General features: G+C 37.7%; 2 long non-coding RNA genes across 2 annotated transcripts; one reads left to right on the top strand and one right to left on the bottom strand.

Annotated features, from left to right (window-relative positions):
- Positions 1 to 46,245: 46,245 nt before the first annotated feature.
- Positions 46,246 to 55,832, bottom strand: LOC137860418 (uncharacterized). Its single transcript, XR_011098899.1, has 3 exons — positions 55,644 to 55,832; positions 47,834 to 47,916; positions 46,246 to 46,652 (listed from the first exon to the last, which is right to left on the bottom strand). It is a non-coding gene; the product is annotated as an uncharacterized lncRNA (long non-coding RNA).
- A 19,187-nt stretch (positions 55,833 to 75,019) lies between these two features.
- Positions 75,020 to 118,711, top strand: LOC137860322 (uncharacterized). Its single transcript, XR_011098833.1, has 5 exons — positions 75,020 to 75,355; positions 86,843 to 86,916; positions 87,184 to 87,326; positions 117,446 to 117,521; positions 118,105 to 118,711. It is a non-coding gene; the product is annotated as an uncharacterized lncRNA (long non-coding RNA).
- Positions 118,712 to 144,179: the final 25,468 nt, after the last annotated feature.

Here is a 144,179-nt window from a genome sequence, read left to right as displayed (position 1 = left end):
CAAAAGAGAAAGAGAAAGCTGAGAAAGCTGAGAAAGCCGTAATGGAGATATACCTTATAATCAAATGTCCTACATTTCCTTTATATCTGTGATTTTTTTGTTGTTTTGATAAATGAGTTATCCTGTGTTTTGAGTAGCTACTACTAGGACATTGATAAATATTTATCAGAGTACTAAATCAATGAATTTTAGGCACGAAGCTTTTCCTAAGCATGTATACTCAAGAATCTATTGTGAACTGTTACTGATAAGGTGCCTCAAGGGTGTTGCTGCCTTCAGTATTTAGAAGTGCAATGTGTCTTTTCTAACTGGGAGATAAAGTCATAAAAATAATAAAGTCATAAAAAAAATAATTGTTTAATGTTCTGTTCTTTCAGAGATGGACCTCAAATTTCCTAAATCTTGCATGTCAGAAAGCCTCTGCAATTTGTTATGTTTTGGGGATTTCTTCTATACCCCCCAAATTCACTCTATTTGATCTTGAGTTATCTGGGTAGATGATTAAGTCGATTTCCAATGAACAGCCTTTCCCTGTTCAACTAAATACTTATTTCTCTTCTGTCCTTTCTCAGAGGAAAGGCTGGAGAATATGTGAGATGTTATTATTATATCTTTCACTTTAGCCACCTACAGAAGACTATCACAGTTCCAAAAAGTCAACAGTCTGAAGACAATCAGCAGGGTGGTATTCTCTGATATCTCTGATATTTAGAACAGAAGCAGAATGAAAAGGTTAGAGCTTATTTCTCAGAGTGCATTTAAGTAACATTTTGGCTCCAGCACTGATTTTCTAGAAGTTATACAAACATTATTTCTTCACTAGTCTAAGCCAGCATTCGAGTTCTGCTTCACTTTTGGTTATTTATATACATATCTCACCTTGTTTAACAGCTTCTTCTTTTCTTAAATTATAGCTATTCATTTTCTAAAATTTCTTACTTGGTCTTACAGCAGTCAGATGCTGCAATAACTAAGATTCCCCTCTTCCTTTTGTTATATATGGGGTGGTAATTCATGTCGAGAAAACGGTTGATATTAATAAAGAAGGGGGAGATTTGGGAGTGTGGCCATGGGGGTTGGAAAGCCCCGTGGCTGATGATAACATCAGACTCTTAACGATGAGGCCATCAGCAATGTAAAAGAGTTTAGGGGGAACAAAGAAGGGTGATTCAGGAGACTCCATGCAGCCTCGGGTTTCTTGTTCTCCAGCCGTTAAGGCATAGAAGTTTCTGGGTGTTTGCTGTTGTTGTTATGTGCAAAGTTGTTTGACCAATAAAAAGTTGTTTTGAAAAGAACTGCTGTAGAGAGAAGGGTGTAAGAGGGGAGCCTTTCCTCAAGATAAAAAAAGGCAACACGATGAAGTTATGTCATCAATAAAGAAGCAGGAAAAAGGAGTGAAGTGGAACAGGCTGGCAGAATGGAGACCAGGACAGGAACAGGCACATTGATCGCCTCATGAAGATAGGTTCGGCCAGACTCAGCAAACCTCTCAAAGAAGCTCGTACTGAAAGTTACTGGAAATAGGTGCACCGGAGCTGGAGAGAAGCTCTAGCTGAGAGAAGCGGAGCCGCGCACACAACTGCCCCTCGCTGGTAAGCAGTTGCGCATTATGGGGAATCATACATCCTTAGGAACAAAGACTGTCCTGGTAGCCTCACAGCTTATTCTCCTTGTTAACAATCAGACAGTTTATGATCCTGAAATATGGAACCAAACTGAGGTCAAGGTGTGGGACTCTGCAACTAAAAACGACCAGGTTGCAGTGGGATTGCTTGGTACCTGACTAGCAGTCTCTGAGGCCTTATCAAGCCATGTGGGGCCACAATCACAAACGTGTGGTTTCTATGCCATCTGCCCCTCTGCTGCTACAGCCATCGCAGGCCTTTGCTGTTATGCCCTGTAGTGACCTGGATGTGCCTTTTGACCCAGGCCCTATTGACCTTGAAAACGAGATGGATATGCTTCTCGATTCGGGAAGAACATAAGACCCAAAGACCGAGTTGCTTGACAACTTAAAGCAAGACATATTGTTCAAAGTGAATGCAAAATGGAGACTTGTTTGTAATTAAGAAAAAGAATGGAAAATGGAGACTGTTAAGTCATGGAACTTACTTAAAGGATTGTTACCTTTTCTGATTGTATAGGCATTCTTGGGTTTAGTATGTAAAAGCAATGTTCTGTATATTTAGAATGTTTGATGTTCGTGTGTGCGTGTTGGTGGAGCTTAGATTCCCTGCACACCCAGCGCTGTTTACTTGCTTTTTATATCTTTTATAAATATTCCTTTTATAAATATTACAAAATTCAGATTGAGTTGTGACTTCAGTTATAACACTTTGCAGGCCATAGTAAGATACCAGCTCTCTAGCTCTTCACAAGAGAAACTCCACTCACAACAGATTAAACAAACAAACAAACAAACAAAGTCTACTCCTACTGCAGTGATAGACCTTAAGATTAGGAATGTTTTTTTTTTGTATGTCCTAACCAACTGGAAAAGCATTCACTATTCACTTTAATATAATTCCTTCTGGAAGAAACTGAATCACAGTATCACAGAATTTCTAGGTTGGAAGAGACCTCAAGATCATGAAGTCTCAGGCAGAGAGGTTTGCACTGGAGTCATGTTTTGAAAAAGCAATGATTTCCTCTTTTTTTTTTTTCTCCTTTGGGGGGTGGATTTTGACTTGAAAAGGTAAACACCACCTCAAAAGTGCCAATTAATAAGACAACGCAAACCAGACAAATCTAAGATAAGACATGCTGAGCAAACAAGAAGAAATTATCCAGAAAATGGGGTTTCATGTAACTACTTTGCAGTAACATTCCAACAACATTACTCTAACAGTAACATTCAAACAACAGCCACAAGTTTCACCTGCCTCTTGCCTCAGGCTTAACATCTTTTTCATGAGTGTGGCTGCAAAACCAGCTAGCTCTTCAGTCCCACATCAAGCAAACATCACACCACATCTACCAGGATCACAAAGAAGACAGAATTTACATTCTATGTAGGTTTTAGACTGCCATTTAGAATCTCTTTTAACTGGATGGTTTTACAGTAAAAGAAATATTACACATTTTCTGGTGTTCTTGCTGTGAATTAAAGCAGCCTTATTTTCCATAAGCCCTTCAGAATGTGTTAGGAAACATGTTTACTTAATCTATAGTGAACCTTAATCAATGTTCTGCATAGCTGTGCTGTACCATAATGCAGCATCAGACAATTACACCATGAAGTACTTTTAAATTAACAGCCTGTCGGTTGCAGATAAGCATGTACATAATCATGCTGAGAACAAAAAGCAAACAAAAAACACCTCTGAAAATCATAAAAAGAAGTGCAATTAAGAGCTACAATTAGGAGTTGAAACTTCATTTTTTAATGTTATACTTTTCAATAGGACATTTTTTTAATCAGGAAGCATAAGAACAACAAGCATTCTGCTTGTTTCCCTGCAGTAAATGCCACAATAGAAAAAGAAGTGTAGGGAGCACAACTATGTCACTTCATTGTATTTAGTTTACAAAAGTTCTCAGACCACCAAAATGTTTGGCACATGAGATTTAAAAAAAAAAAAAAAAAAAAAAAAAAAAAAAAAAAAAAAACACGATAACAATAGTAAAAAGTCTAGTCAAGTGACGTTGTTTCTTCTGGCACAGTGGCACAGTTCTGCAAGGTAATGTCAGGGACACAACTCACACTCCAGCCCAGGTATAGCACCATGTCAAGAAAAGAACAAAAGACTCAAAGGTCCCTGAGCTCAACATCCTTTGCAAACTGGTCATGAGAGTGGTTATAAATGAGTCATGGCACAGTGACAAGAATATCTGGGGAGAAAAAGTGAACATTTCCACTTAGTGGACACTTTGTTATGCAGCCATTTCAAAGTCCTTAACCTAATATTAAAGTGGTTGTGCACGTTTTTAACAGAACTTGTCACTGCAGGGTGGAATTTCCAGAACCATCTTGCTCTTCACTGAGGAAGTACAGTAAAGACTTACAATAAGGAATAAAGATCAAGACAGGAAATTAAAAATATTTCTCACCTTTCCTTCCCCTCCTCCTTTCTTACCTACAGATCTTCTCTGCAGTACACTAAATAATAGCAACATCTAGTACATATCAACAACAATTGCTGCCTTCTTAGCACAAGTATTTGTGAGAGAAGTAATCAGAATCGTCTGCTATTCCCTGCTGCCAGTTCAGATGATCTGCCAAGCTCAGTTGCTTTTTCAGGAGTTATTGCTTTTTCATCCCTAGAAGTATGGGGACCTCTGTCTCATGCAACATCTGCTCAGGTAATATAATAATAATAATAGGAAGAAGAAAGGTTCTGTAGAAGCAGTCTTTTAAACACTTGTGCTTCTAAAGGAAACCAAAGTGTCAAAGGAAGGCGATTTTATATTATTTGACACTGACTAGCCCTGACTAACCCATACAAATACATGCTTGTGTTTTGATCTCAGAATGCATTCTGAAAGACCTCAGAAGACATCTTTTTACCGATGTAATTTTCCACTTGACAGCCTTTCTTTTTTCTTTTTTTTTTTTAGAAGAGAAATTGGTAACACTCCTGTTCTCTTCACCTTCATCTACGTTTACATGACAAGTATCTTCTGTAACAGGTATGGCACCACTTCAGTGGAGGGAAACTGCTGTTAGCAAGAGAATCAGATCCATAGCCACTGAACAATGCAATATGGTAAGCCTCTCATGCATATCTATACTTCCAAAATTGTTTTCATCACGTGCCTACAAATTCTAGTAAAATTTCTACATAGCACTGTTGATACTAATGAGACGTGTATAAAAGTAATTTCCATCCAGTTTAAACATGTTTTTGCTGTTTTTATTTGTGTTTGTTTGTTTCTTTTGTTTGTTTAAAAAAATAAATCAGAAAATTCTTATATATTGCTGGGTACAAACTGTTAAGGGAAGTATTAATTGTACCTCCAATGCAAATAATCCTTAAAAATTTGCAGTAGATAGACCTTGGCCAGCTGCAAGATTATCCACCCAGTAACCTTCAATCCTGCTCCTCAACAGGACTGAAGGAAAAAAATAAGATGTGAAAATTCATGGGTTAAGATAAAAGACAGGAAGATCATTTACCAGTTATTGTGACAGGCAAAACAGACTTGATTTGGGGAAAATACATTTAACTGAATGCCAATTAAACTAGTTTCTGGTTGTGAGAAACAGAAACAAGAACTAAAATACCCCCCACACACCTCCATATTACCGTAACTAAGATTTTGTTTTGTAGACTTATGAAATGAAATGGATTTTCAAGTCTGAACTCTATAATCCCTTTCCTCCTACAACCATGATAATCAGTGTAAGATTTCAAAATAATCATGACATTTACACTTCTCAAATATGAAATATTGCTGGTATGTGGTCTTCAGTTAAACATTTCTATGGGAAACTGCTTGGTTTCATGCATGGAGGCATTCAGACACATGCAGAGAAATAAACCCAGAGAAAGTACTACTGCAAGGTTTTCTCAAGCTGTTAGGAATAAGCTAACATTAGATAATTTTAGCTTTTGGGGTCAGACTCATTTGTGCTGTCTGCTTTCTTTGTTTTGTTGCATTATGTCAGATGGGCAGAAAGTTGGATTCACAACTGTTCTGCATCATCAGGGTAGCCTCAAGCAGTAGGAGCTTGTGATTCACTGCTAGCTAAAATAATCCCTCGCTCACATTTTCCCCTCACACACACACATACACACAACCTCCCACCCCCTACCCCACCCCACCCCCAGTAACAAACTCAGCTGAAGAATATTTCACTCCAGCCAGGATATGAGAATAAGAAAAAAATATATAATAATAAAAATACAAGATGCACTTGAAGAGTGAGCTGTTTCAGGAAAGGCCCAAAGACAAAATACACTACAGTTTGTCAGTATTTCCCACAAGGAGAAATATATATCCTGCACATGTATTCCATCATTATGCGAAGATTTCCAATGCTTATCTTGCCACTATGATCAGACTAAATTTTGATGCGTTTCTAGGAAAACTGTAATGGAGAACATCCTCTCCAGCCAGCTGTTAAGGTCAGACAGTTGTCCTCAGCCTTACATTAGTCACGTAGTACATATGCTTGTGTTCAGCCATCAACTTGTTGGTCCTGACCCTCAGATTTTATGCCTAAACTCAGCCTCTGTCCTGCCTCATCACTGTTGACTTCCTTAATGATCACTGGGCTGTGGCTGCTACTGGTCACTGACACCAGACCTGCCTGCTTGCTTCACTTGGCTGCTGCAGGACGGTGTCCCTCCTTGACAAAAATGGTGACAGTCCAGCTAGCACCTTCATCTCCCTTTGCCAGTAAGGACTTGCTGCTGCCTGGCATCACATCTCCCAAAATCAAGTGGCCATGCCCTCACGGTGGGCATATCACAATGTTATCTCAACTTAAAAAGTGGGGAACAGGTATTGAGAAAAAAAAAAAAAAAAGAGAGAAGGAGAGAAACAGGGAGACAGACACGGAGAGACAGAGCTTATCTCCTACTGAAGTTTCCCAGTATTAGCTATGCTGGTAAAATTTCCCATCAGATGCATCTCTAAGACTTTTTCTGTGATTCTACTTAAGCCATTTCTCAGCAAATTGAAAGAAAGCTGAAAAAGAAAGCTCTTTGATACTGGGAAAAATAGTGTCTATATAAGAATATTTATTTACATTCTAGTGTCACTGTAACAGTATAACCCCATTAAAATAATTTTCTCCAGGTAAGTGAGCCCTATGGTAATGTTATAACATCTGTGACCGTGTTAAATATACGACATGCTGATGCTGGTTTTGCAGATTCTTTTACATCCATAGAAGAAAAAAATTCTCTGTAGCTGATATACTTATGGGAAGCAATGGATAAAATCATGGATACAAAACAAAATCAGTAGATACCTTAAGAATACATTTGACAAGACTCCTACTGTTTAAAGGGAGAACATGGAATTATACAGGAAAGTGCTTTCAGGCAAGTAGAGATAACATAAATCTAGTACACATAGGAAAGACTAGAAAAGGAGCCTTATAAACTCGAAGTTAACAGATATTTTTATTTCACAGTTACTGGCTTTCACTCTCATGTCTTCCAGCGTAAGGGTCACAAACAGCTGAGAAACAAAGTGGTGAGGAAACAGACACCCAAGGAATACAACTTTGTTGTATTGATTCAAAAGGTGATCATGAGCTCACTGCAACTGCAAGCATCAGTTATGGTTCAAATATTGTCTCCCACCTCCTACACATCTGTCTCCTTCAAATGCCTCTTTTTCAACTACATTTTTTTTCCTCTATTTTTATTTTGTCACAGGTTCTGTGAGCTTGGCAAATAACCACCACCCTGGATACAGCACAGAAGTTGTAAAGGATATATATTGTCATTCATATTGTCTTCATGACAAACTTAAAAGTCTGTTTGCTGCTCTGTTCGACTGCACATGCCTAAGAACATGATGACACGCCAGGAATTGTTTTTAGCTTAAGTGTCTTTGCCTGACCTGTGCCACAATAAATTTTCCTTAGCAAGTCAGTGTGGCAGGCATAAGTGTTTACAGGTGAAGATCACTAAATGTATTTATAAAGGAAAACATTTTTGCATTGTGTCCATTTTTCTTTTTGTTTGTTTCCTTTTTTCCCTTGATGGTTGTTCACCAACTCAACATATTCCAAAGGCATTTTTCCACTGTGCCTTGCATTGACAAGGTAGCTGCAGCAGCACGTACGGAGATGTTCCAGCTTGCTTTCAACTACATAAAGCAGTGACAGATAGCAATGCCACTACAGCTGCCAGCAGCTTAATACAGGCTAGTGGCTTTTTCATTAAATCGTCTCCTTAAATATGCTTTCCAAACAGCCCTGAGCTGCATGGCTCTATGGATCCATGCAGCCACAGTGCAAGCCATAGCTCAGGCAGGGGTTCACAAGCCTCTGTCAGCAAGAGGAAAGATTAACAATTTGCCCCAAAGACAAGAGAAGAAATAATTAAATATACTGCCAACCCTCTTTCACATAGACCTATTCCAAAGTGACTTGGAACCATAGCGGTTTTACAACAGGTAATATCAACTAAGTTGCCCATGCAACTACAGGTAACACGGCATCTACTTAAATTTGTTGTCATTTTTATATGGATTTCAAAACATATGAATCTGTACATAAGCCTTGAATCAGTAGTATTCACTGCAACCAGAGCTCTTATCCCAGTCTAAACATTTTCAGATATGCTCTTAGAAGAACAGTTGCCAGATGCTCAATAATATGTCACAACAGTACTAGGGCCATGTTCTGAAGGACTGGCTCCTAGCATACAAAGTACAAACATATACATGGAGAGGAAGGTTGTTTTGCTAGAGCCCAAGCTGCACATAAGGATTTCACAAACAGCGAATATTTCACTAGAATATAAAGTCAATATGTTGTCCTTAGGTTCACACCCAAAGTGGAGAGATTCACAATAGTTTCTAACAACTGATGCATTTCTGCTGAGTTCTCCCTATGAAGTCCAACATTGTGTTTCCAGTTTAACAGATCTACTATTGTAAATGTAACGTGAACAAAAACAGGTTCTCCTTCTGGACCCACTGCCTGTCTTAACAGAGCCTGGATAACTGGTCCTGCCTTTTGTCAGTTGCAAAATGCTACTGGGATAACATTAGAATCATCCTGGCCCCTAGGAGATGTATTTGATGTCCATGCAGAAGCATTTGCTGCTTGAACCCCGGGGATTATTTCTGATGTCCCCGCAGAAACACCTGCAGAAATGCCCGCAGACACCCACAGCCCAAGGTTCGGGAGAAATCTCTGTCCCTGCAGAAGTTTTTGGGAAGACTTCCGATGTTCTAGTAGAGAACTTGGAAATCCAACTCTCAGGGGAAGTCTCTGATGTCCCCACAGGAGTCCCAGAGATAAGGGAAATCTCTAGTCTATACAGCAGTAGTGCCAACGGTACCAAAAACTGAACTTCTTGTTCTTGATCTGGGTAGATTTTGGGGCGTTTATCATTCCCTTTCTTCCCTTTATTTTCAGCACATAACATAACATAATCTTCCCACACTCCATCTGACTTCCCAGGTTCTGATACAATGACATGAAAGCACTAACATACATCACTTCATCCCATTTTCCTTCCCACCTGCAAAATAACATTAACTGCAATATGGTACCATACTTAAAGGATCTGTTTTTTGTTCATCATTCTCTATCATCTAAGTTGTACTGAGTCCACTCCTGATCACAAAATTGCTTCATTTTGTCCTTAGTCAAATAATCACCACAAAATTTAAACCTATTTTTGAGGATGCATCCAAGGGTAGAGAACCCAACACAAGGAATGGGACACCAAATCCATATTAGCACACAATAGCATTTTGATGGGCATGATTTTTAGCATGTCAATGACCCTTAATGAGCAAAAGGTTACCATAGGCTAGTCTGGATTCCTCCTGCAGATGTTTTTCTCCTTGTGTTTTCTTTGTTTGTTTGGTTTTAAACCTTTCATGACTTATCTTCCTTGCTTTTGCTATCTGAAGGCTATCAGTCTCTGTTCTCTTTAAGGTTTCCTTTTTTTTCCTCAGCTAAAGACTATACAAGCCTCCCTATTTTCTTCAAGATTTCCTTGTTTCTTTCCCAGCTTCGGACAACAAATCCAAATCCCTTTTCTAAGTTTTTCTAAACCAAGCTCTTAAATGAAAGTCTACCCCACCTTCAAGTTCAGCACCCTTCTTGTTATCTTCCTTTTATCTTCCAGCTTTTACCTTCATAGAAAGCAGATGGTAAAAGTGCACAGACCTATGCAGAGTCTTCTTTCTGCTTTCCTTTCCCCTTTCCTTTTCCTTTTCTTCCATTTGGATTAGAAGTAAAGGCTCTTGAACCTCAGCTAGAGAAGACAATTCAGCTGGAGCTCTCTTCCTCACATCCTGCCAACACCTGACAGGTGATTGATTAAGCTTTTACAAGCAGCTGAGTCTTCCTTCCTGAAGGAAATGTACCATATATGTCAAGTTCTTCTTGACATATACTGGGCTGTTGTCTATGGCATAGAAAGCCTCAGGAAGTGTTATGTTTTGGGGTTGGGTCAATCACCCAAAGGAACTGCAGGTAATTGGGGGGTTATAGAAGAAAAGGGAGGCAAAAGTTGCCAAAGAGTTAAAATGGGTTGATGTGAACACATGGAGACATTGTTATATAAAAGGGAAGCTGCAAGTCCAAACCACCAGAGTTGTTATCCTTGCTGTTCAGTGAGAGCAGCAAATTATCTAAAGTGGGTTATCATCTACAGGGTAACCTTTCCATAGTATCACTGAAAGAAGTTGTGTCATGGGCTGGATTAAGCCCACAGATCTTAAGGGGTATATTTTTCTGTGAAAGAGATTAAGTCAATTATACTGATTGCCAGCTATTGTAATTATCAGAAATCAGTGATAGTACAAAACAGATGTGAATTATGTCCTTTTCCTTGACATGTTAAGGATGCCAGCTCTTCTCAGAGCTTGTATTACATACCAACAATTAATTGTTGCACAAAAATGACAGCAAGACAAGGCCCATAAGCTTTAGCATGTACCACTGAATAAAACTTAGAGAATGAATAAAAACCTGGAAGAACTCATTATTTCTCCACTTGCAAGCAAAATAATAAAAGAAAATAAACAGGAAGATAGGAAGAATATGTTTTATTCCATCAAGTTTTAACAGCACTGTTATTTTGCTTGGCCCTTTATGGGCCAACATAAAATATTTTTAGGTGCTTATGTCAGGTAAGATCAATCATTAATTTATAATATGTGCTTTGTAAACATGCTCTCTTTTCCTAGCTATCAGTTACCTAAATTACTCCACAGTGATAAATCTATAAATATTATATGCCATCTCTTCAGGGTTCCAATGATGTTTTTAACTATTAATCAAGCTGCCCCATTTCTTGAGTTTTCTTGTCTGGCAATTAATTTTTTGTTTGGCATTAGGATATAAATACTAGGAATCACCAAATGACATCGATGCTAGCACTAATGCCTGGTTAGTACTAAACATGCATATCTAAGCATGATAAACTTCGATTTTGACATGATAGAAGCTACAGAAATAATTTTGAAAACTAAATAAATACAATTAACTGTGAAGATGGCAATTAAAAAGATAAAAGCAAAGGGATCACAGCTCAGTAACATGTCAGAGGTCTGTCGGATTATTCCACACAAACCATGAAGGGACCTTTCTTCAGGGCTTTAAACTACAGAGGCAGCAAAAAGTCTGCAATTACTGTGTGTAAAAAAACATGAGTTCTCATATTGCAGGTGGAAACCCATGAGATCTCAGGTGGCTTCTGTTTTTTTTCCTGCATAAAGCACATCTTTGCTGCTCAGCACTGATGAGTCCACCTGGGAAGACTGTGATGGCTTCTCTGGCCAGCTCTTCATGGCTTTATTTGGCAAGTATTTGTCTGCAGTTGTATTATCCACTCTTAAATGATCTGCTTTTCCAGATTTCTGATGGCAGTGTCCCAAATTTGTAGGAAGCAGCGTCACACTTCTCTTAATATTTATTATGTCTTAAGCCATAAGAATGGCTATACTAATTGAAACAAAAGTTCAGTCCAGACTTCTATACTGTTTCTGACAGTAAATGTTTAGGTTGGGATAAAATAACAGGTCAAGCAAGAAATCTTTCCCAGCCTCCAGTGATTTCTGTCTCATAAACTTTCTGAGCAAGGGTATTGTTTTCAGATACCTTCACTGTTTTATTATTCAGGTATATTGCCCAATACCACTTTAACCTACACAAATTCCCACAATATTTCTGTTGATATTTATAGTTCTTGTATCAGGAGAGAGAATTGATAATAATATTTCCATATTCATTTTCTCTATTCCACTCATGATTTAAAGATCTCTAGCTCATCCCATTTCCTAAGCTTGAAATGCCATTCTGTGACTTCAGTGATCTTTCCTGCTCCTGCCATTCTGTGTTCCTTTTCTAGCTTCCTTTTTTTTTTTTTTTTTTGATGTGGGGTATCAGAAAAACAAATAATATTCAAGATACAAGAACATTCTACATGTATTCAGTGCTATAACTACTCTTCCTGTGTGCTTTTTTTTTTCTCACTGTCTGTTCATTTCATAAAAATTCTTAACATGATTTGATTTTTACTTTAATGAAGAAATTACATGAAGTTTTGATAAAGGTATATATTATAGCGTCTAAGTAGAAATATTTTAGAGTCCAATGTTGAAGCTAGCACTCTTTTCTTAGTATGCTTCACATAATATTCATCAACGTTGAATTTCATAATTTCATCTACTATTTTATTATCTGTTAAGTTATTGTTCCTTCTGCAGCTTTTTTTTTTTTTTTCTGAATAATTTAATATTACCAGCAAACTCCATCACATTACTGGTCAGTCTGTCCTCCAAATCACTAGCAACCATCTAAACAACACTCAGGTGTCTGAGGGACTCTGTTGATGACCTTCCTCCATTCAGAAATCTGGCCTTGTAAATCAGTCCTTCTTTCTTACTTTTTAAGCTACTGATAATAACCCATGTCAGGGCTTTTATCTACTATCGCTGGCAGCTGTTTCCTGAAGAGATTTGTGGAAGGGACTGAATTAGATGGGAAGATAGGACAGCAATGCCATATTTGATAAGTTCATCTGGAGAGGTGGCCTGTCTTCAGCAGCAGCCAACAGCGGAGGCCAAGGGCACACAGGGCAGACATGCAGCACTGCTTTCCTAGAGAATTTGTCTCCAGCCTCCAGCAGTCTATACGTGTAGATAAGTTACTTGTTTTGTTGATGAAACCAGCCAGGAGACCTTGTCCACGCATTCAGTTGCACCTTCACAGAAATGTAGCACATCTCTCAAGTACAACATAGCTCTATTAAGCCATTTTGAGTATTCTATAACATTTTAGATTTACCCATGAAGTCACTCATTTTTTTTTTCTTTGTTAGAGAGAGATAAGAAGTTGAATTCTAGGAAACAGTCATGGAGTTAACTATTAATTGTCGTCCTCACTAGCGTTCCCACTATTATTTCAGCATAACAATAAATTAAAAAAAAAAAAAAAAAAAAAAAAAAAAAGAAAGAATCAGGAAAAATCTCTTAAGTACAAATTGCAAATATTTTTATTTTCCAAAATGGAGCTGCTAGAATTAATAGTTTATCTATTAGTCTATCTCTGACATGCAGTGTTCACATTTAGTTAAGATTGCTGTTCAGAAATCACTATTTAGAGAACTTTAAAAACATTATAGTGAATGATCCAAAGCACTCTACTTGCTTCTTAAACATCTGAGTAATACTGTATAACAGCTGTACATTTCCCCAGACGCTTCACTTCCTATTAAGACATTAAAAATATATTTTAAATGGGCATGAAATAGTGAATTGCTGAATTCTCATTTCACTTAATTTCAACAGAGCTTTGAAAGTAATGTACAGATCGTGTTTGCATGAATAACTGAAAGGCTGTGAAAATAACAGAGGTATCTGGAGAACCAATTAAACCTGCCATAAGATTATTATGCTGAAAGGAAACATTGTTATGCACATTTTTTTTGCAAATTTACAAAAACTGAGGAGAGATACTGAAAGGGCTTAATGCCACCTGCTGAGTAACATCAATTGTAAAGCAGAAGATTGAAATGAGCGTCCTGCCATTTTCTGAAACTGTTTGATATTTAAAAGAAGAGAGATATATTTACTTTTTTTTTTTTTTTTTTTTTCCCCTATCAGGATAAATGTAACAAAGTCAATTGCTTCAAATGAAAAATCTGTCACTATCTTTACAGGTATGAAAAAGCCACAGACAAAAAGTTTTACAAGGAAAACACAAGTCTGGTAACTGAAACTATCCACCTTTTGTGCTCTTCTCTTTAAAAATGCTTTGCTTTCTCTCTAGTACCTCTGGGGGTACATTTATGTTGCTCTGTAGATTGCACCCTTGTCTTTGGGGTGAGAGGAGATACCTGCAGCTAGCCCATGGAGTGCATCATTTCATCTAAGATGTAATCAAGTGCCTGAATCTGGAGTATTTGTTGAGGTTTCCTGTGCTGAGGATGCTCTGCCCCTACCAGTTCCACCACATCAGGAGAAGGGGAAGGCAGGAGATCCTGCAAGATCCTTCAGAAGGTCCTTCAAAAGAAATCACAACTTCCTTTCAGATACAGCTGATCACCAATGCTAACATGATTCATCAGCTGTATCTTCCAAATACTTTTGTTCTTGGCCTGCCTCAGGGACCAGAATGGCTACTGTAGATTGCAGGGCACCATTACAAGCCCCAGCAGTATCCCATTTTCCTTTTTTCACCCTGAATATAATTCCAGGATCAGCTGCTAAAGTTACTGCTGCAGCATTTCACCAACTCTATCCTGCAGTCCTCTCAGCTGCCTGCCTTTGCACTGGGATCATGTTATTATTGCATGTCCATACCAGCCTGGGGAAAAAATAAATAAAAACTGATTCATGATCTTAAGGGTTGGCTTGGGGAAACATATTTGTTTCATTTATTACAGTAGCTTAGTAAAGAACAGGAGAGAGAGATCTGCACCAGAAATGGAAAGAAGCCCAACACACTAGCATAGACTTTAATGGGAGTATTCCTTTCTTTACTGCAGGGACAAGTGTTAAAGCTGAAATGGGAATGCCTTGTGACTTTCAAGTCACAAATCCAGCTAGCATGAAGATATATACTGTGAGTTACAACAAAGCACTAGTGCTCTAAAGGAAACTTTGACACTTTGCAGATCCAATTAAAAATTTAAAAATAGATACATGCCCACTTGCTTGTGGTATGATAATAACCTCCAAGGCAAGACCTCTGCTACCTTGCTCCCTAGCAAGGTAAGTCATGTCATAGTAGGTTATATGTTGTAACATCAAGAAAAACATCAGGATGCGTACCAGGTTGTTAACGAAAAGCTACCTTAGGTATTTGTATGTTATACTGAAGTAATGCTGGCTAATCTCTGGTAGTTACTGGTATTAGAAGCACTGCAAAGCTTTTTTACTTCAGGATTGTTGTTTCATACAACAATATAACTTTTGAATATAACTTTTTTAAGGTGTGGTCTCCAGTGTGAATATGCGAATATATTCATAATATAAAAGATTAAAGTGCCCTTTTTTTCTTTTTTTTTTTTTTTTTCTCTCAGAATTTCCTTTGGGGGGAGAAGAAGAGGAACAAAAAATTTAATCACTGAGTCTCATTGTGGTGGGAAAGCTTCTTATCCCTGTAGAATTCAAGATATTGTTAAGAGCAATGACCATACCACAGTTACTGCTTTGACCTAAGAGGGAACTAATGTCCAAAGCCTCAAAAATTCTCCTTCTGCAGTCATCACCTTTGCAGTTAGTCGAATTATATTAACATTGTGGTCTCATTTTAAGCAGCAGAGAATATGAACAATCTGATTACAACATAAGGGAATAAGTAATACCCACACAATAACATTGTAAATCTCTTTTCTACTTTATGCTAGTTGGACATATTCTAAACACTAGGGTAACTACTGCAGGCACACAGTATGCCTCATATAAAATACATGTAGCAAATGCTGTAGATAAATGTCTTTGGTGGCTTGCAAATTTCTCTACAATTATCTAAATTAAGATTTTAAGACAAGGTAAATTGCTGCATTAGCCTTTCAAAAATACAATTTAATTATTCTCTACATGGTTTGCATTTATGCAAGCTTTCGGTCAGGACTAATATGTCATTCCTTTTAATTGCTTTAAATGTCACTAGGAGATCTGATTTCCACCTGCTCATCAACGTGTCAGTTGATTATTTTAAATATCATTTTTAAAAGGCTTTCCCATCACTACAATGCTTATGTCGATATTTTAAAGAAAATGTATCTGGAGTTGGAAGAGCATCACCTCTTGTAGTAACTACTGTTGGGAACAAAATGCTTACCAATGCTGCATTTCTACTTTTCTTCGTGTTTATTTATTTGTCAATTCAGTGTCTCTGATCTTGCTCCCATTTCAGCAAACAATGACTTGTATGCCAGAAAGGAGTATATCTGCTCTTTGATAGGTATGACAGCAGATATGTGACATAAGACAGTCTTTCAATTGCATGTAAAATGCCTCCAGTTCTGTCTGCTACTAGTCCATAGACAACACCATAGACAACATTTTCCTCTAAATCATATCCTTTCTGATGTCTGCTTTTCTTTCCTTTTTTTTAACTCTTTTTTTTTTTTTTTTTTTTTTTTTTTTTCTGGTTATACTGAGAGTTCTTAGAGAATATACAAAAATACATCAAATACCATGTATGATAGTTATACAGTTAGTGAATAGAGTAAGTACAGGACTCAGGGGATGTGATCTCTTTTGTTGTTATCATTTTCAGATCAGACTATTTTCTATAAGAGAGCTACAGCTACAGAAGTATAATGACCATAAACACACAGAGATGATAGGTCAAAAACATCTGTTCATTCATTTTTACCACCAGTCTATAAACCAGTGCAACATTTTTCCTCTCCATTGCCCATCCTCAAGAATTTTAATATTACTTAGTGAAGAATCCCAAAAGACTGCCTAAAATATCTATCTTACAGTTAGGTCAGTTCTACCAGTATGTTATAACTTACTGTAAATGAGAAAGGTATCCCTTTGAGGATCTGATATATTGAAGTGTTTTCTCTCAGGCTTATTTTAGCCAAATATAATTCAATAGTTTTCTCTGACTGACTGGTCTTAATCCAGCAGAATGAAAAAGCACATCTTATTGTAAACATATTAGCCCTCTGCTGAGCACAAGATGCACTGTTTGGAGGATTTTGTCTGAATAAAAAATGCTGACCAAAACCTTTATTTAGTTTGTACCTGTCACAGTAACTCTATAATGTCAGGTCCATGAAAGAGCAGTTCTAGCCATTTTCTTGCAGTGAGAAGAAGTTTTAGGACAATGAGACATTGAAAAGAGTTATTCATGTTATTCACTGGTTTACATCCCTCCATTCTGCTGAGTAAATCTAGTGACAGGTGTATTTTCCCCTGTACAAAGTGTGCAGCTCATTTAAAATCTCCTACACTGTGATTCTCCTATCAGCTAAGAGAGGATAACAAGCCCATGTTTCTCAATTCAGCCTGCCTTCAGCAAGACCTGCAAGCAGTCCATCATGTATCAGAAAGGTGAAGGGCCTATACACATGGCTGCTTCTTCTGACATGCAGCTGGGTGATAAGGATTGGGTGTGGGTCAGCTCAACCAGCTAGGGCAAGCTGCTCCTTGTGCATAAGGTGCTCCTCCCTTAGCGAAGCAGCAGAGACCATCACAATCTCCATTCCCACTGCTGGAAACAAACAAAGCAGGAAGAACTTTTGCAAGGGTTGTTGCTGACCCAGCTCTAACCATCTGCTCCCATGAGCTGGATCTGCCTTTTCCCCTTGTGTCCTTCAATCTCAAGAGGTCAAAAGATTGGGGAGTGCTGCTGGCACAGGGTCCTGCACTGATGAGCCCAAGAGGTGAATAAAAGAGAAACTGTGGATGAGAAACAGATAAACTGGCCATGTCCCATTCCATTATCAAATCCCATTGTCTTCATGGAGTCATAGAATGGCTTGGGTTGGAAGGGACCATAAGGATGATCTGGTCCCAAGCCCCTTCTCATGAACAGGGACATCTCCCAATACATCAAGTTGCCCAGGGCCCCATCCAGCCTGGCCTTCTACACTCCCAGGGATGGGTCTTCTCCCTAAACTATTCTGTCACTTTGGGTGGAAGTTGCATAGTTCATTTACCTGCCACGAGCCAGTTCTGCCACTTCCCCTCCGTGGACTTTGCCTACTAAGGTGGCACTAAGGCTAAAGTAATAGCTAAAGTAATTGTCTTCAAAGAATGTGATGAATTATTTAATCTTGAAATCACCACCAAATGATCTTTTAAAGTCCTAACATAGTAGTTCTTGAAAAGTGTTGCTTCTGCAATATATATTTCATGGATGAACACTAAATTTTTTACTATTATCGGTTTCTTTATTTTGTCCCTTCCTCCTGTTTGCAGTTGTTTCTCATTTTAAAGAATTCATCCTGCAGTGCTACAGGGATTTTCATTCTACAAAAATATGTAGATGTTCATCTGTATTTGGACATCCTTTTCCTCAATTATATGTATTCTTCTTGTACATGTGCTCTGCTAAGATCCAACAATATTTGGCTATTAAACTCCTGATAGAAATTTCCAGCCCACTCTTGGAATGGTTATTCTGACTCCAGCCCCAGAAATGGTTGAGTTTAAAGTCAGGAAGAACAGTAAAATTACTCCATGTCTGACAATGATGATTCTTATTTTCAGGCTTCCCAAATCATAAGTTTTCTTCTGTTCAAAATGCCAGGCTGCCCTCTGGGAAGATGGCACATCTCTGAGATGCTGAACAGAGAGCCAAACAGCAAAGCTGAATCATGCCAGTGTTGGTTCTTTCTTGGGCATATTTAAAAATGAAAGGAAGCATTGGGTTGATTTAGCACTAGCAAAACCTTACAGGGTATACAGCAAAGTGACAAACAGAATAAGGTAGGAAATGACAGCTCCAGGAAAGCACAAGGTTTCCACACTAGATTGCTCTAATTATTACAGAAACCAGTTATCTTAATCTTCTGCAACAAACAGACATGACCATCTATCCACATTGATTGTGGTCACACAGCTTACATAATAAAATATATATTAGCACTTTTTGAACACTGTCAACACACCTTCAGGGTAGGAGAGAGGAGTGGAAAAAAAAATGAAAAAGGGGAAATAAAGGAAAAGGGAGACAAGAGACCTTGGAATTCTGTTAGCTATAGAAAAACAGAATAAAAACTGACTGTGTATGACAAAATTGAAAGTCACTATTCTGCCATCTGGGGGAAAAGTCCTCCTATATCCTGACTGCTGATATCATGAGGTCATTAAATATCCTGCATCAGCTCACTGCCAGACATTATAGGTATCCTCTCTACAAAGCAATGAAGTTGCCTTTAAAACTTTTCTCAGAATTACTTCTAGAGAACTATAGAAAAAAAAAAAAAAAAAAAAAAAAGACTTTTCAAACTCCTTACCTGACACTTTTTAAAGTGCTATCATAAAGGAACACTTTTTCATTTCTAACATGATTTAAAATGGGTGACCAATAATGAAAGAGCACACACAGGCACATATGCACATCTTTTATATTGACAAGTCTGTGTTTAAACCACTGCTCTTAACAACCATTGATCAAGGGAGCATTTCCTTCATGGAAGGGCACAATAGGCTTGACAAGGTGTCCTTAGGCTGGCACATCTTGTCATGCTTCAGATTAAACTGCAACAAGACATAATGATACCTTATGTGTAAAGTAACGTTTTTATGGTACTTTGCTTAGCTCAAGGCATGTCCTTGAAAAATTGATTTATCTATCAAAAAATATTCTCAGTAGCTCACAAGTCTGTCCTGTTGAGATAAGACATCATTGAATGGAGTTTAACCTATACATTATATAGCCCTCTATGACACATACATTAAACACACATAGAGAATTAATTCTGCACTTCTGTGCAATTTCCAACCTAAATGCATTTTATCTCTCCAGCTTGCAGAGGACAGTAATAACTTTAATATATCAGCATCTTACTCAGAGGACTCAATAGTGGACATTGCTGGACTTTATAAATATAGGAACTTCTAGAGAGGCACATCGGTTTATGGTAAAAAGCTACAAAGATTTGCATTTGATTTGTTAGTTGTTTGTGCACCAGAATGTTAAGATTGCTGAAAGCCATATTTTCAAGAACTCAGCAACCTCCCTGTGCAGTGCAACACTTCTGTAAAAAATTCCCAGTATGCAACAGTTCTTATGGTAACCTGAAGTGCCAATTTCAACATAAATAATTTGTGGAGCAGTTTTATAAGCTTGTGAAACAAAGAGTACAAGCATCTAATGAAGCTGCTTCTGTTGTTAAGGCTGCATAAGTTGTCTGTGGATTTTCTGGCATCTAATAAGGGCTGAGGTCACATTCTGCCTTTCATTCATGAAATTGTCACTTCTAGCTGTCACTGACTTTCACAAGACTTACAGAAAGTCAGTATTTTGGGGTCTGTGCCCTGCTGTTGAATATGGTGGCACAAGAGCATTGGGTCTGAAGTTGACATTCTTCCTTAATGTAACGAGATGTGTGTGCTCATGTGGCCATGCATAGTGCAATCACATGTTGCTTTCTTAGGATAAAAAAAAACTCTTATCAGAGTTGTAAACAACACTCCTTCTCAAATGCCCTCCCTGTGGGCAATCCCAGAATCATACAGCTTCCTTCAATTTTCAAAACACTTTCAGATTAAACAAACTTTCCTGCTGATACTCATCTTTTAAAAATAAATCAATAAATGACACTTTTTGAAATGGGAAGCATAAGTTCCGGTTGAGCAAGAAAATTGTTAGTTGGTTTCAAATTACTTAACAACAATACTTTCAGACTCTCATTTTTCTTGTTCAAGATGAGCAAACACAGATTTACAATAACATGTCATAGTATCTCAGTCTAATGAAAAGAGAGCAATATCAGCTGAATATAAAATAGATAGTCTTCTGATCCAGTTCACCTGAGTATGGCATGGAATAGAATTCCTCACCAGTTGTTTTTAAGACAGAAACTTTGAACAAGAAAATATGTGTTGTTTTTACTGGAATAGTACTTTATTTTAAATGGTGTATTCTTTGCAATGTAATGAAACCCAAGCTGTATTTCACTGGAATAGAAAGCCATCCTGCAGAAGAAATAGCAAAGTAGATATGTGAATCAACCCTATGTTTAAATAGAGTTGGAACTGTAATTAAACAAAAGAGTATCCAAGCAAGGGGAAATGTCTGCACTATAGATAACATTTTGCAGTCTTAAATACCTTTCTTGTAAATTTACTTTTTTTTTCACGACACAGGAGAAACCAAAGCTATAAAAACATAATTTAACACTACGGTAAAAATAAATTGTAACACATTTATTCTCTATCATATTTATTATGAATGTTTCTGCTCAGCTGGATAGTTACAAATTAACATACTATAAGTCACTGAGTGAAACTTTAGAAGGCAAGAGGTGAATGTGTCGCTTGCCAATAGATCTAAATTTTAAGGGAAACCAGGCATGCTACTGTGATGTCTTACTACCAAAAATAGAAAAAATGTGGAAGTGCCAAATAGCTCCAACTCCTACCACTAAAGTCTATACAAACTTGGTTCTTCAATGCATACACCGTAGTTTTGGCTGATAGTAATAAATAAAACTGTCCTAGGAACTAACCCATACAAAGGACTTACTGACATAATCTGTTGTCTATCCTGAAGAGGACTGAAGCTGTTGAGCAGGACGTCAGAGCCCCAGGGGTCAGTGGTGTCAAGATTTCACCCATAACCTCCACCAAGATGGAAGGAAAATACAGAAATATCAACATCTGCAATTTGGGCTGTTAATGATGCTGACAGTAGAGCTAATGGAGAGGAATCAAAAATGAGAAATTTATTCTGTTGCATCACTTCTTTATCCTTGTGATATCATGAGGAATTAACTTCTTTTGGAGGGGATTATGTATATCTTTCAGTCAGAAAAATTATTAGTTGGGTGTTTCATCTTGCTTGACTGACTTCTTTTTTCCCCAATTCTGTCAACATGGACCTCCACAGAAAGACTTTCAAGCACCCATGTCTAAGCTGACAAATTCTTTTGTCTCTTCACATATGTACAGAGATTCACATTTATGTACAGAAAAGAGAGTTGAATTCACATATAGGACATTTATGTACAGAGAGTTTAATTCTCTTGTGTTTGTTTGTTTGTTTTTCTCCTTCTGTAAAAAGGAAAACACATGAATACACTCAGTAATGCTGCACCTAAAGAGTCTGCATAGTCCTTGGTTACTAAGGTCACTAAAGTTACTAAAGAGTTTAAGTGGTGCTCCTGCAAAGCAATGTTTTCCCATCTCTTAGTGTTGCAGATGTAAAATGAAGCCTCGGGATTGTAATCAAGTGTAATGGTCCCATACCCCACCTCTTGTAATAATCTTTGTTTCTAATCTTATATAGCCTTCAGGGAGCTCTTAGATGGATGAAAGCAGCTGTCCTCGCAAAACAGAGGAGCAGGGTCCCATATATGCTGTGGCTCCAGAAGCTGGTGCAACAGGGGCATTAGACAGCTCCAATCCCAGTTCACAGAGCTGCTCCCAGACCCAACAGTAGTGAGAAGTGCTGGGGAGCAACTCCAGGAGCTTCTAAGGAAGTAGTATTTTTGACAAAGAACAGGCTGAACAGTCAGGAGCAGTCCCTGCAGCCATCCCTTTGTGCACCCAGGGAAGTCTCTACTAGCTAATGGCATTCAGCTCATGGCTCCCTGAGGCATGCTGAGATGAACACAATAAATTCCATCCCAGAATTGCATTAAATATCATAAGCAATAGTGTACTGTTTGTGATGCTCATGCCTACAGGAAATAAATAAATAAAGATTTTATATATATATATATTTATATATATTTCCAGCTTGTTTTTACCATCCAATTCTTTTCATTTCACTAGAAATGTGAGCTTATGCCAGTTAGATATTTGCTTATAATAGAACATTAAAAAAAGTAGGGAAGTATTTTTATGAAAAAGATTTTGATTTCCCTTGAGAAAGAACAAAGTTATTTTAAATCACCTTCTTTGGCTATCTTTCTAGGAGGATGCTGGAGAAAGTATCAATCATTTACAAACTATATTGCTCAGAGCATTTAGTTTCTCCTACCTTCTTCTGACTTGCTGGGAAGAAAAAATACCTTCGAGTGCCTTCTGTCTTTCTTCAGTTCCAGGCACATCTTTTGTGCCTCTTCCATTTCTGCTTTTATTCATGAGCTGTCACTAAAGGAAGAAAACAAGTAGAAAGCAAAGCAAAACAAAACAACAGATACCTCACAGCACTTGACAGTAGGTTTTGCCTGAAGGCCACCAGTTCAAGCCCATCATAAATAAGCAGTAGTTCAAGTATCTGATGTCTAATGGTAGTGACTAGATGACCTTAGTGAAGTGTTTAGCATGTTGGTTTCATATAGCAGATCTAGGCTGTCACAGCAAAGAAGCCTCTGCAGAAAGTGTGGAGTATACTCTTGCTGGGTAGGCGAACCTTCGGGTCAGTAATGAAGTTTATGATGCAGGTTGCAGGTTAGAAAACTTGGTATTGCCCTACAGATAAACAAGAAACCACTGTGTAGAGTTATTACTGAAAAGCCTTTATCAGAGCTAGATTTAACCTAAAAGAGAATAATTGCTTATGGAGTAAGGTTGGATATACAAATTAAAGAAAAATTAGACTCCTAAATGTTTTTTAATCGTAATTCAAGTGCTGTTGCTCTAAATGCCAGAAAATTATGCTATGAGTGGGGGAAAAAAATCAAACTGCTACTAGTAATTGGATAGAAGCTTTTAAATTAATGCTTCTGACTGCTCTTACGAACTAATATAAGACAGACTAAGTAGCATCCAGGAAAATGTAAGGAGTTAAAAGAGAAGGTGACCTAGTCCTTTTCTTCTGTACTGAAGTTGCTTCCTCTTTTTCTTAAGGAATAAAGAAATATTTTTTACTGAAGAAGTCTCTAGAGTTGTATATAATTTTATTGAAAATCAGTTATCTTCCTTTCAAAAGATCCCTTATTGGAATTATTAAATTACTCTCATTGACATAGACTTAATTTATGCAAGAGGAAAATCCAGCTTCGGTACTGGTGCTCAGGGACAGGACAGGAAGACAACCTCCCTCCCTAAAGACACATGCAGCCCTTGTGCAGCTCACATAAAGATAAAGCACAGCATCACCTGGTGTGCGTTTTCAAGCTACAGTACTGTGTTCAGTCTGGGAGATTTTCTAGTTCTGAATGTAAATGCCCCTAATATTTGCACTGGATTGCTGCAGCTCAGCAGAGCTTTCCAGGCTTCTAAATTAGATACTCCATCTCCAACCAAATTAGATGCTTGACAGAAGAATTATATGAACTTTTCTGGCCGGGGTTATCTGGAGTGCAGATTAGACTGTCATAAAAAGTTCTTTCTGGTCTTGAAATCTATGGCAATATAAGGAGCACAATTAAGCTGCTTTACTGCTGTTTTGCTAGTAAGTTGATTACCAGGGCAACATTTGTTGATGATGTGCTTGCAAGGAGGAGATTTTTATTATAATTTCTGATTTAAATAATCTGACCATTTACAGTCATTAAAGAAAACGCCTGTACCCTCATTAAAACAATATTTTTGTTTTAAATGTCTTTTTCTGTCAAATGCCATTATGGAGTACTGATAAAAGTGTATCTGATTATTAATTAACCACAAATGAACCCAGGGAGACCTACATCTCATTTCTAATGGTTGCTTCAGAGGGCAGCAGTAATCAAACACACAAGTTATAAATCAATTAAATAACATTGTCATCATCATAAATAGTCCCATAGAATCAGTGACATGAGAACGCCTTCACAGTACTAAGGTTAAGTGTGGACACAGCAGTACTTTCTCCTGGCCATGACAATTTATTCATCAGCTTCTAGGAATCTCAGTGTGATTCACACAGTGGCATTTTCCCTACATCTCTCAAGGAGGGAAGTTTCTAGCATATAGGTCCTTGGTGCTATAAATGGCTAATCTTTCAATCTTTGAGGCATAGTATGTGCTCATGAAAATACTGTTGCTGTGTTACAGTAGCACGACTGATCCCCTTAGCATCTTTTGACAGTATTCCTGTTACTGTTGGTATTATTCTGGAGGGAACTAAAGGGATGCTGGACCCCTGGTGTGAGACAGGAGAGAAATAAGCAAAAGTGGCCCAGATATCTTACTATTCAAAACAGGCAACCAACACATATGAGGTAGGAAACAGTATTGCTGCTGCTTAATGAAAAATGAGAAGCTACTGCATAGGAAGATGCAGCAATTTTGCCAAATCCATAAGAATGAAGAAATGAAGCAGGAACAAGGAATGAACTTGAATTTAACACGTTGCAATGCTTTACCACAGAGCTTTCACCTCCATCAAGTCACATCATATACAGGAAATGAATGAAAAATTGGCTCTCTAGCATTATTCTTGCCACAGGCTGGCTGGTGTGCCCCACTGAAGGGGGCTGAGTGCCCCGCTGAAGTCCCAGCTAAGGAAAGGATTCAGTGTTAATTTAAACTTTATTAAACGTCAGCAAACTCATACAGCTGCATGAGTGCTTACTTATCTGAAGTTCAGTTAGTGTTGCATACATGCTTAGGAGCCACTGAAGAAATCATTCTTCATGGGAAAAAAAATAATAATTAAAAATAGTTAATTTCCTACTTTCACTTCCCATCCATTTGAAAATAACCACCTGATGATGCAGATTTCAATCATGTCAACTTTTTGTTGTGTTTTCTTTTGTTTATACCTGTTCTGGGAACCATGATCTTTAACATGCAGCAGGTTAATCTGTGAATGCATCCTAGGAAAGGCTGATGGTGTTCATCTGCTAATGGGATAATACCATAACTCAAGAACGGAAATTAACAGCAAGTTCACTACCTGCACATTCAGTAACATTATTACAGGTGATATGTAGCAGTAGCTCTGGATAAATAAGCATGCATTCCTTTTTTTCCAGGATAATTGGCTTTATCTTTTGCCTACCAGCTATAAGCCCTGCTTTTAATTTACTCTTTTTCTTATTCACTTTTTGATATAACAGTTCAACAAGGGTTTAAATTCCTTTTCCCATGCATCCTTTTTATCATGCTTCTAATTACCTAGCCTAATTGCTCCAAACTTGTATGAGTCCATGCATTTTTAAATGATTTTCTTTAATTACAGTTCTCTACTGAAGAAAGTGTCACTGAAATACATCTCATTAAGCAAACAAAAAAAGAACAACCCACAAACAAAAAAAACAAACAACAAAAAAAATAAAACCACCACTAAAACACATCTTCCAACCCCTTGAAAACACAAACACATGATATTGAAGTTTAACGTATGACAACTTCAGTCTCACCTTGTTCACAAAATCATGCAGCACAACATACATGTACAAAAGGCAGGCAAAAATAACCCAATTAAAATAAGATCAGAGTAAAAAGTAAATGGCAACATAAATATGTGAGTTGAGCATAAAGAGGATTAAACTAGCAGAAATACAAAATTCTGTGTCTGTTTGTAGAATATTCTCCAAATCTGTCAATTTTCTCACATGTTTATGGGATTGTCATTCCCTGGTAGGGGAACATTTTTTTTATTGTACCACAATATGTTTTAGAAAATGTATTAGAATCTATGGATGTCAGTTGGTGGTGAACAAAATATTCCACATTTCCAAAATGGGTACTAGGGATGAAAATTAATAACTGATTATTTTATGTATTTTAGATGAGCATAAGACATGTTTTTGTTTTGTTTTGCTTTGTTTTGTTTTTTTGAAATATTGTAAGAATTCTGAAACCAAATGGAAGCAAATAGAAATTCACAAACAGGAATAAGAAAACACAAATGTAATTTAAGCTGATGTTATAGAACTTGCCAGTAAGATATAGTTTACTGAGAAAAAAGATAATTTAAAAAATAAAAATAAAAAAAAAATTGAGTGTATGGCATTCAATAGAGTGCTTCAAAGACATATCTTTTTCAAAATTTCCATAATTGCTAGATGTGTTCTGGAAATCTGATAATGCAAAACTGTTCACATTGATATTTTTATTATCTAAACACTTCTAAACAAATATATTATTTATTTAAATTTGGGAGCATACCAAAGTACTTTCTTTTTAAGCGACCCATCATATTATCTGAGATTATTCCAATACAGATCACCAAAAGGGAACACTAATTTATTTGTTTAATGGTACAAGAAAGCAAAACTCTGACAACCAGTGCATCTTTATGTACATTTATTGGGTCATTTATTGCCTTGCAAGGCTTAGCTTCAAATTTTCTCTCTATTGTTTTCCATTAGCCACCAACACAACAAATAAAATAATTTCTATTTTCTAGGATATTTTTTTCTATCGGTGATCTGTATCACAGCTGCTGTATGACAGATGAATGCTACCCCTCATTGATACTCTTTACAATTTAATTAATTTCTCAGCAGTATGTTAGGCAACAAAAGTGGCATAGAACTCCAGTACATGTAAATGAGATTAAGAATTGATATTAACCAGCTTAACTCAGCAAAACGAAGTCATATATAAGAGGATATTGCCTGTTTGTTATAAGAAACATCTGTTGTCTAGCTCTGAACTGCAAAAGGTAGCTCTGCAAATAGTACGTGGCCATCACTTGCAAGGTCACATTTCAAGTAACATCATCTTCAGTCTTCTGTAATGATCAGATCACATCCTGTTAATGGATGAATCTGAAAACTGTTGCTAGATGAGGATAGCCATAGACATGCTGAGAAGGAGTCTAATGGCTTCAGCGCTGCCATCCTTGCGAAGAATAGAAGTCACATCTTCCATAAAAGACAAACTCAGTCCAACTCAATCCACTCTGATGGAGATGGAGACTAAAATTATCCATTATCCATTGACAGGAATAACTCTTTCAAAGCAGTCCTATTTTATTTTTAGGGAAAGAACAGGCTGAAAGGGGGTACAAGTCATTCCTGCCATGGCCATACATTCTGTGGAAATGTCTATTGACTCTGCTTTTATTGGCTCTTATTGAGACTGCGGCTGCAAACTGGACCTGGAACATCAAAATCCAGTTTGGAAAGGGACTCAACATGGAGCTACCAGAGAGATTCCTATGAAGGGCAATGAAGATGGTGAGAAGACTGCAGCATCTCTTCTGTGAGGAAAGGCTGACAAATCTGGGACAGTTCATCCTGGGGATGGCTGAGGAAGATATCATCAATAGGTCTATAAATACCTAAAGGGAGGGTGTAAATAGGATGGAGCCAGGCTCTTTTCAGTTATGTGTGGTGCCAAGACAAGAGGCAATGGACACAATTTGGAACACAGAATCTTCTCTCATACACTGCCTTGCTAAAACAATAAGCAACATAAAGATAAGTGGCTGAAGATATATCTGTTGTTAAACTTATAGTAGAACTGCAGAATAACTGAAATTAAAAGTGACCATTGTCTGAACTTTCAAGACTTGGAAATTTAAGCCAGTCAAACAGAAAAGTACAATAATTAAATCTATAAGATGAAACAGCAATAATTAGGAAATTATCCTGATTCATAATGATTCAGAGTTATTTCCTAATTAGTCCCGGTGGTTTTGTCAGGTTTATTGGAATACTAGAAGTTTCAAGACTGTAAAAAAAAAGCTAAAGAAAAAACTTAGTAGTACTCTTGGCATACGTGCAGTAAACACAGGTCATGAACACCTATTTTCAGCTAGTAATAAACTGTTTTGGTGGTTTATTCATCTTTAAAAGAAGCCTATGATGATATCTGATAATAAACCAAACCCAGACTTGATATCTGGGAATTAGTATAATAATGGTCAGAACTAGAACTAGTGACAGTAGTGTTTACAATGTACTCATAATGCTTCAATACTTCATTGAGGACATTGTCTGGCTAAGTGATGTACTTTTCAAAAAATAACAGAGAAGGCAGTCTTTGTTTCCAAAAGTTTCCAATCTAAGCAACAGCACATGTTGCCATGAGGACAAACCCACGTGGCTTCTCTAAACCCATGTGGCTTCTCTGAAAAATCAGAGCCCTATATTCTCTTAGGATTTTTTGAGAATAGCAACAAATAATGAATAAAGTTAGTCAGAATAATTTATGTGGATTTTCAAAAGCCTTTTGTCAAGTCCTCTAGAGAACATTAAACTAAGCAGTCTTGCAAGAAGTAAAATAGTAGAAATGAATGATTTACTTTAATCATTGAAAAAAGATAACACTTGGGAGCTGCATGATTTCCATACTCAGGCAGAAATGTATAGACTTAATTTTTTTGACTAGGGGAGGAGCAGTAATGTGGCAAAGTTTGCCAGTTACTTGGATAAATTTAGATGAAAGGAGACACTGTGAAACAGTTCAAAGGAATCCAACAAAGCCCAAAGCTGGGTGAACTGGAGGAACAGTAGCACATACACAGTCACTGAATGATGGAATAAAGAGTTTGAACTATCCAAGCACACTCCTGATCCTACTTCTTTAAACACCACCAAAAAAAAGAACAGTGCTTTAGGGAAGGAACATTAAGAGACTGTTTTTGTGTGTTTTGTGTTTTTTTTTTAAAGGTGGATGTTGAGACTGAAAAGAAGAAGAAAAGGAGGAGGAGGAGGAGAAAAAGGAGGAGGAGGAGAAAGAGGATAAGGAGGAGAAAGAGGAGGAGAAGAAGGAGAAAGAGGAGGAAGAGAAGGAGAAAGAGGAAGAGGAGGAGGAGGAGAAAACTTGCCAGAATCATCACAAAAACACAGTTGTTTTATAGACCTAACAATATCATAAGAACTTTTGCTTTCAAAGTATGTATAGATTAATGATACCAGTCAAAATGCCTACAAAATAATAACAATTAAAAAAAAAAAGTCATATGCAAAATTTGGTCTGGATCTAGGAGATGAGTATGACTAGTTCTCCTAATTCTCAGCAGTGAGTCACCCCTTCTCTTAGAATTGAATTTATTTATATATTTTTCCTGCCAGGGGTGGTTATATCTGAATTTGCTTTGGCAAGAACAGACCATTTAGATTTTCACTGTGGTGGAAAACTACCCTGAGCAGTTTGTCCAGTTGTCTTTGCTGTTCAACTCACTTGCTTGTTCACGTAACTGAGGTGTCATTCTGCACTCTTTATTCTGATGGTCAATATTTTAAAACATAATTTCTCTTATTGGCTGCCTTTAAATATATCATGATAACCTTTATACTGAAGATTCATAATGAATAATTTGATTTAACTCCAATATCCATGCATCTATCCGAGGGATGTGTTTGTTCCTAATCATAACCTCTCAAGGTTAGTGAAGCAGCAATACAAACAAGCATCTTTTGTGCAGCAAGGGGAAGTAATTTGTCTTTGCAGACCATTCAAGAGTGTGGTCTGAGCTCATAGCAGCACATAATTGATGGTTGCATTAAAGGAGCACAAAAATCATCACAATCATGTTTACCACTGAATTGATATTATGCTTTGTTAAATAAAATGCATTGAACTAATTATTTTAAACCAAGTTAGCAGAACCACGATTGATACATGATATCAAAACACACAGAGTACATACAGAGCTATTAAGCCACAGCCTTCTACTATTTCTGAACAATCAAGGTCCCTACTTTTCAAGGTTTAGTGTTTTGCATTTTTTCATCAAAATAGGCAGCCTTGATGGAGGTGTTTTCTAAGTTGAATGCTTGAAAAAATGTTTGCCATTCCTCTGCTGCCACCTGCCCTCAAAAATGTATATATGCAGACAGATTTGTTCTACATTTAGAATCTTTGAAAGGCACTGAGCCATAGGCTTAAAACCAAGAAACAAAATGTCTGAACAAGTCATAGCTGTGTTCATTCCCATATTCTAAAAGACTTTAAAAAAAAAAAAAAAAAAAAAAAAGTTAATCTGTAACTAGAAAATAAAATGATGATATCTGAGAGAACCTTAGTTTGGCACAACAGTTCTGACCATGCTCCGTCATTTTCCTCTAACACTTAGCCCCGTTCTCATTCCTTTTAAAAAGTGGGGAGAATTAGAGAATTACAAGGGGATACATTTTTTCCCCGTTTCTGCTTTCAAATTTTGACAAAGTATCAGTAGAGTTTTTCAAGCAAGCATGACATTTAGCTATTCATTAGTCCAAGTAGCAGCCAAGTGATTGGGGCAAAAAAAAGTGTTACAGTCTTGACATAAATCTAAACTCTAGGTCATGACCCCTGTATGTCTCCAGGCTCAGATCACTGAAAACTGGTGAGAGCAGGGTTTGCCAATATGCCCCATGCAAGAGTCTCTTGCCTTAAACTGAAAAGGGTAATCCCAGAGCAATGATTGCACTGGGATAAATACTGGAAGTTCAATATGGAGAAAAATTATATAAAGATCTTAAAACCAGGCATCACTGATCCTTTTCCTCGATGGCAGGTTGCACTCTGAGTAAAAGAGTCAGTTTATGTTCAATTACCAACTTTAATCCTCTCTTTATCACATGGTCCTTTGAAGCCATGTTCTAAACCAAGATCAATGAAAATAAGATCAATAGAAATAAAATCAATAAAAACTCCAAAGCATTTAAAAACCAATATAGAGTAATTCTTAATAGATACATTATTATTATACATATACAGCACAGAGCATTCAGGCCTCTGAGGGGCTGCAGCACTGGGCAATATGAAGTGCAGAATGCCTACATATGTATCTAACATCCTGAAAGCACCTGGCTAAGACTTTCCTTAGGACTACTTTTCTCCTTTTGTGCACTCAGTCACACTGACTTTGAATAAAAATAATTAGCAGTAATTAGAAATAATTAGTAATATCATTTAACACTGCATTCCTGGTTCACAAATCCCTGAAATCCCTGAAAAGTCCAATGTGTTTTCCACCAATGTCTGTTATTCCATACTTTTCTGAGTTTGAATTTTAAAAAATGCCTTACAACTTTATGAGAGTCAATATCAGTGTCAGAAATACAGTTTGAATACTACTTTTCAAGGTCTAATGGAAAAAAAAAAAAAAAAACACTAGTCCACAATAGTCCTCTTTGAGTTATTTCTCTAATAGTTATTTTCTTGTCTCTCCATATTTCACAGAACAAGAAACACAAAATAATGATATGGTGGATTAACTGACACATCAAAAATATTTATACTTTTTTTTATTTTCCTGGTTATTTCTCTCCTCCATGAGCTCCTAGCATTGCAGCATGTTGCCAAAGAAATAAGAAAGAGGATTAGATATAATTCAGTTCACAGCTAGCCTGATAAAAATCCAACAAACAAATCTAACTTATTTTTGATACTTTGTCACTCCTCATCCACCTATTGCTGCCAAAATCTACATTGCCAAAAGATTGATGGAAGATAAAAAAAATAAAAATAATAAAAAAAATCTGATCCAGAGAATACATGTCAGTGTTTGCACCATCTGTCATGCAGATTCAGACATGCCCAGCTGAAGATGGGCTGCTGTTGATCCATCTGCAAAACATGCCCTAGACCAATTGTTTGACTTATGGTGAATTTGGATGGCTGTTCAGCAAAAGATATCTGAAAAAGCAGCTTCATATTTTCTCCAACCCATCCAATGCTTTTCTTTTTCTCTGTTTTTACAAGCATTGATCCTCCATTCATATGTACTAGTTCATGACCAACCCTGGTTCTGCATATAGTCTTGCCTATCCTTGATGCAGAACTGGATGAAATGATGAATTGGACAGTTTTGTTTAAACTGTTTTTTCATATTTTCCTCCCTTCAATTATTTTCCACAATACCTTGTTTTGTCTTCCATCTGAATAGACTAATGCAATTTCACTTTATTTTGGTAGTGGATGTGGGAAAAGAAATGGGAAGGAAGAATTGAAGGTCTTCAATGTTTACGCTTATTAGAGACTTCTCAAACACCCCAATGAATTGCTTTAAATCATATTAAAAAGCAATTATATATAATGATAAGCTACTTCCTTAGATGGGTTGCAGGTGTCACATCTGATACACAGTGGAGAAACATACAGTACATCTGTTATTTCCCCTGTCCAGAAATTACCTTCAAACAAAGTGATCAGAAGTATCATTGCTGTCACTGATCTCCTCTCTACATCTCTGGTTAATGGACATTTAAAATTTCCATTGCTAGAAAGACATTGATTTAAAAAAAAAAAAAAAAAAAAAGTAAAAACATTTAGAGTCATGCATTTTCAGAGAGATCTACAAGACGTTAAGTAAGTGTTTAAGTAATAGGCAAGTTAAATTGAAAATGTAGGCTCTATTCCTATATAAAGCTGCTTCAGCAGCAGACTGACCTTACTGGATAATAACAGATTTTTATTATTATTTTTATTAGAATAAGGTACCAGATGGTAAAACCAAACAATATTCATCATCATGTGCAAATCCAGAACTGGTGTATCTATAATACAAAAAGATAACATACCATATGTGCTCCAAAAATTAACTAAAATAAAATGTAGCTAATTCATTTTATTTTCATTTAAATGGTTTCATCCTCTAAGCTTTAATTTGCAGGCAGTGAAGGTGAAACTCAAGCTGCTGATCTTAATCATTATGTACATACAAAGATTTATGGTTAAGAAAACCTGTTTCATAGAAACACAGGTGATCATTTAAAAAAAAAAAACGAGTATAGCATTGACAATTACGCATAGGGAAATATTATAGCTAGAACAAGGAATAGAAAATCATTAGTCCTTGCTTTTGCCATTTGTACTGTGTTTGCAACAGGGTTTGGGGAAAAATACAAACAAATTGCTGAAGACCTGACAGTTACTTAATTCTGTTGTGAAGCTATGGCTTGCAAAGGTATAGATACTATAATGACAATAATTAATATGGAACTAGCCGTTGTTATAAATGAAGTCTCAACTCAATCTGAATTTTGTAATATTTATAAAAGGAATATTTATAAAAGATATAAAAAGCAAGTAAACAGCGCTGGGTGTGCGGGGAGTCTAAGCTCCACCAACACGCACACACGAACATCAAACATGCTAAATATACAGAACATTGCTTTTACATACTAAACCCAAGTATTATATATATATACAATCAGAAAAGGTAACAAACAATCCTTTAAGTTCCATGACTTTACAGTCTCCATTTTCCATTCCTTTTCTTGATTACAAACACCGGAGAATTCCAGGACTAGTCGTGGGAACAATATGTCTTGCTTTAAGTTGTCAAGCAACTCGGTCTTCAGGCCTTATGTATCCCGTTCTTCCCGGATCGAAGAAAAGCATATCCATCTCCTTTTCAAGGCCAATAGGGCCTGGGTCAAAAGGCACGTCGTCCAGGTCACCAGGAGATGTAACAGCAAAAGCCTTCGATGGCTGTAGCAGCAGAGGGGCCCATGGCGTAGCAGTCGGATCAGTAAAGGAGCCCGCAGCTCCCTCACTGTTTGGCAAACCACACGTTTCTGACTGCGGTCCCACAGGGCTCTTTAAGGCCTCAGGGACTGCTTGTCAGGTACCGAGCAATCCCACTGCAACCTTGTCACTTTTAGTTGCAGAGTCCCACACCTTGACCTCAATTTGATTCCATATTTCAGGATCATAAACTGTCTGATTGCTAACAAGGAGAATAAGCTGTAAGGTTACCAGGACAGTCTTTGTTCCTACAGACGTATGATTCCCCATAATGCGCAGCTGCTTACCAGCGAGGGGCAGTTGTGTGCGCGGCTCCGCTTCTCTCAGCTTGAGCTTCTCTCCAGCTCCGGTGCGCCTGTTTCCAGTGACTTTCAGTACGAGCTTCTCTGAGCAGTTTGCTGAGTCTGGCCGAACCTATCTTCATGAGGCGATCAACGTGCCTGTTCCTGTCCTGGTCTCCATTCTGCCAGCCTGTTCCTCTTCACTCCTTTTTCCTGCTTCTTTATTGATGACATAACTTCATCGTGTTGCCTTTTTTTATCTTGAGGAAAGGCTCCCCTCTTACACCCTTCTCTCTACAGCAGTTCTTTTCAAAACAACTTTTTATTGGTCAAACAACTTTGCACATAACAACAACAGCAAACACCCAGAAACTTCTATGCCTTAATGGCTGGAGAACAAGAAACCCGAGGCTGCATGGAGTCTCCTGAATCACCCTTCTTTGTTCCCCCTAAACTCTTTTACATTGCTGATGGCCTCATCGTTAAGAGTCTGATGCTATCATCAGCCACGGGGCTTTCCAACCCCCATGGCCACACTCCCAAATCTCCCCTTTCTTTATTAATATAAACCATTTTCTCGACACGAATTACCACTCCATATATAACACCGTGAATAGAGTCAGAGTGAAAATTAGAGCAACAGAAAGAATAAGGTTTTCAAAGACTCTCCCAGAGTGCAGGACTGAACCAGGCTCACATTCGGCAGCATCATTTCCCTCACTGCCCCTTGCCTGCTTGCCATTCCCTGCTTGTGCCATCTTGCCAGGGCTGAGCTGCCAGAGTGCCGGAGAACCTGCAGCCCAGAGCACACATGAGGGCGGAGCCCGAGGGCTGGAGTCTCGTCCATGGGCTCATTTCTGCCTGTTCCAGTCCAGCAAAAGAGTAGCAGCGATTAAACTTCTCAGCTGCTTGCTCGTGAACAGATTTCCCCGATGTGAGTCAGTTGTATCAGACACCAAACCTGAGATTGCAGAGACAGAGTGGCTTAGTTAGAGCAACTTAACAGGAGACACCTGGCTCTCCTCTACCTGCCTGCCATTTCAATAAGGAGTTAGATCATGCCTGCATGTTAGCAAGTTTCCTGGGGATTATATAAAGAGGCTAGCAAATTGACCATCCCAGACAGACGGGGAGAGGGACTTGCTGTTCTTAAGTTCCAATGAGCTGTGGTTAATGCAGCATCTGCCTTGTCTGTCTTCTGACTGCCCATGTATTAATGCACAGCTCTCTGCCATTCTGTGTGGCTCTCAAGCATATAATAAATAGAGTTCCAACTCACTGGAACCTCCTGCAATAGCTGATATTATAAGTTGTTTTGCTGTGACTGCTCATTTGGAAGTTCCTGGTCTTGGCAGAGTGGCAGAAGTGCCCACAGTTGAAAACACACACTTTGGAAGGCACCGGCATTCAAACAATCTCCTATTAAATCCACAAACAGAAGCAATGGCCTCAGGACTGGCATGAGCTGCCCACACGAACCCTTCTGGAAGAGGAGATGTGCTGGAGGAGAGTCTCACATCCAAGTAAAAAGACTGGAAGACATAAGTACACACACAGGAAAAGGGTTATTTTTCTAGTAGTTTGCAATTTTCTGCCACTTAGAAGTGTAAAAGAACAAGGGAAAGTTCTTTTATTTCTTCTCTTCACTACAATCAGAGGTTGCCTTTCTTTTGTTTCCCATTAATTCAGAAATCTTTTAGTAACATATTTTCCATGAAATAAAGAAAGTTTATGAAGCTCGTTATCAGTATTCCTGAAACAAACTGCTCTAACCCCAGTCAGAAGGAAGCTGTAAATGACGCTGTTCCAACAGCAAGGCCATTTCTAGAGTTAATCTCTCAGGTTTTTTATTCATTATCCAGTAAAGAAAAAAAAGGAGAGAAAAAAGAAAAAAAAAAAGAGAGAGAGAGAGGAGAGAGAGACTGAACTGAATTTATGCTATATCTTCTGCTTAATGAAGAGACTAACATCTCGTGTCTTTATCTAGTCACATGTTTCAAGGAGCTCTAAAGAAAGGCTACTGTGTTAATGATCTCTTAACCACTTTGCTGTGATTGAAATTGGCCCCTGGACTCTGAAGATACAGGAGGAGAAAGGTGAGACAGTCTGACAGACAGACAGACAGAGGATTCTGCCATCAGCTTTTTTTGTTAGGGCAACCAAAGCCAAAAAACTGAGAAACACACCTACCATAACAGGAAAAATAAAAAATAAATAAAAATAAAATAAAAATAAAAATGGTGCTAGTTTTTGTTTTGTTTTGTGTTTTTTTTTAGCTAGTTCAAACTTGGATCATAGACAACATAATGTATGAATGCCAGATGCAACCTCCAGTGTCTACCAAGTATAGGATTAGACAAAAATAGAGGCTCCTTGATAAGAACGGGTAGCATTGCCACCTCCTCTCTGACTGCATATTTTAAGGTAAAAGAAAGAGCTTCATTGTGTTCTCCTGGGGAAAAGCATGTCTGAAGCCTGCCCTATGGCCACTTCAGGGCTTTTCTCCCAGCACACTGATTGCCTTGGTATCTGCTATGAGGTTCGTTTAGACTCTCAGAGTGAATCATACTGAAGCTCAGCACTAGGAGTCGGGACCCTAAAAGCCAGGTCCTTCCATGCCTGACTTTTTAGTATCTAAATCCCTCATGGTCTTTAGAGCCCAGAGTTGAGGTTAAAAAGTCCATTCCATCCAATCAGCCGCTGCCACGTGTCTCAGGAGGAAGAGAGATGGATATCTTCTCATATTGATCCCAAAGTTACTAAATACTGTAAAGGTTATGTTTAGCACATACACATTTTGGAAATTAGTCATGAACCTGATTGTGGGGTGATTACTCTCTGTAAAACTAACTCTTGCAATCACTGCTGGTGCTGTTTCTCTTCCTCTCTAGCAAGATAAACAGATCTGTTCTCTATGCAGTCAAACAAATACAAACGGCAAGACTGTTCCCCCCACACTATAATCTACCATCTCGTTTTCAGCATCCTATGAGAGTTAAAGTAAAAATCCATAAGAGTAAATTCAGTGCAAATAAACCAAAGCTAAAAATCCATAAAAGTAAGTGTGACACCCAGAAGCCAAATGCAGTTGGCAGGCAGAAATGGCTGTACTCTGTCATTTTAACAATCCAAGTCATTCACTCCAAATCCGTGCTATGACAGGTAATCTCCTCTTTTACTCACTCCTCCTCTCCTCCAGAAAGAGACAATGAACAGAGTGGAAAACAGAGAGCTCCTGGCAATGTTCAACTAATGTTCAACTTTTTTTTTTTTTTTTTTTGGAGTGCAATTAATAGAAATATTCCTTCTGCAAAGAGTAACGCTGGTAAAAATACATGGCTCTGCTTTTAAACACCATATATGACTTAAGTGCTTATTCAAGTGTTTCCTGCTGTGTTCTCCACTTCATATGTGTCTGGATCAGTGCACAGTATTGTGTGGCTGAGCTATGGTTTCCAGAGCTGTTTATTTTGGGATCTAGCATGCACAGTGTAGGAATAGAAATGTTGTTTTTGCAGAGTTACATTGTTTAGAAGGAAGGAATGTGGTACTGAGATATGCTTACAGTGATAAGAAAGCTTAAGTAGGTGACCTTGTAAAAATGCAGACAACCAGACTCCTTAGGACAATTAGGTGAAAATCACGGTGTTAAGTCAAGTCAGATAAGTGAAGAAACATTACCACTTCAAACAGTAAAAATGGCAAAAGGAAATTTAAATTTGACAGACCGGCTACTGAAGGCCATGCATTGTTTGTGAAGCATCAGATAGATTGTGAACCTGGATTACCCACTTAATGGGGAAACAGGGGAGGGTCCTGTCATCAAAAAGTATATAAACTGTATTTTGGAACTAGTAGATGCGCTCTCTCCTGCTTGTGGGGCACCCGCCATTGCAATCGCGAATAAATTACTACTTCACTGAGATCCTCGCCTGAGCCTAAGTTATTGGCTACGGAGTGTTTCTCACACACAATAGGCACAGCAAGAGCTGCCATTTCCCCAGTGAGTGAGAAAACCTCCAGGTAGCTTTTGATTCTTATGTATGATCACAGCAAAATGCATCTGGGATCCAGTGTTTGTGTTTGACAAATTTCCTCATATCAACAATCTTTGCATTGCAAATACAATATATGTGTAGATACGTCAAAGATCAAAGTTTCTAAAGCAGAGGCTTAAATTTGAGACCTGCTATATTTTCCTACCTCAGGCCTTTTAACAAGGGCTCAGAGAATATGGTCAGGGGCTCCTTGCACAGTTTAAAGGAAAGTGAACATCACTGAAACCATTGTAAAGTCTGTTATCTCCTTCTCAACCAGGGCTATCATCACCTAAAAGCTTTTCAAGCTAAAATAAAAGTAGCTTGGAAGAAGTTGCGAGACTGCTGTGAGAAAGCAGCTTGAAAATAGATTCTAGCTGAAAGAAAAATCTCTCCCGGGAAACTTTCATCTGCTGATCTCAAACAAATCCAGAGAGTTTGCTTTCAATACCTGCTGAGATCTTAAAGGCATTGCAGGTGCTAATGATCTCTGTCACACAAACATGCTGATGTTGCAAAATAAACCCGGACCACTCCCCCACTACCATCTTTTCAGCAGCAGAAAAGATGACAGGTGAGGACAGCCCCGCACTACAACTAAATCCCAGTGGCAGGTGCCCAAGTGGGGAGGTGTCTTTTCATAACCCCCTCCTCCTGCCACCAGTCTCACAGTGTTTGAGGGCTTACGAGCCCCAAATTCCTATTTACTGCCATAAAACTCAGTTGAGCCAAGCCCAGTTCTCCCCTCTAATCTTTCTACCCTAGGGCTGCTTTTTGGGATCTGTGTTTCCTTCTCCTCACACATTGTGGTCAAATTATCCCCCCATATATAACCCATTATCCCCCACCTGTCAGCTTCATCTCAAGCTCCTTCACTGGCTGCTACTCCTTATCTCCTCCAAACCTAACCACACCAAACCAGCTGCTGTTCCATCTTCTCTCCGTGCTTCTGCTGGCCACCAGCTTGTGCTTAAAACCTTCAGGTGTATCTTGAAGGTTGAAAAAAAAAAAAAAAAAAAAGAGGTACCAACTTAATCTGTTAGAAACCTGCATAGATGGGGGGGCCTGAAATGATACATAGGAAACCTTTTGCAAGTAACTACCAGCAGCACTCACAGTGCTTTCACGTGAAAATCACATTAAGTTAAAACAACATCACAACTATCGCACTTGGAGCAGTGCAGAGGTAAAAAGCCAAACAGGCCCATACCTTTTGCCCATTTGCTCCTCTTCCCTATTCTTCAACCCTGCTGTATATCGAATGGCACTGAGATGAGTTTTACTGGAGGAAAATTAGAGCTTCTCAAGGAGCTCATGTCGGAGCAAAAGCCACCAAGCTCTGAAAGAGCACAGAAGTTTGAGCAAGAAAAGCACTTACTTCTCAAGCAATTTATTTCCCTGTCCCTTCAATGTTACCTTATTTCATATGTGTTTGACACTTCCTTTTCCTCTGCAGAAGGTGCAAAAAGTGTCAGGGCAGAAAAAAAAGAAACAATTTGTTCCAACTTAGAGCCTGTAAGTGTCACTTACTGCATGGAAAATAATTGAAACAGGACTGTGTTAGAAATGTGGACGTGGGATTCAATGCTTGGCTACAAATTCACATGTCATTGCTGCCATGCATATAGTGCCCTTCTGCTACTTCAGGTAACGTATCACTTCTGCAGTCATTTGTACAGCACTTTCTTTTTTTTTTAATATTCTCTTACAAACAAGGCTCTGCAAAACATGAAAGCAAAATAACTGTGATTCAATTCTTCTTACATTTTTGCCATGTGAAAATCTATATGTGGCTTAATTACTGAACCTGGCAGCATTATGTTTTTTGTCAATACATATGAAATCAATTACACAACTATGTTGCTTCACCAGGCACAACACCATCAGCTTTACAACAGATCTTCCAAGTTCAGCCTACAAATAAGCTGAGTTTCATTAATTAGCCCCAAAGTCAATGTAAGATCACACATAGGCACTGCAGATTGAAGAGCAAAGTCATGCAACTCCCTCCAGCAATAAAAGGTCTGCCAATCAAACCTATGTGAACAAATCATATGAACCTATGTGTGTTGTTTTTTGTTGCTGTTGTTTTTCTTGGACAAGGGTTGTTGTCCCTTCCTTCAGACAATCTGCATTCACACCACTACTCTGGCAGCTATCCATCAAAAAAAAACACATCTCTTGCCACTACCCAAGACCCAGCGGCTTCTGCAGCCCAGCCAGTCAGGCAGAACAAATGCAGTTATTTCCCAAAGGACTCTCATCCCTGCAACCTGTGTGGATAAGGGTGGGTAATTTCAACCATGGGCTCCCATGGGAATGGCAGAGCCCAGTAAGCCTGATTACTTCCTGCTCTAAGTGAAAGTCCTGTTTCTTTAATTCCCTGAAACAAAGCCTTTCCTTGAATGTGTTCTTTTCCGTAGAGAAAGGGTCAAGGATGACACCTATGGCAGCTATTGCTCATATTGCTCGGTGCATAAGCAAGTGCCTGCTCTGCAGGCACTTGAATAAACAGTGTGGCAAACAAAGAGTTACAAAGTGCTGGCACGTGATGTTTTGGAGGACTAACATGTTCAGCAGAAATTTGTCCAGCACATTGTCTGTAGTAATCTGCAAAAAAAATATGAAGGAGGTTCTGCAGCGTGATCAGTGTTTATGTATAGAAAGAGGAAAGATACTTTAAAAATATTCCCCCTCCCCAACCCCTTCCCGATTTTTTAACTTTTCAACCTGAAAAGGAAAATATATTTAAAAAAAAAAAAAAAAAAAAAAGGTCAAAATTTCATGTGGGAGGGATATTATTCCCATAGGATATATCTGTTAATTAAATATCATGTTTTCCTCTCAGAAAATCTAAGTTTTGACCACTGATTTCTTAACAGTATCTAATGGTCTCTGACCATGAAATGACTGTCATGGGATGGCTGCAAGTACAGAGGGACAAGAGTTTGAAAGGTGGTCCCTTCCCTCTTCACTGCATAAAAGGGAAAAATTGATGCTGAGAACGATTGCATTGTCTCTTGTTTTCTGTCTGTTTGCTTTTGCAGTGTGTACACACAAAACAAACCCTGACAAAAGGGTCTCAAGAAGTCTTTGGACAGCAAATGAACCAACAGGGCATATTAGAGGCTTTCCAATGAGCTCGGGAGGCCAGGGCTTGCTGCATGAGCTTCTCATTGACCATCTCTCCCCAGTTCCACTGGGGCAGCATCACCCCAAGCTGCAGGAGCCCTGGCTGTATGGTACAGCCTGCCAAGTGCTGGATCCTGCTCCAGATCCACTGTGATCCTATGAGTTACACCAGATCCTATGAGATCTTCTGTGGAGCAGGAGGAGACATCACTATGGACTTTTCTCAACCTTGTTTTATTGTTTACTTCAGGATTTTTTTTTCTTTTTCTTTTTCTTCCTCTTCCCACCTCTCCCCTCCCCTTTCCTCCTCTCCCTCCCCCTCCCCAGAAAATCTTTCTTTTTGGAGTGATTTAAAAGTATTTATAATAACTTCACACAAAGTCCAGGGCAAAATTTCATTTATCTTTGAGATATAAAAGGAGGTTGTTTATTCTTTCACTTGAATCAAATATGCACAGTTACTATAGCAACTCCAACACTTCATAGCTCTAACTGTTGCACAGACAGAAAGTGTTTAACCCTTTGAAGTGCACAGATCTGAATTTTTCAGAATCAATACCAAAATAATTGCCCTTCATGACATTGACAGACTGCATCTCTCAGCAAAGGATGGGACAGATTTTTTGATTTATTTTGTGAAAAATAACCTGCCTAAGTATGTAGCTTATTAACTCATGTGAACAAGAAAAGCAAAGAGCCATGACTAATGGCTGAATTCAGGTAATGACTGAATTTATGACCAGTGTGGTGCATCAGTGAAAAAGAATGTTTCAGCATTGAGAGTTTGCTGTGATAAGCCTCTAAATATAAGAATTTCATGTTTATGTGTGGGATTCTTAGCAATAGATATAAAACCCATCAGGATAACTTCATTTTTAGAATACCTTGATATAACACAAATTCCAGGTTTGATACTACAATATGTGGAAATGCTGACCCAGCACTTTATTCATCCTTTACCAAGTATTTATACTACAATAACATCTTCTTAAAACAACGCTCCTTTCTTATTTCTCCTATCTTCATCTGCATAACCCCATTCTTCCAAAGCAGGATCAGAAGCACTTCATGGCAAATTCCATTTCCCTCTGGTTAAACCTTTCTTTATAACCCCAGCTGGGTAGTACAGGTGTAAATAACTTCCAAAAAGATATTTAAATTTTCTTACCTTTTAGGATAGTTGTGTTCTGGATTTAAATGCTGTGATTAAAGAAATGGCTCAAATGTGCAGTATCATACAATATGTAGTGATGAGAAATTCAAGGCCAATCAATCTGAGACTTATGATGCTGTCTTCATAGTCAGAATTACCTGCTCTAGAAATCAACCTCATTACTATCCTTGATTTAAAACTGAAGGTCTGATGAAGTGGGAAATTTGCAATGTTTCTGTACATACCACTTTATAATTTCAAGAGCAAGGGTTTCCGTCTACTCAGACTTTACTTTGCATGAATTGGGAACATTTTTTTGTGAGACATTACTAGAAAAATGCTTTAGTAAGAGCATGAAGTGAAAAAAGAATAAAGAAAATCATTTAAAAAAAAAAAAAGTTAAAGCAAGCTGTTATATATAACATAACAGCAAGAGTGAGTCATGAAGAGTCTTTTTGTTTCTGAGCTAGGCTAAATGTGTGTGTAAATACACTTGAAAATAGTTTCTCCCATAAAAGATGTGTGTTTCACAGGATATTTTGTACAAAACAGATTTTTTTAAAAAAAATATTAATATCTTGTCACTCATGTATTATATTATTATTATTGTTATTATTGTTATTATTGTTATTGTTATTATTATTATTATTATTATTATTATTATTATTATTATTATTATTATTATTATTATTATTATTTAATTGCATCCAGATCTAGGACTCAGAAAAGTTGTTGAAGTTACTAACAGTCCAATTCAATTCATGGCTAATATGTGAGATGCCAGAAAAGAAAGTATCAGTAAAAACCTATGTGGATTATAAATGTTATGTCCACATCTTCTGCTATGTTCATACATACAATACAACTACAGTTCGCTCCACAAGATGTTCACAGAATCACACAGAATTTCTAGGTTGGAAGAGACCTCAAGATCATCGAGTCCAACCTCTGACCTAACGCTAACAGTCCCCACTAGACAAGTTCTCACCAAAGCAAACTCAAAATGGTCCTCAGCACAGATTTATCAAGGACTCGTGCCACAGGCAAGAGACTATGTAGTCATATCATCAGTCTTGTTCAAGATACAATCCTGTTTGGTCTCCAGTACTCATTGGTTTAAAGCTAAACAAATAGGGATGGGTCCACCTGGCAGGCTCCACTTTTGCTTCCGTCAGCCACATGCCCATACCCCAGTAACTGCCCTACTCAGGTCCAGGAGACTATGTTGCTGCCTTCCCACATCAATAGGCACGTTTTGGAGACTGATCAAATCATAATCTGAAGGTGAAAATAATAAAAATGACAACAACAACAAAAACAGAACAACATGTTTGCTGCAAAGAAAAAAACATTATGGTGAAAGTGAATGGGTTTTGGTTCAGCCTTTCCCAACTCTTTAGTCACAGTTTGAAGCTTCTAGTGTAAGCCGTTGTGCAGAGGGAGAAAATGCTGCAGAAACCACCAAGGACATGGCCTCTCTTATACTGATTTATAGCAGGAGCTATGAAAGGACTAAGGCAGCTTACGGATCTTTTCTATGAGGTTTGCAGAGGTTTCCATGATATTTTTTTCTACAGGTCTATAGGTAGATGGCCAGAAGCCATAATATTAATTGACCTAGTTTTCCCTTGTGTAAAACATGGCCATACGCTGTACCTCACTAATTTCAGCTTAATTTCAGTTACTGCTCTGCTAAGGAAAATATAATTTTCTCAAAGCTAGACATATTTGGGGACATATGATTTGGGGAAATGATTTGCTTCCTTCAAAATTACTGGGAAAAAAAAAACTTCATTGAGAGGGTCAAGGAAGAAAAAAAAAAAAAACAAACATGAAATGGTGACAGTACGCTCGATAGGAGCTTTGCGATCTGCTCTTTCAGCTCAGTTGTGTCATTTCTTACTCTTTATGCTCATAACTGGACTGATTTCAAACATATATATGTATATTTTACATGGCAACTGTGATGTTTTAAATACCTTATATTTCAGAAATAAAGTAACCAAGACAATGAGAACAGACATTCAATACATAAAAAATAAGCACTTCATGGCACAACATCCTGAATATATGTTCACATCATGAATATACCACAGAGCATAATTTTGATTATTAATTTTAATTAGCAGAGAAATCTCCCACTGAGAATCACAGCACCAGTTGTCAGGTATCCCTGTGGCTTTCTTTTCCAGCATTCAGGTTGAGAAAGAGTTGAAACATATAAATTACACTTAGCAGGCTTAGCAGAAGGGTTCAGTACATCAGTGAGTGACCCTTCTTCAGATTGCAATGCAGAGTTCGTGGCCAAGCACTGCCATGAATGTGAGGATTCAATCAACGTGCAGAACAGAATGATTCTGGATTTTGATTGCACCAGGCAGGGGTCATGATGAGAAACAGTGGTTGTTCACCCATGAGAAATTTGAGAAAAGCATCCTGTCCACACACCATATCTGAAGCCATCTTATTAACATTCACAGGAAAGCTTACAGGGAAAAGGGGAGAAAATGAAAGTAAAATGAATGTGTAAGTAGCTGCAAAGCCCAACAATGTATGCCTTTTTATGTAGTAAAAGTGAAACTGCATGTGGGTGCAGAGGTATTCACGAAGCATCCTTCACTTTCCTTGCCAGCAAAGAAATCAATGTGAGACAAATAAGGTGTCAGAGATTTAAATAAAGAAGATATTACTACCAGGCATCCTTAAAAGCTAACTAACTAAATAGATAAACAAATAAATGAAAAGCAATACACATATAAGCAGTAAAGTCACAATGCTAACACCCGAACAACAAAACAAAATTGCTTTCATCAGTAAAAGTAGACTTGAATGTTGTGATCCTTAAGGATAATAAGATACATATAAACTGAAGCTGGCAAGTCATAGTCATATTAATATAGCATACCTGTCTTTAAACAGTTTTCTGTATGAAAGTTTATCTCAACCAAAACCTGTGCAAAATATTAGATATATTGGTTCTCAGATAGGATCTATGCAAAATTTAGATATATTGGTTCTCAGATGTGATCCTTAAGATAGATTTGATTGTAATATTTATTTCTGTCAAGTTTAAAAAATAAACGGTTGTGTGCTAAGCACAGAGGTTTTATATTCTACCTCTGGGTTCATAAAAAAAAAAAAAAGTCAATTAAATAAATAAATAATGGTGTGTGACTAAAACATGTTGCTGCACTGCAATCTTTTCACTGAAACCAGACTTATTGAGCTTAACTATCTATATGCTAATTAAAGCATCCCTCATCCTGTCCATCTTATTCAGAATTACACTGCGAACTTAAAATGGGTTTCACAAGGCTAAGGCAGTGATATGCCTTAATATCATTTTATTATTTCTCAGGTATGAAGAAGATATTTCTTTGGCTGCTGCTGAGCAGCTCTAGGGACAAAGAATGCATTAAGAGTGGGAACATATCCTTGTAGCATCACTGCATCACTGTTTTTGCTCTGAAGTCTAACTGTAAAGCTTTTGACTATCACTCATGCAATGGAAAGATGTCCATAAATTTGTCTAGAAGCTGCCTTTATGCATTGTATCTATCTGCAGTGTATTTTGAGAGATATGCAAGCAGCTAAGTGAATTACTGAAAGATCATACAAAGTGACATAAAAGAATGGTCAATTAAGTTTATTCATTACATGATCACTTGGAGCACAAATAGCAAACATGGTAATTTTTTATATCAATAGGAGCTTTCAGAAGGAGGTGGTGGTGACTCAAGCAGATCTACATGAATGACCCCTTCTGGCTATGGAAAGGTGGCTGTCAGTGGAGCCTGAGTAACAATACTCAAAGAGAGGAAGGAGAAACTCAGATGGAACAAAAAGGGCTTTGACATTTTCCTTTCAACTTCATCGTATTTTCACATTTGGCTGGTCTGCATTGTGGTAGCACCTCTACTCTGCACAGGATCTGAGCTGCTGGAGGAGGCAGAGGCCAGATTACATTGTTCCCAGTTCGGACTTTCTGGCATCTGTGGAGACCTTGCTTCATTTTCCACCACCTTGCTTCTCTTGTATCTGCAATAAGGAAGCAAGATTCAGTTTCTGTATGATCAGCTGAGAATATTGTTATATAAACACTAGACACTGACTATTAGAAATTTCATAAAGAATCACATTAAAAAAAAAAAAAGTCTCATCAACTCCACTTCAGCTCCAAGTAAAGAATTGGAATATGACAACATCCTATTATTTTCCACAATAATTTTGAAATTTGTTTTAATTAAAGCGTATGTTCTAGCTAGATTATCAAACAAGCACCTGGCAGTTACAGGGATAAGTAATTTCTGTCCATCTATATATATGAGATAAAAGTCCTGTGTTGATATTTATACAGTGTTGTATATAAGACACAATTTGGGTTCAGACAGTTGCTACTGGGATTTAATTGTTTTCTCTGCCAGGCCACTAGTTAAATCCAGATCAGTTCCCAGGGGACTCTAAGCAAGCTGTATAAAAGGAGTGATATTCAGAGACCAAAGCCTGATGCTTATAGAGTGATCCAAGACTGGATGGGTCTACAGAAATATTTCCCTTGAGACTCTGCAAACCTGAACACATTTTTTTGGGGCCTGACATTAGTAAATACCAGAGTTTCTGAGATCCCTCTGTTTTTTCACTCTTTATGCTATTTTAATAACATTTCACCTATGAGTTTGTAAAGAGACATGTAAATGGTAGACCTGGACCTTCTGCATATTCTGCAAAATCCATTATAAGCGGTACTACAGTACAAGTGTCCAAACAACACAGCTCAACATCTTCAAAATTAGATGCCTCAGTTCTGTTGCATGAAGAGCAACCTCAGGCCCTACTGCAGTATTTTTCCATAGGTATCCATCATGTTCCATAGCTGGTCTTTGTAGAGGAATGCTTACCAACTTCATGTGCACAAAACCATGCTCCAGTCATGCAGTTTGTTTGCTGGCACAAGTCATGCATTAAATTCACCCACCCCAGCAGTGAGCTACATGCAGCCAGGTGAAATCCATTTCCCCAAGAGCCCTCCAAGTGCTCTACACACACCTCTGATACACAGACATAATCTACACTCAGCCTTGCTCTGTCAGACTCAACACTACTATGAATTGCAGAGATTTGCAGGAAAGAGAGGTCATCTTAAGCTGTACAGGCTTAATGCCAAACTAATCGTCTACAAAGAACTGTATTATAATTCCTGTGCAAGACAAAAGCCATACCTTTGTAACAGAGCCAGAAACAGACTGGTTCTCCCACGCTCTAGCTGAGCACTTCACCTATCTAGTCGTTTTCCCATCACATCCTGGAAATAAAACGGACATTGGTATTTGACTCCAGATAAACACATATTATTATTATTCCCATAAAAGTAAATGAGGCAAAGGAATAACCACAGTTCTGTTGCCTATGGCATATGAATCACATTTTAAAATCCTTCCAGCTCATACTAAAGGCTCATCATGACTTAAAATGGTAGAAGATGCAGTCTTTAAAACTTTTAAATATTTGATTTGCATCTTTTTAAGTCCAATGCAAAGTTTGGATTGCAAGGTAGGATGAGGAAGGGGAATATTTTTGTTCTGGTAAACAGAAATCTAGCCTGTTTCTAATGAGTAGCAATCAAGAGGCACTGCAGGGACACAGAACATAAAATAAAACAGCGAGAGAATCCAATATGCTGCTATTCCTGGCAGTTCTAAAAATTAATTCAGAACTGCATCCATTACAAGAGTAATGGAAAAGTAGAGTCCCATGCCTGAAAATATTAGAACCATGGCTGATAGCTTCATTTCCTTCCCCATCCCAGTTAAATACAGCAGCTTATAGCTAAATTACACAATGTGGCCACAGTTTGTAAACAGAACAATCAACATTATAAATGTATCTACCTAATAAACAGATATACTGTTAAAATTATGCCCTTACAATAGCTGTTCACTTCCAAATAGGTATATCTCTCGTTTGATTATTAATTTCTCCATTCCCAGTGCAAAATGGTATAACAGAAAGAAGCCTTCTGCTGTAATGTCTTTTGCAAATCACACCCAAAATCTTAATAAAGTAGCTCCCAATGTGTTTCAAATCTAATCCTCTCAGACAATAGTATTTTGTCAGCCTGACCTGGATGCTTAAAATGCATTAATGTTTATGCTTTAAACTGGAAAAAATAATAATTGAGTACGATAATCCTAGAGTCAGCCTGTGCCCCATTGCACCTCAGTGGATTTGACTGCCTGATCTTTTCTCATCCTTGTGTAACCCCAGCATCCCTGGCTCATTTAATTCCTTAATCTTTAATTAAAAAACAGCAATGAAAGACAGCAAGACAAAGCAGCTGAAAATTCCTTTATAGCTTGCAGAACAACTAATATCACTTCAAGAAAATACAGCAAACACCACATTCAAATACAAAGGTAGCTTACTGAAATTTAATCTCTTCTGGTTTTTTTTTTGTTTGTTTGTTTGTTTGTTTTCCTGCTGAGGAATACTTTACAGAGCTGGTCTTTTTATTCATATTCTTGCAACAGGGGAAGAAATTTGTGCATCACATTTGCTTTTTTTTTTTTTTTTTTTTTTTTACCTTTTGCCTTCTCCTATCTTTGAATGGTGATGCAGCAGTCCATTTAATTTAGCACAGGAGAATAAGAACAAAATACTGCTAAGGATAAACGTTTATAAAGCATGACGCCCCTGCCTCACTGAAGGCTGCAGGGAGACTGTCATAAAGCAGGAGAGAAAGGGTGCTGCAAGAAGTGGAAATGGAAGAACCATGCCAGGGCAAAGTTTCCAGAGTGACCGATGCTAGGAGAGCACAGCTGGCTATCATAATATAGGTGTATAAAGAGCAATGTGGATCAGCCAATAAACACCACCAGCAAATCTGGTGGTAGAGACTAAGACACCATGACCTGGGCATGTTACAAAGCCCTGTCTGCTACGGCCCCTTGTGCAAGAATCTCCTTTGACAAACCACTCATTAAGCCATTGCTAATGTGAGCTGGCCACAGAGGTTCGATGCCAAGAGGGTGATTTTGCTGAGAAAATTCAATGCTCCAGTCTCTCTGCAGCTTATTGTGAAAGACATGTGAAAGACATGCTTCCTTGTCTGAACAAAGCCGTCAGAGCCTGGAAGGACCAAAGCACAGCACTTGCTCTTTCAATAATCATCAGACCAAAGACGTTCACACACCCCTCATGAAACAGCAGCATACTCAGGTGCCAACCATTCCACCTGACACAAAGATGAACATCGGCACTTACATTGTATGCTCCAGTTCAGCTGTTGTATACCTTTATTTAAAGCTCCAGGAGCCGGAGGAGACACTTTGATCATGCTCTCAAGGGTTTTCATTGTTTCAGCTGAAGCAGTGATCTCTAAAGGTGGGCAAGGAATGTTTTTCTCCATTTCAGGAGCCTTTTGATGATTTTAGAATTTGTCTTTTTATCTAATCAGACAGATATATTTTTATCATCTGTAAGTTCTCTTTCCAACTAACTTTAGGCCAAGTGAAAGGTTTTGTTTTAGTGTGAACCTTTTTTCATATACTTCTCGTACATGAACTAAAATGAGCTTATACTTTAGAACAAAAGCATAAGTGAATCAGGAAGATGTGTATTATTTTTTTCAAATATTTTCAAGTAATTCTGAAATGTAAAAAAATATCATTAAAGATATTCAAAAGCAGATTTTGCCACAGAAAGTCTATTTTGATGAACTGGCATATTTGGATGAGAATATATAATATAAATAGCTCCAAACAATTTCAGGATCTTTTTTTAAACATATATGATATTACTCAGTGTGATCCTGAATTTCAAATAAATAAATAAATAAATAAATTGTATTGTAAGCCTTTTTGGAAGCCATGATCTCCTTACCCACTAGGACCATTAGGACTAATCCTGTCTAATACACTAGAATCATAGAATCATTGAATCATCTGGTCCAACCATCACCCTACCACCAATGTCAACCTTTACACCATGTCCCTAAGCACAACATCCAACCTTTCCTTGAACACCCCCAGATCCACCACCTCCCTGGGCAACCTGTTCTGATGCCTGACTTTTCTTTCTGAGAAGAAATGTCTCCTCATTTCTAACCTAAACCTCTCCTGGCACAACTTGAGGCCATTTCCTCTAATCCTATCACTAGTTATCTGTGAGAAGAGGCTGACCCCCATCTCCCCACACCTTCCTTTCAGGCAGTTGTAGAAAGCAATTACGTCTTCTCTGAGCCTCCTCTTCTCCAGACTAAACAACCCCAGTTCCCTCAGCCACTCCTCACAGGACTTGTGTTCCAGGCCCTTCACCTGCTTCATAGCCCTTCTCTGGACACGTTCCAGGGCTTCGATGTCCTTGTTGTAGAGAGGGGCCCAAAACTGAACACAGTACTCGAGGTGCAGCACCACCAGAGCTGAGTACAGGGGAACAATCACCTCCCTCATCCTGCTGGCTGCACTATTCCTGATACAAGCCAGGATGCTGTTGGCCTTCTTGACCACCTGGGCAGGTGAGCATCAACCAGCACCCCCAGATCCTTTTCCTCTGCACAGCTTTCCAGCCTCTCTACCTCAAGCCTGTAGCACTGCTGCATGGGGTTGTTGTGACCAAAGTGCAGGACCTGGCACTTAGCCATGTTGAACCTCATCCCACTGGCCTCTGCCCATTGACCCATCCTGTCCAGGCCCCTCTGCAGGGCCTTCCTACCCTCCAGCAGATCAACACGTCCCCCCATCTTAGTGTTGTCTGCAAACTTACTGAGGGTGCACTCAATTCCCTCACCCAAGTCATCAATAAAGATATTAAAGAGAATAGGCCCCAACACTGACCGCTAGGGAATACCACTGGTGACCACTGGTGGCCAGCTGGATTTCACTCCATTCACCACTAGTCTCTGGGCCTTGCCATCCAGCCATTTTTTAACCCAGCAAAGAGTGGTTTAGGTAATAAACATCTTTTGCACAATTAGAATTAAGATCACCAAAGCCAGAACTACACATGAAGACACAGTCTTCACTGAAAAGTGAATAATATTTAATGTCAAAATAAGAGCCAAATAGAGGAGAAGACCCCAATGTCTTAAATATTGTCATGCAAGCACAACTATGGATTACATTGGTAGATTCTGACCTTTGACCTTCATTCCATTCAAATGTTAGCCTTTCCCAGAAATTGGTGGCCATGCCTTAGATCTCCTCTTCTGGTGGGATTTTAGCTTTAATGTGCTGACGTTGAAGTAAAGTATATTTCTGCATTGCATTTTTATAGAGTTGACTTCTTTAGTTCAGTAGTTTTACGGCTTTCAATTTGACTTTTTAAATACAAGTTTATAGTGTTTCACCTTTCTCTCAAATGGGTAAGCCTATAAGAACTTTGCTGTTTGATTAAGTTATCATGCATGAAGAACCAGAAAAATTTAAGACAATTGTTCATTTAAATGGCTGTTAATTACATCCTCCTGACATAGTTATTGTACTATAAGCACACTTTGGATAAAACTGCTATACTATCTAATTGAACTCAAAAATATTTCTGACATTTTAATGAACACACCAATTAGTTGTATTTTACAAGACTTTCAAATGAACCACAAAGGATTAGAAAATGACATTCAAGGTCTGCATATAATTAAATTGCATAACACAGAAGGGAGAAAAGTAGTGTAGAGAAAGAAAAAAAAAAAAAGAAAAAAAAGAGGAAGAAGAGGGAAGCATTAGCATTCAGGATATGTTAGAGTAAATAAGGTCTTTGAGAAACAAAAGCAATTCACTCTTACTACCAAAGCTCAGAGAAGTCAATGTAATGACACAATGTTGTTGTCACCAGCCACAGAGTATGAGCCTGGGAACTCCAGGGCAGTTACCCTTTTCCTTCTCTGAGAGCCCATTTTGATTTCAGTTTTATTAAATATCAGATAATTATTTGCATAAGCCAAGTGGAACATCAAAATCCAGTAGAGTTACACTGTAATGAACTAGGCATGAAAAGACAAATAGCTGTCTGGACTTCAAAAATAATCATGAGAGGTGCGAGGGAGTATTTCTACATGAGACACCAACTGGATAGAAACAGAAATTGAAGACAGATAAACCAGTTAAATCAGACATATTTCACAATTTTCCAAACATCTGGATGCATTTGACTAATCCACTAAAGAGAAGGGCTAGATCACACATTTTCCATGGAAATAAAAAATTTGATATCAGGACCTCTCTCTACAGAAGTAAAATCACGTAAAAGGAAGGAGTAGATGCTCTTGAGCAGCTTGTTTTCTAATGATCAATAGCTCTGTAAAATAATAATAGGAATGAGGAAAGTAAATGTACTTAAGTGGATGTACACAATTTAGTATGCAGCAAATTCTGCACATATAAATCTTTCTTTTCTATAGTCAGCAGTTCTTCAAACTCTTTAAGCTTTCTGCTAAGCCTCTAGTCTCCCTAAGTGCTTTCCATGTCACAGACACTAACACGAAATGCATTACTCCAGATACACTCTGAATAAGTGAGACAGGAAAAAAAAAAAAAAAGCATTGCTTTCCTGATCATAGAAGACATTCTTTGAATTTATCACAGACTGACTGGCATTTGCTTCCTTTATATGAGAATAACTAGCATGCTAATATGGAGTTCCATAGAGTTCCTTCACTGTATTAGTCTTGCTTTCACCATGACAGGTAGAGACAAAATAGGGAAGGGAAGGGAAGGGAAGGGAAGGGAAGGGAAGGGAAGGGAAGGGAAGGGAAGGGAAGGGAAGGGAAGGGAAGGGAAGGGAAGGGAAGGGAAGGGAAGGGAAGGGAAGGGAAGGGAAGGGAAGGGAAGGGAAGGGAAGGGAAGGGAAGGGAAGGGAAGGGAAGGGAAGGGAAGGGAAGGGAAGGGAAGGGAAGGGAAGGGAAGGGAAGGGAAGGGAAGGGAAGGGAAGGGAAGGGAAGGGAAGGGAAGGGAAGGGAAGGGAAGGGAAGGGAAGGGAAGGGAAGGGAAGGGAAGGGAAGGGAAGGGAAGGGAAGGGAAGGGAAGGGAAGGGATATCTGTCTAAACAAAATTGTTTTCAGCAGCTTTTGTTTTGCATATTATAGGAAAAGAGATGAATGTTAAGTGATCTTTTAAAACTGTTTATCTACATAAAATTGGGATTAGAAAAATGAAAATTCAAATGGGGAAATATTGCCAATGTCAAAAAAAACTCTTTTCACTTGAAAACAGAACTTCCAACTTTTGCCCAGTGAAAAATACAAGCTTTTGTTCATGAAGATATGATTTGTTTGCTTTAGGCAGTGCCTCTTCACTTCCATCCCTGAAAATACAAAAGAAAGGGGAAAAATAAAAAACACAGCACTGCTATAATTTTATCTAATGGATGGATGGTTAATATTGTCTCTCTTTCAGGTCTCTTTTTCAGGTTTTAGGGCAATATCATAGCCCTTGAAAAATCTTAAAACTCTCACTCTCATCTGTCTGAACAAGAATTTAAAAATTAATAGAAATTTGTCCTTGAGGTAGTAGAGAGAATTTGGTATAAACCAGATAAGGTAAAATAAATCAATAGTTGAGTAATCAGAGAAACACAACTGATTTGATTTATCCAGAAATTAGGCATCTACTATCATCTTTAATTTCCCAAATCCGATACAAAAACAAAATAAAATTCAATAAAGCAAATTCATATCCTAATTCTGATAATTTTACATCATTATAACTATTGAGTTTTGTATCATTGCTCCCAGTCTCCCTCAAAAATTGGAGAACTAGATCCTCTATTTTAATAGTTATCTGCATTTACTTTCCTAAGTTGTTTGGTCATTTCCTGTGTGTGAAGGCAACTGTGTAAATTTAGAACTGAATCCTTACTCAATGTCAATCAAAATAGCACACCACTGGGGGAGAAAAATTAAAAATGTAAGACACCTTACTAAGGAAATCTCTCTCAGTAGGTGCATCGTAATGTCAAAGACTGCCAACAATGTACTTATTAACACCTAAAACAATTCAGAACTTAGTAAATATAACTGGTGCATGGAAAACTGCCTATAACTTTCAAGATTCAGCAAACCAAATATAAGTTTTCACTTTGGAAAAACCTAGCTGCAGCCAGAAACAACAGCATTTCTAAAAACATTTCCTAAACTTTAAAAGTTTCATTCTTTATGTGTGATGAAGAGATCAATATAGATTTTAAAGAATATTTGGAATTCACTGTACAGAACAAAGAAACACTAAAATTAGATAATGTCTTACCTATATCAGCATATGCATATTTAACTTTATTTGGTTGTGCTTTGGCATATTTTGTCATTTTATATGCAATGCAACATCAGTTGCCTAAAACTTAATGTCCCAAATACATTTGTGTTTATTTCTTACGGTTATTTCAACATCTGCAATGGAGTAGCAGAACATTTAGTCTACTAGCAACTTAACTGGACAATATGTATTTACCATATAAAGTCTATAAAATATTTCTTGACCCTTCTTACTCACTGCATAAAAGATGCTTATACCTTCCAAGAAAAGTCTATCTACAATCATATTCTTTTTACTTGGTTACCATGTAACTCTATATTGATTATAGAATTACCATGTAACTCTGTGTAACTCATCACCAGAGATCTACAAATGCAATCTTCTCTCACTCTTTTCTCTTTATGCTGAAGACAGTCTCTGAGAATAATCCCACCCCACCAGGTTGAATACTGCTGTCTTCATTTTCATCCGGAGAAGAAAAGTATGGGAGTGTCTGTACCATGTCATTACTCCAGACCCCTGCCCAGCTTCCACTGCCATTTAGGGTTCCTTTGCAGGCTATATTTCACAGATGCAGAACCTGAGGTCTTGCATGAGCTCCTCTTGCTCTGCACTTCAGGTGTTTAACAGTTCACACTGAGAAGGCTGACTTCACGTCTCACAGTAATGAAATCTGAGACTGACAGATTTTAGTTGGGTTCCATAGGGAAACAAGAGCAATTGCAAATTGCCAGAGGCTGCAAAAGTATCTTGGGAAATTGTCATTAAATGCTCTTTCTATTCTTACCTCCTTCCCCAGACGCCTGTTTTTGGCAGCAGTTGGAGGCAGGACACTGGGTTAATTGAATCACTGATTTGATTGGAGATAGCCGTTCTTATGAGATGGTCATGTTGTGCCTTGTGCCTTCCACTGCACCCGATTAGTGCTTGAACACTTTGCCTGACTTACTCTGGTTTTGATGGAAGGTTCTCAAGGTGAAGTCAGCAACATCCTCCAACATCATCAGACCTTGGACACCTCCATACTCACCACTCACCACTTGTATACCATTTTCTCTCCCTTCTTGGCATTTTCCTAAGCTCCAGTGCTTTTTTTCCCAGCTTGATTCCCCTGTTCTGATGTGGCAGAGCCACAGTGACATCACCCTTCCTGAAATCTGTCTCTCCTTCTCTGATATGCTGTAAAATTTAATTTTGACTATACTGCCAAGCAACATTAAATTGCTGCTTCTAACAAGGCAATAAACCATCAGAAAGCAAGCCTCTTTTCTGATGCTCATAAAGCTATACATTCAGTAGAGAGCAGGAACAGAAGACAACAGCATGAAAAAATCTTGGCTCATTCAGTCCTCCTGAGTCAATCTCACAATTTTGAAGGGCTATGTCCATATAAAGATACCCAACTGTTACAGAGCAAAAAATCCAGAGACACACTGCTGTGAAACCTTGATAAGGAAAATAAAAATTGCCATAAAACTAAGTCACTGAATGCACACACAGCAATGTTGTAGCAACTCTGGCACTAAGGTTCAAAATAGCAAAAGACAATTTATGCACTCAGGCGATCCTCAAGGGACATTGTAAGAGATGGAGTATCATTAATATGATATGATATGGGTAATTTCCTGTTCCACACTCTCATCCTGCAAGATAGTAAGGTCCTCGAGATTTGCTGCCAACTGAAGATTAGATGAGTCTGAGTTTTGGAAGATAGCACTCACATTGGTGAAAAGAAAGGTTTTATTTAAATAAGTGATCAGTGATATCTCTCTTCCTGCTAACCCACAAGAGAAGACAGTTTAGCTTTAACTTCAGGCCAGAACATGATGGATATTAGTACCTGTGCTGAGCCCATGAATAGATGAATAAAAATACATATAAAAGGTCAACAGATGTATACTTGTCAAACACTCAAATTAATAATACAAGAAGAACCAGGAAAAAAAATCCTAAACCATACAGTGTACATTGGCAAAGGGTGGGAGGATATCTGATTCTTGTCAAACAATCCCACAAAAAAAAGATTTAAGAGACAAAATTTGGAGGGGAGATGGGAGTGTGATTCAATTGCAAATGTACTGAAAATGGCAGTTTTTGAATACAGCCTTTAGTTAAATCAAAGTTACTGTATTATTAATATGCCTTAAACAGCAGGTAAACTAGCAATTTATTCCTCTACAAGTACCTGGATGTCCTCACAAAATAACATTCTATTTTGACGTCTTTGTTATTTGGCACAGACTGTCAAGAAGAGGAGCTGACAACAAAGGGATTCTGGTGTGTCTTGCACAGCTGTTGTTGTGCAAAACAAAACAACAACAACAACAACAAAACCTTCATCTTCATGGATGCTGCCACCTTTGTTGCAGCAGCTACATGGGCTGTGGTTAGCACCACCCTCTGTTCTGTCTCTCTTTCAAAGGTACAAAGACCCCAAGTTAGCTACAGGAGTTGAAGAGGAGGGCAGGACCTTAAACCCTTAATCCCTGGCTGTGCATGTGTTCAGCAAAAAATAAAACACAGAAGCAGTGCACAGAGCAAGGACAACATCTCCTAACACAATAAAAGAGAATTTTAAAAACTAGGATGCAGACATGCAATATTTTTTTCATCCCCTCCAGCACACTGGTATATCAAGAGACCTGGGTTTTACAGGAATAAAGTACCTGGTACTGGTACTCTCCAGTTTGCAGAACAAATATGTTTGCACCTTATCAATACCAGGAGATCCCTCAAGTCAGACAATCACCTGAGCACTTAAGTTCAGCACAGAGATTGCACCAACAACCACTGTCTTTGTGAGTCCAGATCAGCATCTTCAAAAATGAACTTTCTACTCTCAAGAATAATTCAGGATGCCATCTGAAAAAAATAAATAAGTAAGTATAGTAGTCTTTCTCAAAAAAAAAAAAAAAATCTCTTTATTATTTTTTCAAACAAATTTGCAGAAACCAGTGAGTTTCCCTAAATACTTCTCTGCTGGACAATACTGGATTCTCTATGAAAAGATTGTTCCTTCCGAGGATGTTAACCTAACCTTTCAAAGGCACATTAAAACATTTTCAGATACTATTATATCTTCACCTTCTAACTACACTTTGAAATCATAATTTTCTTCTTAAATAAAATAAAATAAAATCTACATACAATTACTTTTGTTTATATAAAAGCCTTTCAGAAATGGCTTCAGATGGGCATGTCAACTCACTAAGTGACAGCAAATTAGGCAATACAAATAACTGTCATGATGAAAGTTTTCCTTCCTTAGTGCTGAGAAATGCAACTATTAAATTAACAGGGGCTTTAACAAGGATACTTTTCAAATGCACCTGCATTTAATTCTATTAATGCATTACAAAAGTATAGTCAGGCTAAACTAATATGAATTGTGCAGTGAATTGCTCACTGTCCTCTGGCACAGAAGTAGTTACAATAATAAGAAAATTCAGAGGAGTTTTCAGTTAAAGACACAAAAAAATAATTGTTTCAGTTAGTGGCAATACACACATTGAGATTTATCCTACAAGAGGCACCTTTCATTTTAACAATATACTTCTCCATTTGTACTACTACAGGAGAAGTGTGTTTTGATGCTTGAATTTGGTCAGCATGTTCCAACCCCTGCAGTGGCTGAAGGGTTGTGCAAAATGTACAATTTGAAGCCTTCAAGGATGTTATTGTTCCCTTTATTACTCACTTGGATTCAAATGCTAAAAAAAAAAAAATAAAAAAATAAAAAAATAAAAAAAAATCCATGATCCTAAGAAATCAACTTTTTCTTTGGTGAAGTAGCTGCCTTGCCTTCAAAATGGAAAGTTTTATGGGGGAAAAGAGAAGATGCCATAAACTGAAAATTTAGCTGAAAAAGTTTTCTCAAGAAGAAATGTTTTCTAATTTCTACACCAAAAGTAGAATCAGGAGAAGAGGTGTGGAGAGTCAGCAGGAATGTATTGTGAAAAAAAAAAAAAAAGGAACCTGGGCAGTTTCAACAGGTCCATTTCTACTATTTACTCAGATTATAATGCTTGTTCCTGAGAGTCAGATTCCTTTTTCAATTCATCACATCTAATTGTTACACTCCAAACAAGTGAAAGTACAGTAGTTTCTTCTTCCCTTTTCTTTCATATTCCCCTTTCATCTCTGCAACATTTTTTTCTATCTATATTCCTTTAATTGGAAACATTCATTTTTATTTTGATTTGCACAGGAACAACAGTTTGTCTTTAATTATGATGGGACAGCCTCCAATAAAGCCTGTAGAGTGAAAATATACAAAGCCTAAAAAGATTTCTCTTATCTGAATCCCTTTTCAGTCACTCATCACCTAGAAATTTGGAACTGTAGGACTGTGGAACATCGGATGAAGATAGATGGTTGAATTTTTAATAAGCAGTCAATATTTACTTGGTTAAAGACAGTGGATACCTTATCTTGCCTGCCGTAACAAATATGTTCCTCCTGCCAACTCAACTTCTTGTATTTAACACTACTTTGACAAATGTACATCTTCCCCTTTTGTGGTAAATATGGACGTATTTTTAAGGACACAGGTCTTGCTTTTTTTCTTTTTTACTTTTAATTTTGTAAATGCAGTGCTTATCCTAGAGCCAAAGACAACTCTTGCAATTTAAATTTAAATCGCCACTTCAAAGTCATGTCAATACTCTCCCTATAAACTCAGGTTTATGTACTGCTCAACTGTATAAGTCAATTGAAAATAAAGATCAACACAAAGGTCCTGAAGGCAGGAAATAAGGACGAGCTTCTCACCCAGCCTTGCAATCCAAATTATATTTGTCACTATAATGATGAGGAAAAAATGTGCTTTCCTTATGTATTGGGTGTATCGAAGGGTTTCTCTATCACATTCCTCAGCACCATCTTCCTTGTAGGCCCCTCCTAAAATGACCTGAATGGGCTAAGAATATGTAAGAATGGTAAAGGAAAAAGAGAGATGTCCTCACTTTACTTCCTGTTCTCCCAGAAAGATTCTTCTTCCTAGTGTAGTGTGTTACATGACCTGGAGTAGCTTGGTCATACAGATGTGGCTGCAAGAAAGGACAACAGGAAGTGTTCTCTGCTTTTTTGAGACATCTGGACAGTGATGGAAGGGCATCACATTTCTTGGTTTATCTCCCAATATTTCACATGGATGTTACTGACCAAGTTAATAATTAGAGTGGAATCAGTGAACAATGTTTTCTCCTTTAGAAATCCATCTTAAGATCATAATACAATCTTCATGTCAAGAGAAAATTCTTAAATTATGGAAAAGTCACAAATGACATAATAATGTATATGGGAGATGGCAGAAGAAGGAAAGGATCTGGTATAGGTTTTGTGGATGAGAGACATTGACAGAGAGAACAAATATAGTGGGGGAGTCACAGTGGAGCCAGGTAATAGTGTGTTTGCTTGTACCCAGCTGGCTGTTTTGCTAGCAGATCACACAAAAATGTATAGATATTCACTTCTTCAATATTCTGACAGCAGTGATAATATAAAAACATATCTATGAGTATTCCATTTTCCCTCAAAGTCCAGCCAGATTCACTATTTATCATCATTTATTCCAGTAAATAGAAACCACACCCAGGGCAATTATCTCACTGTCACAGGTTGTAAATGGTGTTTTGGTATCATGGGATTACAGTACCAGAGCTTTGTTTTGATTTTGAGACGTCTAATCTTTATCAGATATTACACACTACTCATCACTGTCAATATCCAAAGCAGCATCAGCATCTGTGGCATTGCTAAGAGGACCATCTTCAGCATGTGAATCATCCTGCAGCTTATGCTCTGGATTCACATTCACCCCCAAAATCAACTCTGAATGGCTCTTCAAGCTCCTTTGCAGCTGTTCACTACCCTCCACAGAATATAAGAGCCAGGAACAGTTTTATGAGTAATAAAAGTAATTACTGAGATGGCTTTAAAAGGTTTTCATAGCAACAGCATTGAGTGTGGCCCAACAAACTCTAAACATAGTCAATATGCAGAGTGCAATTCCTGCTTATTCATGAAAGAAACATATGACAGTTTTGGAAATATGCCATAATGAAAACTCCTACTACATGTCACAGATTTAGGTGCAGGGTGGGAAGTAACCACCATGACTGGCAAGCTCTCACCTTGCAAAGTAATGATCTCCCACACAGTTCAAATGCACTGAATATACAGTTCTGCTTTGCAAGGCAAATTACAGTGTACAATTCAAAGTCTAAAAGCCTTCATACATCCCGCTTCAATAAAATAAAACTCGATGTAAATGACTCCTTGCAAACATTTGATGCAAATACATGCCAATTTCCAAACCACCTTTCTTTGTTTCTGGCCATCCCTTAGGCTTTGTTTCTGCATCAAAATAAAACTGCTTTATTAAAAAATAAGTGATAATTACAGCAGTGCCAAAGACTGCTGAAGCACAAAAAACGTGAGATTAAGGTGACTGCTGGCAGAAGGTATTTTCTGTATAGGAAATAAATCTACTTCAGATTTTAAAAAATGAAAATAATAATAAAAAAAAAATCTGTCGATAAGCATTTTTCACTTTAATATCCTTTAGTAAATGAGCAAAATTTACTCAATGAGTAAGATCTACTTATTTACTCAAAACAGGTGAGGGAAGGGAAGGGAAAGGAAGGGGAGAGGAGGGAAGGAGGGAAAAGTCCCAGGTTGAAAAGAAAATGATAAAATATATTTTCAGTTGGAAAAATATAAGCCCATAATTCTTGCCTTGGATTTAACAGGTTAACTTTTCCCCATCTTTTTCTCACTACAAGAAATACCAATGGCCAGATAAAGTCTCCAGGATGACAAATAAGTTTTAAAGTAGCACCTTAAATTGACAGATTCTTCACTGATTATATGAGATTTTCAACTGCAAAAGTGTCTATGAATTATATAAAAGAGAAACAATACAACATAGACCCCTTGGGCTTTTATTTCTATAGTACTTTTCCTCTTGATAGTGCATTATGATTGCTTAATTTGATCCTATTATCACATGTAGAGTAGACCTGAATGCAAATAAGCAGCAATTTCATATGAGTAAAACCTATGTACTGACTCAAATCACCATTAAACAAAACTGAGCCTGAGATGTCTGCTATAATTAGATCAAATTGGAGGGTGATATTGAAGGTACACAGCATGGCAGTCCCAGGCATTATCACTTTAAACTACCTAAATGTAGCACCAAAGTAACTGTTCAGTAGTGAACCACAATTTATACTTCGCCATTGTATTACCAACACAGATTGGGTTTGTAGGATTGCCAAAATGGCTCCCTAAATTACAAGCTTTCTCATGTCTGATTGTAAAGCACTAGTCAATGGAAGAATGTTAAGATAATGTTTTCCAGCCATATTTACTTTATGCAAATTTTGTAGAAACATAGCTCTATTTCTCATCCTTCTCTTGTGGCAATGCAATTCCTGAATCTAATTTCCACTGCCTGCCTAATACCGGGTACCCTTATTTCAGATGAAACTTTTCCAAGCTATCTTTCCAAGTGGAAACTTCCAGTCCTTGTCCTACCTCTCCTTCTTTCAAAGCTAGAAAGTTCTGTTTGTGTAGCATAGAGGAACATTGTCCTTCTAAATCACCTAAGGTGGCCAGTGCATACAGGCAGTGCTTCTTTACCTAACACCTCTTGAAGGACCTCTCCTTTTGGTCACTGTCATCTGACCAGTGAAAGTGTCTCCAGTTTGCTGATGCTCCACTGATATTCACACTCATGTACAGGTGCATGGATGATTATTTGTTGGATAATTACATCATCTTTTATGGACATCTTACACAACTAGAAGTAAGAGGACAATGTAAGGGAGGCTGTAGATTTTATGGGGTATAATGGACCATATAATGAATCCTCTTTGCTAGCAATTAGCAGTGCAGCATTGAGGCCAAATAACTAAGTCTGCTCAGCTACACAACTTGTAGGGCTATCCTGATCTCCCAGAAGTGTTAGCCTCTCTGCAGCATGCACTTTTACAGGTGCCAGCTCATGTTCCCTCAAAGCACAAAACAGAAGGTGCTGCCAAATAATCAAAAAGATTTTAAAAAAGGCTTAAAAAAAAAAAAAAAAAAAAAAAGAGCAATTCTCCAAATTCGCCACAGGTAGGAAATCAAAATAAGAAATATTTTGGTGGTCAAAAATTCAATCATTTCATAAAATTTTTAGAGTCGGGGACAAAAACCCTTGTGTGTAACAGCTGTGCAAGAAATCACTGATTGTGGGAAGACAACAAGGTTCACCAAGAGAAGGAAAACTGTTAAACAGTTGCTCTGCAGAAAATTGATAGGATGCTTTGTTCTCTCCCACTCTTGATGTCTTCTAATTTAACTCTTCTAAACTCTCCTGGCTGCAAGGACATGGGGGAGCTCACGATAACCTGTAGCTCACAGTGTCACGGCCATCAGGATAGAAACAATTGTCTTTTGATCCCATCAGTTTGGCCAAGGAGGAGCCCTTCATCTTTCACCCACAAGAGAGATGATCTCAAGACACACAGCTGCAATTTATATTTCAGTCACATCAAACTGTACATTTTCACATTAGAAATATGAACTATGGAAGAGGTTTTTAGTGCCATTATTTATTAGACAAGTTCTCTAGATTTTTATCATCCATAACTCATACCTTTGAATGGATTTGCTACTGATTCCCCTAAGTCATGTACAGAAGGTCCTGACGTACAGTATTTCTGAAATACCATTTTTAAAATTTCACATTTACATGCATTCCATCTGCACACTGAGAACATTAAATATCATAAATGTAGAGTTAATGTCTCATTTTTTTAAATGATGTAGTTTTGTAATTACATTAAATGAGCAGATACTGACTTTTAGAAACTAAATTCCAAGTCTCTTTCTATTGCCAAAGCAGTCAGGAAAATCTTTAAATAATTTTATGCTATAGGGACCCTTTAATGATCCATCTGCTGAAACTAGAAAGAAAAGAAAAAAAGTAGCAGAATCATAAGAAATGAAACTTCAATTCACCATACATTAATAAGAAGCTCGGCTATTGATAATCTGCAAGACTCTAATGAACTTTTTCAAAGTTATATCCATGTACACTCAAGAACAGGCTTCCTATAATTCTATTCGACACAAAAAGAGAATTAAATATATGAACTAATAATTTCTTACACAAGTCTATCATTCATGCCTCTTGTCTAGAAAGCCAAAAAAAAAATAACAGAAAGCATTTTTTTTGTGATTTATATTAATTATTTTTCAGTTTTCACCTAATCGTATTAATTTTCACAGACACTAAGACTGCATGGATACCTGTGCTTGACTGATTTTACTTAGCTTCATTTTTCCTGACTTTATATGTATCTACTGAATTTACAGTAAACCACCAATTGTAAATTGCTTATCTCTTGAAATCTTCAAGAAAAATCTGGATACAATGCATGTAAGATTTAGCTAAAATCCAGTTATTGGAGTTAGTGCAAGGGTAGTTGGTGGAAGTCTGTAGATGATCTTAGAGTTATTCAGAGACTGCCATACATAGTCCACTTTAACGCTGCAGCATAATTTTTATGCAGAGTTTATTCCCCAGGTTAAATATAGTTCATGCTAGATATGCAGGTTTGTACTAGATATGTACTATATAGATAGGTACTGGTTATGTACTATGTACTAGATATGTACTTCATGCTACTGTATGAACTGTTCCCACTCATTCTTCAAAATAAAGCTTCACTACAAGGTAAATGTTATCTCACAACTGTGGGAAGATTTACAAAGCAGCAGTTTCCCCTGTTTCTCTACCTAAATATATTCTCAGACCAAAAAGAAAAAAAAAAAGTTCATGCCATTTAGCAATGCTGCCATGACAAAACAACACATTTGACTAAAAGAGAAATAGTGACAATCAGTTTTGATAGTGAAGCAACAGCTGATGGTGTCTTAGCAATCTCATTGCTATGCCACTGCTTTTTGTATTACTAAGAATGCAAGTTATAACCATCAAAGATGAGGAAGATTGAAAGGTAATTCAGAAGGTTAACAGCTACCATGAGTTGTCAAGTTGTCAAGCAACCTTACTTAATTGGTAGTCATATGTCTTTCACATGGATGTGTATACATTCGTGTGTGCATGCATGTCAATGCCAGCTAGAAGAAACAGACATTTCAGCTGAGCTGTATTTACCAACTATAGACATTACATCCCCAAAAGTTCACTGTTCTGCTGAAAGAATCACGTGTTGTAGCCACTCTGTAGGTAGATACCTAGCAAGGCCAACAAAAGTAGTAACAACCAATTCCAAATACTACAAATATATTGAGCAAGATAATGGAATTAATGCTGAAAACGTTTGAGTTGCATTTGGACAAAAGGCCTGGATTTCTATGCCAGAGCTAATACAAGTCTAATATTTAATGCACTGTAAACAAAAACTAGGCTACAATCGCTGAACTGTATGTCAAAACAAACAAACAAACTAACTAACAAACAAATCAGGTTTTGTTGTGTGTACCTCCCATTTCCCTGTCCTTACAATCAACCAAAGTCCTTAACATCACTTTTCCAGCTCTTGCTGTTTTGTTTTTCTCAGTGCTGCTGCCAACATTACCAGGAATATTACCTACAATTAAAGGATGGAAAATACACAAACTGGAAGTTAAGATTAAGATAATGCTTTTCAGTTAAGAGTAATTAAGAAAACATCACTTGTTACCATAGACAGATGAATAGAAAAATACAACAATAAAACAGAAAAAGTTAATTTTACCGAAGAGCAAAAAATGTAGTGTGCAAGGACAAGAGAGGACTGTGCTTTTATGATAAACAAAAGCAATTTCATTATTTTTAATGAAGACATTCTCATTCCTTTTTTTTTTTTTGCGTGTCACACAAAATGGTGCACACTGAAATTATAATTTTGTCAGGTCTATGCCTGGAATGTGCTGTGCCATAAAGAGTGCTTTTAAAAGAGTAAAGAAAGATTTTTTTTTATTTATTTTATTATTTTTTTTTTTTTAACAGGGAGAAATGAAAGTTTTGTAGCCATTTTTCTAAGATGTTTCGTATCTGCAGCTCTCACTGAAGTCAAACAGCAGCAGGTACCTACCACCTGAGGAAAGACAGGAATGGAGACAAAGCCCCCCGAAACCAAAGGGGGCCTTTCCACAAACTTCAATGGCCCCACATCAGGCAAGTTCTTTGAGTGTGAACAGTTGATGATCTGCCATTGAAACAAAGGTTTGTCCCATTTTGAGATGCACTAAATATACAGTGTCAGCAGTACACTGTAATCTTTCCAAATGGCCCCAAAGCTCAAAGGCCTGCACAGACAAAGGAAGCTGTCTTTTCTGTTCTCAAAAGTTTTGCTGTTAGAGACTATTGCAAAAGCACCGCTCTAGGCTAGTTTGTTCACATCTGTCTTATGTTTTTGACTCGGATTCCCCAAAAGTGAGGCCCACACTTTTAGTGTAGCACTGAAGCTGGTACAGGAGAAGCATTAAATTATTTGCTTCAGGTTTTTCACTGAGTAGATGGCATGGTCAGGACCTGGCAGGATAAGACTTGTATAGAGCTACAGGGTGTTTTGCATATTGTTTCCAGGCACTGAATAATAAAATAGGCCACTTTAATTATATTGCTTAGTCTGTAATACATAAACAGCCAAGATCCGATCCAGACTGACAGTAAACCACCATACAATTATCATTCAGGTTACTTTATACTAATGCTCCACCTCTGGTCTTTTGGTTTGTTAGTTTGTTTCTGTTAGATCATTTCTTTTGAGAAAGAAGCCTTCTTTCCCACTCTACGTTCCTTTCCACATGCAAAACTCATCTCACAACCCTTTCCTAGTCTTTTTAAACATTTTGTTGATTTTAAGTTCATAAAGGAGCCCAAATCATAAAACCTGTCTGAATTAGCTTATTTTGTTAAATACCACAACACTACAGTTAAGTGGACAGGAAAAATAAAAAATAATAAATCCACCTTTGGAATAAATATTTCATCTGTTGTTGAATCTACCAATATCAGTAATGTCTTCCAATGATTAATAAACCTGCCCATGAAAATAAATTAATTTAAAAAAAAAAAAAGCCACCCAGAGACTATAGCTATTTATAGTGTACATTGGTTATTTAGCTTCAACTTTGAGACATCAGTGACTGGTATATGTCACCAGCGAAACAAAACTCTTTAAAATTGCTCTTTTGTGTTGCAGGTCACAGTTTACAGACTACACCAGTTAGAGAGAAGTGGCTCTTGGCTTTATTTCTGTTTTACAACAACAAAAGACTTTTTATTATTTTTGCATGTTACATATTATTAGAGTCCTTCTTTTCTAAGGCATTCATGAAATTCATGGCTCTTCTTTCAACTCTCCCGTTTTGCTGCTGCACCTTGAAATGCCAGCACTAGATCTAGCCATCAGGAGCAGACGCTGATGTAATGCCACTTCCTCACCTCCTCACCTTTCTCTAAGTATTGCCTCCCAATGCTCAGACCTTTCGCAAAGTCACTGCTTCCCAGAACAGACATCACCTACATTTTTTATTGCTAGATGCAAGACCTTTCTTTTGGATGTGTTAAAATGCATATTGTTTGCAGTTGCTCAGCCAACTAAAAAATTAAGGTTACATTTTTTATCAGCTATCAGTCATCTTAAGTACATAATGCCCTTTTCTCCATTACTCTTTGTATTATGCGCCAGTTTTTTTCATTTACCAATCCAGGCCTCTCTTCCAAGTAGTTGATAAAAGTAATTAATTACTGTCACAAATTGAAGCTTCCCTGAAAGCAGCACTCAGATACCTGAGACCTTGGCTACAACTGCTCAGCTCAAAACTCATTAGCTGATTCTGGAAGCAAACGCACAGATAATTTTCATGGGGAAGCACTACCCAAAAGCTCTGGGGCACATCTGCCTTGTTCTAATGATTCAGGTAGGTGTCAGCAATTTTACACCCTCCTAACACGTAATGTGGGGGAGGTTAGAGGGTGACAGTCACCCAAATAATAGCAACTAATTCTCTTTATGTGGGAAAGGAAATCAAAGAACTTGGCCCAGGTCAATGTGGTTAATATTACCACTACCAGTTTGCACCAGTCATCTGAGCTATAAAGGACTAAACAGGACAGACAGCAATCTCTCTGTGAGAATATCTATACAGAGGCATCCAAAACCATGAAGAAATCCAAGCCCATGGTGGGACCATTATGCACAAGGACAAGGCTGCCAGCCAGGCCAGGCCAGGACACGCTGAGTCATCAGATGTGAGTGTCTTGGCCCCTTGGCCTGTGGTGTTGATTCTCACTCGAGCACAGGGTAGGGCCAGGGTAGGGAGTGTGAAGTCTGAGACTGTCAGAGAACAAAGATCATAGAGCAAAACGCTTAGCACAGTAATCACTAACCACCCACTACATATATCCTACCTAATAAATGGTAAATGTAATGTCCCTGAGTGGCGTGGTTCTGTTCTTTGCGCTGTCTCAACCCTAAATTCCCTCAAAACACCAAGAGAGATCAAAATGCAATCTACTTCATGCCCTGTTCAAATATGGCCATTCTGCAATAAGCCTGTTGGTTTGCAATTTTAAAAGTTATTTGCAATAAGCCTGTATGTTGTGGATGCTTTGCTTTCTTTGTGTTGCCTTCAGCTCCGTTTTCTCAAAGTGAGACTGAATCAGTAGAAGGTGAAAAAACAAGCAAACAAACAAAACAACAACAACAACAACTATTCCTAGGAATATTTTAAACTGATTCCAAGTATAAAGAGCTAATATAAAGTATCCTTTAGGATTTTCAACTTTAGTCAACTACAAATAGCATGCATGATGCAAAATAAATAAATAAATAAATAAATAAATAGCCAAGTGTAAAAGACATTTATCTGAACAGCTAGACTACATATGGCACTGAAAGAAAATCACCTGTGAATTCAATTGCCAAAATTCTTTCCTGTTTTTTTTGTTTGTTTGTTTGTTTGTTTTTCACAGCCCTAGTGTGAAAGCAGGAGAGATTGTATCAGATACTAACTCGGTTCAGCACATCTGTCTTCAGAAGTTTTTGTAGCAATGACAAGATTGCTACAGTTAGTTGTCCATTGTCCCAAAAAATAAGATGCAGTATGCAATACAGAGAGCCCTTAGAAATGTGCTACCTTTGTTTTAGATAAATGTCCAGACATTTGCTGTATGACCTCGCTTCCTTATATTACAACAAGAGGAACATTTAGGAGTACTGCAAATGAAGTGCTGAGTTATCCAAGGTGTTACCTACAGCAATTATGAAGACTTTAAGGCCAAGTGCTACATAATTCTTAAAGCTGAGAAAGGTGTTTCCATGAGATAAAATGGCATAGTTCAAAACATCAGAGGTTATCACACAACTGGGTGTTAAATCACTAGAACTGTTTTTAACATCTTACATTAGCTGTACCTAGAGACAGCAAAGCAGTTTTTATTGATTTAAAGTAGTGCTGTGTGGGACTAGAGAGCTTGTTTCTTGTTTTGCCAATACCCTGTTCCAGGTCCTTACACCAATCACTTGACCTTCACATATCTATTTTTTCTCAAGCATTCGGTGACATCACCAACTTCAAAATCATTAAGACAAGGACCAGCTATCTTTTCTACTTCTGAAAATCCTACACATGGTGATCTCAGTGTCTAGGGCCTGCCTGTAGTTCCTGCTGCTATATAAATAAAGGCACACTAAGCACCAAGCAGAAATTTCTCTTCAGACTGGGGTTGTTGTGCTTTATTTTTTTTCCAGAGAAGTTGTGGAAAGAGGTGGCAGGGAGGGCACTGTGGTCATCAAACATTTCAATTTCAAGTGGAATACTTGTTTTAGAGATACTTTAACCTGTCAGGATAGTCAATTAACATGAGTGGATGGCATTTTAAAAGCATCTATTTCCTTTTTAAGGTAGGAAAGCCATGTGAATTGTTACCATCTGGATGCAGCTAACCTCCTGGAGAATACATCAAGTCATGGGTATATGCATATAGACTCCATTTGTTCTTTTTAATCAGGTATCCTAATTTTATTTCATTTCCCATTTGACCTGTCTTGACTAGCAGCTAAAAATTTCATTTTAAACAAATGCTTGAGATTCATTCACTGGAATTCATAAGCAGAAATAGCATTCTGATTAACAGTGAGGTTCTCACCCTCCAAGGAATAGAGAAAAATCAGTTCTGAAGAATATGAATATGTATACAATATCAAACTTGTTATACAAGAACCATACTATTTATTTAAGTTACCTTCAGTTATTTATTATGCTTTTAAAAACTTCAACAGTTTACAAGAGAAGGCAAACTTGCACAAAGTGCTGGTGTCAGGCAGATAGCAGATTTTATGCATACTTGGTAATGTACTTAGCTAGTTTACAAGGTTGCCATTCTACTGTTCGTATTCACCTTAACCAGACATGGTGGTTATGTCTAATACTAGCATCTCTGTGGTGGACATTTTTCTAGCACATGTTGGCGGTTTCAGATTTTACTATGGGGTATGCAAAATAAGTTAGAGATCAGGAAAGGTGTCACTCTAGACTTCAGAAGTTCTTCTTTAGAAATTTACATTGTCCAGCCGCTAACGAGTGACTTTGTTTTAAGTCAGAGCTCTGATTTATAGTCCTCTGTAATATTTTAATTTATTAGTCATCAAAAATATACATATGTATAAACTGCATTAAAAATAGGTAGATGAACTCAGAATGGAAATCAAAACCAACAGCAGGGCAGGCTCCAAGCAAGTAGTTTCTAGCTGAATCTTTTTTCCTTCCCCTTTCCTCCAGTGGCCTGCTTTTACAAACATGTTATTCCTGACATTTCTTTGAAGTTGTTGTGATAAAAATAATTTATATAACACCAGGTGTATCTCTGTCTGCCCATGTACCTCAAGCCCCCTTTGTTCTCCTGGGAGTTTCCCGCCTTGGTATCTGAAACTATTGAAGTGAGTGATGTCTTTGAGCAAGGTAAATTATAGAAAGAAGATAAAACTGAAATCACAATACAGCAGTTTAATTATGTTCAGGCTATAAAAAATAATTTTCAGTTTGGAAATACTGCTATTCATGTCGAGTTCTTACATCACATGAATATATATATTCATATAAAAAGCTTGCAAGGCATTATATGTTATTGGTAGTACTGAATACATTTTCATATTGGAATTTTATTTTGTCCAACAAAATAACATTTACTAAAACAGACATTAAAAGGCTCTAATTGGAATAGCTGACAAATGCAATCCTGTAATATTAAGACTGATATTGATTAAATGTTATTATGAAAATTGGTTATGTTCCTGTTTTAAAAAAAAAAAAAAAAACCTCCAGCCCATTTCCAACGCAGAGTGACTGCACAGTGACCTGAACAAATAGCACCAACTTGAGCTGCCACCAGAGCAATGTTTGTGTTACTCAGCCTCACAATACCTCCTTCAGCAGTGTTCATTCCCCTTCTTGTTTGCTAGCTATAGGCATTCAAGCAAACAACCTGTTTGCACAATTGCATGGCCTCAGCCATTTATACAAATATCTGTATCCCCATGCAAACATGGTTGTACCTGCACAGACTGTGGTTCAATAATCATTATTTTCTATTCACTGTTTGCTATTTGTTGTTTTAATTATCTCTGGCTATAATCATTTCAACTGTCTGACTGGGGAGCAGTCAAGTCACTAAGGAGACCACATGCCCGGAATGACAAACACTCCACACAGCCTGGAGGCTGATGTGACCATTGTGACCAACAATGCAAATAAACACATTGGGGAAAAATAAATAAATAAATAAAAAGTGACCTTCAAAATGTGTGAAATCCAGATTAAAATACATTTGACTAACTAGCACACCTACATCCGCACCACACATCTACAGCTATTCCAGGTCTAATTAAACAAGAAAAAAAAAAAAAAAAAGTTCCATACTTTTTCTTTATGATTGTAAAATATTTAGACAAAAGATTAAGAAGCATTTTGAATAGTGCTGAAGCCAGCTTTCCAGCTGTCAGCACCATAGAAAAGTCTTTGATTTAACTACTTTTCCTCACTTCCAGTTTCTTACACTTGTGAATATCTTTAAATCTCTGCATGCAAAGGAATGAATTTTGTCTGTTATTTATTTATTTTGTTTTGTTTCTTTGCATGTTTAGTTGTTTGTTTTTGTACTTGTTCACTTGTTCTTTAAAAAAACAAACAAAAAAAAACAAAAAACACCATTTTTCACAAGACTGCTAGACAGTTGCTCCCTAGGAAATACAGAGCTAGACTAATGCCTCAAACACAGCATCTATTTTTAGTTTAGCTGTAGAAGTCTAAAGGACCAGAATGACTAAATCATGAAAAGGGTGTCCTGAAAGAAATATCAAAATATTGTCTCAGCCAAACCAATGTGCGTGGTCATGTTCTCTGATCTAGAAATCCAGACTTGCCCTCGCTTTCTCCTGCAGCCTTGAGTAATGCCAGCAGGAAAAGGATGTAGCAGAGCTGCCTCAAGTTCATTCTTTTCCATACTCACAGTAATTGGTGTATCCACAGTTAGAAGTGCAACATTAAATCACAGTTAGAAATACTACATTAAATACTGCCAGACAATTGCTTGCAATTGATTCTCAAGGTTTCTCACTGTTCTCACTGTTATTAAATCAACTATTTTTATTTTGGGGGAGATTAAGATTGAAGCCTATTTGGTGCCAATGCATATTCAGTACCACTTAAATACCATAAATTAGATCTACTTCTTTGAGGAAGTGAAAAGTAAGGAATTGCAGGTGTCTGCATATGTAATTACAGGGAAACACATGAATTTATTCAACTTTAATCTCTTGCAGGTGAAACTGAAAGTATGTAATCAGCTTGATGAACTGTCTGTTAAGTGCATTTGTCTTCTTAATGAATGTTTTTCCTGAGGTAGTCTGAACAATTCATGTGCCTGAGCTCATTATCAGAAACCTTAAAAAATAAAAGTTAATATTTGGGGAAAAGATAAAATCTTTACACAGCTATGTAGGGAAACTTAAATATGAAAATCTCTGTAGTGACACTTGCTAACTGATGACTGGGCATGTTTGACATATTGTTATTTAAATAGGATTGAGCAAACAGAGGAAGTGATAGGAGTGCATTTAAAAGTTCCCTTAAGCAGGAAAATTCCTCAATATTTTCACGTGTTAAATCATTCTGATGCTTCATCTGACTGTTGCAGATCAGCTCCCGCAGTCCAAATACACTAACAAGACAACTCACAGGGACAAGGGTACAGAGTTGAGTTTCATGTCACTTGGCAAAGCAAGTGCAAATTACATTCACAGGACCATCTGCTGAGATAGCAATTCCTCTTTGTCAAAGAAAGAGCACAAAGCTTGAAGTTCTGTTAATACAGTGTGCTTTTTAAATAAATCACTCTATGCATACGCAGATCATGTTGTGATATTTTTTGTTTAGGATGATGTTTCTCTGAGGGCACTGAAGTAATATAAATTTTGCAACCATATGGAGTATAGGGCTGTTTGCCCCATTAATCAGCAGACAGTGAAAAGTGTATCTGCTAATAAAGCCTTCACATTATACAGACAAGTGTCTTGTGTTTCTATACCTTCTCCTTGTAAGAAGCAATCTGTCCTGATGGATAGAAAAATAAATAAAAGACAGATCTGAGAAGGAGGCTGGAGTTTTAACTTGGCTAGACAGTGACATGCTGCATGCCTTCCTGATGTTCTGCCAGCCAACAACGTTTCCATCTTAACAGTCTTCCCTTAAAAAGCAGTGATTCAATGGAAGAACAGCATTTTGTAAGAGTGTGTCAAGTATGTCAAGACATTTGACAGGATGAGGCAGATTATTTTATCTGCTAATCTTTTCCTTTTCCCATGAAAGAAATGCTTCCAGCTCAGGGATCAGATGAAGGAACTCAAATTCCTGCAGTTCTGCGTGTCCACATAGAGGGCTGCGTCATTTTTAGCACCGACCCTATTACATGTGGGTTGCCAGAGAAGTGGGACTGCACTATCTGGGATCTGTTCTTCTATCATTTTAAACCAAATTCTACAATGGGCTCTGATTGCCCTCCCGCCTTCACAAAGTTGTAAGATCAGAGACTGGGTGACCTTATGATATGCTGTATTGGAACAATTTCTCATGCACCTTTGCCTGTAGAGCCGAGGATATGAGTCACCAAGGCTCTCCTGCTGTGCGTGAATCAGAGACACAAATGTTAAAGCAACAAAAGACGTCTAGAATAACTTCCCTACTCATAAAACTGCATATTGAGGGCACTTCCAGTCAGAAGCAAGTGAGACACAATGGAAAACAAGGAAGGCCCAAAGAACTAGTCCATTTCATTTAAGGGTAGCGAGGTAAATATTCATAATATTCATGGAAAGAGTGATAGTAGATAGTCATTTTTATTTATTTATTTATTTTTAAGAGTCAGCAAAATCCAAAAACAATATCTGACAGACATTACTCAACCTTTGCATCTCGGGAAAAGAATTAATATCACGGATAGATTGTTGCTGTTATGATAGGTATTTTTCCTTAAATAAATATTTGTTTGTTTGTTTGTTTGTTTTATATTCACAGCCTAGATAAAGGTAGTTATTTCACTGTTCCCCTCCAGTCTCCTTTGCTGATATTTGACAGCTTTTGTTTATCAGCTGGTTGTATTACCAACTCTAACATGCTCCAGTAGTCTCAGTGATCTGAGAGCACTGAAAAAATAAACCTTAAGAATGACAATGCTGGCAGCTTAGTGGAACAGAGCAGCCAACAAGCTACATTTTAAAATGGCAATCAATATTAACTTACATCTCACTTTAGAAACAAAATAGATTTGACAAATAGTATCAAAAACCTACCTCCAACTGACATTTGTAAAGGAATGTTTCTCTTATATCCCATTTATGTTTCTAGAGGTTATTGAAGTTTTTTAATAATGTTTTCTTGTCATCAGAGAATTTGTTATTGCTGAGTCGTTTTTTTTTTTTTTCTTTTTTCCTTGGAGAAAGAAAACTTTGTGAAAAAAAGACAAGGATTTAGAAAAGGTATTCTAAATAGCTTAATAACCTATGAGTAACCAGAAGACATGAACAAATTATTTGCTTTTATCATAAGATAAGATTTGTTTGTGCAAGTTAAATTATTTATTATTTGTATAAAATTCTTTTCTATCAAGACAGCAACACAGAAACATATGTGTGCTTGATTCTTTACTAAATCTGCATGTCATTACTTTATCATGGTAGTACAATAATACAGTGTGCAAACAGAAAAGGCCAAAGCCCTCCACCAAGAATGTGAAATCCAGTTTCTCCATCTTTCACAGGCAGCTGGACAGGTGAATTCCTATGCCTAGGACAAACCTTTATGAAAATATCACTGAGAACATTTTTTAACTGAAAGGATCTCTCAGCTAAGTTTATGAAGCACAAAGAAAAGCTACACATCAAAACTGAAGAGAGAGAGAGTCAAAATACACATTATTTTTGTGTGTACAAAGAGGTATGTATTGGTTGAAGAATGAGATGTGTGGAAGCCCTAAATAAGGGCTGCAAAATCATCGCCCTAAGCCAAGGAAGACCACTTGCACCTCTGCCTCATTTCTCTGATATATATGTCTTGGCCTTAAAAATGTGCAGTGACAGAGAATATATAACCTTTTCAGATGATCTGTTCCAGTGCCTATTTCAAACTATTAGAAATCATTAGTCTTATGATTAGCCTAAATTTCCCTAGCTGCAATCTAAGCCAATTAACTTTTTGCCCTGGCATGGAGAACATACTACTCAGCAGCACTTGACATCCTGGAAGATTGGACTATCATGCCTCCCTGATGTCTTTTCTCCTTGAAAGTTAACTAATACAATTAACTCAGTCTCTTCTCGTAGGTCAGGATTTCTAGACCTGTAGTCTTGTTCTCTGCCTATGGACTCCCTCTGACTGGTTCTCAACATTCTTAAAGCATGGTGCTCAACAACTGCCACTAAAAGTGAAGACTTATTCCACTTATCTCATGAATAGATCTCCTGTTTCCACATCTTCCTATAATGTTTGTAAAAATAAATAAATAAATAAATAAATGATCCACTGCAATTCCCAGCACCCTTTCTGAAGAACTGCTGCTAGTTTGCTTGATCAACCTGAAGCAATACCGTTGACCACTCCTAGTAAAGAACAGACTTTTTCAGTGTCTTTAATGAGTGAAAAATTCTTGCTCAGAAGGGGGACACTGTGTGCAAGATATGTACAGGCCACAGGCAGTGACAAAAGATTAGCAAACAGAAATCAGAAATAAAAATGAACTTATATGAATTGCAGCAGTCAGAGACTGGTTGACCTCGGGGCTTTGCATATTTTGTGAACTTCTCCAGCAAAAAAACAACGGAATTAGCTCCTTTGATCATCATGCACAACATCAGCACAAGCTGTGGTTACCTGCTGCTAAATCCAGGGACAACATGTGCACTGGCTCAGTTCATGTTTTGGCCGGGATTGGCTTTTGCGTCATGCAGATAAACTCCAAGTGTCCTTATTTACAGACCTCCACCTGTCCCACTCCATTTCTTGGCTCCAGCTTTAGTCAGCACCTCCAACAATTTTGTTACCTGCCAGCCAGGAGCCTTTCTGCCCTAAAGATACAATATTAATGAGCAATCAGGCACAGCAGGCCTTAATGCTGCATACCCTATGGAGTCGAGCAAGAGTGCCTCTATTTCTGCTTGGTGCTTTCAGAAGACACAACCACTGTGCCAGCAAAGAGACAGACATTAATTGAACAGCATAGTTATGCAAAGAGGTGAATACCTGGCAGTGATGTACAATATGGAGGTATTTTTTGTTCAGGAGACAGAGACAAAGCTGCAGAAAGAAATAGCATGCAGTCTTTTTCTTTCAGGACCCTTCCCACCTCTTCTCTCAGTATAAAAAGCCTATAAAAATGTAAAGAGCACTTATTATTATTATCCTTGCACTGTAAAAGGTAGAACAGGGTTTGTTCACCAGGGATAACTATTCTCTTTACTTTGCTTTTCTTTTCCAGTTAAATACTGTTTCACATGTTTCTCAGAACAGCACTTGAATTGTATTTATCATAACAATTTTAGTCCAAATTCTTATATTTTCCCTGTTAATTAAAATGTTATTTTGCTGAGTTAGAATAAAATAATACTGGTAGCATCTATTACAGACAAATGTGGCTCTGGATCTATTAGTATTTTTCTTATAGTCAGTAGCTGTTGTAGATTCATTGCTCTCCTTCATCCAGGGTTGGAGAGGTTACAAAAGGCTACCTAAAACCATGCATGTCATGTCCTGGCATAAATTTTTGAGACTTTGTTACTGGATTTTCATGTGCCTGAGATAAACTAGCAAAGCTAGAGCCTAATTTTGGTTCCTGTTAGCTGGTTACAAACCAGAAGAGGAACTGAGTGGGATATAACTGAGACACAGGGATATAACAGCTGGGTGAGACTGGTGGGGATTCAGATTCAAGCAGTCAATCTAGTTTATGAATGACAGAAAATGAATCAGGAGATAAATAAATAAATAAATAAATAAATAAATAAATAAATAACTGCAGAGGTCTATCCTGGCTTTCAGTTATTACATTTCAAACAGCAAATATGGATGGGGCAGCCAGCATCCCATATAGGGAGGGAAGCAGCATCACCTGTAGAGCAGTAATTAGCTCTTCAGCCCCTTCTCTTCTGCCACAGAGTCCCTGGCTCATCCAATTTTGTCACTTCTCATGGCAAATCCCACAAAACACTCCATCCACAAAATCTCTAACGCATCCCAGGGGGGGAAAAAAAAAAAAGTATATATATATATTGTTCCTCAAATGCTTCCTGACATTCATCTTGCTCTAGACTCCCCCCTATGCAAATGTGTCTCTCAGAGCCCTGAGCTTTCCTGTGTCTCCTGGCACAGTTATCCAAGTGGAACCCTGTAGGCAAGGGAGGAAAGAATATCTTTTATACAGTCCAGATAGATGGTAGCCACGATTTCACAGCAGAACTTCAATCTAGGTTGTCAGCAAGTAGCACCCATAAATTACAGTACCTCTTTTTTTTCAGTGAAATTCAGGAGAAATGAAACATACATTGGTGAATAATGCTTTCTATTATTCATCTTTCCCAAAGAAGAGTGACCAAGAAAGACTCCCCTATACTTCCCACGTGCATTATACTATTTTATTCATATATGTCTTCACTACCATCTAGCAAAATTAGCAGAGGATCTTCCTTCCTAAGAAGACAGCTGAGTGCAGCCTCTGCCATGACACTTCTTGCTGCTTGCCACAGGAGTCATATGCCCAAGGCTTGTAGCTGTGCCTGGGAAGTTACACTGCCTGCAAGCTGTGTTATCTGCATAATGCACTGTCACATGATTCAAACTCACATCGTAACTGAAAGCCATTCTGTAATAGAGCACTCCTGTTAACAGGCAGGGCTAGAAGTGATTGCAGGTCTTGTTGATCCTCTGTACACACCAAGTATTCCAGTTTTGTTTGTTTTTTCTCATTCAACACCCATCTCATCTGCAGGAATCTGTGCTGCAGGCAGAAAGCACTTACTTCCTGCCTATAAAAGCTTGCTCTGGGCATATTACCTTCTGCTCAGGAATGTGCTGGCCTTTTTCTTTTGTTCACCTACCATCACAGGTGGGACTCATCCTGCTTTAGATAACATGTACTTACAGTGGGTTTTTGCTCCTCTTCTCACATTTTTGGGCTTTTGTTTAAAGCTTATAAGCATTAAGGGGGCTCTTTCACTGCCCAGAGCAAACAGTTGTCCTAGTGTAGCCCCAAAGATTTTTAAACTGAGTTTCAGAACTTGCTAGGACACCTGGGGATATTCATTTGGCCTGATGGAGTTCAGGTCAAGACACTATTAGTGCCTCAAGTTGTGAGTTTCTAGGTCTCAGCCAAGAGTGGTTTCTTGGTGAAGCACAGAAGCAACGAGACTATTTAATTAACCTCAAATCTCCCACTGGCACAAAATTAAAGTTCTTTTGCCAGAATCATTAGTAATTTGCAAGCTCTGTTCAGCAGGAGAGTAACAGATATTTGATCAAATGTGCCCTTTCCAGGAAATGACAGCCGTTATGATGAAGCGGGAAAATAAAAGCACTTCAAAATTCATTCAATGAAGTAGAGTAATTTGGAATACATCATGCTCAGAAGTCTGTTAACCCTCACTTTTATTTCACAGAACATGTTGGAGGATGAAGATACTGCCCTCTCTTCCTGTTCCCCCTAAACTTGACATAGAGCTTGATTTAAAATGTTTTTTTAATACACACACCTAACCTCCACTCAGAGGCAGTTGTCAGGAAGGAAAAGAAGGGGTTCCCTTGCCATCATCCTTGACTAGGGCATGCTCTAAACCAAGAAAAAAGCTATTTTATACAGCATATATAATTTATATCAGGTTTAGACAGTTTTTAGGTGGTACATTCTTGTTTCTTGGGGTTCATGTTATTATACAATTAACATGTCAGATAATTGCACTCTTTGTACATTTGAGCAGTCATTATTTTATCATATTGCTAGGGAAAGGAAAGGATGTTGGTAAAGCCCCAAGGATACTTGTGTGAGCTGCTGCTTTTGTCAGGCTACGTTAAGCTTCTCTATGGGAATGAGAGCAACACTCACAATACAGCTGATGTGTCCTAGGGAATCTCTGTAGAGGAGTGTACAACAAAGGTAACAGACCATGGAGCTGTGCACAGGAAGCACAGACTGCAGGGAAGGAGCTAAGTATCTACAGACACAGCAGAGGCAGCCCAGGAAACATGACCCAAAGGAAAAAGCTAAACAAAGGAGGGTTTATCTGCACAGCACTGGCTGCAAGAGACAGTCTGGTGAGCAAAAAGTACTGTCTCTTGCTGTTTTATTCTACCCGTGTTCAAAGACAGAACATTTTGTATCATCCTCATAAATAAACGGGATTACATCATAGTATCTGTTATCCAAACAGCTCCAGTGCTGCTGCAAAAATGGATAACTACCTCAGTCAGAAACAGCAACAACGTTGTTCTTGTTTCACTGAAAATAAAAAATTGGAGATTATCAAAGTGGATACTTTGATAATTGCAAGCTGTAATTTTCAAGCCTTTCATTTCTATAGCAGAATATAATGTTTGCTTTTGTCTCCCTTTAAAAAAATAAAAAATAAAAATAGTGGTCAACATGGTGGCACTCTCTGCGGAACAGAAATTCTTTTTTAGAAGGGGAAATTTCTGAAATTAGGGAGCAAAAAGACCTCTGGGGATGCAACTCTGATAGGAGAGGAGAGGAGAGGAGAGGAGAGGAGAGGAGAGGAGAGGAGAGGAGAGGAGAGGAGAGGAGAGGAGAGGAGAGGAGAGGAGAGGAGAGGAGAGGAGAGGAGAGGAGAGGAGAGGAGAGGAGAGGAGAGGAGAGGAGAGGAGAGGAGAGGAGAGGAGAGGAGAGGAGAGGAGAGGAGATCATTTTGATTAACTTGCCCAGAGTATCTTGAAGTAATATAAAATATAAATGTGCCTGTTTGAAACCTGTAATGTCTTAAGCACATTGTCAAGACAAAGAAAGATGTGGATGAGCTGCCAAAAGACAATATTTGTCCTGTAGTTTTACATAGACCAGGAGTTTCCAGTTAACTGGAGCTTAAGATAATTGAATTAAAAACCTATATAAATGACAGATCTGTAATTTGAAGAGGAAAAAATGGGCTGAGCTAAAGATCATTCATGCAGATTTTTTTCCCTGTAATTTCACTTTGCTCATATGGACAATTTTAAATAGAAAGCAGACTGCTTTTCAGTTTCTGACAGCTCCCTGCTAGGATGAGTATGTTCACGTGCATCTGGCAGCAGACTAGAAAAGGCATCCCAATGTGATTGCAATAGCTCCTGACTTCAGGAGATTCTCCCTGTCGGATCAGGTCACCACAGCAATGTAGAGACAACCGCTGGATTCACAGGCATATCAGAACCAATGCTATCTATATATCTGCTCATCTCTAATAAATAAGTGGCATACGTAGCTGTCTGATTATAAGGGAAATTATTATTTTTAATCTGAAACAAATTTTATCACGGGTTTGTTTTGTGGTGGTGTTTTTTTTCTTTGTTTTTTTTTTTTTTTGTATTGTATTTTTTTATTTTTTTTCTGTATATCTTTCAACTTGAGCAATTAAATTAAATTAAAATCAACTTCTCTTTCAGTATTCGGACCATTTTTTCATAAAGATCATAGGATAACTTAGGCTAGAAGAGACCCCAGGATATCTCTGGTCCATCCTTTTACTCAAAGCAGGGGCAGCTCAGGGCTTGATTTGGTGAGGACTTGAAAACCTCCAAAGATGGAGCTGACAACCTCTCTGGGCAACCTGTGTCACTGCTGGAGCATCCTCAGACAGAAAAAGCCATTCCTTACATCCCGTCCAAATCCTAGGTCCCAAGGGCTTTTCTGCAGAGACATCCCCAGCTAGGGGGATGTCTCTTTTCTGCAGAGACATCCCCAGCTAGCATCCCCACCCCAACCTGGGTGCTTCTGGGGCTCTGCCTGCGTATAGCAGGGCTTTGCACTCATAAAGACTTCTACTATTCCCACCTGCATCTTCTAAAAACCCACAAGGTTTCCCCTTTACAGAACAAACAGCTAAAGCCCAAATTCTCCCAGGTATGGTGCATAACTCCTACTAACTTTGTGTAACTAGGGCAGAGAGATTTACAGTCTGTCCAAACCTGGAGATAATATCAGGTTCATCTTAAAATGAAGGAGGGTGGCAGCTTCAGCCTGGTCTTCACAATCTTCATGTGCAAAGAACTTAAATCCTTAACAGTGGCTGAAGAAATGGTCTGCATAACCTGGGCAGCCTCAAGTGTTTCTATGCTAGATCATCCCTGTTATCTAGAGATTTTCTCTTCCAAAGTTACACTTGGAAGGTTTGGAGTGACAGCCAAGTAGGGAACCAGCAGTACACAGCAGGAGCCCTCACAGACCCACTTGCCACTCCACAAAGTAGATATGGCTGAATTCTGGATCAGAAGAAGGTCCTCAACCAGTTTGCTTTGGGCCATAGTAATGCAGTAATTATCCAATTATTTGTCCACACAGCTTTTCTTCCATAACATGTACCTGTCCGATGTTTGAGTTGTAAAGCAGAAAGCTGATGCTCCAAACCACCATTCAATATTGTGTTGGTACATTTTTTCCATTGACACTTTTTTCAGGCCAAAACTTAGATCTCAGTTCAATGAAAATTCCCTCAGAAAAATGTTTTAACTCTGGCACAATTATAAGAAAAAACATACCTATTTAGTTTCAGACAATAAAAGAAACAGATCTGTTTTTACTACTTTTGATCACAAATTACAATTTCAGATATTTTTAAATGTGAATTCTTTCTTCTATTTTCCTCCTTCCCATTCTGTGCCCTCCATTTTTAGATGGTCTAATAGGGATTCCACATCACCAATTTTAACCTTACTACCTCTTTCAATGTGCTGTACAATATAGTCTACAGTCTAATGGATACAGTTCCAGAAGAAAACATTTCTCTTTTCAATTTTTGCTCCTCTCCCTTTCTTTCTAAATTCTGTACTTTTCAATAGATTATTTTTTTTTTAATTTGTATACAAGCATGGAACAACATCAGCCTCCTGAGAAAAGGAATATATCCAGTACTGTAGTTTTTCCTGTAACTTGCTCTTTATTCAAAATGTTGCTTCTTTCAGTAAAGTAGCATTAAAATTGTATTAAAAAAGAAATTATATATATATATATATATATAAATAAAAAAAAATAAAAAAAATAAAAAATCTCTCTGACTTTATAATATACTGAGATAGAGATGTAGGCACAGCTTTGAGGCATATACTTCACCTATCCCAGAAGTGCATACTTAGTCCAGTTTCACCCCATTATCTATTTTCACCCACATTTAGTTAATAATAATAAATATATATATAAAGTACTTTTCAGTTTGACTGCAAAATCTATCTCTATTTTTTTCCATTTTTCTTTGTTTGTTTGTTTTCCTAACCTAGCCTTCTTTCAACACAAATGTAATTGAGTACCTCATTATCTAACTTTGTAACAGGTTGTGGTCTTTACTAAAGAGAAGACCCAACAAAACCGAAAAAAAAAAAAAAAGTCATTATTTTTTAATAGACAAAAATTAATATTGTATCAAATATTATATATTTGAAAATAGGCATTATATTTGTTTCACTGACTGAATGTGGGGACATGACATTAGTACAAGAGATAAAAAAGGATACTTTTATGCATATGTTATGAAATTTATGTATGTACCTTTGCTCACATTGTTCCAAAGGGAAAATTTTTCACAGTAAGCATCAGTTGCTTAATTAGCATAGAATAATTAAAACTTACTGCTGGGAAAATTCCATAGTCCCACAGCAATTATATAGGGAGAGTTCTTGGCTATTGCATGTACAATTCAAAAATAACTTTTAGGTAGGTTACCAAAAAAACACCAGCTATTCAAAATTGCCTTGTAACAGAAAGACTCCTCAAGCAATCAAGAAAATTAAACCATAAAAATAGAAACAAAAATAAAGAGAGAGAGAGAAAGAGAGAGAGAAGGATCTGTAACCATAGTAGCCATCAGTAAGATCCAATCAAACTACCTTCACTTCATTTTTTAGGATTGTTTTTGTCTATTGGTCATATTGATTTATGTAGATTCCTGGACCTTGAGAAACTCATTTAGAATAATTTGACAGCAATTCAACAGCAATGTTCATTACTAATTATGAAACAGTTCATTCACTACCAACAAGAACTTGTTTACAATATGCTTTTTTTCAGTATTCATAAACATATGCCTATCAAATTTCAACAGATCTTAGACTTTTAAAATTAATTTAATACCCTTGTAAAATAGAATAAGGTCTCTTGTTTGATCCAGAAAAGGTCAAAATTCTCTATGTGAAAGTATTTTTAGAAGGAGAATTGGACATATTTTAACAAAAAGTGACTGAAAACACTAGTGACAAATTTCAATTAGAAATTTATTGGTGAAATTTTAAAAATGTGTCAAAATGAACCACTTATTTTAATCTGTTTCCCATTTTATTTTGGTGGAAATATTCTGATAAGAGCTTTCCTTTTCATTTTGTTTTATCCTTAGTATTTCACTCCCTCTCCTATACTGTGTCAACCTGATACTTTTCTGTAAATTCTTTCTTTTGTATGGTGCCCATTAACTCCAATTGCTTTCATATGGCCAATTCCCTCTCACTTGAAAACTATCCTCTTCTCATTACTGAAAATCTGGTAGATGCAGTGCCAACTACCTCATTACTGAAAGAAATACAGTAAGCCATTATGCTGTTTGTGCAGAGATCTGAACTGATATATCTACGTCGCTTATGCAGCTGCATGTAGCACATGTTGCTGCATCCAAATTCATCTTTCTCACTCCTCTTTACTCAGAAAGGTATTATCTGAGTGATTTTTTAAGACTGCATCAGGCTCAGCTCAAAAGAAGGTAGAGAGGGACCTTCAGTTATCTAAATGACATGGACTTGCAAGTGGATTTAGCACCAGAGCCAGTGTCTTGTCTATGTAGCTAATACTGCTATATTTTGTGTGATGCTTAATCCATCAGAACACAGCAGAGGTAATTTAAGAAGAACTTTGTGGGTAGGACATAAAAACTTTTCTTTTCATCTTCTTATATGTCCCAACATGTATGGCCTTGATGTTCTGTATGGGTCACGATGACAAAAAGAGTTGCAGAGATTTTTTGGTGGAGAAGCTGCCATAAAAGCAAATGAAATCGCTGCTTTAGGAATGTTAATAGTGAACCATCAGGAAAATGCCACAAAACTGCATAGTCTGCAGGTGACTGTCCTGGTTTCAGTTGGGATAGAGTTAACTTTTCTCCTAATAGCTGGTATGATGTAGTATTTAGATTTAGGATGAGAATAATGTTCATAACACGCTGCTGTTTTAGTTGTTGCAGAGCAGTGCTTACACTAAGCCAAGAACTTTTCAGTTTCTTACACCATCCCACAGTGAAGTATCTGGGGCTGCATGAGCAGCTGGGAGGTGACAGAACCAGGACAGCTGAGCCCAACTGACCAAAGTCCATACCATACGGCATCATGCTGAGCAATTAATATGGGGTGGCTGGTCAAGGTAGGGGGGCAGGACTGCTGCTTGGAGGCAAGCTGGGCATCAGTCAGCAGGTGGTGTGAAATTGCCCTGTGCATCACTTGCTTTGTACATATTACTATTATTACTATTATTATTTCTTTATTTTCTGTCCTATTAAACTGTCTTTATCTCAACCCATGAGCTTTTACTTTTTTTTTCTTGATTCTCCTCCCATCCCACTGGGCAGGGGGTGGAGGGTGGAGGTGGGGGTGCTGAGCTGCTGGCTGGGTTGAACCACAACAGCAGCAGAGAACATTTCATACATGTTGTTTTGAGAACAATCAAGTTCAATAAAATAAATGTTTGATGAAGTCCAGGAAGTATTGATTCCATTGCTAAATTGGTTTCAGGAGCTTAGAAAAAGAGGAAAAAAAACAAAAGCAGAAGAAATAGAAAGCATTAAGCAAAACTGAGTTGTGTGTGCTGCAGTCATGACAGCTATATAAACCCTGTACATGTTTATATTCCAGCAGAAGGTGGGAAAAGGTGGAGGGAAGGTTAACAAAACAAAACAAAACAAAACAAAAAGTAGATCATTTACCTCGTCTTCTCCACTGAGGTCTTTGTTGACCTTTCATAAAGATGTCCCTCTGCATCTCAAAAAAAAAAAAAAAAAAAAAAAAAAAGAGCCTCACTCTGTGGTCAGGGCTTGTGGTCCTAAAAATTAACTTAATCCAGATAGATCAGTTAGGCTGACTGCATTTTCATGCAGATAAAACATCAGAAAAAAAAAAAAAAAAAAAAAAAAAAAAAGCATTAAAAAGTCCTATTCATGTTATTTATGAATGACAGCCACATTACACTCCTGTCATGCTAGAGTAAATTAATAACTACACAAGGTACTATACAGTGGAGATTCTGCCTGCTGCAAACATAACATAGAGAACTTGCTTTATTAACTCCTGAGGAGCTTTCAGAGAGTTGAAATGGGAAACAAATCTCTTTTTTGTGTCACTTAAGCCAATTTATACAGTACAAAATTACATCAAGACACCATAAACAGATTTGAACAGGTGTAAGCAAAATAGAACCTGTTTTACTGTGACATTTTAAAACTCAATTAAATGACTGAAAAATTTCTTTAATATGAGCCACCAGGGTTGGGTATATTACGCTGTGGAATGTATTTGTTGCTGTATGTAGAGATTGCTGCAATACATAATCCATCCTCCATCCGCAAGTGTGATAGATCATAGGCAGAGACTCTTTCCACTGGTCTGGTTTCATTAGCTGACATGGAATTGCTCCTGCTTACACCACAGTTATTGAGACCTAGACAACACTTTAATTCTGAATATGTTCTCCTCTGAGAATTCAGGATCCTTAAAATGACTTTCCTGTACATTTTATTAAGTACTATAGTAATGACTTGGGAGACATAGGGAAAGTAATGACAGAGAGATTTGCAGACACACTAAAAAGAGAAGTGGGAGTAAGAGCAGAGTTCAGTCAAGGAAAATGCCAAGATGATATACAGTGAAGATAAAGAGAAATTCTGATAGGATAGAAAAGTTAAAACTACTGGAATAAATCTTCTACCATAGAATAAAGTAGGAGCTTTATGATGAATGAGTATGATCTCTATCCCTGAATGTGACAATTTGACCCACCCCAGACCTATCTTTGGATTATTTAGTATCACACTCAACATCTTTTAAGTGGAAAAGCTGTGGTCATTTTGTCAGCTTCACTTATTTTGTATATGGCATTCCCAAGTCTACATCCAAGTCCTATTTTGCAGACCATTCTATGAACATATGGGAAGCCATCCATAGTGATCAGTAAAAATTAATCTTCTACTCTTTGTATTTCCACAGCCACTAAAACCAGCAGTCCAAAGAACGACAGACCTATCAACTCTTACAGAATGATCAGTTCTGGTCTTGGTCTGGTAAGTCACCCATCAGATTAAAACCTATAAGCTTATACAAGGGTGCTGATGCATACATAATTTGTCTGTAAACCATGTTGAGAAGATTTTCAAAGGTAAATCTTCATAAAGCACACAAATTCCCACTCACTATCAATGGAATGTGCCTAACTTGCATTCCAGCCTTAAAAAATTGAGTCTTTTTTGGCTCTGAAAGTATGAGGTAGTTACCATAAATGAAGGTGCGATATTTCCTATCTTTATAAAATAAATCTTTCTAAAATCCAGAATAAATCTGTCCTGAAAGAATAAATTGCTGGACCTCAGCACTCCACCGAAAAAGAAGCATCCCATATCACACCAACCATAATCAGGTTGTCTGCTTGAGACCACAATCTGTGTTGCCTAAAACAGAGCAAGTAGTTATACAGGTAACTCTGAATACATTTATCTATTTTTTGGCCATTCTGTTTTTTTTTTTGTTTGTTATTTTTTTCTCTCCACCTCATTTATACAAAGAAACGGGTAACAGTTTCCAGAGATGATAGTATCAATGATGCAAAGGGCAGAAATAGGCTTCCCTCTTCCCCATGGCTGACCATGACTTGAAGATATCACACAGCAATGTCTGTGAGGGAAAAACACTAGTGTTAGGCTCTGCCAGAAACACATGGGTAGTAGTGAGTGACAGGAATGACACTAAATTAGGATTTCCACAGAAGTGATTAATTTTAATAATTTAATGACTTGTGACGAGAAGTGTCCTGTGTCCTATCAGGCTGAACCATGGTCACTCATCCCAAAAGTGGAATCTGTAACTCCTACATCAGGCACTGAATAATAGTGCCTGATAGATAATAGATAACAGAAGCCAGGTATAGTCCCCTAGATCTCATCCCAAGAGTCAATCCCCAAGTCAGTGAAATTGACTACGTTCCTAGTATCAGGTCTTTAAGCATATGTAATTTCAGTGATGCCAGCAGTTCAATTAGCTTCAACAGATATTATCCATATGCTTAAGGGTTTTACTAGATTGCAGTCCAAGCTATTAGCAGCAATATCATTTGCTGACTGAAATAGTTTTTTACATTATAAATATTGACAGATGGAAGGCCTCAGCTTGGTTTTGAGCAGGAGAAACATTGGCAAGGAGAACAAGATACATATTCCACAGCAGTTATTCTATATGGCATTATGCAAAAGAAAACAACCCATGTATAATATAACAAAGCCCTAGTTGTCTCATACTGAAGTAGCTGGATGGTTAATTAAGCCTTTATCAAATACATAAGCATACTATAAGCAATATATTGTGGTAAGTAAACTCTCATTATGACATCTCCCAGCCAAATTTCTGTCCAGTATCTTAGGGGAAATAGTGTCTCTTAAGCAAATGTGCCTTTCTAGCTATGAGCATATTTTTTTTAATTATAAACGTATTTGCAATAAGTAGAAGCTTCAACAAAATATATTCAGGAATAAGGAGAGGAAGGGTAGAGGTTAGTTTTTAATTTTAAAAATACTTAAAATACTTTTTATTAAAAAAAATAAAGTCTGCTTAATTCTGAAATAGAAAACAGTAAACTGTGATTACCACTTTCTAAATATCACTTCAATTTAAAATATGTTTGTTGGCTGGCTAAATGACTGGAGGAGAAATATTTCAAAATATTATGGACTGACCTAAATTGAAACATTGTTTTCTTTGTTTCTTTGTTTCACTGGGAACAAAAAATCTAGATTTCTCCGCAAAATTTCAATGTTGTGAGAGATTCACAAATTTTGGCTCCAGTGGTAATCCTTTATATCTGATGTGCATAACAGAAATAAAGGTACCAAATTCCCTATTAACATGAAATAAATCTATTAAAAATAATAATAATAATAATAAAAAACAACAGCCATGTCATAAAGAACAACTGCATGCACCTAGCATGACTTTCCATACAACACAAGCTTTCTGCTTTTAATCTAGAGGATACTTTTAGGAGTCTCAAAAACAAAACCTAAAAGTATACCAAGTCTTGATTCAGGCTCTGACAGAATCAGGGAAAATGCCATAACCCTTGATATGCAATTCCTATACTATTAAATATATACATGCATATGCCTGTCTCCAGTGTGAGTTTATTTGGTTCACAGAGGGAAGAATTAGATGCGGTCATGCCTTTCTTAATTTCCTATTTAGAGGAAACATTAGTAAACAGTGCTATAAAACACAAGTGAAAGACTTCCCATCTGATCTGGCCTCCAAAAATTGAACTTGCACCTTAGCTGAACACAGACAGAACATCTTTTAAACATCCCTGTTCTCTAGCAAAGGTTGTTAAAAATGTCCCCATAAAGCATATGTTCAAGACTATTAACTGTATTGCAGGAAATGAAATCTCAGCAATGACTCCATTACACAGAAGCCCCAGATGTTTCTCCAAAGATACTGTTTTCACCCATTGCTGGTTGGTGTAACTACCCAAAGGAGTAAGGTGCAGGAGGAAAGCCTTTGTATTATGTATTCACTGAGGCAGGAGATTTCACCAGCTGAGTGATGGGTTAGTTTGAAGACTACTGTGGTAAGGAAGGTTTCTGTAAGACAAAGAAGCTGAAGGTGGTCATTCCCTAGTAATAGGGAAACCCATATGTGAGTCAGGGAGTATAGTTTGTGTTTGTATGGCTGCATGTTACCATTCCAGACATCAGGTCAGATATTGGTTCATTTGGAATTTGTAATTATTAACAATAGTGGTTGTAATATTGATTTAAGTAATCAAAATAATGTAATACAATCATTGGTGTCATCAGTCCCTAATCCAGAGCTTTGGCTACTCTGCAACACAGCCAGTATATCTTTTAAAGACCAGGCTAGTGAAAGTAGTACTAGCAAAATGCTTTCACCAGTACCCAGACCTGGCTTCCATACACACACAAGAGCAGAGGAAGAGCCCTGCAAAGAACTGAACAGGATGAGCTGGGATAGGCTGCACCACAATTCAAACTGCTGCCTTGCCAGATGGTAAGAAGAGTTGTGACAGATTATCACCTCCTTCTGCTGAGCTAGGCTTGCTTCCAGATGTATTCAATAAGAAAAGAGCCACAGAGACACTTTTGCATCACACAGTTAGGAGCAAGTGCAGCGACCCTCCCAGTAATACTAGAGTTAGGGGTTGTTGCATCCACATTAGTATCCACTAAATCCACACCTGGCTCTGTGCTCAGTATGGAGCTTTTTTTTTTTTTTTTTTTTTTTTTTTTAAGTTTAAAAGGCACTGAATCTTATACTTTAGCACTGAAAGCAAGATCATGCATATTTGGAAATGGGAAGAGACAGAAGAGGAACCGGAAGCACAACTACTAGAAAGGTCTGTGTAACAAAACAAGCAAGACACTGTAATCAGCAACAGATAGGATTACAATGTACTGGGAAAAGATCAATTTTAATAATAGGCTAAGTGTAGATTACCAATACATTATTTGAGAAATACATGACCTGGAGAACATGTGGGCTGGAAACAGGATAGAGATGTGTTTTGGGTGGTTATTCCAGTCCTGTAGTGTATGTGGTCAGTGTACCCAAGTGGGAGCTTTGAGGGATCAAATGACTTTTGTCAGTAGGGATCTTCATACAAGGCATCTTCCACTGCACAGATACAAAGCAAGAGGGATATGGAACCACCATTAAAGACAACAAAAGGGAAGGCACAGGTTTTGTGTGCACAGAGCCTGAAGGCAATGAGAGCTTTACTCAAAAAGGCCTTATCTTTTTGGAGTATTTTTAAATGACTCCATATCTTTTAAAAATATGGAGTCTTCTCAATACATTAGGCATGCTCTGAGAACAAAACGTTTAAAAAAAAAAAAAAAAAAAAAGGAGAGAGAAAGAGGACAAAATCTCCCTACAGCTAAAGTTTAGTCCCATAGTTAGATTATTTCATTTAAGTTCACATGCTGGAATGGTTATATTAACTTACATAGCAGCTGAATTAGCATTTATTCTTGTTATAAAATTGTGTTTGTTCTGCCTCTTTCTTGGACTTTCTGATAAATATGACATGAAGTTCTAAAGTGCAGAAGTGGCAGAAAATAAGTGCACTGACTTTCTGAAAATATGTGGCTTTCTAATTGCAGATTTTTCCTTCTCAAATCAGAGCTGATGGATACAGCTGGATAAATACTGCAATGATTACCCTTGCTATAATTATATATTTCAATAACAACCACAATACTTGATCCCCATGGATGGTTTTACAATGACCATGGATTATGCTGAGAAAATGCAATTCCTAATTTTATTCTTAATGGAGTGTGAAAGTCTTGTTATGTGGTAGAGACTAATTGTGACTTTAAATGTAATTTGCATCACTCAAAGAACATGTATGCTTCATGATATTAATTATAATATACTGCAAAATGTTTGGTTGACAAAAAATGGTGGATTTCACACTTCAGGCCAAATGAAGCAGTTATTTCACTAGAAAAGTTCATATTATCATTTAACAAAAGCTCATTTTATCATAGATAGCACGTGGCCACGAATAAGCATGTCTGGGTTTCAGAACATTCGGTATCTGCATAATTAAACTAACTAATCAATTGCAGAGCAGTAGTCAAAAGTCAAATCTTAATGAACTGGAAAAAAATGATTCTTCATTTTTTTGTTTCAAATACACAAATTAACATAATAAACACAACATATTTCTAATAAGCAAAAAAAAAAAAAAAGGAAAAAAAAAAAAACACAAAAACAACAAAACAGTATCTTTTCTTATTCTTAGGTGGTTATTGTGTATTAAAGACATTAATTGCAGTGGTTTTTCAATCATCAGCTATTTTTGCCTAACAATAAAAATAACATAAATACACTACATGAACAATAAATAAATAAAAATCAGAATCACAGAATCATCTAGTTTGGAAGAGACCTCCAAATTCACCGAGTCCAACCTCTGACCTAACACTAACAAGTCCTCCACTAAACCAAACACTAAGCTTTACATCTAAAAGTCTTTTAAAGACCTCCAAGGATGGTGACTGAACCACTTCCCTGGACAGCCTATTCCAATGCCTAACAACCCTTTCAGTAAAGAAGTTCTTCCTAATACCCAACCTAAACCTCCCCTGGCACAACCTTAGCCCATTCCCACTCATCCTGTCACCAGGCACGTGGGAGAACAGACCAACCCCCACCTTGCTACAGCCTCCTTTAAGGTAACCTGTAGAGTGTGATAAGATCGCCCCTGAGCTTTCTCTTTTCCAGGCTGAACAATCCCAAATCCCTCAGCTGCCCCTCATAAGACTTGTTCTCCAGATCCCTCACCAGCTTCGTTGCCCTTCTCTGGACTCACTCAAGCACCTTGGTCTTGTCCTTTTCTGCATGATGTTGGTTTTTGATGAAAATATTTTCTTCAAAATTATTATAAAACTCCATTTATGCTGAAATGTAGGTATTGCATATGTATGCATATTACCCAATGGTTAGGTACCTACTGGGAGAGAATAAGTATTTTCACAAAATCCAGTTACCTCTAGAGAGGCAGCTGCAGAGCTGACTGGTTGAGGTCAGAAGCAGCTTTTCATTCCCTTTGACTCCATCCTTAATGTATTGAGAGTGATTTGACTGAGATCAGTATACCGATAAACCTAACAACAATCAATATTATTCTCCATCCTACGGTCACGTATATCAGCAGTCAAAATCCAAGCCCCATTTCGCAAGACTCTAACTAGCATGCATGTCCCAACCTCAAGAGGGCTGACAGAAACAATTAAAATTGATTTTTAACCTTATCTTACTTATCAGAAAATGAGACATATCCGTTATACTAAGATATAACGGAGGTCAGGGATATCATGAGAATCTGTACTTGGGCATCCCAAGTTCCAGTGCCTTGTCTGAAATTGCAAAAACATGGAAAGAAAAACATGAACCAAAACTGCTACCACAAAACAACAAAGTATTTTTTATTTCTTTCTGAAACATTCAGCCAGCTCATCAGCATAATTTGTTACATATAACTATCAAAGGTACTTTAATTCAGTCAAGAGAAGGTATTAGCTAATGAAAGGGTGATGGTGGGGAAGTATCCTAAACCAATTTTTTGGGACAGATTCATACATGATTGTCTTCCAGTCCATGAACATGTGAAAGAGTGAATATTACCATTAGTTCCCAACAATAAACCTAATCCATATTGTACCGTTGCCCTACCTCATTTTAGCACTGCAAAATAGCCAAAGCTTTAGAGAATAGATCAGCCATCTGTGCCTGCAGGTGTTTACAATATAGAATAAATTAAGAAGTGACAAGGCATTGAGAAGGTTACAGTTGAATAATTACCATGGAAAACTCAAAATCTTATGCACCATTTCAACTACTGAAGATGAAGTATCTTTTTCTGTCTTTTTAAAATCAGTTCCCATTCTTGTTTAATTTGCCCTTCTGTCTGAAGGACATCTCCTTTCTTCAAACACAAAACACTTGCAGCAATTAAGCCATGTCAATACTTGTGCTAACAAGGAGTTTTTTTCCCTTTGATTTAATTGATGAAACAAATTCAGTTACCAACATTGAGCGCCAAGACCTCTGCTTTCCTATTTCCATTTAAGATAGACTGCCCTGTGAGGAATCTTCTTTCTCTAGCTATTTTATTTCCTCTCTGAAAAATTAAAATAAAATAAAATAAAATAAAATAAAATAAAATAAAATAAAATAAAATAAAATAAAATAAAATAAAATAAAATAAAATAAAATAAAATAAAATAGTTCAGACAAGGTAAAAAGAAATATGTTGAAATATATGGATTCAAAGATTACTATCCTGTTTCATGGAAGGCATTGGCATTTTGCATCAGCTTCTTTGAACTGAATATCAGCCTCAAGTTTACATACACATTATACGTCTTCAACATGGAAGCTGCAGATGTATTAGATGTACTGTTGTAATAGGAACACAAAGACCTTAGATCTCATTAGAACTTTAAAAATTATATATATTTTTTTAATCCATAAAATTAATAAAATATTGCTATAATTGTTGAACACTGAAACAAAAGAAATGATTCAAACAATGAAGTTTTCCCAATTTTGAAAACTGGGAGTTTCTTAATATTTTGTTTCTAAATATCATGTATGATAAATTCTTAATAAGCGCAAGGAAAAATAGCTACAGAATTTTATTACAGAAAATATTGTGGGTTACTTTTAGGGCTAGAGAAAGGTTTCGCCTTTTCTAAAATTGTTTATGATTTTAAAAAGAAATAAAAAATAAGTTTAAAAAAAAGTTATAGCATATTAATAAGGAGAGAACTATCAGAAACTTTTACTGAATGTCTCTTATACTGAACTCTGTCTTGCTATAGCAATAACATATTTCAGGATCTTTAGAGGCAAGCTATGCACAAGAATAAACAAATATAAATAATTAAAAATGTTAGTATCTTCTTCATGTGGAATAAACTGTTTTGATATTCACAGAAGACTTTGAACAGATACGGTCACAAACAGCTCAGATGCAAATACATCTTCCAGGATTTTCAGTCTAAGTAACAGTGTTTGCTCCCAGATGTAATTTTTCCTCTTTGACTGTCTGGAAAGAAAGAAATAAGACAAAGAGCAACTGAGAGTTTATGGATAAGGATTAAAGGGCAGGCTACCATGGCTGACACTGTTGTGGGTGTTTGCTACAAGACACCTGATCAAGAAGAGGAGGTAGACAAAGCCTTCTTAAGACAGCTCCAAATAACCTCTCAGTCACAAGCCCTGGTTCTCATGGGGGATTTCAACCACCCTAATATCTACTGGGAAGACCACAGAGATTGCACAGTCCAGGAGGTTCCTGCAGCACACTGATGACAACTTTTTGGCACAGGTGGAGGAGAAGCCAACAAAGATGGGTGTGCTGCTGGACCTTGTACTAACAAATGCAGAAGGACTAGTTGGAAATGTGAGGGTCAGAGGCATCCTTGACTGTAGTGACCATGATATGGTGGAGTTCAGGATCTTGCAAGGAGGAAGCAGGGCAAAAATTAGGATTGTGACCCTGGGCTTCATGAGAGCAAATTTTGGTCTCTTCAGGGATCTACTTGAAAGAATCCCATGCATTAGGGCCTTGGAAGGAAGGGAGGTCCGAGACAGCTGATCAGTATTCAAGTATCACTTCCTCCAAGCTCAAGATTGGTGCATCCCTAAGAGCAAAAAGGCAAGCAAAAGGGGCAGGAGACCTGAATGGATGAGCAGGGAGCTCCTGGCGAAGCTCAGACAGAAGAAGGAAGTTAATAGCATGTGGAAAAAGGGACAGGCCACTTGGGAGGAATATAGGAACACTGTCAGAGTATGCAGGGATATGACAAGGAAGACCAAGGCCCAGTTGGAATTAAATCTGGCAAGGGATGTCAAGGACAACAAGAAGGAATTCTTAAAGTATATCAGAGAAAAATGAAGACTGGGGAAAATGTCAGCCTGCTGTTGAATGGGGCAGATGCCCTGGAGACAAACAATATGGAGAAGGCAGAGTTGTTGGAAGCCTTTTTTGCTTCAGTGTTTACTGCTAAGATCAGCCTTCAGGAATATCAGACTCTGGAGACAAGAGAGAAAGTCTGGAAAAAGGAGGACTTTCCCTTGGTCAAAGAGCATAAGATCAGAGAACATCTAAGCAAACTAGACATCCACAAATCCATGGGCCCCAAAGGAATGCACCCATGGGTGCTGAGGGAGCAGGCCAGTGTTATTGCTAGGCCACTCTCCATCATCTTTGAAAGGTCGTTGAGAACAGAAGAAGTACCTGAGGACTAGGAGAGAATCAATATCATGCCAGTCTTCAAAAAGGACAAGAAGGAGGACCCAGAAAACTACAAAACAGCAAAACAGTCTGCCTAACCTCCATCCCTGGAAAGGTGATGTAACAGCTCATTATGGAGGCAAAGTACATGTATGTGGAGGATAAGAAGGTGTTCAGGAATAGTCAGCATGGATTCATGAAGGGGAAGTTATGTTTGATGAATCTGCTATCCTGCTATGATGAGATGACTGACTAGATAGATGAGGAGAGAGTGGTGGTTGTGTATCTTGACTTTGGCAAGGCTTCTGACACTGTCTCCCATAAAATCCTCATAGACAAGCTCAGAAATTGTGTCCTAGATGAATGGATGTTGAGGTGGGTTGGCAATTGGCTGGATGGCAGAGCTCAGAAGGTTGTGTTTAGTGGTGCGGAACCTAGTTGGAGGCCAGCAAAATCTAGTTGAGTCAGCAATGTGCCCTTGTGGCCAAGAAGGCCAACGGTATCCTGGGCTGCATTCCGGAGAGTGATGCCAGCAAATCAAGGGAGGTGATCCTCACCCTCTGCTCAGCCCTGGTGAGGCCACACCTGGAGTATTGTGTCCAGTTCTGGGCTCACCAGTACAAGAGGGACATGGAACTACTGGAGTGAGTTCAGAGGAGGGCTACTGAGATGATTAGAGGACTGGAGCACCTGTCATATGAGAACAGGCTGAGCGAACTGGGCCTGTTTATCCTGGACAAGAGAAGACTGAGGGCAGATGTCATTAATGTATATAAATCTCTGAGAGGAGGGTGTCAAGAGTATGGAGCCGGACTCTTTTCAGTTGTGCCCAGCAGCAGGACAAGAAACAATGGGCACAGACTGAAGCGCAGAAGGTTCCTGCTGAACATGAGAGGGCATTTCTTTACTGTGAGGGTGGCAAAGCACTGGAACAGGTTGCCCAGAGAGGTTGTGGAGTCTCCTTCTCTGGAGATATTCAAAAGCTGCCTGGATGCCATCCTGTGCAATGTGCTCTAGGTGATCCTGCCCAACAGGGGGATGGACTAGCTGATCTTCAGCAGTCAACCTTCCAACCTCTGCCATTCTGTTGTTCTGCAATTCTTTGAAAAAAGATAGAGAATGCTCTTCACGCTGCTTGCCACAGTGGCCCTAAGAAACATGCAATGTTGCTAAGCTGGCAGCAATGTGTTATTATTTCATAGTCTGAGCAGTACTCATACACTAAGAAAAATCTTGTGGAGACAATTGGCTCCGAGGGCAGACACGTTCTGCAGTGGAGGGCAGGATCAAGGTGGGCATCGAGGTCACTCAATGCAGCCAAGGGAGCCGCCAGGACCCGCAGCCCTTGAGATGGAGGCTGATGAGGCATAGGCAGAGCCAGCAGCACCCCCTCTCCTGGCATTCAAAGGCAGCCCCTAGGGAGCATGGCGACCAGGGTGGGCAAACAGGCCATGGCACGGCAGTTTGTGCAGCAGTTTGCATGGGCAGGGCATACTCAGACAGGGCAGAGCATCTCTCTTCAGTCAGGAGAACAGCTCATCTACCAGCTATCTACCTAGCTAAACCACCATGGTCTCCACTAGGCAGAAAGCTCTTTCTAGAAATTCCTGATGGGGGATTTCAACCACCCAGATATCTGCTGGGGTAGCAGCACAGTGGGTTCCAGGCAATCCAGGAGATTCCTGGAGTCTGCTGAGGATAACTTCCTGGCCCAGGTAATAGACAGACCCACCCGAGGTGAAGCCTTACTAGACCTGGTGTTCACCAATGTGGAAGAGAGCATTAGACAGGTTAAGACTGGAGGCTGCCTGGACTGTAAGGACCGTGCCCTGGTGGAGTTTGTGATCTTGAGGAATATTGGTCTGGCAAAAAGCAGTCAGGATCCTGAACTTCAGGAGAGCAAATTTCCTGCTGCTCAAGGAATTACTGGATGGGATCCCCTGCGAAACTGTTCTTAAGGGCATAGGAATGGAACAGAGCTGGCATCTCTTTAAGGACACCCTTCTGAGAGCACAAGAGCTCTCCATCCCCCAGCGAAGAAATTGAGCAGAGGACGCAGGTGACTGGTCTGGCTGAGCAAGGGCCTGCAGCTTAAACTGAGGGAAAAGAGGGAAATGTACAGGAAGTGGAAGCAGGGATGTGTAGCCAGGGAGGAATAGAGGGGTGTCGTCCGGATGTGTAGAGATGGCATCAGGAAAGCCAAGGCACAGATCGAGCTGAACTTGGCAAGGGATGTGAGGAATAACAAAAAGGGGTTCTACAGATACATACGCAGGAGTAGACAGGCCAAGGAGTGTGTTTCCCCTCTGATAAATGAGACAGGAGAATTGGCTTCCTCAGACATGGAAAAAACTGAAGTACTCAATAAGTGCTTTGCCTTAGTCTTAGACTGGTGGTCAAGTTTCCTATGTCTGTCAGGACCCTGAACCTCGAGAAGAGGGAGAGAAGTGGATTCTGTCCCACTGTGACAGTGGAACAAGTCTGGGACTGCCTAAGGAAATTGGATGTGTAAAAGTCCATGGGACCAGACGGTATACATCCCAAGGTGCTGAGAGAGATGGCTGATGTGGTTGCCAAGACACTTCCCATCATATTTGAAAAATCATGGCTATCGGGTAAAGTCCCCAATGTCTGAAAAAAGGGAAACATTACTCCCATTTTTGAGAAAGGGAGAAAGGAAAATCCGGGGAAATACAGGCCGGTAAGATCATGGAGCAGATCCTCATGGAAGACATGTTAAGTCATCCACAAGATAAAGAGGTGATATGAGACAGCCAGCATGGCTTCACCAAAGGCAGATCTTGCCTAACCAGTCGGTGGCCTTCTATGATGGAGTGATGGCACCGGTGGACAAGGGAAGGGCGATAGGTATCATCTACCTGGACTTGAGCAAAGCCTTTGGTATGGTCCATTAAACCACATTCTTCTCTCTAAATTGGAGAGTTATGGATTTGAAGGATGGACTGCTAGGTGAATAAAGAACTGGTTGGTTGGTCACAGACAAACAGCTGTGGTCAACGGTTCTATGCCTGGGTGAAGGCATGTCACAAGTGGTGTCCCTCCAGGGAGAGGGAGATGATTGTCCCCCTCTACTCTTGTGAGACCCTACCTGGAATACTGCATGCAGGCCTGGGGCCCCCAGCACAAGAAGGATATAGCGCTCTTGGAACGGGTCCAGAGGAGGGCCACTAAGATGATCAAAGGCTGGAGCACCTCTCCTATGAAGAAAGGTTGAGGAAACTGGGCTTGTTAAGCTTGGAGAAGGCTCTAGGGAGACCTCATTGTGGCCTTCCAGTACTTGAAAGGAGTGTATAATCCAGAGGGGGAACACCTGTTTACATGTGTTGATAGTGATAGGACAAGGGGGAATGGTTTTAAACTAGGACGGGAGATTTCAGTTAGATGTTAGGAGAGTTTTTCATTTAGAGGGTGGTGAGGCAGTGGAACAGGTTGCCTAGAGACGTTGTGGATGCCCCATCCCTGGAAGCATTCAAGGCCAGGCTGGATGCAGCTCTGGGCAGCCTGCTCTAGTGGTTGGCAACCCTGTCCAGAGCAGGGGGGTTGAAACTAGATGATCTTTAAGGTCCTTTTCAACCCAGGCCATTCTATGAAAAATAATTACCAGAAGTGTAGAAGAATTACATTTACTGCCAGTTGTACTGCCAGGTCCATGGCAGCAAGCAGTGCAAGCTACAGTGTCTTGCAGACACAAAAGATGAGACTATTCACTGCCAAAATTTCAGAAACCTCTCTAAGAGATAGAATAAAAACCCTTGGGCTTGTAATGTTATAAATCGGTGGTGTTGCAACTGAAGAAAAGCCGTATGTCATCCACAGAAGAGGGAAAAGATCTATAGGGTCACACAAGATTCTGCAGAGATGCAGACTCATTCCCTGTGTTTGAGGCACTGAATCAGGAGTTACAGCATGTCCAAGCTTCCCACTCCTTTATCCCAGAATCATTAAGTCCATATTTTGCTCAGACATAAAAACAAACAAACAAACAAACAAACAACAAAAAAAAGTGTCACATTTTTGTAGTACTTAAAAAAAAAAAAAAAAAGATTAAAAAAGATAGGCTTCTGACTGGGATAGCTAATGGCTAATAAGATTTAGTTAGGTTAGTAGCACAAGACATGCAAGCAGCAGAAGAGGTTACCTTCCAAAATAGCTAGAAAAATTGATAAATAAATAAAATAATAATACTAAGAATCAAATGTATAGCAGCACAAAAATAGCAGCAAACCTAGACACAGGTAATCTCTGTAGAGCAGACATTATTCATATGTCATATACTGGCTGGTGTGCAGAGAAACTAATAAAATGATTTACAGCTCTAATTATTCTTATTTTACTATATGGAATGAATTATACTAAGATGCAAATCTACTAGCCTACTCTGAATATTCCTAATAAAGGAATTTAATATTGACTTTGAGCAAGACTGATGTGTCAGGGCTGGCATACAGAAGGATACTTTTTAATAAGATTTTACATTCTCCTACCCATGAAGCATTCAGTTAGTAGTGGTTGCTGAATCTGGTGGCACAATAGATGTGACACTGCTGTGGCTTTGTGTCCTCAGCTTCAGCAGGTAGCGAGACTAAGCAGACACACACATATACACTCAGTGATACATATTCATATATATATATATATATATATATATATATTAATTAGCAACACTTGCTTATTTGACTCACTGCTCTGTAGCTTTTGGTGGACAACAGCCATTGAGCAAAATCCAAAAAACATGGATCTAACAGCAGATTTTATCATCACTTTTTTTTTTTTTTTTTTTTGTAATTTTAACAGAGTTTAGCCAGTTTTACCATCAGGTATCAGGTTAATGTGCTAGAAAAGCAAAAGATACTTTTACTATATATATTCTGTTTTTAGGTTTTGAAGTGCAGTTTTGTTTTCTGAACAAATCCAAGCAGAGTAGGTCAGCTACTCATTTTATTATCACTCCTAGGCAAGACTGATTTGGGGGTAACTTCCTGCTTTGATATTTCTCAATATTTCTAACCTGGTAATCTAGACCTTACCACAGGAGCAATCTCTACAGTGAGTAGCAAAAGACACCTCCTTCTTGTAAACGTTTAGTGGTCCGAGTGCAGAACTATCTCCTCTTCCAGACTAGTTAAACAAACTAATCAGCTCTAGCTGGGACTTTGCTGATGCATCTTCTTATCCTCAAAGCCATCTCCTCCAAACAAACATTTCCTCCCCAACTCCATCTAGCTTCACCCACAGTATGGGAGACAGGTAAAAGCCAAGACATGTTTCAGAACTGGAATGAAAAAAAATCAATGACAGGAAAATGTACTACAGACATACAGAGACAAATTTTCATTCGCTTGCCCAACTGCTAGGCCAAGGGTCCTACAGACTATTTTAATACTTTTGAATCATACATACTTGAGCAAAATTGAGCATTTGTAGGATTATCTAATTAAAATGTTAGCAAGCAAAATGGACAGCATAGAATTACTCCACAGAAAACGTCAGAAGAAGTTTTTTTAATGTAATATACTCATCTGTTCAAAGGCAGATTGTTTTTTCCTTCCATTTTAATTTTTAAAAAGCTTTTGATTTAAGCTTGATTTTTTTTGAAAACTGAAAAATGAATTTTTACCCAATGCTTTTCCTCCTTTCAGTAGTTTTCACTAAAAATAGGTGGGTGAGGGAGGCAGTGTGAGAAGAGAGAAACCTCACTTTTAGACTATTTTTACAATTGCACAGAAGTCAGGAAGCTAAGAGCATATAGGATATTGAGGAAGAATTGGAAACATGACAGTTTAGCAGTGATAATAAGTAAAAAGTGGGGACAAAGTTTCCTTGCAGTGAGTGTTGAAACAGTCACAACCAACACCCAGCACAAAGCCACAAACATTCCCAAGGAGCACATGTCAGCACACACTGTCCACAAAAAGTGAGGGCACATGTTGATAAAACAACTCATATCCAACACTTGTGGACAAACTAGAAACTCGATTATCAAATTTGACAGACAGACTAGCTGGCACTCAGGAAGATCTTGCACTCTTTGACATAGGTGCTGGAGAATATTAGTGAAAATTAACACTATTGTCACATTTAATTACATTCAAGAGCTTTATCCCACTGCAGAGCAGCTCTGTATAAGATGTCACAAATATTTACTGCCAGTATTTTGCAAATAATTTTAGCAATTAACCTTTTGTTCACGGTTACTGGAAAACACTAACTAGGGCAACAAAGACTTGCAGCAGGCTTTCAACTTTTTGAAAGCCTGGCTGTTGATATTTTAGCAGTAGGCGATAAAGTTTACCTGGGTGAAAGGGGTTAAATGGAAACAATCATTTATTTTTGCAGCACAAAGATGTACAATTTATGTGAAAAGCAAAATACACATTTTCAGGTTTGCTGCTCACTACTATGAGTTGGGAGACATGAATACCTCTGCATGAAAAAGTTTTCATATTCTCTCATGCTGGTGATTTCGACTGCCTGCTTCATCATCACTTTAGCTTGCCTTGCCCATCTCAGATCAACATAAGCTTGAAATTATTGCGAAGTACATGTGAAATTTAAAGAAGGATTGTGAAGAAGGTATACTGAGGAATGGGGTGTAGGGACAAATCTTGTGGTATACTCTGGCCTGGCACAGTGTATTTTAAATGTCACCATCACAGAGCATTCTGAAAACAAATAAAGCAAAAAAGAAAAATTTTTGTGCTTTCTGGCACTTTGAAATTTTTACATTTCATATTTCACTGCAGCACAAAACATACAGGCATTCCTGACTGAACTTTCTAACTGAAATATAACTGGATTTGGCCAGTTTACTCCAGTTTTACACAAATTAAACCATTAAAATGTAGAATCATGTATTCACTTACATTTAGATCTTGGAGGGAAGACATGTCAGAATTATTCATCTCACATACCAACCAGCTTTCTACTCAGAAATAGCCTAGTTCAGTGAGATACTGTTCAGCAAGAACAAAGATATTGGAATTTTGCACTTAAACATTTAGCTCATGAATCAAAGATCTGTGGGTTTGCTATTGACTCCCTGGGTTAGCAGAGCACTAGAATGAAACACAGGAAGACTGATGTCTGTCCTCTGATCTGCTGTCACTCTGGAGGGGTCACACTGGTCTCATTGTGCCTGCTCCCTGAAAATTAAAGAGAGATAAAATGTTATTTACCACCATAGCTACTATAAATACAAGAGAAAGTAGTACACTATGCACATAATTACTGTCTTGTGGTTCTAAGGCACCATATTTTTTTTTTTTCACAGATAGAAGAGGAATAAAAGTCTATATTCTTGCAAGAGATCAAACAAAGAACAGATCTGTGGCAGAGAAAGGAATGCACACAAATAATTGGACTTAGCAGAAATGTGGTATCTCAAACAGATACAGGACGGAAATTGTGAAAAATAAATGAAATGGAGACACTGACACAAACCAAAAATAAATAAATAAATAAATAAATAAACAAAAATACATGGCATAAATCTAACAGGCTTACACCTACCTAAAATTCTATGTATTGAAAAATAGTGATTTTTTTACATTTAGAACTGTAGGGCTTACACTTTTCAAATCATAGTCTTGCAGATCCACACTGAAGTTACACTATAACCATAGGCACTAGAAGATTTGGTTACAGGGTTTAGTGATACTAAAACTTGGACTTGCTTTATTGGATTGCTTTGGGGCTGTTTTGAGCACAATAATTTCAGGTTGTGCTATCACAGCACCCAAAAAGTGCATAGTGAAAATGAACTCAGATCTCCAAAATTTTTAAATCTTGTGTGAAGGATTATGTACAGTAAGAATACACAAAGCTTAGGAACAGAAAGAGAAAAAAAGCATAGCAATAATGCATTCGGTAGTTTGCTTTACGAAAAACAACAACAAAACAAAACACATGGATAACAGGCCTATTTGTAGAACCTTAAAATGCAGGAATATTACAAACAAGATTCTAAAATACACTTGTAAAAAAAAAAAAAAAAAGTTAGTTCATGTTTCTTTTCCTTCTGATTCTGGGAAGGATAAATGTTTGCAAATGGTATCGGCCTCTAGACAGTTGATCTTGGAGATTGTCTTCATTAGGTAAAAAATGACACCAAAGAATAAATAAATAAATGACTAAAATCATCTGTTAAAGAGGATGGGCTCATTTATTTCTCGCACAAAACAGTGAGAAATAACCAGCAGCCATTCAGGCAGATCATGCTGCTTTTGCAGATCTGTTGTCCAGGCCTCCTCAAGGAACTCACGTAGGATCTGGTACCCAGCTACCTTGCTCCTTATGTTCTTTTTGAACCTACGTAGATATCTTCTGTCTGTCCTTATCTGTTCAGCTCAGGTATAACTTACATCCTGCAAATGTCTGTGAGGTGCAGAGTCGGTGACAATCCCCAGCCCACCAACTCCTGGGTTTGTCATTCATTAAACTCCCTACAGATATGTTTGCAGCAAACCAGTTTTGCTAAGTTTCGGCTGTCTTGCTGCTTGATGAGAGCACCGTCTGGTCTGGCACAGACTACTTACAGTCTCTGTCAAACAAATGACAGATTCTGCTTTTGCACAGAAATATTTTCCAACACAGCAGTGTTCATGATAACAATCTCATAATGTTCAGAGGCAGATGCTCTAAATTAGCCCTGCTCTACAAATAGGAACAGCAATGGGGTAGGGGGAAGGGAAAGAGGATGAGAAAGACCAAAGCATTTTGCCAAAGGTCACATTTCAAACAATTTAATATAACTTAGTTTTAGAAGGAAGGCTTCTTGCCACAAGACTGCAAGACTCTTTTCTCTCTCTTTTTTTTTTCTTTCTTTGTTTTTTAGCATATCAGGGAAATGGAAACATCAATAGGTAGGCACTTTAGCTTATCATTTTAGCTCTTCTCTATTTTCTTTCTTTTCAGTGAGAACAAGAAAAAAGAAAACACTTGAAATGAGGCAAATCTTTTGACATCAGCCCCGAGAAGAAGACTGCTTGAACTCTAAAAGCATTTAGTTTGTTTAGTTCTTTTGCACGGCAGAAAGCACCACTTCTTTCAAACTATTTTTGTATAATTTTGCTGATATGATTCACTGGTGCTGCTATAATTACACTGATAATAAAGTCCTTCTATCTCCACAATTAGCTGACAGAGGAATTAAGGGGACAGAAGGATTTAACATGCCTAAATTTTGTCACAGGAAACATTGCCACAATCAATGAACACTATGTAAAGTTTTTAAACAAGATGGTGAACTATTGAGAACAGAAGCAAACACATCTGAGAAGTGCTTTCCTCTTTAATATGGAAAAAGAAAGACTGTACAACAAAGGAAATGCCTGCAAATCCTAACTCAGTTTGCTCTGTCATTTCAAAATGTTTCCCTTACACTTCTGTTCTTTTCCAGTTTGTATGTATCATGAACTGAATTCAGTCTAACTAAAAATGAAAGATTTTTAATGGGAAAGTCAAGAGAAATTATTTTTCTAAAATTTCAATACATTTTTTAAGTTTTTTGATGAAAGATTAACTGAAATTAATTCTCCAAGCAATTTTGTTTTACTGAAAATATATCCTGATTAAAAAGAAATCTGAATTATTGGCATCTAATTTAAAATAGATAAATAAATAAATAAATAAATAAATCCAGTTTTAATAAGGGTGTTCCCAGGAAAGTGGAACAATTTTCAAGTAGTACTAGTATAAATGAAGAGGCACAAAGTCAACATCCTTTTAGCTAGTGTGAACATGGTCTTCTACTAAGAGAAAGTAGATACCTCTTAAATATGAAACTGAGAAAAATAAGATGTTTCTAAAATGACAGATGGGTGTTGAGAAGAGTCTGGATGGAAGGAAGTAGGGGATGCACATCATGCACGTTTAAAAAATTATACTGTTACTTGATATAAAGATTGATGCCCTGTTACAAAGAGACAGCTAGCTTTCACTTCCAATGCATAAGATGTTATTTACTTCTAAGACTCTGTGGTTATAAGACAGAGGAGAAGTAACTGCAACTACACTGAAACACATAAAACACCTCTCCACTTTTGGCAAGCATTACTCAGCTAAAGTAACACACGGTCTTTATGAAAAAAAAAAAAAAAAAAAAAAAAAAAAAAAAAAAAAGCTTTCAGATATTACAATAGACACCTTTTGTTATTCTTGTGATGCTTAGCATGTTTTCTCTACATCTTTCAATTGCTAAGTAAAGCTGACGGTTGCCAGGTGAAATCCTTTAGTTTACACAATATGCGGTGGAAATCAAAGCAGTTTGCAAGTGAACTTAGTGCGACACTTGCAAGCCCCCAGTGAGGCAAAATGCCAGTGACAACAGATATATTCCCCCTGGTCTAGAGCCTGTGTATCTTTCTGTGTGATAAATTAGTGTTATAAATGAAGTCTCAGCTCAATCTGAATTTAGTAATATTTAAAAGGAATATTTATAAAACGTATAAAAGGCAAGTAAACAACGCTGGGTGCGCAGGGAGTCTATGCTCTACCAACACACAGACACGAGCATCAAGCATTCTAAATACACAGAACATTGCTTTTACATACGAAACCCGAGTATGCCTATACATATGTACAATCAGAAAAGGTAACAAACAGTCCTTTAAGTTCCATGACTTTACAGTCTCCATTTTCCATTCCTTTTCTTGATTACAAACAAGTCTCCATTTTCCATTCCTTTTGAACAATATCATAGAATCATAGAATATCCTGAGTTGGAAGGGACCCTTAAGGATCATCAAGTCCAACTCTTGACACCGCACAGGTCTACCCAAAAGCTCAGACCATGTGACTAAGTGCACAGTCCAATCTCTTCTTAAATTCAGACAGGCTCGGTGCAGTGACCACTTCCCTGGGGAGCCTGTTCCAATGTGCAACCACCCTCTCTGTGAAGAACCCCCTCCTGATGTCAAGCCTAAATTTCCCCTGCCTCAGCTTAACCCCGTTCCCGCGGGTCCTGTCACTGATAATATGTCTTGCTTAAAGTTGTTAAGCAACTCGGTCTTCAGGCCTTATGTATCCCGTTCTTCCCGGATCGAAGAAAAGCATATCCATCTCCTTTTCAAGGCCAATAGGGCCTGGGTCAAAAGGCACGTCCAGGTCACCAGGGGGCGGAACAGCAAAAGCCTTCGATGGCTGTAGCAGCAGAGGGGCCCATGGCGTAGCAGTCGGATCAGTAAAGGAGCCCGCAGCTCCCTCACTGTCTGGCAAACCACACGTTTGTGACTGCGGTCCCACAGGGCTCTTTAAGGCCTCAGAGACTGCTCGCCAGGTGCCGAGCAATCCCGCCACTACCTTGTCGTTTTTAGTTGCAGCGTCCCACACCTTGACATCAGTTTGGTCCCGTGTTTCAGGCTCATAAACTGTCTGTTAACAAGGAGAATAAGCTGTAAGGTTACCAGGACAGTCTTTGTTCCTAAGGACGTATGATTCCCCATAATGCGCAACTGCTTACCAGCGAGGGGCAGTTGTGTGCGCGGGTCCGCTTCTCTCAGCTTGAGCTTCTCTCCAGCTCCGGTGCGCCTGTTTCCAGCGACTTTCTGTACGAGCTTCTTTGAGAGGTTTGCTGAGTTTGGCCGAACCTATCTTCATGAGGCGATCAACGTGCCTGTTCCCATTCTGGTCTCCGTTCTGCTAGCCTGTTCCTTTTCATTCCTTCTTTCTACTTCTTTATTGATGACGTAACTTCATCGTTTTGCCTTTTTTTATCTTGAGGAAAGGCTCCCCTCATACCCTTCTCCCTACAGCAGTTCTTTTCAAAAACAGCTTTTCATTGGTCAAACAACTTTGCATGTAACAGCAACAGCAAACACCCAGAAACTTCCATGCCTTAATTGCCGGAAAACAAACAACCCGAGGCTGCATGGAGTCTCCTTAATCACCCTTCTTTGTTCCCTCTAAACTCTCTTACATTCCTTATAGCCTCATCGTTAAGAGTCTGATGTTACCACCAAACACGGGGTTTGCCGACCCCCATGGCCACACTCCCACATCTCCCTCTTCTTTTTTAATATTCTCGACATATTTTCTCGACACAAATTACCACTCCATATATAACATTATTAATTTGTTACTCACTACTTCCTTTAAGAATCTGTCTTAGAAGCTAGTCAACGCCATCCAGTTTGGGCTGTGCTCATGATTTTATTTCACCTGAGCAAATAAAAAAATAAAAAAATAAAAATGAGACTTTAGTTTAAAACCTGTAAAGGCTTTCTCTCATGTTAAAATACTTCAGAAATCTTCCTTGAGAACTGAAAATCAATAGTGTTTTTCTTTTTCCTAGAAATTATTGTTATTTCACAGCAAAATTCTGGTGCTAGAAAATAAAGTTGTGGGAAGTACATACACATCTATCACATGGATTCATGAGGGTATTGTCTTTGGCTTCCATTTACACAGCATTAAATCCTGCTGTGTTGACTTTGAGTTGGACACACTACTAAATCTTAAGTCCCAAAGCAGAACCCTCTCAAAATCATGGTGTTTCACTATCTGTCTCAGATCACAAGTGTCACCTTCATTTGAAATTATCTTGTCCCAAGTGTGCTTAAAACTGATAAGCTTGGGTCAAGTTCCAAGGCAAAGCCAAAATCCCAGAAACTCCTTCCTTCCTTCCTTCCTTCCTTCCTTCCTTCCTTCCTTCCTTCCTTCCTTCCTTCCTTCCTTCCTTCCTTCCTTCCTTCCTTCCTTCCTTCCTTCCTTCCTTCCTTCCTATCCTCCCTCCCTCCTTCCTTCCCTCCTTCCCTCCTTCCTTCCCTCCTTCCTTCTTCTTCTTTTTCCTTTTTTGCAGCTTTCATAAGCGCCCTTTACAGGACTGTTCAATCTCAAAGTAGGTCTGCCATTAAGCAAAAGCAATTTAACATGATATGAGTGAGAGGATCCATACAGGTGTTCATGGCTTTTAATTAATACATTCACTTCACACTTTTAATTAGCTTGTCGTAACATTCGCAAGTGTCACAATGCAAAGAAAGACGATTTTGCCAACCAAGTCTCAGCAGAAAGGTGTTCAGGATGAAGAATGCTAATAAAGTATTACAGGTCTTTTAACGTAGACAAGTCTAAACCAATGCTTAATGCTCAGACCAGAATGCCTTTTTTGGTTCAGGAAGCAAGAGTGACCATATACCTCCCTGTAGTGTAAAAATAAATAAATAAATAATGTGTGCAAATCAAATTAATAGGAATGCTACAATTAAAAAAAAAAAAAAAAAAAAGAGAGAGAGGAAAAGAAAAGAATTTAAATGATGCCTAAAAGCAAGTATGAATCCTATAATACTAATGAACCACTTCTGCTAGATTTCTACAAGTTAATCTGGTAGACTACGGTATTTGGATAATGCATGAGAGGCTTATTTTTCTTTTATAAATCAACAGGGTTACTTTACATATTCTGCATCAAAACATGTTTAATCTATTCAGTTTACTCTACCATAAAGTATACTCAGTAAACTTTCTTAGCTGTATGTCAGCATTTGTCTACATCGCACAAACATGTGATTTGCTGACACAGTGAATCGGAAGCTGGTTAATTGCATCAAATTTCTCACTGAAAAGGCTTTTTAACTACCCTCAAATATCATCGAGGCTGAGACTAAATACATGTTTGAATATTTTCTTCAGTTCTCTGGTGACAAAACTGCTGATCTAGTTGTTCTTACATCTATGATTGATCCAAAAAAAAAAAAAAAGAAAAGAAAAAGTTTCATTCCTAATGTAAACACACAGATGAGAGATGCTCCGTAGAAGGCAGTTCTGTAAAGCACTGATTTCCATAAAGATTTTCAAGCATTTCATATTTCATGAATGTTTTCTCCTTAATACCAGACTAAATTGAGGTCTCTCTTACCAATATAATTTGATATTATTTTGGTGGGTTTTGACCATATTTAACCTTGTAATTTGTTCTCAGTTGTTCACTTCAAGATATTTTTCCTCTGTGTGATATCAAACTTTTGCTTCTTATTTTGCTGTGGTACCTTCTGCCAGCATTATTTTAGGCCATTTTGATTACCTTTAGTTACAGCTCACTTGGTCCATCCTTTCCTCTTTTCAAGCCTTCCAATAAAAGATTACATTTCATTGAATCAACAGAAGAGAACCAAATTTTATACAGAAAAAAATTCCCAGAGAGATCATCAGGGCACACTCCTTTAAGGGCATAAATTCAAATGCACTTAAAGCAGCCAAACTAAAACAATATTTCCATTGTCCCTGGTTATGTTGTGCATTACTACTTGCAATTTCTTACATGAGGGTTTTGAGAGGATCTCAAAACAGTCAGACACTCAGCTTCAGTCATAGACATTACTCCTTATTTCCTTCATTTTCTTATAACATTACAGACATCTGGTGAATAAATCAAGGTCTAATTAACACTACTGCTGGAACTTGATACAACCCAGATTATTAGCTACACCAACAGGTAGCTTGATAGATATAAGAGCTGTGCCTGACATAAAGCACATAAAAGGCAACTCAGAAGGGCAAGGTTGAGTTTAAAATGATGTAGTTTAGACTGGAGTACATAATAATAGTGAATGAGAGTCCAAAGAGAGGAAGATGAGGTGAAGGACATGGAACATAGGCCAAGTCCCCATAGTAGCTGGAGAGGAAGTAGACCCATGGATGAAGAGAGGAGAAGAGCAAATTGAGAGCAAAAAATTAATCTGTAATCATTTTATAGGCTTAGATTGATGGCAATAACTGGAACATAGAATTAGAAGTGAAAGAGACAAAGAATGAAGATGAAAATTGAGATGGCTGAAGATAATGAGGGGTAGTATGTCACAACAGATGTAGGTGACAAATCAAATAGACAGTAGACAGGATGGGGTGGAAGCAGTGCAGGACTGGAAAAAAAACTGTTGGGTGAGAAAAGGTGTGGATCAGGAGTCTTTAGGATGGAAATTCAGGAATCTTTATTGAGGGAAATGAGACAGAGAGGTTTTAGGAGATAAGATTAAAAGAATCAAGGAATCCTGGACAGTACGATCTGCTAAATTTACTGTGCCATTCTCATTCCTTTACTACCCTTTGCCCATTAAAAACCAACCAACCAACCAAAGAACCAACCAAAAAAACAGTGAAGACACATTTATGCCATAAATTTAAGCTACTTTTCATCTTCTAATGTCATCAAGCAGACTTAGTTTATCACATCTTTATTATTTCTTTCACATTATTCAATGATCCTTTTCTTTTTTATTTCTCTTTTCCTTTATTTCCATTTACAATTTTTTCTCCTTTCTTTGACCCAAAGCCAAAATTTTTTTACAGTCCATCAGTATTCAGCAATCCAAACTCACATTGGAGCAGCAAAGTGTGATTATCACATAAGTCACGTGGTTGTTGTTGTTCTGTTCCCTTCATGGCTGAGTGTAACTTATAATTAGTAATTGAAGCATCCACTAGGGCTTTGAATCTCAGTGGAAAAGATAGCAGAGAAACATGCTTGTTCTGATTTATTCTCTCTGGAAAAATCTGTTAGCTAAGGCTCATCACACATTCTCTTCATTATTAACCTTTCTAGCATAAGCTAGAAAGCAAAATGTCAGTGGGGGAGAATTCCACAGAGATTCTTAGGAAGGGAGGGAGAAAACACGCACAGCAGAATATTTGACTATTTTCACATCTAAAACAAGAGAGGGAAAGGCTGACGCAGATTTTACTAAAACTCAAGAGAAAAATACTGACATTTACAAGTATAAAAGCCTTAAGAGGAAAAAGAAAAAGAAAAAAAAAAAAAAGGGTGTGCAACTCAGTAAGGTCAAAAATATTGGGTTATCCTTAGGAGGAAGCAAGACCAGTATTTTCCCATTATGGGGTAAAAAGAATAACAATCAACCTAATTACAAGAAAAATATATAACATATGTATTAGCCCAAGAGTAATTTTAATTACTCATAGATTATGTATTTTGTGGATCATTCCCCACAGAGACTCTCTGCACACAGAACAAGATGCCCAAGGAAAAGTGGGTAAGTAGAGGGAGAGTCAGAAGGTTTCCCTTTGTATTGTATTGACGGAGTGAGTTTCACCTGCTGAAAAAGTAAAAAGATACTTCCTATATTGTAGAAATATGTGAGAAAAAAAAAAAAAGTTTAAATATTTTTTTTGCATGTTATGAAAGAACTAGGATACAGGACCTTGGGGACAACCAAATATATCATTTTAATTAACACGTAATTGTTCTTGACACCTGAAATTCTGTTAAGTTTCTCTCATGCCAGACCCAATATATGAAGGGTGTCTGTGCATCGCTGGATCAACACACAGCAACCAAGAATTTCTTCCATGTTCAGGATGCAACTTCTTTACCTTATTTGCCTGTCGAGAAAGCACAGCATTTTGTTTTTCAAAACTAAAATCAATAAGACATAAGACTAGATTTTCAGGTAGTGAAAACCAGCATTGATTTCCATGGATGTGAAATTTTATATTTTGTGGCTAGAACAATTGAAAAGTTATGTGTAGGCAAAATCAGTCTTTGGTTTAACAATATATATGCACCACTATTCTCCTCTGTGGTGAGGAATTAAAAAATACTAAACCATTTAAAAAATTATATGTAAATATAACCTTGAGATTATGGAGCAAAACCTACACCAACAGTAGAAAGCGTAAGGAAGATTTAATTATATGTTTTCAGAGAGGTATAACATTAGCATTGTCCCACCCTATATTGTTCTACTTGTATCATTAGCTTTTATTAGCACACTAGATGCATCACATACTGGTTTATGACATGCTGTAATGTAAATCAATGCAGTACCTCCCAAATGACTAATATAAGCTAGCTAGCTCAACTATAAAAGAATGACTTGACAGATGGGAAGCCAACAGAATATAGCAGAAGGCTGTTAAACTTATTTTTCACCATTTTATATCACAGTATACAGCTGGAAATGACAGTGTTTTTATAGGTTAAATATCAGTGAAAGAGAACTCCTAGGGAACACTGCAAGCTACCCATCACCTGAGCTCCCTGAGAGAGTCATCACCCAAAAATCACATCACTTTAATAGAACTTCTGTCCACAAAATACTAGTTTCCCATGCATGTTGTTGAACAACTAGTGTCCCATGCTATGAAGAACCATGATATTCATATAGTTTATTGCCCAACAGAAAAAGGATTAAAGCAATAATCCCATATTCTCTATTGGAAGCAGCTGATGCTCACTGCCTCCATGCCAGAGGTCACTCCTGCTCTAACTGGGTTGACAGCATGCAGGTCAGCTCCCTGACAAAGTGGAATTGAGCCAATGTCCCTATGTCTTCTACTACCGAGAGGGGCTACGGGCACCCACTGTTCATTATGGCCATTTTGCCAAAGGTCTTTGGCCTTCAGAGTTTCCAGCTCATGTTCCTGCCATATTCTTTCTTTGCAATTGATTGGATGAGCCAGGATGTTTTAGACAGCAGGAAAAAATCAGACTCACTAATCTCTGCAGATTGCCTGCATTTTGAGTCTCACATGTACCTCTCTCAAAAAGAGAAAGAAGAAAGCAAGACAAAAGGCATAAAATGGCAGAGCTACCACAGCTCCAGCACAAGACTTTTTTTATCCAACAAATACTCTGGGCAGGGAAGCCAACAACAACTTCTCAGGAAAAGTAATGATGTGTCAGCTGTGAGGGGACAAAGGTGCAAACTCTTTAAAATGGTTTTGCCACTTAAAATTGTAGGTGGCAGCCTGAGTTTAACTTAATTACATTAATCAGGCTGACAATTTGAAAGGAAATGATGGTTAGCAACTCTGTAACAGAGGGGGATGTTAGCAAGGATAGCAGCAATAAAAACAAATTCCCTCATGTTTAGAGAGATGTAAGTAATTATCAGAGGAGAGCTGAGGTGTTGGCTGGCTGTGGGTCATGTGAAAAGTTATTGTGCTGCAAAGCTAAATCTCTCTACTTGGATCATATTTTATGTTTCAACAAAAATGAATATTTTATCAATCAAATTCTCTTGAAGTTATTTTACAGGACTTCCTTTTTCAAATCAGAACCCCTTTACAACAGTATTCTCCTACCAGGTGTTTCTATTCCTATAGTTTTTTCCAAAACTAGCATTCTTTCTGATCTAGGGATTATTTAAATATAACATCCTTAAGAGATTATGTAAAAAGCCAAAGGAATAACAGTCTGAATTTCATCTGTGATGAATTCACTAACAATCTAAATGAGATTCTTGATGGTATTTGAAATAAACAGGCAATTCCTTGATAATGTTTAAGCCTAGTTAATAGAAATCTTGTTACATGCCTCCTGAGTAATATTCAAAATGGAGAAGTGGTTCTTGGGACATATTGTCTTTTGCAGTTACCTATCACTAAGTTCTGTTTAGAAACACCTGTTAAATTAGAAATAAATGGATAAACACATCAATATAACTAATCTAGTTAAAAGACCAGTTTCCTAAATTGGTACAGCCCCCTAATGCTTGGACACTTAAATCATTATGGACCTCATTGAAATGGATTAGCTTTATTTCAGTGCATTACAGGCTCTTACTTAGGCACAGGTACAGTCCCTCTTCAAAGTTGTTCAAAGTGATTTCTCAAGGCAGTTCACTAGCTGAACACACTTTTCTAAGATGGACAAGACAGCAAGGCACTCAGACCTTCTAAATGCTTGTAAGCCTGCTAGCTAGCACCTGGGAAAACTAATTACAGAATATGAAAGATTTTGAGAAAGTTATCAGGCTGATGAAGAATATGAAACACTAAAATATATATTTTATCACAGCTGCTTTCCTAGTTAGAAAATCTGCCAGGAAGCTGTTTCGGTCTCCCCCATGCCTAATACAGCCCCTGAAACACTCCACATGTACAGTGAATAAGGAATCCTCTGAGGCCTTGCATTGTTCTGGTTATGGTGAACAGTGATATAATGGGTCTTATGCTGCCAGCGTTATGCATGACTTAAGTTCCATGGGTTTACTTAAATTATTTAAATAAATTAATTCTTTATAGAAAATGTGTTTTCCCACATCCTAGTCTTTAGATGACATTTTTTTAATAGCTTTACATTCTCACCATTTATGTTTTCTTTAAAATATATTCAATAAGAAAAATAGTGTTTTGTTGTTGTTGTTTGTTTGTTTTGTTTTGTTTTGTTTTGTTTTGTTTTTAACAGTTCTAACAATTCTTATTTATTCCATTCAAATACAGGCATATGCAAAACTTTCATCAGTATAGACTTCCAAATTATTGTATTTCAACAGTTAAAACTTCACCTAAAGTTATAGAGAGAAATTAAGGAAATATAGCTATAAATGCCATTATCATTTATGTATAAATATAAATTTCTGAATAACTCAGTTGTGAAAAAAAAAAAAAAAAAAAAAAAAAGGCTTAACATGAAAGAAGAAAGCAGACTCTCAATTAGGACCAGGCAGGTAAGGATTAGCCATTTTGTATGGAAGAAGTGTGAAAAAGTCTCAGAGTTTTATCTGGCATTCAGTGACAGAGGAAGCTGATTCCCAGATGAAAAGCAGCTGGATTTTTACCACAAAATATAATGAAAATTCAGCAGAAAGTCTCAATTGATTGGAGCTTTTTCCCACTCTACAGTGAAGTCCTGAAATGGGATGGTGTTTTTCTGTTCAAGAAAATGTTGTAGACTTGGGTTTGTTGTTTTCTTCTGGAAGTGAGAAAAAAAAAAAAAAAAAAAAAAAAAAAAAAAAAAACACTTGAAACAGAAGCCAAACTGACAGGAAAAAAAATATAGCCTCCAAAAATATATAATTTAGAACATCTGCTGCTATCTCTACAGTGAAATGATCAATGTAACCTGGGGAGAGTCTCATGTTAGAGCATTATTAAATAGAGCATGGTAAAAACAGATCACCAGCTACAAGAATATCTGAGTTTGAGAAGAAATTCTATCTTGATTTGGGACAAAAAGCTGAAGTTGAGATATTCCAGGCTTAAAATTCCCTCATGTGGATTGGATCTTCTAAAACATTTAATTTTAACAAATGCAAAAATATTTTGTTTTACTTTTTTTTTTTCTCATTGAAAATGAATTTTAATATTTGGAACTTGAAATTTTGAGAGGTGACCATTTGCCAAACAAATCAAACAGCCCTGAACATTAGGACAGAAAGTTTATCAAAAGCAGCTCTTACTTAACAATTTCAATTTTAAACAAGTTTGTATTTTCTGATAGAAGACCAATGATCAGCTTTAAACATAAACAAGTTTCCTAAGGACATATGGTAAGCCCAGAGCATCTGTTTTGTATTATAATAAAGCTTCAATGCCCATCTTTTGTATGTGTAGAATCCAAGATGAAAGCCTCTAGCTTCGATGTATTTTCTATTTTTTTTTTTTTGGCAAAACAGAGGACAAAAAAAAAGCAATCTCTAGAGTTCAGGAGGCCCCCTGGATACCTCAGATCTATTAAAACACAGATTATTAAAACTCATATGTCTACTTCATACATAATCTTTCTGAGAAAGAATTAATTCTCATGCAAATTATGTCTAAATTACAGCAAATCAAGTGCATTTTACAACCACTGTTGGATAAGACTCTGTGTTTTGTTCTAATAAATCAGTTTGAGGGATATAGTGCTCCAAAATATCTTTGTTATTTGCCAGTTTGAGGAAAGTAATGCTCTCTCCTAGAAATGGAGGAGACAGTTCTTGAAGGGGTTACCTAGTCCAAGACAGTAAATCATTGGAGTTAGATGCTACTGCAATATATCAAAGTCTTCTTGCATACTAGCTGCCCAAAAAGCACTCAGTTGAGGTCAGGCTCTAACCATATCCTAAAATTACACTGCAGAAGCCACCTGTCTTTTCCTTACATCTGGTGGGTTTCCTATCCAACTGCACAGTAGGAATTCCTGATTTGAAATCTCAGTGTGAGTTTCCCACATGCAGAAAAGTACTTCTTAGTTCTTAGTCTGACGCTGTGGTATAACGACTCTCCAGGATCCCTGCAATCACAAGCATTATTATATTTCATTTATATTCTTGATAACGATAAACACATGGAGGATTGTCATATGATACTTAATTCAAAATTCCCATGCTAAGAACAAGGAGAGGGTAGGATAAAAGAATGAACTGCACATAACATTGTCTTAATTGCAGGACTCACAACACCTCTAGAAGGTACACAGCTTCACAATGACTGAGGATCTCTTAAACTGAATATCAGAAAGTAATGCTGGCAAATATCATTTGCTATTATATGGAAAGGAGCTAAGGAGCTTAAATGCCCAGCTGAGACAATGACAGGGGATACATAAAAGAAAAGTCAGTGAAATACCTTATTTTTTTCAATAAGTGGATCAAGTCTTTTGGTAAGAAATCTGAAGTCAAACTTGATGACTTAGAAAGAAGAAAACATCTCATTCTAGAAGCTTTTATAAAAACATTTTTTTAATATATATATAAGCCTTATTCAAATTCTTGCAAACTTATAAAAAAAAGCAGAAAAAAGTCTACGTAAGTAGGAAAATAATGAACACAAGGAGATAATTAGGATGTTAGGCACCAATCTGTTCCTGGGACTGATTAAAAATACTCTGGAAAGCATTGTTCCATCACTATATCTTCCTAGTTTGCGTGGGCAAGTCTTATTTGGACATTGATTTTGGAAGCATTTTGTAAAATGTGTATGTTTTTTTCCAGTATTTCATTAAGGGAAAAAAAAAAAAAAAGAAAAAAAAAAAAGAGAGAGAGAGAAGACCATTACAGGATTGCTTTAATGTTTAATTACTGTACTATTTTTTTCAGTATCTATAAATACGCAGCATAAAACATCAAAGGAAACACAAAGCAACTAGACTTATTCACTATGACTTTATTCAAAGTAAGTGTAACTTTGAAAATATATTTAAATGGTAATAAAAAAGGAATTTGACATGTCAAGGTTTCTCCATGTCTATTTTTTTTTTAAATCTCTAGATGTTACAAGTAACAGTGCTGGTAATTTTAGAAGCCGGACAGCACTAAGTGTTACAGTTAGCATTATGCAATAAGAGTAATTATGTGCTGGACTTGCATGTTTCACGTTACTTTTCACAGTTTGGGATCCATGAGACAAACCATTATACAAGTCACTAAAATCTAATTTCCTCTGTGCCAAATGTCTTCAATGTGCAGGTCCAAGATTAGCATTAAATGAAAATTATATTGTTCAACTGGAGCTTTAGAGATTTAAAATTACTATTTCAAAACAGAGTGAATATTCTTAGATAAATGGTGGTTTTAATTAAATACGTATGTATTAAGTTATTTCCTTAATTACAGTATCTTCATTGCCTCATATTGTTTTCAATACAGTTTCTTACATTATTATGTTATAGGACCAAACTGGTAATTGTAATTTTTCCTTTCTTTGTGTTTGTCTAAGCTTGCAGTATAAGTCTCACTTCATTTGTCTTTTTCAACAGCAAAACAGTAATGAAAGCCTTATGAAGGAACCTCAGGTCTAACCAAGGCTTCCTGCCCACATTCCAAGCTAGCAGGGAACCCAGAAACCAAGAGAGTTTGTGCCATATCCCCAGAGTCCAAAGACACTCTTGATGTAGAAGCAGAAAAATAAATCTTGGGTTCTGGGTCTCCTGTTTTCTGCATTGTGCTGGGAATGGAGAGGGACTAAAAGCCACCACCGAGCAAAGAAGCCCAAGAAGCTGAGCTCCAGCCTACAGTTCATGCCAGGCTGAATTTCATGATTATTTCTAAGCTTTTTTTTTTCCTTTTTTTTCTCCAAGTTTTCTCTTCCTCAGGAAGATCACAGAACTTCAGTTTTTCATTCCCAAATGAAAGAATCAAATCACTGATGTTACAAGGAATAGAAAATCTAATCTGTGACCCACTCTACCTCAGACAAAGCCAAAGTTAACAAAACAGAGATTCATCTGGATGAAATATAAAATATTTAAAAATGTGGGGAAGTTATAGTTTTATTTTGCTGGGCAACTCAAAGGAGGCCCATTGACATTCGTTGAATCCATCATTTATCTTCCATAATAAATAAGCCAATCATTTCAACATTCATTCGTGTCAGTGTCCTCCATATGTCCATATACCTAAAGAAACTTCTCACCCCATCTCTCCAGTGAAACTCCTTAGAAGCCCTCACAAGGGTGAACTGGCATTTTTCTGTACTTGAACGGTAAATCCAACTTCTCAGGAGATACTTGCCTTGATTGTATGTCAAATATTACATGATACATTCAAGGCCCAATGTGCAGACTCCCCTATTTGTGGGCCTTGTGTCCAATCCATATGGCTGCTGAAACTGTGCACCCCTTCATCTGGCAAAAGTCTTGGCATGGCTCCCAGGTGATCCAGGCTCAAATATAAGGGAGACCTCTGGCTTTCTAGGTACCTTCAGCAAGTTGGTCAGAATGACTGAGATTTTGCTACTTCTCCCTAGATAGACAAAGGGAAAATTACTCTAATTTTAACATCTACTGACCAGTAATTCTGTCATCTTACACAGCAGGCCTAACAGCAGGAGACACTTATCTCTGCTCTGGTTGTTACATATAAAAAAACAGTTAAGGAATCTGCAGTAGCCAAAAGAAGAGCACTCAGCAATGCACTGAGCCTGTGTTAATGCCTGCAGGGTGAAAGTCTCCAGATTAGATGCTGTCCTTCCCTTCATCTGGATAATGACACACTTAATAACACAGAGCTTGCGTGAAGGGATGTCTCTCTGCTATAATCCTACTTAACAGATAATAAACTTGATATGAACAATACTGACAGGTGGTGCTCGAAAAAAAAATAAAATCCATTTGACAACTTGTGTAGAATGGCTGCAATCTCTCCAACATCAGTGTAGGCACTCCCACTTGTCAAAGTGGTTCTAGTGGTTATTTCAAGAGCATAAAAATTCATTATGTTCAAACAGAAAAACTGAACTTCTTACAAGAGTAGAATCTGATACATAACCTGTTGATGGAACAAGGAAAACATTTTTTTTACTTGTTAACTTACAAATCAGGAAATTAGAGAGAAAAAAAGTGAGCTATTGTTCTACTTGTTTTGATAATTTTAATCACATATTTATGTGAATTTTACATGAATTTTCTAGAGCATTTTTTCTTTTTTTTCTTCCTCTTTTTTTTTTATTTTTTAATTATTTCTCTAGAAAATGAAGTGGTAGCAAATAATAAAGAATCTAAATGTGTTAATGTCTTTCCTTCATCAAACAACCATGAATATATATGACCATAATCTTTTGCTATTTCCAGCTACTTTGATTTATGTTACGGATAAAATGTTTACATAAAGCTAATCTCTTGTCACAAGAAGTGACAAAAGAGACTTAAAGACACCTAAATCAAACTAATCTCTAAAGTAAGCCAGACAAAAACTGATGAAAGCACCCAGGATTTTATTATGATTTTTTTTTTTTTTATCAAGATTTGTGATTCATGACTTGTGAACATGATTCATAAAGATAAGCAGACAAAACATTAGTAAGGGGTGAATTCTTCAAGTCATGATGAAAGTAATTAAGCTGCCCAGCCTAGGAAAACTGATCCAACATCCTGTTATTGGTGTTTATCACTTTTGTTTTCATGTGAATGATTCCCAGTCACATACACAAAAAATTAATTTAATCTACAGCAAGCTGTTTTCAGCATGATGGAAATGCAACTGAACAAATTTCTGCTCATACAGCTTCCATAATAAAAGCCTTTTGATTGTGGCTGGATTTTTTTTTCTTTCTCTTTGTTCTGTTTTATGCAGTGAGATTTCTCTGATCCCAGGCAGCCACTGATCCTGATTTCTGGCAAGTCTACTAAAATTGCTCCCAGCTCAAACTGTCCAAAATGGTCCAAAATCTAAAGATTTTGGGGGTGGTTCACTGCTTACTTCAGACAACAGTTCAATTCTTCCATATGGCTCAGTGATCCCCCAGACAGTATTGTTAGAGTTATCTAATGATCCTTAATCCTAATGATTAACAGACAACTAGAGACTCCCAAGCATTCAAGCATGAAGTATATCAGCTATATTTTGTCCATTGTACTGGGCATTTTCCTGGTGCTTCTTAGTCTTACAATATACTAAAAATTGATATAGCATAATTAAGCACAATTCCAGTCTCAAATTTTAAGCCTTGTCTACCTGTCTCTTCTACAGGTACAGACTGACAAAAAAAAAAAAAAAAAAAAGGAAAGGGGATTGGGAATAGTCAGCAGTGCAGTGAGATATATACTCAGACAAATCCTATTCTCATGAGGTTCCCCTGCTGTATGCTCACCAACCTATCTTATTCTTGAAAGATATATATGTTTTAAGACACCTCAGTCTGAAAACAAATCCAGCCACCAGTCCAGTATAGTCCAGTAAACGGCATAAGCTTCTCAGGGATTGACGTGAAACTGGATACTCTTTCTTGTTTCTCTTGAAGACAGGTGGAATTTTTACCCAATTACAATCATAGAAATCTCTTCCCATTCCACTGCCTCTGCTCCCCCAGACAAATAGATAAATGCCTTCATCCCCCACAGGAGAAAGGGTCCAGTAATTTTTATTTTATTTTATTTATTTTTATTTTTACCTTCAATTTTTAGCTTCATACATATTCTTGGTAAAGACTCAGCTGACCTTGATGCCTCCCCTGATGGGACATCATCTTCCTTGCCTGTTTCCATCACCCTGTACCTGCAGACCCCATGACTATGCAATTGCAGTACCATGGCCAAAGAAGGGGCATTTGTAGTTCCATTGGAAGTGACGAGTGTCCACCCTCCCTATCTTGGGATTTTCCAACCATTGCTCTGTTGAGCATTGTCTCTCTTTCCTTTAAACATGAGATTCTGTTGTATGGTTCTATAGGATCTCTATGAATAGCTTATGGATCTCCATGTTGTCCTGCTTGAAGGCCAATAGTCTGCTCATTTCATTTTGCTTGTGACTCAGCATCTCAAGCAGAGCATCCCTTCCACAGATGAGAGACCACCACTGGCCATATCAGAAGCACACAGTGCTCCTGTCCACAGAAAACTGAGCAGCCCCATCCTCCCTCAGGAGCTCTGCCTTGGTCAAGGTCTCTGATGTGCTGTTATCTCCACCCAGTGTCAGAAATCACACCCACACAAGATCCAGGGCCATTTTGCATTCCTGCAGCTCTTGCCTATGGGTTGTATAGCTTCTCCCATGTGCGTTGGTGCCTACATAACCAACAGGCAGTAATAAACCTCTAGACTGGGTACTCCTAAACAGGGAATGGCCAAGAAAAGTCAATTTAGAGTGGACAGAGCAAAAACCTCCAGGAGCTTTGAGAAGCCAACCCTCACTGGTGTTGGCACATCACCAGGAAGGATCCAAAAAAAGGTGAGTGCTGAAGAAGCAAGCTGGGACATGTTGACTGTGTTACTGTGCTCACTAATACATAGAATCATAGAATCATAGAATATCCTGAGTTGGAAGGTACCTATAAGGATCATTGAGTCAAACTCCTGGCACCACACAGTTCTAGACCAACAATTCAGACCATATGACTTAGAGCATAGTCCAAACACTTCTTGAACTCCAACAGGCTTGGTACGGTGACTACTTCCCTGGGGAGCCTGTTCCAGTGTGTGACAACCCTCTCAGTAAAGAACCTCTTCCTGATGTCTAGCCTAAACCTCCCTTGCCTCAGCTTGACACCATTCCTGCAGGTCCTATCATTGGTGATTAAGGAGAATAGATCTACACCTGCCCCTCCACTCCCCCTTGTGACAAAGCTGTAGACCGCGATGAGGTCTCCCCTCAGCCTCATTTTTTCCAGGCTGAACAGGCCAAGTGACCTCAGCCACTCCTCATACATCTTCCCCTCTAGGCCCTTCACTGTCTTTTCAGCCCTTCTCTGGACACTCTCCAACAGTTTTATGTCCTTTTCATACTGTGGTGCCCAGAATCAGAGTAGTGAATAATACTATGATTCCAGGAAGATGCCCACTGGCTCTTCAGAGAAAAAAAAAAAAAAAAAAAAAAAAAAAAAAAAAGAGTACTATTTGGTGGTTTTGTGTGCAAGTAAAAAACAAAAACTTTGCCTTTAAACTGGCCCTTAACTGAGGCCTGTGGCTTGTCAAGATTTATCTGCATTGTTGATATATATATATATATACATATATTAAAATACAGAAAACAAAATTATTGCTATAATTATTCACTGACAGAATCTTCACCAGACAGCTCATAGTCATTAATGTGATAATATCTACCTTTTACTATTTTTCTGCCAAACCCTAAGTAAATCATGAAATGTAGCCTTCTTTTTTCAGTACAATATATACTTTATTTACTTTATGGTTGTTCTGTATATGTGAAATGCACTCTGTTCAAAGAATTGCATTGCTGTTATTAGAAATAATAATCTAAACATATTCCAGGACATAATCTATAATTCCCTGAATGTTTTATTATCTGCAGCAGGTAGAGCAAAAGGTCTTTAAGATATTTTTGAGTAACTACATTACTGTCTGTACAGACTTTTTTTTTAAGCAGGTCTTGTTATCAAAATTTTCATTTATATTTTTACTGTATTTATGTGCTCTGTTTTAATGCTGCTTTACTTAATTTGGAGATCAGCATGTGGAGGAAGAGACATTTCTTCTGACCCATGCTCAGTGAAACAAAGAAAAATGTTAAAAATACATATGCAGTATGTATTAATATTTCAGTGCACAAAGAACAAAATCTAATTTGCAAATTCTTCAGAAATGAACTGTGTAGAAATATGGATTCAGACCTGATGGCCATACAAAAAAAGCAATTTAGAATTGATCTGACTGTGAGGATGTTTCTGTTCATCTAAATATGTATATTATTGAAGAGAAACTAAGTAACTTAAAAAAAGAAAACAACAACAACAACAACAACAACAAAAAACAATACAATATCATTCTAGAAATCTCTCTTCATGAGCTTATAAAGCTCTTCATGAGCTTTCTGAGGCATGAATGGGAGACAAAAGTCCCTTTCCTATTCAATCTACAAAAATGGTGCTGCTTTTTCCTCCCAGATCTTCTACATATCTTAGCTGAATCCTCTCAATATTCCTTGGGTATGTTCTTCAATAAAACTGAACCTCTGTGAACAACACACACAGTTCCCTCATGGCATACCAATAGCTCTGTAAAATGAAGTATAAACTATTATTAATATTTGCAGGTCTGACACATAAATCCTAATTATCAGGCCTACTTTTACTGAATAGGCTGTTTGTTTTGTTTTGTTTTGTTTGTTTGTTTGTTTGTTTTTGAACTTATTTACTTCCTACAGCAAGTAATGCAAAAGGATAATAAAAGTCTATAGAGAGAAATAAAATAGAAGAGGAAAAGGAAGAGGGAAAGAAGGCAGGGCAGGGCAGGGCAGGGCAGGGCAGGGCAGGGCAGGGCAGGGCAGGGCAGGGCAGGGCAGGAAAGGAAAGGAAAGGAAAGGAAAGGAAAGGAAAGGAAAGGAAAGGAAAGGAAAGGAAAGGAAAGGAAAGGAAAGGAAAGGAAAGGAAAGGAAAGGAAAGGAAAGGAAAGGAAAGGAAAGGAAAGGAAAGGAAAGGAAAGGAAAGGAAAGGAAAGGAAAGGAAAGGAAAGGAAAGGAAAGGAAAGGAAAGGAAAGGAAAGGAAAGGAAAGGATGTGAGGGCAGTAATACCCACTTCTCTCCATTCCACACTGCTATTGCACTGTCAAGACACTTCTCCCAGCCTTGCATCTGGAGACCTACTTAACAATGTAAGAAACAGCCACCCTGAGACAGACCAGAAGTCTATTAAATCCAACCTTTTGTGCTTAGTGGTAGCTATTTAGGGAATGAGTATTAGGAAAAGACAGAAAAAAAGCGTTCCTTTCCCTATTATTCCCTGCCAGCTTTTGCCAATCTTTAGTTTAGGGACTTCCTGAACAGAAATTTAAATGGCAGCATCATGTTAAATCACCCTCAAAAGGCCTTTCTTCCTGAATTCTAACCCACTTATTCCTTGCTTTTGCTACAGCTCTGGGTAATGTTAAGATTTTTTCCTTTTTCATTTCTTTGGTATCCACTGAGAAAGAGTCCCTTTCCTTCTTCAATTGCTGCTGGCTCTGGATTCATGTTAAGATTTTATCAGTTCCAGCACTAAAGGAACTTAGTGAATGAAAATGTGCTTTTGTTCACATTTTGCACCTTTACATTAGAGAGGAAAAAAAATGTGCTTGTCTAGGTGACAGAAACTAAGTGGTTATATCTGCTGTAGCCTGCTTCCTTATCTGCTGTTTTCTATTGTTTCAAGAAAAACCTTTCTAATGGGGAGGAACAAGATGTAAAGTGTAGAATAAGAAAATAACTGATTCAAACGGACATTTTTCTCTCCCTGGCTGTTAAAGCTATGACCCTGTTTGTGAACAATGATATGTGAATGAGATCTAAGGCTGTTCAGTGAGTCACTATTGTGCAGAGAATATCCATAATCTTTTCAGATATCCTGAGAGATAGGAGACACAGGAACACTCTCTGCTTCATAAAGACAATAGAAGACACTGAATCTTCAATTTTCATATGTGAAATCCCTAACACCCATGCTGAAATCACTATTTCTTCCCCTGTCATCTCCCATTGCTGCAGTTCTTTCACATTTGAACTTTTTCTGCTCTTGCAGGGAGCCTCCCCTACCCTGATGTGGTCAGCAGGAACATAAAATAACCTGAATGTAAAGATTGCAGGCTGAAAGCTGTGCTTATTCAGTGTTGCTTATTCAGTGTATATGTGCTTCAGTGACTTATTCATGTCAAGTAGTTTATGCCTAGTACAACAAACAAATGAAATCTGGAAGAAAAAAGGAGTTGTATTTGGGGAAGGGAGGGGGACTGGGAGTCACTCCAGAGGCCTAACAGATATTCATTCTCTGTTATAGGTACTAAATTTGTTCTAGTGATCTACAATCAACTTCAGTACCAGCCAAAAATGTCATATAAAAAATTCAGGTTCTTCAGAACAGCCTGTTGACCCTAAACACTGCCTGCAGCATGTGTTGCACCACCAACGGCTGTGTGACTTCAACCATGGTGTGTAGATAAACACAACAAACAGACAAACAAGACATGTCAACAATGTGACAACAAACAAGACAAGAATGTCTAAGGCCAAGGGTCTCCAGTTAATCCTGGTCTGTGCAATCAGGGCACCCAGATGCCCTTTGGGGCAGGGAACCAAACCTCTCCAAAGCCAAATCTTCCTCAAAGTGCCATAAATTCATTTTCCCCTCTATTTTTGTAGGTGTAGCACTATGTGGACACTGGAAACTTTATGCAGCTGTTAATAATCAGCTGATTATGCTTGGGGTGGGTGAGCATAATGCACTATGTTGGTGCCAACATCTGAAATTACAAATGAAACTTCAGACTTCTGGCACTGACTGCTTACATGCAAATGCATTTCTCAAGTTTGATAATATACAAATAATAGAACAAAACAAAACAAAGCAAAACAAATGATGGTTCTAACTGACAGTTCCTATTGTACTTCAAAATGAAAGCATATTTCACTAAAGAGATTTTGCTGTGAGACAACATCTTTCAAAAATAGCTATTGGAAAAGAACTTTCCATTTGAAATAATAATCACATATATACCTGTGACTGAACTGAGAATGAAAGGGAAGGCATTGAGATAGTTATAAGCCTAAGACAGATTAATTTGTCTGGATATGATACTGTTTTCCTACAGTGCCCTTGCAAGACTGAATTATGCATCAGGTGGTTACATTTCATTTATCAGATTACTTCCCTTGCTCTGCCATCCATGAGCAGCATTAACTACAGCAGTACTAGCACAATGCCACAAGAGCTTCTCATTGTCTAAATTGCAGTAGATTTTCAGCCTGACAGAAAGTACACAATGGATTTTCTTATCATGCCACTCACTGTTCCAAATCTAAAAAGGACTTGGTTCCCCACTTATTTCTTACTGCTTTCCCTGTTTTTCTGTTGCAGCTTTGCTCTATGTCTAGCTTTTTGTCATGCTGAGCAATAGACAATCACTGTATCACAAGGTTTCGCAATTGCAAATAGCAGGTCAACCATATATTTTAGTTTTTGCTAATCTTATTTTCCAGAGACCCTGAATTCTTACAAAAATGAGAAACTCAATCTGCCTGCTTATATTTTTTAATAATTTTCTTCAGTGACAGAGATTCTGTTGTGCCATGCTGTGCTGTGCAGAAAGACACAAGCAGTGGCAATGTGGATTTAAATTAGCAGGTACCCCCATGGCTCATGAACCCGTAGAGGGTACAGGGACACAAGTATATGCTCTTTCCTAATAGCAGTGCAGCAGCTAGTACTTTGGCTTAAATGCAAATAATAGTTCAGTTCCTTTCTCCTCCCTCCTCTTCCAAAACCCCCCTCAGTCAACCAGAGAGACTTTAACAGAGGGTATAGCCATAGCCAAGAGTGATGAACAAACACTTTTATTGAAACCATGCATCACTAAGTCCCTCTTCTGCTTTGCTCCATTGTGTTGCTGGACACACAACCAGCCCAAAGGAGGGTACAGAGAGCCATTAAAACAAAAGGAAGGATGTGGTAGCCGAGTCCCCAGCACATGGTACAGTCTGGGGTCTATTACACTGGGATGGGAGGTGGCATGTGTAAGGTCAGAAAATATTTAAGTGCCAGCTTCCTACAGGCATCATTCAAAGCACAATGACAATTTCAGTGGGTTTGGACTAGGTCCAAACTGCACCAATGAGGCCCCAGTATATTGTTGGTAGTTACTGTCTTTCATCATGTTTCTTTGACAAAGTATCTGAACCCAAACCTGCAACTTAGGTACTTTTCTACCTAATGGTGCCTGTTGAACAAAGAGCATTGCTCATTGCTCAACAAACACCAAAAGACATTGCAGATGTGGTAAAGAATTTTCAATTAAATAGCATTAAAAAAAAAAAAAAGTAAAGGTTTTAAAAAATAAAAAATAATAAAGTTCAATAAACATATTTAAAGCCCAGATATGTCCTTCTGAACGCATCCTGCTACAGATGGATAGAAAGCAGTGTTCGGTCTCCTTCAGCTGAGGGGGATCATTTTAAATTGTTCAACAATAACTTAAAGCTTAAATGAAAACTAAAAGGGTCACTAGAGGCCATTTCTGATAGTCCTAAAATACTGCCAGAGGAAAGACAAACATCATGGAAGACTTTGAAATAAAGGCCTGATTAAAGCAATCTTTATTCCACTGAAGTAGCTGCTCCTGTTGGCTGTCAGTGACATTTGGCTCAGGCCTGGGCACAGCAAGAGCACTGGAGACTCATCTCAAGCATCCCAGATGGCTGCCCACAGATTTACTCATTCCATAATTGCAGTGCAGTGGTCCTTTAATAAACTGTGTGATAACAAAGACTACAATAATCTGCATTGGTCTTCATCATGACAGTTTATTTAGACTCAGTAAAAGCTACTGTTTTGGTAGAGGGGCAGTAGAAATCACTCAGTCTGCCTTGGCTCTTTCGAGGTAAGAAGAGTTATCAAGACAAAGATGCTGGCCTTTCTCTTCTGTCTGAAGAAGGATGGGATGAAGTCATAACCAGGAAAACACACGAGTACGCTGGCAGTATCTGTCTCCTGAAAAATAAAGACTTTCGTGACTCCATTGGAATTATGATAAGGACAAAATGAATTTGATGGCATCAGCATTGTACATATATATTATATTCCTTACAAATAAAAGTCTTAATTAAGAAAGCCTTCTGCAAGTGTTTGTAGGAATACTTATATTTTTTTCACAATAAATGCAAGGAATTGCAAGAAGTACCTTTTCCCTCTCTAACATACCCAAATATGTACCTGTAGAAAGAAAGAAAGAGAGAGAGAGGGGGGGGGGGGGGGGGGGGGAAATGAACATTCAGAATGAAAAAGTTCAATGTAAGTTCAGTTAATAACACGTTAAAAGTGAACATCTGCATATTTATCTCATTTACAATAAGAGACGACATTGGGAATATTCTAAAATCCTGTAAAAAATTGAAGGTCTTTGCAGTCATTTGGAGTTTACAAGAAAAGTAACAAAAAGTATCAATGCATAACTTCTGGACCTTTCACGAAATTTTGTACCTGAAATGCAAATTTCTTGCAGAAATATGCACAATATTTTTTCAATCACATCAAACATGAAAAAAATATATGATTTCAAATTGAAAGTATGTAAAATTCAGACACACCAACATTTTCATTCTGGTACTATTAAAAGGAACAGGAGACTGAGAAGATTGAATTTTTACTTTTGATATATAATTTGCTCTTTTTTTTTGACTATAAATGAAACACCATTTAAAATATTACAAGACATTTAGTAAGTTATCTAAAATGATTATAAACATTTTTTTTAAAAAAAGGAGAAGCATTTCCAGTGAAGTGCTTATTAGCATTGATTTTCTCATCAAATTTAATATGAAATAGCTAATGAGGGCAACTCAGCCCCACTAACACAGTTCAAGATGCAAACTTAAGTTTCAAAATACTCCCTCCATTTTTAATATGGTGATGATTACAAGAAAAGCAATGCTCCAATATGTTAATTTCATGTCTGTTTTTCTGCTGATGTTACTCTCCATTTGAAGATTACTGTCAACTTCTATTCCACAGGAGATCAAAGTGAAGCATCCAGTTTGTACCAGATGCCATCATACAAAATTACATTTAAGAGATCTCAACATAATTAAAAATCATAAACCATCTCAAAGAGAAAGACTTACTGTACTATTTTTTCACTCTTTAAACATCTAAAGGGAAGGTGCCAAAATGTGACTAGAAACATGGTAAATATACCATCCTTTTCTTTTGAAGTTCTTATTAATTATCTCACCTGGAAACCACTATAAAGAGGAGAGTGCAGGTTGGCTTTTGAATGTTGAGACATCTGGGTTCATTGTCCCTCTGTAAGTGTCCCACTGATGCACAGAAGACCATGGCAGGCTGCAGTAAGTTTTCAGACCTTGGAAAAAGAAATACAGAATATAGAATATGTCCTCAGTACTGAGCTTATGGTGGGAATATACCCTTTCAGGAAAGGCTCACCTGTGTCGTGTAATCAGCTGGAGTCATGCAACAGGGCTTACTGCCTCGTTGCACCATCCTGACCCCATAGAGCAGTCCTGTCAGAAGTGTGGCCTTTGTCACCCACTGGAGCACTGTGAATGGGAAAATGCCAAAGGCCAGAGGAGGAAAGATAAAGATGGCCCATATTCAGTTTTCAAAATCCAGGACATAATAGCACGAAGAAGAAACAACAATGCTAGGGGGGAAAATAAATAAATAAATAAAAATCAGGACTGAACCTAGTTTAATTTAGCTCATAGAATCCTTGTAGTTTTAAATGTCATGTTTTTTTTCTACCTGTTTATTGTAGTTTTTGAACAAAAGCATTGATGACTGGTATCAAAGCTCAATGGTCATGCATGGAGTAAGACACATACCTATTCCAGTCAGACCACACCAACATACACCAGATAGCATAGACTGCTCCAGGCCTCAGAGTCAAGCCATCATCCTTCCCTTCCCTCTCCAGAATTACTCAAAAATCATCCCCTTTATCACCCAGGAAAGAAAAAAGAGATGCAGCTAGCCCTGGGACTACAACTGAAAAACAACAGTTTCACAGTACATAAACTGTCACCCACTTCCAGCATCACCACTTCCTTCCACATAGCTGTCAAGAATTACCTACTAAGGCAAGGCTGTTTCCCACTGACTTTTTTGTATTAAACAGTTCACAAAGGTATTGTATGGATTTAGTACCACAAAAGATACTAATTGAAATGCATCCAGCTGATGATGATGCCAAGAATATGACTATAAGCACTTTCAACTGTTTATAGACTTGAAAAAGATGGAAACATCCGGTCTGGCGTGAAAAGGGGCTGCCAAATCCATCCTGCACAGCAAATAACAAAGTTGGTATTCATTAACCCTTCTCTGTTTGCTTCTTTAATAAAATGAGATACATCTTGGTCCAAACTACCAATGAGATTTTATTTTTTTAATGATAAACAACTGGAAAATAGAAGGTACTTGGCAAAGTATTCCATTGAGTACCTTGGCAGCTTGTCATTGATAATGGAATTGTTGTCTTATCTTCAGTCATTTCTAATTTAATTTACCCCCAAAACGTACCACTTCTTGCAAATATTTCTCCACAATGTGCCTATTTACCTTCCCAAACCAGGAAGAAATACATTAGATGATTTAAAGGGTAGCCTTTAATGCAATTTAAAGCCTTGCAAATTGATTTTCCTTAATGAACTTTATATCCTGACATCCTGTCGTTTTTCCTCTAGTACATTCAATTAGGCTATAATCAGTTATTAAGGGTTAGATAATGGAAACGTGACATCATCCACACAAGGCAGAAATTTTTGCAAGAGATTAATTAAAATCTAATTTTCATGCAAGATTAGACTATCTGAGCCAAGAGGTGCCTATAATAATTGAAAAAAAAAATCTAGAAAACCATGGTGGGTGAAATGGAGAACACCCAGCTTGGGTAGATAGATTTTCAGACAAAAAGGAATGACAACACTTTCCTCTTGGGCTTGCATGAGACAGAACATTTACATGTTCATTTAAGAAATGAATTTGCTGCATTCACACAGCAGGACAAACATGAATCAAAGCACTTCCATTCATTCCTGTAAAAGAGCTGAAAACATTTATGTGTGGATAAAAAACAATAGTCGTTCATGCTATACTTTCAGATAGACACACACACATTAATAGTACTAGTAGCCCTACTTAAAGCAGAGATTTTTTATTTTTTTTTTAATATTAAGTTCTGATAAAGAGGAGCTTGGGGCTGAAAGTATGTGTCTAATCTTAACAGAGAACACAGCTCAGCAATTCTATTTCCCCCTCGTATCAAAGAAGAAAAAATGTTGTTATTCTGCCAGGAAAATTGATCTATTTATCTGATGTAACATTCACTGTCAGCATTTCTGTACAGCTCTTCCCACTCAATATCACTACGGGATATCTGTAGAGAATTCACACCTTCTGAGGTCAGTATGTCAGGTTCATTTTTCCTTCCCTCATTCCCTTTCTTTCTTTCTTTCTTTCTTTCTTTCTTTCTTTCTTTCTTTCTTTCTTTCTTTCTTTCTTTCTTTCCTTCTTTCCTTCTTTCCTTCTTTCCTTCTTTCCTTCTTTCCTTCTTTCCTTCTTTCCTTCTTTCTTTCCTTCTTTCCTTCTTTCTTTCTTTCTTTCTTTCTTTCTTTCTTTCTTTCTTTCTTTCTTTCTTTCTTTCTTTCTTTCTTTCTTTCTTTCTTTCCTTTCTTTCCTTTCTTTCCTTTCTTTCCTTTCTTCCTATCCTTTCTTCCTATCCTTCTTTCTTTCTTTCTTCTTTCATTTACTCTAGCTATTCTTGAAACAAACTGAAATATAATGGTAATATTAACAAATAATAACTTTGTAAACACAGTATCCACATTGCTGCAGCAATTTCAGAAACCCTTATATTTCAGGAAAAAAAAAAAAAAAAAGCTAACAGAGCATATGTTACTTGTTATCATTAATTTTTACTTCTCAAAACAGCATCTCCTAAGCATGCTAACCTATGAGCAATCTGGGGGCCATTACCTCAAAGGGAGGTGTTAGAGGTAAAAAAGGTTCAAAGCCAACAGTCCCTCCTCATCTAGTTAGCCCTCAGCTGACACACTTTGTGATGGTCTTACCAGCACCATCTATTGATTTTCTTGGATTTTGACTCCGTTTATGTTCAGGAAAACAAGAATCAAGCCTGAGGGTCACAACGTTCCACAATGATCTCTTTGTGGGATCTGGGATTTGAGTTGGTTCTTTTTCAGTCTTTCAACTCTTTGCTGTCTCTTTTTTCTTGTTTGATCAAAAGTAAAACCTGAACTTTCCAGGTTTTCACTTATTAGATAGTTTTGAATTGCTGGATATCTCTTTTTCTCAAAACAATTTACTGAAGTTATAGCTTTCATTTAATTTTTAAAAATATGTGCTCAACATTGCATTTTTTTCCTTGAACTTTCTAGACTTTTTTTTTTTTTCCACAAACTCTCCAAGCATCCCAGTAACCATCTATAACCATAGTCTTAATTAAGAACAAAATTGTTTTGGATCATTAGTCTAGGTCTGTTTGGAAAAATTGTTACAAAACTGTAACGGAGGTTCTCAATGACTATATTTCTTCCCCAGAGATAAGGCAATTAAAGTAATTTTACATAAAATCAACCTTTTCCCCGTTGCCTCAGTGTAGGTGTGCAGAAGTAAGAACAAATCAATACACGAATCTATTCACAAAGAAAAAGGAACAAATATATCTTTATAATTACAATATGCAATGCATTCCACAGCTGCATGCCTCTTGTGAATAGTTCTGATCTGAATGAAAATACATGCTTTATGCTGAGAATAATTTAAAAGAGGAAATAGGAACACACACAGAACAAGCCAGGGCTTTACATCTGGTTTTAAATATATGAGCCAAGTTAGTCATATTTCCTTTGCAGTCCCATGATATACTGAACAGTACCCTATGTTATAATATATGGTGCATTGGAAATATAAAATAAGAACCCGTTACCTCACCAAGTACCTGCAATCTCTCTTTAGTTCCACACTGTTTATAGGCCTACCAATTTAATTATTACTTAGTTGAGATAGAGAATATATCAGATATGGAAGATGTCTAGATTTAAAATGAGGTTGATCAAAGAATTAGAGACCAAAGATGAAGATTTCTTTACTGACTTCACAAGCTCGAATGATTCTGAAATGCAACTATGATTCCTCTTCCCATTGCCTGGATGTACAATGATTAACACATGAAAGTCACCTAATGCATTCTGTGGAAAAAATAAATAAATCATATAAATAAATCATATTACTGACAGGACAGAGCTAGGTATTTGACTAAGTCCTGAAGTCCTTTTAGGAAAATGTTCTTTTAGTTACATTCTCAATGAAGCCATATTATTCTGATTTTGCCAATTTGCAATGGTCTCAGAGGTATTGGATAAGTATTTGGAGCTGTAGGGCCCACAGGGTTCAACCTTGAAAGACAATGGGATTGGGGTGGCTTGGGACATGGAGACCACTAGGACAAGTCTGAAAAACTTACTCGGATTTGTTCAATATTTGCTCAGGTGGACAAATATTGCCCATAACCATTCCCTTAAAACTGAATTCCTCCATTCCATGAAAACACAAAATGAACAAAAGCAGACTTTTCTGTTTTTCAGTTTGCTTGCTTGGCACTTCTGTAATTTGCTTATCCTCTTATTTTTACTGCTCTGAAGCCACACCAGCACTGGTTCATGGAAAACTTCACTGACACAGTGTTTCATGCTTGTCAGCTGGAAAGGACATGACCAGTGGACAGGGTAGGGCTGTTGGAAGAACAAAAGTGAGTGGAATATCCCCAGACCAAATCACAAGTCATTCCATTTCATATACAGAAAAAGTAGCTATGGAAAACTTATGCAAGGCACTGAATGCTTTCAGAGAAATTTCTGTTCTTCATAATTATTTTTTAATTTAGGCTCTGCTGGATGAGAACTGGAGCTCTTCTTGTCTCCTAGTCAGCACAAACTTTGAATTTCTTGATCTGCATCTGAGGCTTACTGAAAAATGAATATGTTGATTACAACTTACGCCCTCCCCTGCTCAGCCCCAGCTGGTCTCTTCATGCAGTTCCAACAGCTAAAGTGCAAAACTATTTTTTTAATATATATAATTTACAAGAGTTCTCATCTCCTTTTTCTGCTCCCTGAATGTTTCTGAAAAGAGCAAGCACTACACTTTTAGTTAAGAGCCAAGCTGCACCCTAAGGCATGTGCAGGACCATGGGAAGGCAGGACAACGAGGCAGTGCCACCTCAATCTAACAACAATAACAAACCCCAGAGCCCCAACATTTATAGTTCTTCACTCCCACTTCTCTCTGAGAGTCTTAAAGTTATTAGAATCTGTGAGGGAAAGAAGTTGGGGATGGGGAAGTAACAGACAACAACTGTTCTGTGTGTTCTCAGCAACCCTAATCCTTTGCAAAGAAATGCTATCTTGGGTGAGACATACTTAAAAGGAGTAGGGCCTCCTCAGTGTATTCCTGATTGCTTTCCATAGGTCTCCCAAAAGGAACTCAGCTACATACATGATTTGCCTGGCAACTACTCCCATATTTTTCTTTCCAGTCAACACATTGTGATCTTCTCTCTCTTTATTCACAAGAAGGTAGATCTTACTGTGTTCTTGATTTCTTGGATTGAAATAAAAACAGAAAAAAAACAAACAAAAAAAAAAATCCAGAATGGAATTTTGTTCTTCCCCTTATTACCTTTCCTCTCAATTTATTCTGATAACCCTGAAACTTTATGAGAGCATCTGGATCACAAATAAGCATAGAAATAGCAGAACAATTACTTGATGGAAAAATCTATTTCAAATAACGTGTTTTTGTTTGTTCGTTGTTTTTTTTTTTTTTTTTTTTCCCACAGAAAATTTACATTTTGGGTGTTAGTAAGAGCAACTCCCTGCCCACTGATGTTTCATCTTCAGTAAGTTTTGTACATTAGAAAGCATCAGCCAAGAGGCTTTTCCAATAGCAAAACTCACCAGCTTGTGGTTCACTCAGCAATGGATTAACTAAAGATGGTTCTTCAATGATATTCTTCCAATTGCCATCTCTCCACCCCCAGAACACATCAGAAGTTTACAGTCTTCAATAAAAACACTACACCCATATCAAGAAGTCTTACCTGGTCTCCCACTGATCAGCTTTGCATTTATGTAGAAACCTTCTGTTGCTTTTTCAGTGTCAATTCTCTTCTTAAAGGAAGTTACTTCCTACAGCATTGATCTCCGGTAGATATTTTAGTTGCACAGATTCCCAGTTTACCTGGGTGTTGTTTCAAGACTCAGCAGGATGTCTGATTTTTAATCAGCCTAGCAAGTCACTTGGGTCTCTTCCGGCCTAACAGTGATTTACCTTAGGATTTTCAGTTTTGATGAAAATACAAGTGGGAAGGAGCAAAGCTTCCACTCCCTTTGTAATTAATCACAAGTTAAAGTGCTATATGAATTATACAGAACTCAGGAGAGATCACTTTTTGAATTTTCAGCAAAGCTCACAACTTAAGACATACATTGCTTTGTGTAGTTGTCTCATAAAAGCATTAGTCACTGAGCTGAAGATTTATCTTTTTTTTTTTTTTAAGTTTGGAAGCAACCTTGATAATATATATGATTTGCTAACTTGAGCTCTACCTGCAGTGCATAGTTTGTGAACTTTAGATAATTTGGTACTCTATAAATTTATATATCAAGGAAACCTGGTATAGTACAACAGAAAATTCAAATACTTTTTTTTTTTTTTTTAAAAAAAAAAAGCACTTGGATTTATTTTTTATTTTTTGGCAAAGGAGGGGTAGAAGGAAAAGTCACTCAGTATGTTAATTTGCAGTAAAGGATGTGGGTGAGAGTAGCAATACAGTCAACAGCAATTCTTGCAAATTTATCAAGTACCACTGCAGCTTTTAACATCTTTCCCTGCTATGCCTCCAGACCCATCTCATTGTTCACACCACAGTAAGAAACAATTGGTTAAAAAATATCACTATCATAAGCAATCCTTCATAATGTGTTAGATCTCCCCATATGTGCCATTTTCACAGGTCTTTGGATTAATTCTGTTTTACTTTGTGTGAAATACTTTCAAGTTCAGAGAAAAAATCTCTGCTAAAAAAAAAAAAAAGACATTTAAAGATAAATTCACTTAAATAGATTAAATGAATTCACTTAATCTATTTCATTATAAGTAAATAGAAACAAAGCTAGAATAATTAAACCTTAGAATATTGTCTGCTACAACAGTTAAGGCTTTCCCTGTGCTGCTGGCAAATGCAGTCGTGCCATGGACTGCACTACCAAAAATAGAATCTGCATGGAAACAGATACATCAGTGCTTGAAACATCTCTTAAGAAGGAAAGAACAGCTGTGAAGTGGTCAGTAAAGGTTATCTCCAAGTTGTGTAAATCAAAATATAAAATGCCAATAAACATAATTTTTGGTAGCTGAATAAAGTCAAAACAACCCAGCCCTTTTTTTTCACCTTTGCATGCAGCCAGGTAGAAGAGCCTTCATTCTATTTCTCTTGAGTATCAACAGCAAAACATATCCCTTTAGGGAATTTAAGGTGCACAACTATATTCCAACTATATTGCTCTGTGGTAGGATATATTATTTACCCTCTGGCTTATTCAAAAATGCCAATCGGAATAAATGTTGAGACTCCTATCAGCCAATTTGTTTTCACATATATTCAAGAGCCATTTTACAATATCCAGTTGCTGGAAAAAAAATAAATCTGATTGTGTGACTGGAGATTTAAATATATGAATTAAAAACTCTTGAGAATATAAAACTTTTTGAAAACTGTTCAGGGAGAGAAAAAGTCCCTACTGTGACTTATGTGTTATGCTTCTATTAACAGTGCAGAACAACTGTCCTTTCGTATCACTAACAGCTTTTTTCTTTATTTAGAATTTCTTAAGATGTTTTAAAACACAAAAAATATACAAATGCTGAAAATAATATATGAACAGAATTTCAAATAGTAAGGAATTAAATGGAAAAATGCAGAAATATGGAAATATTTTGTCTTTCTATTGCCTCTAACAAAATGCTACTTTTTCTGTAGATTGGTTAATGTAAGGTTTCCAAAAGAAATTCAGGAGGTAATCTTACTTCAGTATTACTAGGGTAGTTCTGCATGGCTTTAAGGTCATTTAATAAGGTTAAATACTAGGGAGCATTAAACAACTGTTGCCACATCTGGAATTTCTAGGTAGCTCCAGACATGCCTAATGGAAGAACTTGGGCCTCAGTGAATATCAGCAGGTGTATTTTATTTTTTAAGACTTGAGTAACATTAAAAAATATCAATCACAATTTTCTGAACAGAGTGTTTCAGGGTGACAATTATGTCTCATTGGATCTTAGTACAACTTGGATCAGGTTTCAGAGACTGATTGAAGTTGTTACTTAGGGGCAAGAAAGGCTATCTATATAGCATTAAAATCTAAGATTTCAAATCAATTTGTTTTGGACTAGTAAAATAATAAGATATCCTTATTTTAAGGCTTAACCTTATATCTTCTGCAAATTCTATTAGAATCAACTACAATTTTCTTAAAAAAAAAATAAGTTCATGTGTTTTTTTTTTTTTAATTTATAGAAATGTTACAGAATGATAGAAATTTCCAGTTTTGACACTTTCTATTATGTTTTCAAAAAAGAAAAAAAAAATAGGAAGAATCAGTAAGACCAGCTTTTCTAGCAGAAAGATTGATCTTCAAAAAATCAGCATCAGTAATGGATATCAGAAAATAAGTCACCATCTCCAAAATGTATTTTTACTTCTCACATTGCTGTGGCACCAAAACCAGTTGCAGAATCTTCATGTCTTAGTAATTACAAATTTCCTATTGCTCTCATCTAATACCCTCTCTGCCCTAAAGTTAGCTGAGCTGTCAAGAGAGGATCTTGCATGGATAAACTGTTATACGATTTGTTTCCTGGGCTCAGAGAAGTTTTAATAACCTAAGGAAGTACGCTCCCCTTTTCAAGTGCTCATCATAACGGCATGTTTGGACTATGTTCTTCATATACATTTCCTGACTGCGACCTATTCTCATAGGCTGATGCTATCAGTGTATCCAAGTGTGAGGTGTGGGTGTGCTTATCTCCTTCTCACCAAAATCTAACAGTGAAAATTTCTTCACCTTGTGAGAAAATCAAAAAAACACACCAAGCAAACAAACAAACAAACAAACAAAAATATTAGGAAAGTTCCCTTTAGAGATGTGTGGTTATCACAATTCTCGGATTATTTGCTTTTCATATGTGCCCCATCTACCTATTTATATTTATCTTCTGTGATGAACATTTGAAAACTCCTTGCCTGCAAGACTTACAGAGACAAGAATTTATTTCCAATTCACTTCCATGTATGGCATAGAGTTATCTGCTGAATTGAACAGCTTTATTTCAATTTGTCTTCTTTCTCTTTTGAAAACCTAAAATCAGTTTGTTGCTCCATGCATTCTTGAAAAGGCATGAACTGTGCAAACTACGTCCTGGAGTTTCCAGCAAGGCCAAACCAGATTTCAAGCTAATTTTTCAATGCTCAGGCAGAGGATAGGGCATGGGAATAATGCTATTTTAAGGATGTGAGAGAGGCCATCTCCAGCCCTAGGCTGGAAAACCCAAGCCACAGAGAGCTCCACTGATTCTCCAGATAACAGTGGGTTATCTGTCTTTCTTTCCATGTAGATATTACATGGAATCATAATTATTACATAATCCCTCATAATTATTAGGACATGGTGCAGAAGCATGGCTGCAGGCCATGAATGCAGGCTGGCCTCTTCAGTGCTTACCCAAAGTTTCGGGAAGTATTTGCAGCCTGTGGTGAATTCCAGGTTAGCTAATAATAAAGCTAATTTGTTTAGATCTTTACGAGAACAAATACTACCAGACTATGTTTTAGACACACCCTGAGTCTCGTTTGACGCCGTTTACATGAAGGTTAATGAAGGTTATTTTATGACTAATGCTTCTGGGCCACACCTAGCCAAATGACTACGGCAAGTGGTGGTGGTCACGTTGCAAATGCAGTGACTGTGTTTTGCTCATTTTGTTGTGGGAAGTTCCATGCATGGTTACATTTTATGAGTGTCTTTTTTTTCCAGAAAGAATAAATGAGACATTTCTGGTTTTATTCCCTCCCTAGCATTTGCCAGTAAACAGTGATGCCAGGGCAATGATGTCTCAGATTCAAAACTTCAGCTAGAAGCCACAGCTATTTTCCTTTACCCATGGAGGGGCTGAATCCAAGTCCTTCTGGTACTGCTAGCCCATCTCCCAAGGGCCACAGGTGAGTCATCTCTTTCCTAAGGACTGGTAGGAAAACAGTTTGGGACTGATTCATTTCAAAGGGAGTTCATAAAAACACAGGTTGTCTTCCAAGTTTTTCCAATACCACCCATCTGCTTGTATGCCCAGATAAATGAGATATTTTCTGCTATGCATTTCCAGTACAACAGAAAACCCAGACTTCATACCTACCAGAGTAATGCAAATAAACAGAATTCATAAGAGTGTGTTTTAATGTGATAGGATGACCAGAAAGATTAAAAAAGCCAAATATCCCAACAAGATAAATTAGCATTTATCTTCTGGTATAACTCAGAGTATTTTTCCACAGGCAAGTCTATAAAATTTGCTCTAATCCTTTTTCTTTTTTAGGAGATGCTCTTTTCCACCTGCTTCCATTTTAATGTATCCTCAATATCAGTTATTTTTGCTTCAACTCTAAGAGGCAAATAACTAGGATGAACAATACCTCTTCCTTTTACAAGCCAACATATGATATTGCTAGTAGAAGAAAATACAGAAAATTGCCGTGGAAATAAAATCTCAGCAAGCATTTTCATTTGTCAGATTTGCTCAGCAAGAAGGTCCTCAGTAAAGAAAATACAATACATAAAACCAGCATCAATTATCACAGACTGTAGGCACTAGACTGCATTTGTTCTTAATTTTTGCATATCGGAAAATGATGATTACACACACTCTATCAATGGGAGAGCTATGAATTCATAGAAATGGCAAGAATCCACATCCGTTGCTGGGCATTCTGGAAGTCTATGAAAATCTGCAAACTTGTAAACCTGTGAGCTGAAACTAAACTGGATTAATTCAGATCACTGACTCACTAGCAATGGAACATGATGTTTCAGAAAAACATGAGGAAAAAGTAAGATACCTGCATTCATTCTTGGCAAAGATAAGCCCTTCATGACCTTTCATCCCCTAATGGATTTACACTTTGAAATGTGCACTTATCTTTGTCCTTGTCTTGAGCCTTTTTATGCAAACATTGTTACAGATGCTGCATTTGTTCACCTAAAATGAGTATATCGACCAGGACTAATAAGAAAGAAAATGTATGTAAAATGCCTATTTTGAATTCTAGATTTCTCTCACCGGCTGCTTAAAGCCACATTCTTGACCTCACATCCATAGAACAAGGTAAGAATAAGAGCTAAAAATATTAGGTGCTTTAGCTATAACCAACAGTCGAGTAGGCCTTCATCTTTCACGTCCATCCATTACCCCCCTCCTTCCCTCCACTTTCCTTACTGTCATCGTTGCAGTGCTGAGCTCAGCCTCATTCTTAAAATACACACACGTCTTCTGAAGTGTCATCACGCAAATGCTGGAAGACAGTCCACTTACTCTAAAATAGATGCAGAATACTTAAAATGGGCAGGTGGGACCATGAAAAGCAATTCAGAGTTATTTCAAACATCCATTTGGAGGCACAAGGTACTGTTGAAATACTAAATCTTATAGGATGCATCATATGTTGAAATAGTCCAATGCCAACATTTCCAAAAGAGGTTTACTAATGAACTAGAAATGAGCAGTATGCTCAGTGCTGTCCTCAACTGTGGTAATCCACTACACACTGACCTTCAGATCCAATTAATTTGCAGTTAATGGAATGTTATGTTCAAAGGAATTCTGAGTATTACTTGAAATTCCCAAATGATGCTGTTAGCCAACTATCTTGGAAGGACTGATAAGCAGCACATGCACAGAGGCTACTGGTGGTGCATAATTGAGTTTTATTTCTAACATATGCTGCTTGTATTTTGCACACAAATTGTATTTTAAGTGTCTTAAAAGGTTGTTGTATTTTTTTTTCCCGTGGTACAAAGGCCTCTGTGACACCGCTTAATGTAAAATGGTCCCAAGAGAGTGCATTCGTTTGACCCTCAAATCACCCTGAACATCTTAATTGCTTCAGACCCAACTTCTCCTCTGAGTTTGCAGAGACAGTTGTGAGGTCAGCGATCATTGCTATGCAACAAGTAGGCTTCCTCAACACTTACTTGGTGTTATAGATGCAAGTAGTTACAAAAATAGTTTTTGTTATAGTTACAAAACTTTGTGTTATAGATGCATTACTTCCTCTAGCTGCATGGTTTTGGCCAGCTTCTCAGCGTAGTCATCTCACTTTGTGGCAAGGATCTCAAGGCAAAGATTAAGTCTGCTTTTTCCTGGCTGTGGCTGTCAGCCTTCTTCTTGAACTCTCTAAGGGGGTATATGATGTTACATGGGATAACTCAGTAAGATATCAGAGTCTTCATCAAACATTGTAACCTGAGGGTGTAAGTCACAAGAAGAAAATGAGAATTACAGTCATGGTGCAGCTGGGCATCCGGGCTGTGCCTGCGTGCACACCCAGTACACTTGGTCTTTAACTCCCTGGGAGGACTAGGACTTCCTAAGACAGTCTCTGCACTGATGAAGCAACTTGAGATGAGGCAAATTTGAGTCAAAGGACCAAACTGAGTCGATAGACTGACCTCTTAACCAGTTTCACGGGGAAGCACTCGAATGTGTCCAAGGAGCTCTCCAGGAGGTGATTTTGGACTGTCCTAGGTATTTCCCCAGACAGCTCCAGTTGTGCATAGACCAATCAATAGGAACAATGTGTATGCTAAGTGACTTGATTAGTACCATGGGTGGAGAATGTGCAGTCCCAGCATCGACCCCAGCCTGCAGAATACTGCAGAATCAACTAAACCATACCTAGATTGGACTCTTTTAATTACTAAAAGCTGTACCTGTAGAGTCAGGAGTGAACAGTTACACAGAACAGCCTTTTTATATAGCTAAAACTGGTGGGAAGTGTTTTGTATAAAGCTTAAAATAATAAATATTCTTGAATTTTATGTGTATGTGATTGGTCACAAAGTCCACAGGCCAGCCAAATAAGTGGAACTCACTAGAACATGTTAGAGTAGTCTAGTCTGATCCTGTTGGTGATATTGTTGCAACGGCCCTCACAGCCAACTCTGTTACGATTTAGACAATACATGTAGATTGGCCATCCTGTTTGACAGACACAGCTTCCTACATAAGTATTAGCTTATTCAAAGGATTCAGCAATTTTTATTTATTTTTTTTTTTGCTTGTTTGCCTGTTTTTTGACAAAGATTTGTCAATGTCTGTACAACATTGCAGAGTATCCACAGCAAAAACTGTGGTGCAAGGGCAGTTGCAGAGCTCCTAATACACTATACTCTCTCATTCAGAAGCCCATAAGAGCAAACCCTCTCTTTAGAAAAGGAAGTAGCTATGGGGCTGCACTGCACAGAGCCATCTTCTGTATTCTGGTGCTCACACAGACCTCAGCTAAGCCCGTGTTCAGGAGATGTGAAGCTTCTATGACATGCTCAGTATTAACCATTCACATTTTTTTTTTCCTTTTTTTTTTTTAATGAAAGGGAAGAGGTGTTTTATCTTCTAGTGTAAGATTTACCCAAAGGAAAACTTTTACTGAATATGAAGCACTACAATTCTGTAGCTGCATATTTTAAACCTAGTTCTGAAGTATTCAAGTCATTATAAATCCACTGACTTCAGCAGAGCTGTGCAGAGTTATGCCAGCTATGAATCTAGCTGTTCTATATTTAAGTACTTTCCAGGCATTAAAATTCTTTTAAAAGTAAGTTATCCAGGTTATGTTTGCCCACATATAAATCAATTAAGACATGAAAGGTTATATGCATGCATAGGGATAAGAAGGGAACAAGGAACATGGGGGGAAGAGGAAGGGATATTTCCCTTTTTAATTTTCTAGTTTGTTTTTGTTTTTCTCCAGCATGTCCTGTCTTCAGCCCACTTTGCTCTGTATGCCCAGAGCTACCCATTTTCTAACACTCACACTGTCATTAAAGGTTCATCAGGATTTATAGTATACATACTTATGGTCATATTAATACTATACTGCTTCAAGAAATGGGAGCTTTGCAACCTGAGGTACTTATATGATGAAAGCCTTTTGGTAGAAATACAATTACGAATAACCTCTGCATAGTCTTCCTAATGAAGTGACTGCTTTTTTTTGTGTGTGTGTTTTGTTTTCTGAAACAGGCTATCATTTAAAGGTATTATCCTTTAAAATATAATATCTACATTCTTATACATCAGTCATGTGTGTCCTCCATACAGGTGCTTAAAAATGAATCTTCTCTGAAATTTTGGTTGCCAAGTGATCACTGAATTGTAGATATTTTTTCTTCTTTGGGCCAAACCTCAAAATAAGAAGCTGTTGTCGTTCTACAGTTAATGTCAGGCTGAAGGTGGCACTATCAAAGGCTTAAATGTTTCTCAGTTGGAGAATAAACTGTGCTTTTAAACACATGGAACCCTTACAATTTTTTGGGGCATCATCAAGATTCATTTCTTCAATGTGAAATAGTCTTAGTGAGAAATATACCAGGTATGTGCTAAACAAACTAACACTTAACAGCGTTAACTTTGGGTCACATATTGACATGTCCAATTGCCTGTAGTGTCAGAGCTGATCACTCCCTTCACTGTAAAAACAAAGGGGCAGGTTTTAAGCCCCACCTGACATTGAAATGTCATTTTAAATGTGGATTAAAGGATTAATA

Source organism: Anas acuta, chromosome 8 (assembly GCF_963932015.1).
Source record: "Anas acuta chromosome 8, bAnaAcu1.1, whole genome shotgun sequence".
NCBI classification, from domain to species: domain Eukaryota; kingdom Metazoa; phylum Chordata; class Aves; order Anseriformes; family Anatidae; genus Anas; species Anas acuta.
This window is presented reverse-complemented; position numbering and strand designations above follow the sequence as displayed.